Source organism: Myxine glutinosa, chromosome 4 (genome assembly GCF_964187855.1).
Source record: "Myxine glutinosa chromosome 4, kmMyxGlut1.1, whole genome shotgun sequence".
In the NCBI taxonomy this organism is placed as follows: Eukaryota; Metazoa; Chordata; class Myxini; order Myxiniformes; family Myxinidae; genus Myxine; species Myxine glutinosa.
In genome coordinates this window covers 146,246,223-146,390,401 of record NC_136264.1, presented here as the reverse complement: position 1 = coordinate 146,390,401, position 144,179 = coordinate 146,246,223, and positions in this window count along the sequence as shown.

Genomic DNA, 144,179 nt, shown 5'->3' with positions numbered 1-144,179 from the left:
AATACTAACACAAGTGTCGAAATTGGTTTTGCAACACTAACACAAGTGCGAAAAGTGGTTTTGCAACACAAGCACAAGTGCAAAAAGTCGCTTTCAATGCCAGCATGGGTGCGGAAAGAGGTTTTGAACACGAACAAGCGCACGAAAAGTGGTTATCAACACGAGCACGAGTGCGGAAAAGGGTTTTTGAACACTAACACATGTGCGAAAAGTTGTTTTGAACAATAACAAGAGCGCAAAAAGTGGTTATCAACACGAGCACAAGTGCGAAAAGTGGTTTTTTACCCCAGCACAAGTGCGGAAAGTGGTTTAGCAATACTAACACAAGTGTCGAAATTGGTTTTGCAACACTAACACAAGTGCGAAAAGTGGTTTTGCAACACAAGCACAAGTGCAAAAAGTCGCTTTCAATGTTAGCACAAGTGCGAAAAATGGTTTTGCAACACCAAAACAAGTGCAAAAAGTGGTTTTCAACGCCAACACAAGTGTGAAAAGTGGCTTTGCAAAACGAGCGCAGGTGTGGAAAGTGGATTAGTAACATCAACACAATTGGGAAAAGTGGTTTTGTAACGCTAACACAAGTTCAAAAAGTGGTTTTGCAACACAAGCACAAGTGCAAAAAGTCACTTTCAATGCTAGCACAAATGCGAAAAGTGGTTTTGCAACACCAAAACAAGTGCAAAAAGTGGTTTTCAACGCCAACACAAGTGCGAAAAGTGGTTTTGCAACACAAGCACAAGTGCAAAAAATCGTTTTCAATGCTCGCACAGGTGCGAAAAGTGGTTTTGCAACACCAACACAAGTGCAAAAAGTGGTTTTCAATGCCAACACAGGTATGAAAAGTGGTTTTGCAACACTTGCAAAAGTGTGAAAAGTTGTTTTCAACGCCAGCACAAGTGTGGAAAGTGGTTTAGCAGTACTAACACAAGTGTCGAAATTGGTTTTGCAACACTAAGACAAGTGCGAAAAGTGGTTTTCTATGCCAGCACAGGTGCGGAAAGAGGTTTTGCATCTCCAACACAAGTGCGAAGAGTTGCTTTGCAACACGAGCGCAGGTGCAGAAAGTGATTCTACAACACCAACACAAGTGTGAAAAGTGGTTTGTCAATACCAACACAAGTGCGAAAAGTGGTTTTGTAACACTAACACAAGTGCGATAAGTGGTTTTCAACGCCAACACAAGTGCGAAAAGTGGTTTTGCAACACAAGCACAAGTGCAAAAAGTCGTTTTCAATGCCAACACAGCTATGAAAAGTGGGTTTGCAACACTTGCAAATGTGAGAAAAGTTGTTTTCAACGCCAGCACAAGTGTGGAAAGTGGTTTTGAACATGAACAAGAGCGCGAAAAGTGGTTATCAACACGAGCACGAGTGCGGAAAATGGTTTTTCAACACAAACACATGTGCGAAAAGTTGTTTTGAACACGAACAAGAGCGCGAAAAGTGGTTATCAACACCAGCCCGAGTGCTGAAAATGGTTTTTCAACACCAACACATGTGCGAAAAGTGGTTTTCAACGCTAACACAAGTGCAAAACGTGGTGTTGCAACACCAACACATGTGCGAAAAGTGGTTTTCAACGCCAGCACAAGTGCAGAAAATAGTATGGCAACACTAACACAAGTGCGAAAAGTGGTTTTGCACCACTAAGAGAAGTGCTAAAAGTGGTTTTGAACAATAACAAGAGCGCAAAAAGTGGTTATCAACACGAGCACAAGTGCGGAAAGTGGTTTAGCAATACTAACACAAGTGTCGAAATTGGTTTTGCAACACTAACACAAGTGCGAAAAGTGGTTTAGCAACACAAGCACAAGTGCAAAAAGTCGCATTCAGTGCTAGCACAAGTGCGAAAAGTGGTTTTGCAACACCAAAACAAGTGTAAAAAGTGGTTTTCAACGCCAACACAAGTGTGAAAAGTGGTTTTGCAACACAAGCACAAGTGCAAAAAGTCGTTTTCAATGCTAGCACAAGTGCGAAAAGTGGTTTTGCAACACCAACACAAGTGCAAAACGTGGTTTTCAATGCCAACACAGGTGTGAAAAGTGGTTTTGCAATACTTGCAAAAGTGTGAAAAGTTGTTTTCAACGCCAGCACAAGTGTGGAAAGTGGTTTTGAACATGAACAAGAGCGCGAAAAGTGGTTATCAACACCAACACATGTGCGAAAAGTGGTTTTCAACGCCAGCACAAGTGCATAAAATGGTATGGCAACACTAACACAAGTGCGAAAAGTGGTTTTGCAATACTAAGAGAAGTGCTAAAAGTGGTTTTGAACAATACCAAGAGCACAAAAAGTGGTTATCAACACCAGCACGAGTGTGGAAAATGGCTTTGCAACACTAACACAAGTGCGATAAGTGGTTTTCAACTCCAGCACAATTGTGGAGCGTGGTTTTGCAACACTTGCAAAAGTGCGAAAAGTGGTTTTCAACACCAGCACAAGTGTGAAAAGTGGTTTTACAACACCAACACAAGTGTGAAAAGTGGTTTGTGAACACCAACACAAGTGCAAAAAGTGATTTTGCAACACTCACACAAGTGCGATAAGTGGTTTTCAACGCCAGCACAATTGTAGAAAGTGGTTTTGAACATGAACAAGAGCGCGAAAAGTGGTTATCAACACGAGCACGAGTGCGGAAAATGGTTTTGCAACGCTAACACATGTGCGAAAAGTGGTTTTCAACGCCAGCACAAGTGCAGAAAGTGGTATGGCAACACTAACACAAGTGCGAAAAGTGGTTTTTAACGCCAACACAAGTGTGAAAAGTGGATTTGCAACACGAGCGCAGGTGTGGAAAGTGGATTAGTAACACCAACACAGGTGGGAAAAGTGGTTTTGCAACGCTAACACAAGTGCAAAAAGTGGTTTTCAAAGCCAACACAAGTGCGAAAAGTGGTTTTGCAACACAAGCACAAGTGCAAAAAGTCGTTTTCAATGCCAACACAGGTATGAAAAGTGGTTTTGCAACACTTGCAAATGTGAGAAAAGTTGTTTTCAACGCCAGCACAAGTGTGGAAAGTGGTTTTGAACATGAACAAGAGCGCGAAAAGTGGTTATCAACACGAGCACGAGTGCGGAAAATGGTTTTTCAACACAAACACATGTGCGAAAAGTGGTTTTGCAACACTCACACAAGTGCAATAAGTGGTTTTCAACGCCAGCACAATTGTAGAAAGTGGTTTTGCAACACTTGCAAAAGTGCGAAAAGTGGTTTTCAACGCCAACACAAGTGGGAAAAGTGGTTTTGCAACGCTAACACAAGTGCAAAAAGTGGTTTTGCAACACAAGCACAAGTGCAAAAAGTCGCTTTCAATGCTAGCACAAGTGCGAAAAGTGGTCTTGCAACACCAAAACAAGTGCAAAAAGTGGTTTTCAACGCCAACACAAGTGCGAAAAGTGGTATTGCAACACCAACACAAGTGCAAAAAGTGGTTTTCAATGCCAACACAGGTAAGAAAAGTGGTTTTGCAACACTTGCAAAAGTGAGAAAAGTTGTTTTCAACGCCAGCACAAGTGTGGAAAGTGGTTTGAACGTGAACAAGAGCGCGAAAAGTGGTTATCAACACGAGCACGAGTGCAGAAAATGGTTTTTCAACACTAACACAAGTGCGAAAAGTGGTTTTGAACACGAACAAGAGCGCGAAAAGTGGTTATCAACACCAGCCCGAGTGCGGAAAATGGTTTTTCAACACTAACACATGTGCGAAAAGTGGTTTTCAATGCTAACACAAGTGCAAAAAGTGGTTTTGCAACACCAACACATGTGCAAAAAGTGGTTTTCAACTCTAGCACAAGTGCAGAAAATGGCATGGCAACACTAACACAAGTGCGAAAAGTGGTTTTGCAACACAAAGAGAAGTGCTAAAAGTGGTTTTGAACAATAACAAGAGCGCAAAAAATGGTTAGCAACACCAGCACGAGTGCGGAAAATGGTTTTGCAACACTCACACAAGTGCGAAAAGTGGTTTTGCAACACTAACACAGTGCGAAAAGTGGATTTGCAACACTAACAGGAGCGCAAAAAGTGTTTTTCAACACGAGCACAATTGCGAAAAGTGGTTTTCTACCCCAGCACAACTGCGGAAAGTGGTTTAGCAATACTAACACAAGTGTCGAAATTGGTTTTGCAACACTAACACAAGTGCGAAAAGTGGTTTTGCAACACAAGCACAAGTGCAAAAAGTCGCTTTCAATGCCAGCATGGGTGCGGAAAGAGGTTTTGAACACGAACAAGCGCACGAAAAGTGGTTATCAACACGAGCACGAGTGCGGAAAATGGTTTTTGAACACTAACACATGTGCGAAAAGTTGTTTTGAACAATAACAAGAGCGCAAAAAGTGGTTATCAACACGAGCACAAGTGCGAAAAGTGGTTTTTTACCCCAGCACAAGTGCGGAAAGTGGTTTAGCAATACTAACACAAGTGTCGAAATTGGTTTTGCAACACTAACACAAGTGCGAAAAGTGGTTTTGCAACACAAGCACAAGTGCAAAAAGTCGCTTTCAATGTTAGCACAAGTGCGAAAAATGGTTTTGCAACACCAAAACAAGTGCAAAAAGTGGTTTTCAACGCCAACACAAGTGTGAAAAGTGGCTTTGCAAAACTGGCGCAGGTGTGGAAAGTGGATTAGTAACATCAACACAATTGGGAAAAGTGGTTTTGTAACGCTAACACAAGTTCAAAAAGTGGTTTTGCAACACAAGCACAAGTGCAAAAAGTCACTTTCAATGCTAGCACAAATGCGAAAAGTGGTTTTGCAACACCAAAACAAGTGCAAAAAGTGGTTTTCAACGCCAACACAAGTGCGAAAAGTGGTTTTGCAACACAAGCACAAGTGCAAAAAATCGTTTTCAATGCTCGCACAAGTGCGAAAAGTGGTTTTGCAACACCAACACAAGTGCAAAAAGTGGTTTTCAATGCCAACACAGGTATGAAAAGTGGTTTTGCAACACTTGCAAAAGTGTGAAAAGTTGTTTTCAACGCCAGCACAAGTGTGGAAAGTGGTTTAGCAGTACTAACACAAGTGTCGAAATTGGTTTTGCAACACTAAGACAAGTGCGAAAAGTGGTTTTCTATGCCAGCACAGGTGCGGAAAGAGGTTTTGCATCTCCAACACAAGTGCGAAGAGTTGCTTTGCAACACGAGCGCAGGTGCAGAAAGTGATTCTACAACACCAACACAAGTGTGAAAAGTGGTTTGTCAATACCAACACAAGTGCGAAAAGTGGTTTTGTAACACTAACACAAGTGCGATAAGTGGTTTTCAACGCCAGCACAAGTGCAGAAAATAGTATGGCAACACTAACACAAGTGCGAAAAGTGGTTTTGCACCACTAAGAGAAGTGCTAAAAGTGGTTTTAAACAATAACAAGAGCGCAAAAAGTGGTTATCAACACGAGCACAAGTGCGGAAAGTGGTTTAGCAATACTAACACAAGTGTCGAAATTGGTTTTGCAACACTAACACAAGTGCGAAAAGTGGTTTTGCAACACAAGCACAAGTGCAAAAAATGGTATGGCAACACTAACACAAGTGCGAAAAGTGGTTTTGCAATACTAAGAGAAGTGCTAAAAGTGGTTTTGAACAATACCAAGAGCACAAAAAGTGGTTATCAACACCAGCACGAGTGTGGAAAATGGCTTTGCAACACTAACACAAGTGCGATAAGTGGTTTTCAACTCCAGCACAATTGTGGAGCGTGGTTTTGCAACACTTGCAAAAGTGCGAAAAGTGGTTTTCAACACCAGCACAAGTGTGAAAAGTGGTTTGTGAACACCAACACAAGTGCAAAAAGTGGTTTTGCAACACTCACACAAGTGCGATAAGTGGTTTTCAACGCCAGCACAATTGTAGAAAGTGGTTTTGAACATGAACAAGAGCGCGAAAAGTGGTTATCAACACGAGCACGAGTGCGGAAAATGGTTTTGCAACTCTAACACATGTGCGAAAAGTGGTTTTCAACGCCAGCACAAGTGCAGAAAGTGGTATGGCAACACTAACACAAGTGCGAAAAGTGGTTTTTAACGCCAACACAAGTGTGAAAAGTGGATTTGCAACACGAGCGCAGGTGTGGAAAGTGGATTAGTAACACCAACACAGGTGGGAAAAGTGGTTTTGCAACGCTAACACAAGTGCAAAAAGTGGTTTTCAAAGCCAACACAAGTGCGAAAAGTGGTTTTGCAACACAAGCACAAGTGCAAAAAGTCGTTTTCAATGCCAACACAGGTATGAAAAGTGGTTTTGCAACACTTGCAAATGTGAGAAAAGTTGTTTTCAACGCCAGCACAAGTGTGGAAAGTGGTTTTGAACATGAACAAGAGCGCGAAAAGTGGTTATCAACACGAGCACGAGTGCGGAAAATGGTTTTTCAACACAAACACATGTGCGAAAAGTGGTTTTGCAACACTCACACAAGTGCAATAAGTGGTTTTCAACGCCAGCACAATTGTAGAAAGTGGTTTTGCAACACTTGCAAAAGTGCGAAAAGTGGTTTTCAACGCCAACACAAGTGGGAAAAGTGGTTTTGCAACGCTAACACAAGTGCAAAAAGTGGTTTTGCAACACAAGCACAAGTGCAAAAAGTCGCTTTCAATGCTAGCACAAGTGCGAAAAGTGGTCTTGCAACACCAAAACAAGTGCAAAAAGTGGTTTTCAACGCCAACACAAGTGCGAAAAGTGGTATTGCAACACCAACACAAGTGCAAAAAGTGGTTTTCAATGCCAACACAGGTAAGAAAAGTGGTTTTGCAACACTTGCAAAAGTGAGAAAAGTTGTTTTCAACGCCAGCACAAGTGTGGAAAGTGGTTTGAACGTGAACAAGAGCGCGAAAAGTGGTTATCAACACGAGCACGAGTGCAGAAAATGGTTTTTCAACACTAACACAAGTGCGAAAAGTGGTTTTGAACACGAACAAGAGCGCGAAAAGTGGTTATCAACACCAGCCCGAGTGCGGAAAATGGTTTTTCAACACTAACACATGTGCGAAAAGTGGTTTTCAATGCTAACACAAGTGCAAAAAGTGGTTTTGCAACACCAACACATGTGCAAAAAGTGGTTTTCAACTCTAGCACAAGTGCAGAAAATGGCATGGCAACACTAACACAAGTGCGAAAAGTGGTTTTGCAACACAAAGAGAAGTGCTAAAAGTGGTTTTGAACAATAACAAGAGCGCAAAAAATGGTTAGCAACACCAGCACGAGTGCGGAAAATGGTTTTGCAACACTCACACAAGTGCGAAAAGTGGTTTTGCAACACTAACACAGTGCGAAAAGTGGATTTGCAACACTAACAGGAGCGCAAAAAGTGTTTTTCAACACGAGCACAATTGCGAAAAGTGGTTTTCTACCCCAGCACAACTGCGGAAAGTGGTTTAGCAATACTAACACAAGTGTCGAAATTGGTTTTGCAACACTAACACAAGTGCGAAAAGTGGTTTTGCAACACAAGCACAAGTGCAAAAAGTCGCTTTCAATGCCAGCATGGGTGCGGAAAGAGGTTTTGAACACGAACAAGCGCACGAAAAGTGGTTATCAACACGAGCACGAGTGCGGAAAATGGTTTTTGAACACTAACACATGTGCGAAAAGTTGTTTTGAACAATAACAAGAGCGCAAAAAGTGGTTATCAACACGAGCACAAGTGCGAAAAGTGGTTTTTTACCCCAGCACAAGTGCGGAAAGTGGTTTAGCAATACTAACACAAGTGTCGAAATTGGTTTTGCAACACTAACACAAGTGCGAAAAGTGGTTTTGCAACACAAGCACAAGTGCAAAAAGTCGCTTTCAATGTTAGCACAAGTGCGAAAAATGGTTTTGCAACACCAAAACAAGTGCAAAAAGTGGTTTTCAACGCCAACACAAGTGTGAAAAGTGGCTTTGCAAAACTGGCGCAGGTGTGGAAAGTGGATTAGTAACATCAACACAATTGGGAAAAGTGGTTTTGTAACGCTAACACAAGTTCAAAAAGTGGTTTTGCAACACAAGCACAAGTGCAAAAAGTCACTTTCAATGCTAGCACAAATGCGAAAAGTGGTTTTGCAACACCAAAACAAGTGCAAAAAGTGGTTTTCAACGCCAACACAAGTGCGAAAAGTGGTTTTGCAACACAAGCACAAGTGCAAAAAATCGTTTTCAATGCTCGCACAAGTGCGAAAAGTGGTTTTGCAACACCAACACAAGTGCAAAAAGTGGTTTTCAATGCCAACACAGGTATGAAAAGTGGTTTTGCAACACTTGCAAAAGTGTGAAAAGTTGTTTTCAACGCCAGCACAAGTGTGGAAAGTGGTTTAGCAGTACTAACACAAGTGTCGAAATTGGTTTTGCAACACTAAGACAAGTGCGAAAAGTGGTTTTCTATGCCAGCACAGGTGCGGAAAGAGGTTTTGCATCTCCAACACAAGTGCGAAGAGTTGCTTTGCAACACGAGCGCAGGTGCAGAAAGTGATTCTACAACACCAACACAAGTGTGAAAAGTGGTTTGTCAATACCAACACAAGTGCGAAAAGTGGTTTTGTAACACTAACACAAGTGCGATAAGTGGTTTTCAACGCCAGCACAAGTGTGAAAAGTGGATTTGCAACACGAGCACAGGTGTGGAAAGTGGATTATTAGCACCAACACAAGTGGGAAAAGTGGTTTTGCAACGCTAACACAAGTGCAAAAAGTGGTTTTGCAACACAAGCACAAGTGCAAAAAGTCGCTTTCAATGCCAGCACAAGTGCGAAAAGTGGTTTTGCAACACCAAAACAAGTGCAAAACTTGGTTTTCAACGCCAACACAAGTGCGAAAAGTGGTTTTGCAACACAAGTACAAGTGCAACAAATAGTTTTCAATGCTCGCACAAGTGCGAAAAGTGGTTTTGCAACACCAACACAAGTGCAAAAAGTGGTTTTCAACGCCAACACAAGTGTGAAAAGTGGATTTGCAACACGAGCGCAGGTGTGGAAAGTGGATTAGTAACACCAACACAATTGGGAAAAGTGGTTTTGCAACGCTAACACAAGTTCAAAAAGTGGTTTTGCAACACAAGCACAAGTGCAAAAAGTCACTTTCAATGCTAGCACAAGTGCGAAAAGTGCTTTTGCAACACCAAAACAAGTGCAAAAAGTGGTTTTCAACGCCAACACAAGTGCGAAAAGTGGTTTTGCACACAAGCACAAGTGCAAAAAATCGTTTTCAATGCTCGCACAAGTGCGAAAAGTGGTTTTGCAACACCAACACAAGTGCAAAAAGTGGTTTTCAATGCCAACACAGGTATGAAAAGTGGTTTTGCAACACTTGCAAAAGTGAGAAAAGTTGTTTTCAACGCCAGCACAAGTGTGGAAGTGGTTTTGAACATGAACAAGAGCGCGAAAAGTGGTTATCAACACGAGCACGAGTGCGGAAAATGGTTTTTCAACACTAACACATGTGCGAAAGGTTGTTTTGAACACGAACAAGAGCGCGAAAAGTGGTTATCAACACCAGCCCGAGTGTGCAAAATGGTTTTTCAACACTAACACATGTGCGAAAAGTGGTTTTCAACGCTAACACAAGTGCAAAAAGTGGTTTTGCAACACCAACACATGTGCGAAAAGTGGTTTTCAACGCCAGCACAAGTGCAGAAAGTGGTATGGCAACACTAACACAAGTGCGAAAAGTGGTTTTCAACGCCAACACAAGTGTGAAAAGTGGATTTGCAACACGAGCGCAGGTGTGGAAAGTGGATTAGCAACACCAACACAGGTGGGAAAAGTGGTTTTGCAACGCTAACACAAGTGCAAAAATTGGTTTTCAACGCCAACACAAGTGCGAAAAGTGGTTTTGCAACACAAGCACAAGTGCAAAAAGTCGTTTTCAATGCCAACACAGCTATGAAAAGTGGGTTTGCAACACTTGCAAATGTGAGAAAAGTTGTTTTCAACGCCAGCACAAGTGTGGAAAGTGGTTTTGAACATGAACAAGAGCGCGAAAAGTGGTTATCAACACGAGCACGAGTGCGGAAAATGGTTTTTCAACACAAACACATGTGCGAAAAGTTGTTTTGAACACGAACAAGAGCGCGAAAAGTGGTTATCAACACCAGCCCGAGTGCTGAAAATGGTTTTTCAACACCAACACATGTGCGAAAAGTGGTTTTCAACGCTAACACAAGTGCAAAACGTGGTGTTGCAACACCAACACATGTGCGAAAAGTGGTTTTCAACGCCAGCACAAGTGCAGAAAATAGTATGGCAACACTAACACAAGTGCGAAAAGTGGTTTTGCACCACTAAGAGAAGTGCTAAAAGTGGTTTTGAACAATAACAAGAGCGCAAAAAGTGGTTATCAACACGAGCACAAGTGCGGAAAGTGGTTTAGCAATACTAACACAAGTGTCGAAATTGGTTTTGCAACACTAACACAAGTGCGAAAAGTGGTTTTGCAACACAAGCACAAGTGCAAAAAGTCGCATTCAGTGCTAGCACAAGTGCGAAAAGTGGTTTTGCAACACCAAAACAAGTGTAAAAAGTGGTTTTCAACGCCAACACAAGTGTGAAAAGTGGTTTTGCAACACAAGCACAAGTGCAAAAAGTCGTTTTCAATGCTAGCACAAGTGCGAAAAGTGGTTTTGCAACACCAACACAAGTGCAAAACGTGGTTTTCAATGCCAACACAGGTGTGAAAAGTGGTTTTGCAATACTTGCAAAAGTGCGAAAAGTTGTTTTCAACGCCAGCACAAGTGTGGAAAGTGGTTTTGAACATGAACAAGAGCGCGAAAAGTGGTTATCAACACCAACACATGTGCGAAAAGTGGTTTTCAACGCCAGCACAAGTGCATAAAATGGTATGGCAACACTAACACAAGTGCGAAAAGTGGTTTTGCAACACTAAGAGAAGTGCTAAAAGTGGTTTTGAACAATACCAAGAGCGCAAAAAGTGGTTATCAACACCAGCACGAGTGTGGAAAATGGCTTTGCAACACTAACACAAGTGCGATAAGTGGTTTTCAACTCCAGCACAATTGTGGAGCGTGGTTTTGCAACACTTGCAAAAGTGCGAAAAGTGGTTTTCAACACCAGCACAAGTGTGAAAAGTGGTTTTACAACACCAACACAAGTGTGAAAAGTGGTTTGTGAACACCAACACAAGTGCAAAAAGTGGTTTTGCAACACTCACACAAGTGTGATAAGTGGTTTTCAACGCCAGCACAATTGTAGAAAGTGGTTTTGAACATGAACAAGAGCGCGAAAAGTGGTTATCAACACGAGCACGAGTGCGGAAAATGGTTTTGCAACGCTAACACATGTGCGAAAAGTGGTTTTCAACGCCAGCACAAGTGCAGAAAGTGGTATGGCAACACTAACACAAGTGCGAAAAGTGGTTTTTAACGCCAACACAAGTGCGAAAAGTGGTTTTGCAACACAAGCACAAGTGCAAAAAGTGGTTTTCAAAGCCAACACAAGTGCGAAAAGTGGTTTTGCAACACAAGCACAAGTGCAAAAAGTCGTTTTCAATGCCAACACAGGTATGAAAAGTGGTTTTGCAACACTTGCAAATGTGAGAAAAGTTGTTTTCAACGCCAGCACAAGTGTGGAAAGTGGTTTTGAACATGAACAAGAGCGCGAAAAGTGGTTATCAACACGAGCACGAGTGCGGAAAATGGTTTTTCAACACAAACACATGTGCGAAAAGTGGTTTTGCAACACTCACACAAGTGCAATAAGTGGTTTTCAACGCCAGCACAATTGTAGAAAGTGGTTTTGCAACACTTGCAAAAGTGCGAAAAGTGGTTTTCAACGCCAACACAAGTGGGAAAAGTGGTTTTGCAATGCTAACACAAGTGCAAAAAGTGGTTTTGCAACACAAGCACAAGTGCAAAAAGTCGCTTTCAATGCTAGCACAAGTGCGAAAAGTGGTCTTGCAACACCAAAACAAGTGCAAAAAGTGGTTTTCAACGCCAACACAAGTGCGAAAAGTGGTATTGCAACACCAACACAAGTGCAAAAAGTGGTTTTCAATGCCAACACAGGTAAGAAAAGTGGTTTTGCAACACTTGCAAAAGTGAGAAAAGTTGTTTTCAACGCCAGCACAAGTGTGGAAAGTGGTTTGAACGTGAACAAGAGCGCGAAAAGTGGTTATCAACACGAGCACGAGTGCAGAAAATGGTTTTTCAACACTAACACAAGTGCGAAAAGTGGTTTTGAACACGAACAAGAGCGCGAAAAGTGGTTATCAACACCAGCCCGAGTGCGGAAAATGGTTTTTCAACACTAACACATGTGCGAAAAGTGGTTTTCAATGCTAACACAAGTGCAAAAAGTGGTTTTGCAACACCAACACATGTGCAAAAAGTGGTTTTCAACTCTAGCACAAGTGCAGAAAATGGCATGGCAACACTAACACAAGTGCGAAAAGTGGTTTTGCAACACAAAGAGAAGTGCTAAAAGTGGTTTTGAACACGAACAAGCGCACGAAAAGTGGTTATCAACACGAGCACGAGTGCGGAAAATGGTTTTTGAACACTAACACATGTGCGAAAAGTTGTTTTGAACAATAACAAGAGCGCAAAAAGTGGTTATCAACACGAGCACAAGTGCGAAAAGTGGTTTTTTACCCCAGCACAAGTGCGGAAAGTGGTTTAGCAATACTAACACAAGTGTCGAAATTGGTTTTGCAACACTAACACAAGTGCGAAAAGTGGTTTTGCAACACAAGCACAAGTGCAAAAAGTCGCTTTCAATGTTAGCACAAGTGCGAAAAATGGTTTTGCAACACCAAAACAAGTGCAAAAAGTGGTTTTCAACGCCAACACAAGTGTGAAAAGTGGCTTTGCAAAACTGGCGCAGGTGTGGAAAGTGGATTAGTAACATCAACACAATTGGGAAAAGTGGTTTTGTAACGCTAACACAAGTTCAAAAAGTGGTTTTGCAACACAAGCACAAGTGCAAAAAGTCACTTTCAATGCTAGCACAAATGCGAAAAGTGGTTTTGCAACACCAAAACAAGTGCAAAAAGTGGTTTTCAACGCCAACACAAGTGCGAAAAGTGGTTTTGCAACACAAGCACAAGTGCAAAAAATCGTTTTCAATGCTCGCACAAGTGCGAAAAGTGGTTTTGCAACACCAACACAAGTGCAAAAAGTGGTTTTCAATGCCAACACAGGTATGAAAAGTGGTTTTGCAACACTTGCAAAAGTGTGAAAAGTTGTTTTCAACGCCAGCACAAGTGTGGAAAGTGGTTTAGCAGTACTAACACAAGTGTCGAAATTGGTTTTGCAACACTAAGACAAGTGCGAAAAGTGGTTTTCTATGCCAGCACAGGTGCGGAAAGAGGTTTTGCATCTCCAACACAAGTGCGAAGAGTTGCTTTGCAACACGAGCGCAGGTGCAGAAAGTGATTCTACAACACCAACACAAGTGTGAAAAGTGGTTTGTCAATACCAACACAAGTGCGAAAAGTGGTTTTGTAACACTAACACAAGTGCGATAAGTGGTTTTCAACGCCAGCACAAGTGTGAAAAGTGGATTTGCAACACGAGCGCAGGTGTGGAAAGTGGATTATTAGCACCAACACAAGTGGGAAAAGTGGTTTTGCAACGCTAACACAAGTGCAAAAAGTGGTTTTGCAACACAAGCACAAGTGCAAAAAGTCGCTTTCAATGCCAGCACAAGTGCGAAAAGTGGTTTTGCAACACCAAAACAAGTGCAAAAAGTGGTTTTCAACGCCAACACAAGTGCGAAAAGTGGTTTTGCAACACAAGCACAAGTGCAACAAATAGTTTTCAATGCTCGCACAAGTGCGAAAAGTGGTTTTGCAACACCAACACAAGTGCAAAAAGTGGTTTTCAACGCCAACACAAGTGTGAAAAGTGGATTTGCAACACGAGCGCAGGTGTGGAAAGTGGATTAGTAACACCAACACAATTGGGAAAAGTGGTTTTGCAACGCTAACACAAGTTCAAAAAGTGGTTTTGCAACACAAGCACAAGTGCAAAAAGTCACTTTCAATGCTAGCACAAGTGCGAAAAGTGCTTTTGCAACACCAAAACAAGTGCAAAAAGTGGTTTTCAACGCCAACACAAGTGCGAAAAGTGGTTTTGCACACAAGCACAAGTGCAAAAAATCGTTTTCAATGCTCGCACAAGTGCGAAAAGTGGTTTTGCAACACCAACACAAGTGCAAAAAGTGGTTTTCAATGCCAACACAGGTATGAAAAGTGGTTTTGCAACACTTGCAAAAGTGAGAAAAGTTGTTTTCAACGCCAGCACAAGTGTGGAAGTGGTTTTGAACATGAACAAGAGCGCGAAAAGTGGTTATCAACACGAGCACGAGTGCGGAAAATGGTTTTTCAACACTAACACATGTGCGAAAGGTTGTTTTGAACACGAACAAGAGCGCGAAAAGTGGTTATCAACACCAGCCCGAGTGTGCAAAATGGTTTTTCAACACTAACACATGTGCGAAAAGTGGTTTTCAACGCTAACACAAGTGCAAAAAGTGGTTTTGCAACACCAACACATGTGCGAAAAGTGGTTTTCAACGCCAGCACAAGTGCAGAAAGTGGTATGGCAACACTAACACAAGTGCGAAAAGTGGTTTTCAACGCCAACACAAGTGTGAAAAGTGGATTTGCAACACGAGCGCAGGTGTGGAAAGTGGATTAGTAACACCAACACAGGTGGGAAAAGTGGTTTTGCAACACTAACACAGTGCGAAAAGTGGATTTGCAACACTAACAGGAGCGCAAAAAGTGTTTTTCAACACGAGCACAATTGCGAAAAGTGGTTTTCTACCCCAGCACAACTGCGGAAAGTGGTTTAGCAATACTAACACAAGTGTCGAAATTGGTTTTGCAACACTAACACAAGTGCGAAAAGTGGTTTTGCAACACAAGCACAAGTGCAAAAAGTCGCTTTCAATGCCAGCATGGGTGCGGAAAGAGGTTTTGAACACGAACAAGCGCACGAAAAGTGGTTATCAACACGAGCACGAGTGCGGAAAAGGGTTTTTGAACACTAACACATGTGCGAAAAGTTGTTTTGAACAATAACAAGAGCGCAAAAAGTGGTTATCAACACGAGCACAAGTGCGAAAAGTGGTTTTTTACCCCAGCACAAGTGCGGAAAGTGGTTTAGCAATACTAACACAAGTGTCGAAATTGGTTTTGCAACACTAACACAAGTGCGAAAAGTGGTTTTGCAACACAAGCACAAGTGCAAAAAGTCGCTTTCAATGTTAGCACAAGTGCGAAAAATGGTTTTGCAACACCAAAACAAGTGCAAAAATTGGTTTTCAACGCCAACACAAGTGTGAAAAGTGGCTTTGCAAAACGAGCGCAGGTGTGGAAAGTGGATTAGTAACATCAACACAATTGGGAAAAGTGGTTTTGTAACGCTAACACAAGTTCAAAAAGTGGTTTTGCAACACAAGCACAAGTGCAAAAAGTCACTTTCAATGCTAGCACAAATGCGAAAAGTGGTTTTGCAACACCAAAACAAGTGCAAAAAGTGGTTTTCAACGCCAACACAAGTGCGAAAAGTGGTTTTGCAACACAAGCACAAGTGCAAAAAATCGTTTTCAATGCTCGCACAAGTGCGAAAAGTGGTTTTGCAACACCAACACAAGTGCAAAAAGTGGTTTTCAATGCCAACACAGGTATGAAAAGTGGTTTTGCAACACTTGCAAAAGTGTGAAAAGTTGTTTTCAACGCCAGCACAAGTGTGGAAAGTGGTTTAGCAGTACTAACACAAGTGTCGAAATTGGTTTTGCAACACTAAGACAAGTGCGAAAAGTGGTTTTCTATGCCAGCACAGGTGCGGAAAGAGGTTTTGCATCTCCAACACAAGTGCGAAGAGTTGCTTTGCAACACGAGCGCAGGTGCAGAAAGTGATTCTACAACACCAACACAAGTGTGAAAAGTGGTTTGTCAATACCAACACAAGTGCGAAAAGTGGTTTTGTAACACTAACACAAGTGCGATAAGTGGTTTTCAACGCCAACACAAGTGCGAAAAGTGGTTTTGCAACACAAGCACAAGTGCAAAAAGTCGTTTTCAATGCCAACACAGCTATGAAAAGTGGGTTTGCAACACTTGCAAATGTGAGAAAAGTTGTTTTCAACGCCAGCACAAGTGTGGAAAGTGGTTTTGAACATGAACAAGAGCGCGAAAAGTGGTTATCAACACGAGCACGAGTGCGGAAAATGGTTTTTCAACACAAACACATGTGCGAAAAGTTGTTTTGAACACGAACAAGAGCGCGAAAAGTGGTTATCAACACCAGCCCGAGTGCTGAAAATGGTTTTTCAACACCAACACATGTGCGAAAAGTGGTTTTCAACGCTAACACAAGTGCAAAACGTGGTGTTGCAACACCAACACATGTGCGAAAAGTGGTTTTCAACGCCAGCACAAGTGCAGAAAATAGTATGGCAACACTAACACAAGTGCGAAAAGTGGTTTTGCACCACTAAGAGAAGTGCTAAAAGTGGTTTTGAACAATAACAAGAGCGCAAAAAGTGGTTATCAACACGAGCACAAGTGCGGAAAGTGGTTTAGCAATACTAACACAAGTGTCGAAATTGGTTTTGCAACACTAACACAAGTGCGAAAAGTGGTTTAGCAACACAAGCACAAGTGCAAAAAGTCGCATTCAGTGCTAGCACAAGTGCGAAAAGTGGTTTTGCAACACCAAAACAAGTGTAAAAAGTGGTTTTCAACGCCAACACAAGTGTGAAAAGTGGTTTTGCAACACAAGCACAAGTGCAAAAAGTCGTTTTCAATGCTAGCACAAGTGCGAAAAGTGGTTTTGCAACACCAACACAAGTGCAAAACGTGGTTTTCAATGCCAACACAGGTGTGAAAAGTGGTTTTGCAATACTTGCAAAAGTGCGAAAAGTTGTTTTCAACGCCAGCACAAGTGTGGAAAGTGGTTTTGAACATGAACAAGAGCGCGAAAAGTGGTTATCAACACCAACACATGTGCGAAAAGTGGTTTTCAACGCCAGCACAAGTGCATAAAATGGTATGGCAACACTAACACAAGTGCGAAAAGTGGTTTTGCAATACTAAGAGAAGTGCTAAAAGTGGTTTTGAACAATACCAAGAGCACAAAAAGTGGTTATCAACACCAGCACGAGTGTGGAAAATGGCTTTGCAACACTAACACAAGTGCGATAAGTGGTTTTCAACTCCAGCACAATTGTGGAGCGTGGTTTTGCAACACTTGCAAAAGTGCGAAAAGTGGTTTTCAACACCAGCACAAGTGTGAAAAGTGGTTTTACAACACCAACACAAGTGTGAAAAGTGGTTTGTGAACACCAACACAAGTGCAAAAAGTGATTTTGCAACACTCACACAAGTGCGATAAGTGGTTTTCAACGCCAGCACAATTGTAGAAAGTGGTTTTGAACATGAACAAGAGCGCGAAAAGTGGTTATCAACACGAGCACGAGTGCGGAAAATGGTTTTGCAACGCTAACACATGTGCGAAAAGTGGTTTTCAACGCCAGCACAAGTGCAGAAAGTGGTATGGCAACACTAACACAAGTGCGAAAAGTGGTTTTTAACGCCAACACAAGTGTGAAAAGTGGATTTGCAACACGAGCGCAGGTGTGGAAAGTGGATTAGTAACACCAACACAGGTGGGAAAAGTGGTTTTGCAACGCTAACACAAGTGCAAAAAGTGGTTTTCAAAGCCAACACAAGTGCGAAAAGTGGTTTTGCAACACAAGCACAAGTGCAAAAAGTCGTTTTCAATGCCAACACAGGTATGAAAAGTGGTTTTGCAACACTTGCAAATGTGAGAAAAGTTGTTTTCAACGCCAGCACAAGTGTGGAAAGTGGTTTTGAACATGAACAAGAGCGCGAAAAGTGGTTATCAACACGAGCACGAGTGCGGAAAATGGTTTTTCAACACAAACACATGTGCGAAAAGTGGTTTTGCAACACTCACACAAGTGCAATAAGTGGTTTTCAACGCCAGCACAATTGTAGAAAGTGGTTTTGCAACACTTGCAAAAGTGCGAAAAGTGGTTTTCAACGCCAACACAAGTGGGAAAAGTGGTTTTGCAACGCTAACACAAGTGCAAAAAGTGGTTTTGCAACACAAGCACAAGTGCAAAAAGTCGCTTTCAATGCTAGCACAAGTGCGAAAAGTGGTCTTGCAACACCAAAACAAGTGCAAAAAGTGGTTTTCAACGCCAACACAAGTGCGAAAAGTGGTATTGCAACACCAACACAAGTGCAAAAAGTGGTTTTCAATGCCAACACAGGTAAGAAAAGTGGTTTTGCAACACTTGCAAAAGTGAGAAAAGTTGTTTTCAACGCCAGCACAAGTGTGGAAAGTGGTTTGAACGTGAACAAGAGCGCGAAAAGTGGTTATCAACACGAGCACGAGTGCAGAAAATGGTTTTTCAACACTAACACAAGTGCGAAAAGTGGTTTTGAACACGAACAAGAGCGCGAAAAGTGGTTATCAACACCAGCCCGAGTGCGGAAAATGGTTTTTCAACACTAACACATGTGCGAAAAGTGGTTTTCAATGCTAACACAAGTGCAAAAAGTGGTTTTGCAACACCAACACATGTGCAAAAAGTGGTTTTCAACTCTAGCACAAGTGCAGAAAATGGCATGGCAACACTAACACAAGTGCGAAAAGTGGTTTTGCAACACAAAGAGAAGTGCTAAAAGTGGTTTTGAACAATAACAAGAGCGCAAAAAATGGTTAGCAACACCAGCACGAGTGCGGAAAATGGTTTTGCAACACTCACACAAGTGCGAAAAGTGGTTTTGCAACACTAACACAGTGCGAAAAGTGGATTTGCAACACTAACAGGAGCGCAAAAAGTGTTTTTCAACACGAGCACAATTGCGAAAAGTGGTTTTCTACCCCAGCACAACTGCGGAAAGTGGTTTAGCAATACTAACACAAGTGTCGAAATTGGTTTTGCAACACTAACACAAGTGCGAAAAGTGGTTTTGCAACACAAGCACAAGTGCAAAAAGTCGCTTTCAATGCCAGCATGGGTGCGGAAAGAGGTTTTGAACACGAACAAGCGCACGAAAAGTGGTTATCAACACGAGCACGAGTGCGGAAAATGGTTTTTGAACACTAACACATGTGCGAAAAGTTGTTTTGAACAATAACAAGAGCGCAAAAAGTGGTTATCAACACGAGCACAAGTGCGAAAAGTGGTTTTTTACCCCAGCACAAGTGCGGAAAGTGGTTTAGCAATACTAACACAAGTGTCGAAATTGGTTTTGCAACACTAACACAAGTGCGAAAAGTGGTTTTGCAACACAAGCACAAGTGCAAAAAGTCGCTTTCAATGTTAGCACAAGTGCGAAAAATGGTTTTGCAACACCAAAACAAGTGCAAAAAGTGGTTTTCAACGCCAACACAAGTGTGAAAAGTGGCTTTGCAAAACTGGCGCAGGTGTGGAAAGTGGATTAGTAACATCAACACAATTGGGAAAAGTGGTTTTGTAACGCTAACACAAGTTCAAAAAGTGGTTTTGCAACACAAGCACAAGTGCAAAAAGTCACTTTCAATGCTAGCACAAATGCGAAAAGTGGTTTTGCAACACCAAAACAAGTGCAAAAAGTGGTTTTCAACGCCAACACAAGTGCGAAAAGTGGTTTTGCAACACAAGCACAAGTGCAAAAAATCGTTTTCAATGCTCGCACAAGTGCGAAAAGTGGTTTTGCAACACCAACACAAGTGCAAAAAGTGGTTTTCAATGCCAACACAGGTATGAAAAGTGGTTTTGCAACACTTGCAAAAGTGTGAAAAGTTGTTTTCAACGCCAGCACAAGTGTGGAAAGTGGTTTAGCAGTACTAACACAAGTGTCGAAATTGGTTTTGCAACACTAAGACAAGTGCGAAAAGTGGTTTTCTATGCCAGCACAGGTGCGGAAAGAGGTTTTGCATCTCCAACACAAGTGCGAAGAGTTGCTTTGCAACACGAGCGCAGGTGCAGAAAGTGATTCTACAACACCAACACAAGTGTGAAAAGTGGTTTGTCAATACCAACACAAGTGCGAAAAGTGGTTTTGTAACACTAACACAAGTGCGATAAGTGGTTTTCAACGCCAGCACAAGTGCAGAAAATAGTATGGCAACACTAACACAAGTGCGAAAAGTGGTTTTGCACCACTAAGAGAAGTGCTAAAAGTGGTTTTAAACAATAACAAGAGCGCAAAAAGTGGTTATCAACACGAGCACAAGTGCGGAAAGTGGTTTAGCAATACTAACACAAGTGTCGAAATTGGTTTTGCAACACTAACACAAGTGCGAAAAGTGGTTTTGCAACACAAGCACAAGTGCAAAAAATGGTATGGCAACACTAACACAAGTGCGAAAAGTGGTTTTGCAATACTAAGAGAAGTGCTAAAAGTGGTTTTGAACAATACCAAGAGCACAAAAAGTGGTTATCAACACCAGCACGAGTGTGGAAAATGGCTTTGCAACACTAACACAAGTGCGATAAGTGGTTTTCAACTCCAGCACAATTGTGGAGCGTGGTTTTGCAACACTTGCAAAAGTGCGAAAAGTGGTTTTCAACACCAGCACAAGTGTGAAAAGTGGTTTGTGAACACCAACACAAGTGCAAAAAGTGGTTTTGCAACACTCACACAAGTGCGATAAGTGGTTTTCAACGCCAGCACAATTGTAGAAAGTGGTTTTGAACATGAACAAGAGCGCGAAAAGTGGTTATCAACACGAGCACGAGTGCGGAAAATGGTTTTGCAACTCTAACACATGTGCGAAAAGTGGTTTTCAACGCCAGCACAAGTGCAGAAAGTGGTATGGCAACACTAACACAAGTGCGAAAAGTGGTTTTTAACGCCAACACAAGTGTGAAAAGTGGATTTGCAACACGAGCGCAGGTGTGGAAAGTGGATTAGTAACACCAACACAGGTGGGAAAAGTGGTTTTGCAACGCTAACACAAGTGCAAAAAGTGGTTTTCAAAGCCAACACAAGTGCGAAAAGTGGTTTTGCAACACAAGCACAAGTGCAAAAAGTCGTTTTCAATGCCAACACAGGTATGAAAAGTGGTTTTGCAACACTTGCAAATGTGAGAAAAGTTGTTTTCAACGCCAGCACAAGTGTGGAAAGTGGTTTTGAACATGAACAAGAGCGCGAAAAGTGGTTATCAACACGAGCACGAGTGCGGAAAATGGGTTTTCAACACAAACACATGTGCGAAAAGTGGTTTTGCAACACTCACACAAGTGCAATAAGTGGTTTTCAACGCCAGCACAATTGTAGAAAGTGGTTTTGCAACACTTGCAAAAGTGCGAAAAGTGGTTTTCAACGCCAACACAAGTGGGAAAAGTGGTTTTGCAACGCTAACACAAGTGCAAAAAGTGGTTTTGCAACACAAGCACAAGTGCAAAAAGTCGCTTTCAATGCTAGCACAAGTGCGAAAAGTGGTCTTGCAACACCAAAACAAGTGCAAAAAGTGGTTTTCAACGCCAACACAAGTGCGAAAAGTGGTATTGCAACACCAACACAAGTGCAAAAAGTGGTTTTCAATGCCAACACAGGTAAGAAAAGTGGTTTTGCAACACTTGCAAAAGTGAGAAAAGTTGTTTTCAACGCCAGCACAAGTGTGGAAAGTGGTTTGAACGTGAACAAGAGCGCGAAAAGTGGTTATCAACACGAGCACGAGTGCAGAAAATGGTTTTTCAACACTAACACAAGTGCGAAAAGTGGTTTTGAACACGAACAAGAGCGCGAAAAGTGGTTATCAACACCAGCCCGAGTGCGGAAAATGGTTTTTCAACACTAACACATGTGCGAAAAGTGGTTTTCAATGCTAACACAAGTGCAAAAAGTGGTTTTGCAACACCAACACATGTGCAAAAAGTGGTTTTCAACTCTAGCACAAGTGCAGAAAATGGCATGGCAACACTAACACAAGTGCGAAAAGTGGTTTTGCAACACAAAGAGAAGTGCTAAAAGTGGTTTTGAACAATAACAAGAGCGCAAAAAATGGTTAGCAACACCAGCACGAGTGCGGAAAATGGTTTTGCAACACTCACACAAGTGCGAAAAGTGGTTTTGCAACACTAACACAGTGCGAAAAGTGGATTTGCAACACTAACAGGAGCGCAAAAAGTGTTTTTCAACACGAGCACAATTGCGAAAAGTGGTTTTCTACCCCAGCACAACTGCGGAAAGTGGTTTAGCAATACTAACACAAGTGTCGAAATTGGTTTTGCAACACTAACACAAGTGCGAAAAGTGGTTTTGCAACACAAGCACAAGTGCAAAAAGTCGCTTTCAATGCCAGCATGGGTGCGGAAAGAGGTTTTGAACACGAACAAGCGCACGAAAAGTGGTTATCAACACGAGCACGAGTGCGGAAAATGGTTTTTGAACACTAACACATGTGCGAAAAGTTGTTTTGAACAATAACAAGAGCGCAAAAAGTGGTTATCAACACGAGCACAAGTGCGAAAAGTGGTTTTTTACCCCAGCACAAGTGCGGAAAGTGGTTTAGCAATACTAACACAAGTGTCGAAATTGGTTTTGCAACACTAACACAAGTGCGAAAAGTGGTTTTGCAACACAAGCACAAGTGCAAAAAGTCGCTTTCAATGTTAGCACAAGTGCGAAAAATGGTTTTGCAACACCAAAACAAGTGCAAAAAGTGGTTTTCAACGCCAACACAAGTGTGAAAAGTGGCTTTGCAAAACTGGCGCAGGTGTGGAAAGTGGATTAGTAACATCAACACAATTGGGAAAAGTGGTTTTGTAACGCTAACACAAGTTCAAAAAGTGGTTTTGCAACACAAGCACAAGTGCAAAAAGTCACTTTCAATGCTAGCACAAATGCGAAAAGTGGTTTTGCAACACCAAAACAAGTGCAAAAAGTGGTTTTCAACGCCAACACAAGTGCGAAAAGTGGTTTTGCAACACAAGCACAAGTGCAAAAAATCGTTTTCAATGCTCGCACAAGTGCGAAAAGTGGTTTTGCAACACCAACACAAGTGCAAAAAGTGGTTTTCAATGCCAACACAGGTATGAAAAGTGGTTTTGCAACACTTGCAAAAGTGTGAAAAGTTGTTTTCAACGCCAGCACAAGTGTGGAAAGTGGTTTAGCAGTACTAACACAAGTGTCGAAATTGGTTTTGCAACACTAAGACAAGTGCGAAAAGTGGTTTTCTATGCCAGCACAGGTGCGGAAAGAGGTTTTGCATCTCCAACACAAGTGCGAAGAGTTGCTTTGCAACACGAGCGCAGGTGCAGAAAGTGATTCTACAACACCAACACAAGTGTGAAAAGTGGTTTGTCAATACCAACACAAGTGCGAAAAGTGGTTTTGTAACACTAACACAAGTGCGATAAGTGGTTTTCAACGCCAGCACAAGTGTGAAAAGTGGATTTGCAACACGAGCGCAGGTGTGGAAAGTGGATTATTAGCACCAACACAAGTGGGAAAAGTGGTTTTGCAACGCTAACACAAGTGCAAAAAGTGGTTTTGCAACACAAGCACAAGTGCAAAAAGTCGCTTTCAATGCCAGCACAAGTGCGAAAAGTGGTTTTGCAACACCAAAACAAGTGCAAAACTTGGTTTTCAACGCCAACACAAGTGCGAAAAGTGGTTTTGCAACACAAGTACAAGTGCAACAAATAGTTTTCAATGCTCGCACAAGTGCGAAAAGTGGTTTTGCAACACCAACACAAGTGCAAAAAGTGGTTTTCAACGCCAACACAAGTGTGAAAAGTGGATTTGCAACACGAGCGCAGGTGTGGAAAGTGGATTAGTAACACCAACACAATTGGGAAAAGTGGTTTTGCAACGCTAACACAAGTTCAAAAAGTGGTTTTGCAACACAAGCACAAGTGCAAAAAGTCACTTTCAATGCTAGCACAAGTGCGAAAAGTGCTTTTGCAACACCAAAACAAGTGCAAAAAGTGGTTTTCAACGCCAACACAAGTGCGAAAAGTGGTTTTGCACACAAGCACAAGTGCAAAAAATCGTTTTCAATGCTCGCACAAGTGCGAAAAGTGGTTTTGCAACACCAACACAAGTGCAAAAAGTGGTTTTCAATGCCAACACAGGTATGAAAAGTGGTTTTGCAACACTTGCAAAAGTGAGAAAAGTTGTTTTCAACGCCAGCACAAGTGTGGAAGTGGTTTTGAACATGAACAAGAGCGCGAAAAGTGGTTATCAACACGAGCACGAGTGCGGAAAATGGTTTTTCAACACTAACACATGTGCGAAAGGTTGTTTTGAACACGAACAAGAGCGCGAAAAGTGGTTATCAACACCAGCCCGAGTGTGCAAAATGGTTTTTCAACACTAACACATGTGCGAAAAGTGGTTTTCAACGCTAACACAAGTGCAAAAAGTGGTTTTGCAACACCAACACATGTGCGAAAAGTGGTTTTCAACGCCAGCACAAGTGCAGAAAGTGGTATGGCAACACTAACACAAGTGCGAAAAGTGGTTTTCAACGCCAACACAAGTGTGAAAAGTGGATTTGCAACACGAGCGCAGGTGTGGAAAGTGGATTAGTAACACCAACACAGGTGGGAAAAGTGGTTTTGCAACGCTAACACAAGTGCAAAAATTGGTTTTCAACGCCAACACAAGTGCGAAAAGTGGTTTTGCAACACAAGCACAAGTGCAAAAAGTCGTTTTCAATGCCAACACAGCTATGAAAAGTGGTTTTGCAACACTTGCAAATGTGAGAAAAGTTGTTTTCAACGCCAGCACAAGTGTGGAAAGTGGTTTTGAACATGAACAAGAGCGCGAAAAGTGGTTATCAACACGAGCACGAGTGCGGAAAATGGTTTTTCAACACAAACACATGTGCGAAAAGTTGTTTTGAACACGAACAAGAGCGCGAAAAGTGGTTATCAACACCAGCCCGAGTGCTGAAAATGGTTTTTCAACACCAACACATGTGCGAAAAGTGGTTTTCAACGCTAACACAAGTGCAAAACGTGGTGTTGCAACACCAACACATGTGCGAAAAGTGGTTTTCAACGCCAGCACAAGTGCAGAAAATAGTATGGCAACACTAACACAAGTGCGAAAAGTGGTTTTGCACCACTAAGAGAAGTGCTAAAAGTGGTTTTAAACAATAACAAGAGCGCAAAAAGTGGTTATCAACACGAGCACAAGTGCGGAAAGTGGTTTAGCAATACTAACACAAGTGTCGAAATTGGTTTTGCAACACTAACACAAGTGCGAAAAGTGGTTTTGCAACACAAGCACAAGTGCAAAAAGTCGCATTCAGTGCTAGCACAAGTGCGAAAAGTGGTTTTGCAACACCAAAACAAGTGTAAAAAGTGGTTTTCAACGCCAACACAAGTGTGAAAAGTGGTTTTGCAACACAAGCACAAGTGCAAAAAGTCGTTTTCAATGCTAGCACAAGTGCGAAAAGTGGTTTTGCAACACCAACACAAGTGCAAAACGTGGTTTTCAATGCCAACACAGGTGTGAAAAGTGGTTTTGCAATACTTGCAAAAGTGCGAAAAGTTGTTTTCAACGCCAGCACAAGTGTGGAAAGTGGTTTTGCAACACCAACACATGTGCAAAAAGTGGTTTTCAACTCTAGCACAAGTGCAGAAAATGGCATGGCAACACTAACACAAGTGCGAAAAGTGGTTTTGCAACACAAAGAGAAGTGCTAAAAGTGGTTTTGAACAATAACAAGAGCGCAAAAAATGGTTATCAACACCAGCACGAGTGCGGAAAATGGTTTTGCAACACTCACACAAGTGCGAAAAGTGGTTTTGCAACACTAACACAGTGCGAAAAGTGGATTTGCAACACTAACAGGAGCGCAAAAAGTGTTTTTCAACACGAGCACAATTGCGAAAAGTGGTTTTCTACCCCAGCACAACTGCGGAAAGTGGTTTAGCAATACTAACACAAGTGTCGAAATTGGTTTTGCAACACTAACACAAGTGCGAAAAGTGGTTTTGCAACACAAGCACAAGTGCAAAAAGTCGCTTTCAATGCCAGCACAAGTGCGAAAAGTGGTTTTGCAACACCAACACAAGTGCAAAAAGTGGTTTTCAATGCCAACACAGGTATGAAAAGTGGTTTTGCAACACTTGCAAAAGTGAGAAAAGTTGTTTTCAACGCCAGCACAAGTGTGGAAGTGGTTTTGAACATGAACAAGAGCGCGAAAAGTGGTTATCAACACGAGCACGAGTGCGGAAAATGGTTTTTCAACACTAACACATGTGCGAAAGGTTGTTTTGAACACGAACAAGAGCGCGAAAAGTGGTTATCAACACCAGCCCGAGTGTGCAAAATGGTTTTTCAACACTAACACATGTGCGAAAAGTGGTTTTCAACGCTAACACAAGTGCAAAAAGTGGTTTTGCAACACCAACACATGTGCGAAAAGTGGTTTTCAACGCCAGCACAAGTGCAGAAAGTGGTATGGCAACACTAACACAAGTGCGAAAAGTGGTTTTCAACGCCAACACAAGTGTGAAAAGTGGATTTGCAACACGAGCGCAGGTGTGGAAAGTGGATTAGTAACACCAACACAGGTGGGAAAAGTGGTTTTGCAACGCTAACACAAGTGCAAAAATTGGTTTTCAACGCCAACACAAGTGCGAAAAGTGGTTTTGCAACACAAGCACAAGTGCAAAAAGTCGCTTTCAATGTCAGCACAAGTGCGAAAAATGGTTTTGCAACACCAAAACAAGTGCAAAAAGTGGTTTTCAACGCCAACACAAGTGTGAAAAGTGGCTTTGCAAAACTGGCGCAGGTGTGGAAAGTGGATTAGTAACATCAACACAATTGGGAAAAGTGGTTTTGTAACGCTAACACAAGTTCAAAAAGTGGTTTTGCAACACAAGCACAAGTGCAAAAAGTCACTTTCAATGCTAGCACAAATGCGAAAAGTGGTTTTGCAACACCAAAACAAGTGCAAAAAGTGGTTTTCAACGCCAACACAAGTGCGAAAAGTGGTTTTGCAACACAAGCACAAGTGCAAAAAATCGTTTTCAATGCTCGCACAAGTGCGAAAAGTGGTTTTGCAACACCAACACAAGTGCAAAAAGTGGTTTTCAATGCCAACACAGGTATGAAAAGTGGTTTTGCAACACTTGCAAAAGTGTGAAAAGTTGTTTTCAACGCCAGCACAAGTGTGGAAAGTGGTTTAGCAGTACTAACACAAGTGTCGAAATTGGTTTTGCAACACTAAGACAAGTGCGAAAAGTGGTTTTCTATGCCAGCACAGGTGCGGAAAGAGGTTTTGCATCTCCAACACAAGTGCGAAGAGTTGCTTTGCAACACGAGCGCAGGTGCAGAAAGTGATTCTACAACACCAACACAAGTGTGAAAAGTGGTTTGTCAATACCAACACAAGTGCGAAAAGTGGTTTTGTAACACTAACACAAGTGCGATAAGTGGTTTTCAACGCCAGCACAAGTGTGAAAAGTGGATTTGCAACACGAGCGCAGGTGTGGAAAGTGGATTATTAGCACCAACACAAGTGGGAAAAGTGGTTTTGCAACGCTAACACAAGTGCAAAAAGTGGTTTTGCAACACAAGCACAAGTGCAAAAAGTCGCTTTCAATGCCAGCACAAGTGCGAAAAGTGGTTTTGCAACACCAAAACAAGTGCAAAACTTGGTTTTCAACGCCAACACAAGTGCGAAAAGTGGTTTTGCAACACAAGTACAAGTGCAACAAATAGTTTTCAATGCTCGCACAAGTGCGAAAAGTGGTTTTGCAACACCAACACAAGTGCAAAAAGTGGTTTTCAACGCCAACACAAGTGTGAAAAGTGGATTTGCAACACGAGCGCAGGTGTGGAAAGTGGATTAGTAACACCAACACAATTGGGAAAAGTGGTTTTGCAACGCTAACACAAGTTCAAAAAGTGGTTTTGCAACACAAGCACAAGTGCAAAAAGTCACTTTCAATGCTAGCACAAGTGCGAAAAGTGCTTTTGCAACACCAAAACAAGTGCAAAAAGTGGTTTTCAACGCCAACACAAGTGCGAAAAGTGGTTTTGCACACAAGCACAAGTGCAAAAAATCGTTTTCAATGCTCGCACAAGTGCGAAAAGTGGTTTTGCAACACCAACACAAGTGCAAAAAGTGGTTTTCAATGCCAACACAGGTATGAAAAGTGGTTTTGCAACACTTGCAAAAGTGAGAAAAGTTGTTTTCAACGCCAGCACAAGTGTGGAAGTGGTTTTGAACATGAACAAGAGCGCGAAAAGTGGTTATCAACACGAGCACGAGTGCGGAAAATGGTTTTTCAACACTAACACATGTGCGAAAGGTTGTTTTGAACACGAACAAGAGCGCGAAAAGTGGTTATCAACACCAGCCCGAGTGTGCAAAATGGTTTTTCAACACTAACACATGTGCGAAAAGTGGTTTTCAACGCTAACACAAGTGCAAAAAGTGGTTTTGCAACACCAACACATGTGCGAAAAGTGGTTTTCAACGCCAGCACAAGTGCAGAAAGTGGTATGGCAACACTAACACAAGTGCGAAAAGTGGTTTTCAACGCCAACACAAGTGTGAAAAGTGGATTTGCAACACGAGCGCAGGTGTGGAAAGTGGATTAGTAACACCAACACAGGTGGGAAAAGTGGTTTTGCAACGCTAACACAAGTGCAAAAATTGGTTTTCAACTCCAACACAAGTGCGAAAAGTGGTTTTGCAACACAAGCACAAGTGCAAAAAGTCGTTTTCAATGCCAACACAGCTATGAAAAGTGGTTTTGCAACACTTGCAAATGTGAGAAAAGTTGTTTTCAACGCCAGCACAAGTGTGGAAAGTGGTTTTGAACATGAACAAGAGCGCGAAAAGTGGTTATCAACACGAGCACGAGTGCGGAAAATGGTTTTTCAACACAAACACATGTGCGAAAAGTTGTTTTGAACACGAACAAGAGCGCGAAAAGTGGTTATCAACACCAGCCCGAGTGCTGAAAATGGTTTTTCAACACCAACACATGTGCGAAAAGTGGTTTTCAACGCTAACACAAGTGCAAAACGTGGTGTTGCAACACCAACACATGTGCGAAAAGTGGTTTTCAACGCCAGCACAAGTGCAGAAAATAGTATGGCAACACTAACACAAGTGCGAAAAGTGGTTTTGCACCACTAAGAGAAGTGCTAAAAGTGGTTTTAAACAATAACAAGAGCGCAAAAAGTGGTTATCAACACGAGCACAAGTGCGGAAAGTGGTTTAGCAATACTAACACAAGTGTCGAAATTGGTTTTGCAACACTAACACAAGTGCGAAAAGTGGTTTTGCAACACAAGCACAAGTGCAAAAAGTCGCATTCAGTGCTAGCACAAGTGCGAAAAGTGGTTTTGCAACACCAAAACAAGTGTAAAAAGTGGTTTTCAACGCCAACACAAGTGTGAAAAGTGGTTTTGCAACACAAGCACAAGTGCAAAAAGTCGTTTTCAATGCTAGCACAAGTGCGAAAAGTGGTTTTGCAACACCAACACAAGTGCAAAACGTGGTTTTCAATGCCAACACAGGTGTGAAAAGTGGTTTTGCAATACTTGCAAAAGTGCGAAAAGTTGTTTTCAACGCCAGCACAAGTGTGGAAAGTGGTTTTGCAACACCAACACATGTGCAAAAAGTGGTTTTCAACTCTAGCACAAGTGCAGAAAATGGCATGGCAACACTAACACAAGTGCGAAAAGTGGTTTTGCAACACAAAGAGAAGTGCTAAAAGTGGTTTTGAACAATAACAAGAGCGCAAAAAATGGTTATCAACACCAGCACGAGTGCGGAAAATGGTTTTGCAACACTCACACAAGTGCGAAAAGTGGTTTTGCAACACTAACACAGTGCGAAAAGTGGATTTGCAACACTAACAGGAGCGCAAAAAGTGTTTTTCAACACGAGCACAATTGCGAAAAGTGGTTTTCTACCCCAGCACAACTGCGGAAAGTGGTTTAGCAATACTAACACAAGTGTCGAAATTGGTTTTGCAACACTAACACAAGTGCGAAAAGTGGTTTTGCAACACAAGCACAAGTGCAAAAAGTCGCTTTCAATGCCAGCACAAGTGCGAAAAGTGGTTTTGCAACACCAACACAAGTGCAAAAAGTGGTTTTCAATGCCAACACAGGTATGAAAAGTGGTTTTGCAACACTTGCAAAAGTGAGAAAAGTTGTTTTCAACGCCAGCACAAGTGTGGAAGTGGTTTTGAACATGAACAAGAGCGCGAAAAGTGGTTATCAACACGAGCACGAGTGCGGAAAATGGTTTTTCAACACTAACACATGTGCGAAAGGTTGTTTTGAACACGAACAAGAGCGCGAAAAGTGGTTATCAACACCAGCCCGAGTGTGCAAAATGGTTTTTCAACACTAACACATGTGCGAAAAGTGGTTTTCAACGCTAACACAAGTGCAAAAAGTGGTTTTGCAACACCAACACATGTGCGAAAAGTGGTTTTCAACGCCAGCACAAGTGCAGAAAGTGGTATGGCAACACTAACACAAGTGCGAAAAGTGGTTTTCAACGCCAACACAAGTGTGAAAAGTGGATTTGCAACACGAGCGCAGGTGTGGAAAGTGGATTAGTAACACCAACACAGGTGGGAAAAGTGGTTTTGCAACGCTAACACAAGTGCAAAAATTGGTTTTCAACGCCAACACAAGTGCGAAAAGTGGTTTTGCAACACAAGCACAAGTGCAAAAAGTCGTTTTCAATGCCAACACAGCTATGAAAAGTGGTTTTGCAACACTTGCAAATGTGAGAAAAGTTGTTTTCAACGCCAGCACAAGTGTGGAAAGTGGTTTTGAACATGAACAAGAGCGCGAAAAGTGGTTATCAACACGAGCACGAGTGCGGAAAATGGTTTTTCAACACAAACACATGTGCGAAAAGTTGTTTTGAACACGAACAAGAGCGCGAAAAGTGGTTATCAACACCAGCCCGAGTGCTGAAAATGGTTTTTCAACACCAACACATGTGCGAAAAGTGGTTTTCAACGCTAACACAAGTGCAAAACGTGGTGTTGCAACACCAACACATGTGCGAAAAGTGGTTTTCAACGCCAGCACAAGTGCAGAAAATAGTATGGCAACACTAACACAAGTGCGAAAAGTGGTTTTGCACCACTAAGAGAAGTGCTAAAAGTGGTTTTAAACAATAACAAGAGCGCAAAAAGTGGTTATCAACACGAGCACAAGTGCGGAAAGTGGTTTAGCAATACTAACACAAGTGTCGAAATTGGTTTTGCAACACTAACACAAGTGCGAAAAGTGGTTTTGCAACACAAGCACAAGTGCAAAAAGTCGCATTCAGTGCTAGCACAAGTGCGAAAAGTGGTTTTGCAACACCAAAACAAGTGTAAAAAGTGGTTTTCAACGCCAACACAAGTGTGAAAAGTGGTTTTGCAACACAAGCACAAGTGCAAAAAGTCGTTTTCAATGCTAGCACAAGTGCGAAAAGTGGTTTTGCAACACCAACACAAGTGCAAAACGTGGTTTTCAATGCCAACACAGGTGTGAAAAGTGGTTTTGCAATACTTGCAAAAGTGCGAAAAGTTGTTTTCAACGCCAGCACAAGTGTGGAAAGTGATTTTGCAACACCAACACATGTGCAAAAAGTGGTTTTCAACTCTAGCACAAGTGCAGAAAATGGCATGGCAACACTAACACAAGTGCGAAAAGTGGTTTTGCAACACAAAGAGAAGTGCTAAAAGTGGTTTTGAACAATAACAAGAGCGCAAAAAATGGTTATCAACACCAGCACGAGTGCGGAAAATGGTTTTGCAACACTCACACAAGTGCGAAAAGTGGTTTTGCAACACTAACACAGTGCGAAAAGTGGATTTGCAACACTAACAGGAGCGCAAAAAGTGTTTTTCAACACGAGCACAATTGCGAAAAGTGGTTTTCTACCCCAGCACAACTGCGGAAAGTGGTTTAGCAATACTAACACAAGTGTCGAAATTGGTTTTGCAACACTAACACAAGTGCGAAAAGTGGTTTTGCAACACAAGCACAAGTGCAAAAAGTCGCTTTCAATGCCAGCATGGGTGCGGAAAGAGGTTTTGAACACGAACAAGCGCACGAAAAGTGGTTATCAACACGAGCACGAGTGCGGAAAAGGGTTTTTGAACACTAACACATGTGCGAAAAGTTGTTTTGAACAATAACAAGAGCGCAAAAAGTGGTTATCAACACGAGCACAAGTGCGAAAAGTGGTTTTTTACCCCAGCACAAGTGCGGAAAGTGGTTTAGCAATACTAACACAAGTGTCGAAATTGGTTTTGCAACACTAACACAAGTGCGAAAAGTGGTTTTGCAACACAAGCACAAGTGCAAAAAGTCGCTTTCAATGTCAGCACAAGTGCGAAAAATGGTTTTGCAACACCAAAACAAGTGCAAAAAGTGGTTTTCAACGCCAACACAAGTGTGAAAAGTGGCTTTGCAAAACGAGCGCAGGTGTGGAAAGTGGATAGTAACATCAACACAATTGGGAAAAGTGGTTTTGTAACGCTAACACAAGTTCAAAAAGTGGTTTTGCAACACAAGCACAAGTGCAAAAAGTCACTTTCAATGCTAGCACAAATGCGAAAAGTGGTTTTGCAACACCAAAACAAGTGCAAAAAGTGGTTTTCAACGCCAACACAAGTGCGAAAAGTGGTTTTGCAACACAAGCACAAGTGCAAAAAATCGTTTTCAATGCTCGCACAAGTGCGAAAAGTGGTTTTGCAACACCAACACAAGTGCAAAAAGTGGTTTTCAATGCCAACACAGGTATGAAAAGTGGTTTTGCAACACTTGCAAAAGTGTGAAAAGTTGTTTTCAACGCCAGCACAAGTGTGGAAAGTGGTTTAGCAGTACTAACACAAGTGTCGAAATTGGTTTTGCAACACTAAGACAAGTGCGAAAAGTGGTTTTCTATGCCAGCACAGGTGCGGAAAGAGGTTTTGCATCTCCAACACAAGTGCGAAGAGTTGCTTTGCAACACGAGCGCAGGTGCAGAAAGTGATTCTACAACACCAACACAAGTGTGAAAAGTGGTTTGTCAATACCAACACAAGTGCGAAAAGTGGTTTTGTAACACTAACACAAGTGCGATAAGTGGTTTTCAACGCCAGCACAAGTGTGAAAAGTGGATTTGCAACACGAGCGCAGGTGTGGAAAGTGGATTATTAGCACCAACACAAGTGGGAAAAGTGGTTTTGCAACGCTAACACAAGTGCAAAAAGTGGTTTTGCAACACAAGCACAAGTGCAAAAAGTCGCTTTCAATGCCAGCACAAGTGCGAAAAGTGGTTTTGCAACACCAAAACAAGTGCAAAAAGTGGTTTTCAACGCCAACACAAGTGCGAAAAGTGGTTTTGCAACACAAGCACAAGTGCAACAAATAGTTTTCAATGCTCGCACAAGTGCGAAAAGTGGTTTTGCAACACCAACACAAGGGCAAAAAGTGGTTTTCAACGCCAACACAAGTGTGAAAAGTGGATTTGCAACACGAGCGCAGGTGTGGAAAGTGGATTAGTAACACCAACACAATTGGGAAAAGTGGTTTTGCAACGCTAACACAAGTTCAAAAAGTGGTTTTGCAACACAAGCACAAGTGCAAAAAGTCACTTTCAATGCTAGCACAAGTGCGAAAAGTGGTTTTGCAACACCAAAACAAGTGCAAAAAGTGGTTTTAAACGCCAACACAAGTGCGAAAAGTGGTTTTGCACACAAGCACAAGTGCAAAAAATCGTTTTCAATGCTCGCACAAGTGCGAAAAGTGGTTTTGCAACACCAACACAAGTGCAAAAAGTGGTTTTCAATGCCAACACAGGTATGAAAAGTGGTTTTGCAACACTTGCAAAAGTGAGAAAAGTTGTTTTCAACGCCAGCACAAGTGTGGAAGTGGTTTTGAACATGAACAAGAGCGCGAAAAGTGGTTATCAACACGAGCACGAGTGCGGAAAATGGTTTTTAAACACTAACACATGTGCGAAAGGTTGTTTTGAACACGAACAAGAGCGCGAAAAGTGGTTATCAACACCAGCCCGAGTGTGCAAAATGGTTTTTCAACACTAACACATGTGCGAAAAGTGGTTTTCAACGCTAACACAAGTGCAAAAAGTGGTTTTGCAACACCAACACATGTGCGAAAAGTGGTTTTCAACGCCAGCACAAGTGCAGAAAGTGGTATGGCAACACTAACACAAGTGCGAAAAGTGGTTTTCAACGCCAACACAAGTGTGAAAAGTGGATTTGCAACACGAGCGCAGGTGTGGAAAGTGGATTAGCAACACCAACACAGGTGGGAAAAGTGGTTTTGCAACGCTAACACAAGTGCAAAAATTGGTTTTCAACGCCAACACAAGTGCGAAAAGTGGTTATGCAACACAAGCACAAGTGCAAAAAGTCGTTTTCAATGCCAACACAGCTATGAAAAGTGGTTTTGCAACACTTGCAAATGTGAGAAAAGTTGTTTTCAACGCCAGCACAAGTGTGGAAAGTGGTTTTGAACATGAACAAGAGCGCGAAAAGTGGTTATCAACACGAGCACGAGTGCGGAAAATGGTTTTTCAACACAAACACATGTGCGAAAAGTTGTTTTGAACACGAACAAGAGCGCGAAAAGTGGTTATCAACACCAGCCCGAGTGCTGAAAATGGTTTTTCAACACCAACACATGTGCGAAAAGTGGTTTTCAACGCTAACACAAGTGCAAAACGTGGTGTTGCAACACCAACACATGTGCGAAAAGTGGTTTTCAACGCCAGCACAAGTGCAGAAAATAGTATGGCAACACTAACACAAGTGCGAAAAGTGGTTTTGCACCACTAAGAGAAGTGCTAAAAGTGGTTTTGAACAATAACAAGAGCGCAAAAAGTGGTTATCAACACGAGCACAAGTGCGGAAAGTGGTTTAGCAATACTAACACAAGTGTCGAAATTGGTTTTGCAACACTAACACAAGTGCGAAAAGTGGTTTTGGAACACAAGCACAAGTGCAAAAAGTCGCATTCAGTGCTAGCACAAGTGCGAAAAGTGGTTTTGCAACACCAAAACAAGTGTAAAAAGTGGTTTTCAACGCCAACACAAGTGTGAAAAGTGGTTTTGCAACACAAGCACAAGTGCAAAAAGTCGTTTTCAATGCTAGCACAAGTGCGAAAAGTGGTTTTGCAACACCAACACAAGTGCAAAACGTGGTTTTCAATGCCAACACAGGTGTGAAAAGTGGTTTTGCAATACTTGCAAAAGTGCGAAAAGTTGTTTTCAACGCCAGCACAAGTGTGGAAAGTGGTTTTGAACATGAACAAGAGCGCGAAAAGTGGTTATCAACACCAACACATGTGCGAAAAGTGGTTTTCAACGCCAGCACAAGTGCAGAAAATGGTATGGCAACACTAACACAAGTGCGAAAAGTGGTTTTGCAACACTAAGAGAAGTGCTAAAAGTGGTTTTGAACAATACCAAGAGCGCAAAAAGTGGTTATCAACACCAGCACGAGTGTGGAAAATGGCTTTGCAACACTAACACAAGTGCGATAAGTGGTTTTCAACTCCAGCACAATTGTGGAGCGTGGTTTTGCAACACTTGCAAAAGTGCGAAAAGTGGTTTTCAACACCAGCACAAGTGTGAAAAGTGGTTTTACAACACCAACACAAGTCTGAAAAGTGGTTTGTGAACACCAACACAAGTGCAAGAAGGGGTTTTGCAACACTCACACAAGTGCGATAAGTGGTTTTCAACGCCAGCACAATTGTAGAAAGTGGTTTTGAACATGAACAAGAGCGCGAAAAGTGGTTATCAACACGAGCACGAGTGCGGAAAATGTTTTTGCAACGCTAACACATGTGCGAAAAGTGGTTTTCAACGCCAGCACAAGTGCAGAAAGTGGTATGGCAACACTAACACAAGTGCGAAAAGTGGTTTTTAACGCCAACACAAGTGTGAAAAGTGGATTTGCAACACGAGCGCAGGTGTGGAAAGTGGATTAGTAACACCAACACAGGTGGGAAAAGTGGTTTTGCAACGCTAACACAAGTGCAAAAAGTGGTTTTCAAAGCCAACACAAGTGCGAAAAGTGGTTTTGCAACACAAGCACAAGTGCAAAAAGTCGTTTTCAATGCCAACACAGGTATGAAAAGTGGTTTTGCAACACTTGCAAATGTGAGAAAAGTTGTTTTCAACGCCAGCACAAGTGTGGAAAGTGGTTTTGAACATGAACAAGAGCGCGAAAAGTGGTTATCAACACGAGCACGAGTGCGGAAAATGGTTTTTCAACACAAACACATGTGCGAAAAGTGGTTTTGCAACACTCACACAAGTGCAATAAGTGGTTTTCAACGCCAGCACAATTGTAGAAAGTGGTTTTGCAACACTTGCAAAAGTGCGAAAAGTGGTTTTCAACGCCAACACAAGTGGGAAAAGTGGTTTTGCAACGCTAACACAAGTGCAAAAAGTGGTTTTGCAACACAAGCACAAGTGCAAAAAGTCGCTTTCAATGCTAGCACAAGTGCGAAAAGTGGTTTTGCAACACCAAAACAAGTGCAAAAAGTGGTTTTCAACGCCAACACAAGTGCGAAAAGTGGTATTGCAACACCAACACAAGTGCAAAAAGTGGTTTTCAATGCCAACACAGGTAAGAAAAGTGGTTTTGCAACACTTGCAAAAGTGAGAAAAGTTGTTTTCAACGCCAGCACAAGTGTGGAAAGTGGTTTGAACGTGAACAAGAGCGCGAAAAGTGGTTATCAACACGAGCACGAGTGCAGAAAATTGTTTTTCAACACTAACACAAGTGCGAAAAGTGGTTTTGAACACGAACAAGAGCGCGAAAAGTGGTTATCAACACCAGCCCGAGTGCGGAAAATGGTTTTTCAACACTAACACATGTGCGAAAAGTGGTTTTCAACGCTAACACAAGTGCAAAAAGTGGTTTTGCAACACCAACACATGTGCAAAAAGTGGTTTTCAACTCTAGCACAAGTGCAGAAAATGGCATGGCAACACTAACACAAGTGCGAAAAGTGGTTTTGCAACACAAAGAGAAGTGCTAAAAGTGGTTTTGAACAATAACAAGAGCGCAAAAAATGGTTATCAACACCAGCACGAGTGCGGAAAATGGTTTTGCAACACTCACACAAGTGCGAAAAGTGGTTTTGCAACACTAACACAGTGCGAAAAGTGGATTTGCAACACTAACAGGAGCGCAAAAAGTGTTTTTCAACACGAGCACAATTGCGAAAAGTGGTTTTCTACCCCAGCACAACTGCGGAAAGTGGTTTAGCAATACTAACACAAGTGTCGAAATTGGTTTTGCAACACTAACACAAGTGCGAAAAGTGGTTTTGCAACACAAGCACAAGTGCAAAAAGTCGCTTTCAATGCCAGCATGGGTGCGGAAAGAGGTTTTGAACACGAACAAGCGCACGAAAAGTGGTTATCAACACGAGCACGAGTGCGGAAAATGGTTTTTGAACACTAACACATGTGCGAAAAGTTGTTTTGAACAATAACAAGAGCGCAAAAAGTGGTTATCAACACGAGCACAAGTGCGAAAAGTGGTTTTTTACCCCAGCACAAGTGCGGAAAGTGGTTTAGCAATACTAACACAAGTGTCGAAATTGGTTTTGCAACACTAACACAAGTGCGAAAAGTGGTTTTGCAACACAAGCACAAGTGCAAAAAGTCGCTTTCAATGTTAGCACAAGTGCGAAAAATGGTTTTGCAACACCAAAACAAGTGCAAAAAGTGGTTTTCAACGCCAACACAAGTGTGAAAAGTGGCTTTGCAAAACGAGCGCAGGTGTGGAAAGTGGATTAGTAACATCAACACAATTGGGAAAAGTGGTTTTGTAACGCTAACACAAGTTCAAAAAGTGGTTTTGCAACACAAGCACAAGTGCAAAAAGTCACTTTCAATGCTAGCACAAATGCGAAAAGTGGTTTTGCAACACCAAAACAAGTGCAAAAAGTGGTTTTCAACGCCAACACAAGTGCGAAAAGTGGTTTTGCAACACAAGCACAAGTGCAAAAAATCGTTTTCAATGCTCGCACAAGTGCGAAAAGTGGTTTTGCAACACCAACACAAGTGCAAAAAGTGGTTTTCAATGCCAACACAGGTATGAAAAGTGGTTTTGCAACACTTGCAAAAGTGTGAAAAGTTGTTTTCAACGCCAGCACAAGTGTGGAAAGTGGTTTAGCAGTACTAACACAAATGTCGAAATTGGTTTTGCAACACTAAGACAAGTGCGAAAAGTGGTTTTCTATGCCAGCACAGGTGCGGAAAGAGGTTTTGCATCTCCAACACAAGTGCGAAGAGTTGCTTTGCAACACGAGCGCAGGTGCAGAAAGTGATTCTACAACACCAACACAAGTGTGAAAAGTGGTTTGTCAATACCAACACAAGTGCGAAAAGTGGTTTTGTAACACTAACACAAGTGCGATAAGTGGTTTTCAACGCCAGCACAAGTGTGAAAAGTGGATTTGCAACACGAGTGCAGGTGTGGAAAGTGGATTATTAGCACCAACACAAGTGGGAAAAGTGGTTTTGCAACGCTAACACAAGTGCAAAAAGTGGTTTTGCAACACAAGCACAAGTGCAAAAAGTCGCTTTCAATGCCAGCACAAGTGCGAAAAGTGGTTTTGCAACACCAAAACAAGTGCAAAAAGTGGTTTTCAACGCCAACACAAGTGCGAAAAGTGGTTTTGCAACACAAGCACAAGTGCAACAAATAGTTTTCAATGCTCGCACAAGTGCGAAAAGTGGTTTTGCAACACCAACACAAGTGCAAAAAGTGGTTTTCAACGCCAACACAAGTGTGAAAAGTGAATTTGCAACACGAGCGCAGGTGTGGAAAGTGGATTAGTAACACCAACACAATTGGGAAAAGTGGTTTTGCAACGCTAACACAAGTTCAAAAAGTGGTTTTGCAACACAAGCACAAGTGCAAAAAGTCACTTTCAATGCTAGCACAAGTGCGAAAAGTGGTTTTGCAACACCAAAACAAGTGCAAAAAGTGGTTTTCAACGCCAACACAAGTGCGAAAAGTGGTTTTGCACACAAGCACAAGTGCAAAAAATCGTTTTCAATGCTCGCACAAGTGCGAAAAGTGGTTTTGCAACACCAACACAAGTGCAAAAAGTGGTTTTCAATGCCAACACAGGTATGAAAAGTGGTTTTGCAACACTTGCAAAAGTGAGAAAAGTTGTTTTCAACGCCAGCACAAGTGTGGAAGTGGTTTTGAACATGAACAAGAGCGCGAAAAGTGGTTATCAACACGAGCACGAGTGCGGAAAATGGTTTTTCAACACTAACACATGTGCGAAAGGTTGTTTTGAACACGAACAAGAGCGCGAAAAGTGGTTATCAACACCAGCCCGAGTGTGCAAAATGGTTTTTCAACACTAACACATGTGCGAAAAGTGGTTTTCAACGCTAACACAAGTGCAAAAAGTGGTTTTGCAACACCAACACATGTGCGAAAAGTGGTTTTCAACGCCAGCACAAGTGCAGAAAGTGGTATGGCAACACTAACACAAGTGCGAAAAGTGGTTTTCAACGCCAACACAAGTGTGAAAAGTGGATTTGCAACACGAGCGCAGGTGTGGAAAGTGGATTAGCAACACCAACACAGGTGGGAAAAGTGATTTTGCAACGCTAACACAAGTGCAAAAATTGGTTTTCAACGCCAACACAAGTGCGAAAAGTGGTTTTGCAACACAAGCACAAGTGCAAAAAGTCGTTTTCAATGCCAACACAGCTATGAAAAGTGGTTTTGCAACACTTGCAAATGTGAGAAAAGTTGTTTTCAACGCCAGCACAAGTGTGGAAAGTGGTTTTGAACATGAACAAGAGCGCGAAAAGTGGTTATCAACACGAGCACGAGTGCGGAAAATGGTTTTTCAACACAAACACATGTGCGAAAAGTTGTTTTGAACACGAACAAGAGCGCGAAAAGTGGTTATCAACACCAGCCCGAGTGCTGAAAATGGTTTTTCAACACCAACACATGTGCGAAAAGTGGTTTTCAACGCTAACACAAGTGCAAAACGTGGTGTTGCAACACCAACACATGTGCGAAAAGTGGTTTTCAACGCCAGCACAAGTGCAGAAAATAGTATGGCAACACTAACACAAGTGCGAAAAGTGGTTTTGCACCACTAAGAGAAGTGCTAAAAGTGGTTTTGAACAATAACAAGAGCGCAAAAAGTGGTTATCAACACGAGCACAAGTGCGGAAAGTGGTTTAGCAATACTAACACAAGTGTCGAAATTGGTTTTGCAACACTAACACAAGTGCGAAAAGTGGTTTTGCAACACAAGCACAAGTGCAAAAAGTCGCTTTCAATGCCAGCATGGGTGCGGAAAGAGGTTTTGAACACGAACAAGCGCACGAAAAGTGGTTATCAACACGAGCACGAGTGCGGAAAATGGTTTTTGAACACTAACACATGTGCGAAAAGTTGTTTTGAACAATAACAAGAGCGCAAAAAGTGGTTATCAACACGAGCACAAGTGCGAAAAGTGGTTATTTACCCCAGCACAAGTGCGGAAAGTGGTTTAGCAATACTAACACAAGTGTCGAAATTGGTTTTGCAACACTAACACAAGTGCGAAAAGTGGTTTTGCAACACAAGCACAAGTGCAAAAAGTCGCTTTCAATGTTAGCACAAGTGCGAAAAATGGTTTTGCAACACCAAAACAAGTGCAAAAAGTGGTTTTCAACGCCAACACAAGTGTGAAAAGTGGCTTTGCAAAACGAGCGCAGGTGTGGAAAGTGGATTAGTAACATCAACACAATTGGGAAAAGTGGTTTTGTAACGCTAACACAAGTTCAAAAAGTGGTTTTGCAACACAAGCACAAGTGCAAAAAGTCACTTTCAATGCTAGCACAAATGCGAAAAGTGGTTTTGCAACACCAAAACAAGTGCAAAAAGTGGTTTTCAACGCCAACACAAGTGCGAAAAGTGGTTTTGCAACACAAGCACAAGTGCAAAAAATCGTTTTCAATGCTCGCACAAGTGCGAAAAGTGGTTTTGCAACACCAACACAAGTGCAAAAAGTGGTTTTCAATGCCAACACAGGTATGAAAAGTGGTTTTGCAACACTTACAAAAGTGTGAAAAGTTGTTTTCAACGCCAGCACAAGTGTGGAAAGTGGTTTAGCAGTACTAACACAAATGTCGAAATTGGTTTTGCAACACTAAGACAAGTGCGAAAAGTGGTTTTCTATGCCAGCACAGGTGCGGAAAGAGGTTTTGCATCTCCAACACAAGTGCGAAGAGTTGCTTTGCAACACGAGCGCAGGTGCAGAAAGTGATTCTACAACACCAACACAAGTGTGAAAAGTGGTTTGTCAATACCAACACAAGTGCGAAAAGTGGTTTTGTAACACTAACACAAGTGCGATAAGTGGTTTTCAACGCCAACACAAGTGCGAAAAGTGGTTTTGCAACACAAGCACAAGTGCAACAAATAGTTTTCAATGCTCGCACAAGTGCGAAAAGTGGTTTTGCAACACCAACACAAGTGCAAAAAGTGGTTTTCAACGCCAACACAAGTGTGAAAAGTGGATTTGCAACACGAGCGCAGGTGTGGAAAGTGGATTAGTAACACCAACACAATTGGGAAAAGTGGTTTTGCAACGCTAACACAAGTTCAAAAAGTGGTTTTGCAACACAAGCACAAGTGCAAAAAGTCACTTTCAATGCTAGCACAAGTGCGAAAAGTGGTTTTGCAACACCAAAACAAGTGCAAAAAGTGGTTTTCAACGCCAACACAAGTGCGAAAAGTGGTTTTGCACACAAGCACAAGTGCAAAAAATCGTTTTCAATGCTCGCACAAGTGCGAAAAGTGGTTTTGCAACACCAACACAAGTGCAAAAAGTGGTTTTCAATGCCAACACAGGTATGAAAAGTGGTTTTGCAACACTTGCAAAAGTGAGAAAAGTTGTTTTCAACGCCAGCACAAGTGTGGAAGTGGTTTTGAACATGAACAAGAGCGCGAAAAGTGGTTATCAACACGAGCACGAGTGCGGAAAATGGTTTTTCAACACTAACACATGTGCGAAAGGTTGTTTTGAACACGAACAAGAGCGCGAAAAGTGGTTATCAACACCAGCCCGAGTGTGCAAAATGGTTTTTCAACACTAACACATGTGCGAAAAGTGGTTTTCAACGCCAACACAAGTGTGAAAAGTGGATTTGCAACACGAGCGCAGGTGTGGAAAGTGGATTAGCAACACCAACACAGGTGGGAAAAGTGGTTTTGCAACGCTAACACAAGTGCAAAAATTGGTTTTCAACGCCAACACAAGTGCGAAAAGTGGTTATGCAACACAAGCACAAGTGCAAAAAGTCGTTTTCAATGCCAACACAGCTATGAAAAGTGGTTTTGCAACACTTGCAAATGTGAGAAAAGTTGTTTTCAACGCCAGCACAAGTGTGGAAAGTGGTTTTGAACATGAACAAGAGCGCGAAAAGTGGTTATCAACACGAGCACGAGTGCGGAAAATGGTTTTTCAACACAAACACATGTGCGAAAAGTTGTTTTGAACACGAACAAGAGCGCGAAAAGTGGTTATCAACACCAGCCCGAGTGCTGAAAATGGTTTTTCAACACCAACACATGTGCGAAAAGTGGTTTTCAACGCTAACACAAGTGCAAAACGTGGTGTTGCAACACCAACACATGTGCGAAAAGTGGTTTTCAACGCCAGCACAAGTGCAGAAAATAGTATGGCAACACTAACACAAGTGCGAAAAGTGGTTTTGCACCACTAAGAGAAGTGCTAAAAGTGGTTTTGAACAATAACAAGAGCGCAAAAAGTGGTTATCAACACGAGCACAAGTGCGGAAAGTGGTTTAGCAATACTAACACAAGTGTCGAAATTGGTTTTGCAACACTAACACAAGTGCGAAAAGTGGTTTTGGAACACAAGCACAAGTGCAAAAAGTCGCATTCAGTGCTAGCACAAGTGCGAAAAGTGGTTTTGCAACACCAAAACAAGTGTAAAAAGTGGTTTTCAACGCCAACACAAGTGTGAAAAGTGGTTTTGCAACACAAGCACAAGTGCAAAAAGTCGTTTTCAATGCTAGCACAAGTGCGAAAAGTGGTTTTGCAACACCAACACAAGTGCAAAACGTGGTTTTCAATGCCAACACAGGTGTGAAAAGTGGTTTTGCAATACTTGCAAAAGTGCGAAAAGTTGTTTTCAACGCCAGCACAAGTGTGGAAAGTGGTTTTGAACATGAACAAGAGCGCGAAAAGTGGTTATCAACACCAACACATGTGCGAAAAGTGGTTTTCAACGCCAGCACAAGTGCAGAAAATGGTATGGCAACACTAACACAAGTGCGAAAAGTAGTTTTGCAACACTAAGAGAAGTGCTAAAAGTGGTTTTGAACAATACCAAGAGCGCAAAAAGTGGTTATCAACACCAGCACGAGTGTGGAAAATGGCTTTGCAACACTAACACAAGTGCGATAAGTGGTTTTCAACTCCAGCACAATTGTGGAGCGTGGTTTTGCAACACTTGCAAAAGTGCGAAAAGTGGTTTTCAACACCAGCACAAGTGTGAAAAGTGGTTTTACAACACCAACACAAGTCTGAAAAGTGGTTTGTGAACACCAACACAAGTGCAAGAAGGGGTTTTGCAACACTCACACAAGTGCGATAAGTGGTTTTCAACGCCAGCACAATTGTAGAAAGTGGTTTTGAACATGAACAAGAGCGCGAAAAGTGGTTATCAACACGAGCACGAGTGCGGAAAATGTTTTTGCAACGCTAACACATGTGCGAAAAGTGGTTTTCAACGCCAGCACAAGTGCAGAAAGTGGTATGGCAACACTAACACAAGTGCGAAAAGTGGTTTTTAACGCCAACACAAGTGTGAAAAGTGGATTTGCAACACGAGCGCAGGTGTGGAAAGTGGATTAGTAACACCAACACAGGTGGGAAAAGTGGTTTTGCAACGCTAACACAAGTGCAAAAAGTGGTTTTCAAAGCCAACACAAGTGCGAAAAGTGGTTTTGCAACACAAGCACAAGTGCAAAAAGTCGTTTTCAATGCCAACACAGGTATGAAAAGTGGTTTTGCAACACTTGCAAATGTGAGAAAAGTTGTTTTCAACGCCAGCACAAGTGTGGAAAGTGGTTTTGAACATGAACAAGAGCGCGAAAAGTGGTTATCAACACGAGCACGAGTGCGGAAAATGGTTTTTCAACACAAACACATGTGCGAAAAGTGGTTTTGCAACACTCACACAAGTGCAATAAGTGGTTTTCAACGCCAGCACAATTGTAGAAAGTGGTTTTGCAACACTTGCAAAAGTGCGAAAAGTGGTTTTCAACGCCAACACAAGTGGGAAAAGTGGTTTTGCAACGCTAACACAAGTGCAAAAAGTGGTTTTGCAACACAAGCACAAGTGCAAAAAGTCGCTTTCAATGCTAGCACAAGTGCGAAAAGTGGTTTTGCAACACCAAAACAAGTGCAAAAAGTGGTTTTCAACGCCAACACAGGTAAGAAAAGTGGTTTTGCAACACTTGCAAAAGTGAGAAAAGTTGTTTTCAACGCCAGCACAAGTGTGGAAAGTGGTTTGAACGTGAACAAGAGCGCGAAAAGTGGTTATCAACACGAGCACGAGTGCAGAAAATTGTTTTTCAACACTAACACAAGTGCGAAAAGTGGTTTTGAACACGAACAAGAGCGCGAAAAGTGGTTATCAACACCAGCCCGAGTGCGGAAAATGGTTTTTCAACACTAACACATGTGCGAAAAGTGGTTTTCAACGCTAACACAAGTGCAAAAAGTGGTTTTGCAACACCAACACATGTGTAAAAAGTGGTTTTCAACTCTAGCACAAGTGCAGAAAATGGCATGGCAACACTAACACAAGTGCGAAAAGTGGTTTTGCAACACAAAGAGAAGTGCTAAAAGTGGTTTTGAACAATAACAAGAGCGCAAAAAATGGTTATCAACACCAGCACGAGTGCGGAAAATGGTTTTGCAACACTCACACAAGTGCGAAAAGTGGTTTTGCAACACTAACACAGTGCGAAAAGTGGATTTGTAACACTAACAGGAGCGCAAAAAGTGTTTTTCAACACGAGCACAATTGCGAAAAGTGGTTTTCTACCCCAGCACAACTGCGGAAAGTGGTTTAGCAATACTAACACACGTGTCGAAATTGGTTTTTCAACACTAACACAAGTGCGAAAAGTGGTTTTGCAACACAAGCACAAGTGCAAAAAGTCGCTTTCAATGCCAGCATGGGTGCGGAAAGAGGTTTTGAACACGAACAAGCGCACGAAAAGTGGTTATCAACACGAGCACGAGTGCGGAAAATGGTTTTTGAACACTAACACATGTGCGAAAAGTTGTTTTGAACAATAACAAGAGCGCAAAAAGTGGTTATCAACACGAGCACAAGTGCGAAAAGTGGTTTTTTACCCCAGCACAAGTGCGGAAAGTGGTTTAGCAATACTAACACAAGTGTCGAAATTGGTTTTGCAACACTAACACAAGTGCGAAAAGTGGTTTTGCAACACAAGCACAAGTGCAAAAAGTCGCTTTCAATGTTAGCACAAGTGCGAAAAATGGTTTTGCAACACCAAAACAAGTGCAAAAAGTGGTTTTCAACGCCAACACAAGTGTGAAAAGTGGCTTTGCAAAACGAGCGCAGGTGTGGAAAGTGGATTAGTAACATCAACACAATTGGGAAAAGTGGTTTTGTAACGCTAACACAAGTTCAAAAAGTGGTTTTGCAACACAAGCACAAGTGCAAAAAGTCACTTTCAATGCTAGCACAAATGCGAAAAGTGGTTTTGCAACACCAAAACAAGTGCAAAAAGTGGTTTTCAACGCCAACACAAGTGCGAAAAGTGGTTTTGCAACACAAGCACAAGTGCAAAAAATCGTTTTCAATGCTCGCACAAGTGCGAAAAGTGGTTTTGCAACACCAACACAAGTGCAAAAAGTGGTTTTCAATGCCAACACAGGTATGAAAAGTGGTTTTGCAACACTTGCAAAAGTGTGAAAAGTTGTTTTCAACGCCAGCACAAGTGTGGAAAGTGGTTTAGCAGTACTAACACAAATGTCGAAATTGGTTTTGCAACACTAAGACAAGTGCGAAAAGTGGTTTTCTATGCCAGCACAGGTGCGGAAAGAGGTTTTGCATCTCCAACACAAGTGCGAAGAGTTGCTTTGCAACACGAGCGCAGGTGCAGAAAGTGATTCTACAACACCAACACAAGTGTGAAAAGTGGTTTGTCAATACCAACACAAGTGCGAAAAGTGGTTTTGTAACACTAACACAAGTGCGATAAGTGGTTTTCAACGCCAACACAAGTGCGAAAAGTGGTTTTGCAACACAAGCACAAGTGCAACAAATAGTTTTCAATGCTCGCACAAGTGCGAAAAGTGGTTTTGCAACACCAACACAAGTGCAAAAAGTGGTTTTCAACGCCAACACAAGTGTGAAAAGTGGATTTGCAACACGAGCGCAGGTGTGGAAAGTGGATTAGTAACACCAACACAATTGGGAAAAGTGGTTTTGCAACGCTAACACAAGTTCAAAAAGTGGTTTTGCAACACAAGCACAAGTGCAAAAAGTCACTTTCAATGCTAGCACAAGTGCGAAAAGTGGTTTTGCAACACCAAAACAAGTGCAAAAAGTGGTTTTCAACGCCAACACAAGTGCGAAAAGTGGTTTTGCACACAAGCACAAGTGCAAAAAATCGTTTTCAATGCTCGCACAAGTGCGAAAAGTGGTTTTGCAACACCAACACAAGTGCAAAAAGTGGTTTTCAATGCCAACACAGGTATGAAAAGTGGTTTTGCAACACTTGCAAAAGTGAGAAAAGTTGTTTTCAACGCCAGCACAAGTGTGGAAGTGGTTTTGAACATGAACAAGAGCGCGAAAAGTGGTTATCAACACGAGCACGAGTGCGGAAAATGGTTTTTCAACACTAACACATGTGCGAAAGGTTGTTTTGAACACGAACAAGAGCGCGAAAAGTGGTTATCAACACCAGCCCGAGTGTGCAAAATGGTTTTTCAACACTAACACATGTGCGAAAAGTGGTTTTCAACGCTAACACAAGTGCAAAAAGTGGTTTTGCAACACCAACACATGTGCGAAAAGTGGTTTTCAACGCCAGCACAAGTGCAGAAAGTGGTATGGCAACACTAACACAAGTGCGAAAAGTGGTTTTCAACGCCAACACAAGTGTGAAAAGTGGATTTGCAACACAAGCACAAGTGCAACAAATAGTTTTCAATGCTCGCACAAGTGCGAAAAGTGGTTTTGCAACACTAACACAAGTGCGATAAGTGGTTTTCAACGCCAGCACAAGTGTGAAAAGTGGATTTGCAACACGAGTGCAGGTGTGGAAAGTGGATTATTAGCACCAACACAAGTGGGAAAAGTGGTTTTGCAACGCTAACACAAGTGCAAAAAGTGGTTTTGCAACACAAGCACAAGTGCAAAAAGTCGCTTTCAATGCCAGCACAAGTGCGAAAAGTGGTTTTGCAACACCAAAACAAGTGCAAAAAGTGGTTTTCAACGCCAACACAAGTGCGAAAAGTGGTTTTGCAACACAAGCACAAGTGCAACAAATAGTTTTCAATGCTCGCACAAGTGCGAAAAGTGGTTTTGCAACACCAACACAAGTGCAAAAAGTGGTTTTCAACGCCAACACAAGTGTGAAAAGTGGATTTGCAACACGAGCGCAGGTGTGGAAAGTGGATTAGTAACACCAACACAATTGGGAAAAGTGGTTTTGCAACGCTAACACAAGTTCAAAAAGTGGTTTTGCAACACAAGCACAAGTGCAAAAAGTCACTTTCAATGCTAGCACAAGTGCGAAAAGTGGTTTTGCAACACCAAAACAAGTGCAAAAAGTGGTTTTCAACGCCAACACAAGTGCGAAAAGTGGTTTTGCACACAAGCACAAGTGCAAAAAATCGTTTTCAATGCTCGCACAAGTGCGAAAAGTGGTTTTGCAACACCAACACAAGTGCAAAAAGTGGTTTTCAATGCCAACACAGGTATGAAAAGTGGTTTTGCAACACTTGCAAAAGTGAGAAAAGTTGTTTTCAACGCCAGCACAAGTGTGGAAGTGGTTTTGAACATGAACAAGAGCGCGAAAAGTGGTTATCAACACGAGCACGAGTGCGGAAAATGGTTTTTCAACACTAACACATGTGCGAAAGGTTGTTTTGAACACGAACAAGAGCGCGAAAAGTGGTTATCAACACCAGCCCGAGTGTGCAAAATGGTTTTTCAACACTAACACATGTGCGAAAAGTGGTTTTCAACGCTAACACAAGTGCAAAAAGTGGTTTTGCAACACCAACACATGTGCGAAAAGTGGTTTTCAACGCCAGCACAAGTGCAGAAAGTGGTATGGCAACACTAACACAAGTGCGAAAAGTGGTTTTCAACGCCAACACAAGTGTGAAAAGTGGATTTGCAACACGAGCGCAGGTGTGGAAAGTGGATTAGCAACACCAACACAGGTGGGAAAAGTGATTTTGCAACGCTAACACAAGTGCAAAAATTGGTTTTCAACGCCAACACAAGTGCGAAAAGTGGTTTTGCAACACAAGCACAAGTGCAAAAAGTCGTTTTCAATGCCAACACAGCTATGAAAAGTGGTTTTGCAACACTTGCAAATGTGAGAAAAGTTGTTTTCAACGCCAGCACAAGTGTGGAAAGTGGTTTTGAACATGAACAAGAGCGCGAAAAGTGGTTATCAACACGAGCACGAGTGCGGAAAATGGTTTTTCAACACAAACACATGTGCGAAAAGTTGTTTTGAACACGAACAAGAGCGCGAAAAGTGGTTATCAACACCAGCCCGAGTGCTGAAAATGGTTTTTCAACACCAACACATGTGCGAAAAGTGGTTTTCAACGCTAACACAAGTGCAAAACGTGGTGTTGCAACACCAACACATGTGCGAAAAGTGGTTTTCAACGCCAGCACAAGTGCAGAAAATAGTATGGCAACACTAACACAAGTGCGAAAAGTGGTTTTGCACCACTAAGAGAAGTGCTAAAAGTGGTTTTGAACAATAACAAGAGCGCAAAAAGTGGTTATCAACACGAGCACAAGTGCGGAAAGTGGTTTAGCAATACTAACACAAGTGTCGAAATTGGTTTTGCAACACTAACACAAGTGCGAAAAGTGGTTTTGCAACACAAGCACAAGTGCAAAAAGTCGCTTTCAATGCCAGCATGGGTGCGGAAAGAGGTTTTGAACACGAACAAGCGCACGAAAAGTGGTTATCAACACGAGCACGAGTGCGGAAAATGGTTTTTGAACACTAACACATGTGCGAAAAGTTGTTTTGAACAATAACAAGAGCGCAAAAAGTGGTTATCAACACGAGCACAAGTGCGAAAAGTGGTTTTTTACCCCAGCACAAGTGCGGAAAGTGGTTTAGCAATACTAACACAAGTGTCGAAATTGGTTTTGCAACACTAACACAAGTGCGAAAAGTGGTTTTGCAACACAAGCACAAGTGCAAAAAGTCGCTTTCAATGTTAGCACAAGTGCGAAAAATGGTTTTGCAACACCAAAACAAGTGCAAAAAGTGGTTTTCAACGCCAACACAAGTGTGAAAAGTGGCTTTGCAAAACGAGCGCAGGTGTGGAAAGTGGATTAGTAACATCAACACAATTGGGAAAAGTGGTTTTGTAACGCTAACACAAGTTCAAAAAGTGGTTTTGCAACACAAGCACAAGTGCAAAAAGTCACTTTCAATGCTAGCACAAATGCGAAAAGTGGTTTTGCAACACCAAAACAAGTGCAAAAAGTGGTTTTCAACGCCAACACAAGTGCGAAAAGTGGTTTTGCAACACAAGCACAAGTGCAAAAAATCGTTTTCAATGCTCGCACAAGTGCGAAAAGTGGTTTTGCAACACCAACACAAGTGCAAAAAGTGGTTTTCAATGCCAACACAGGTATGAAAAGTGGTTTTGCAACACTTACAAAAGTGTGAAAAGTTGTTTTCAACGCCAGCACAAGTGTGGAAAGTGGTTTAGCAGTACTAACACAAATGTCGAAATTGGTTTTGCAACACTAAGACAAGTGCGAAAAGTGGTTTTCTATGCCAGCACAGGTGCGGAAAGAGGTTTTGCATCTCCAACACAAGTGCGAAGAGTTGCTTTGCAACACGAGCGCAGGTGCAGAAAGTGATTCTACAACACCAACACAAGTGTGAAAAGTGGTTTGTCAATACCAACACAAGTGCGAAAAGTGGTTTTGTAACACTAACACAAGTGCGATAAGTGGTTTTCAACGCCAACACAAGTGCGAAAAGTGGTTTTGCAACACAAGCACAAGTGCAACAAATAGTTTTCAATGCTCGCACAAGTGCGAAAAGTGGTTTTGCAACACCAACACAAGTGCAAAAAGTGGTTTTCAACGCCAACACAAGTGTGAAAAGTGGATTTGCAACACGAGCGCAGGTGTGGAAAGTGGATTAGTAACACCAACACAATTGGGAAAAGTGGTTTTGCAACGCTAACACAAGTTCAAAAAGTGGTTTTGCAACACAAGCACAAGTGCAAAAAGTCACTTTCAATGCTAGCACAAGTGCGAAAAGTGGTTTTGCAACACCAAAACAAGTGCAAAAAGTGGTTTTCAACGCCAACACAAGTGCGAAAAGTGGTTTTGCACACAAGCACAAGTGCAAAAAATCGTTTTCAATGCTCGCACAAGTGCGAAAAGTGGTTTTGCAACACCAACACAAGTGCAAAAAGTGGTTTTCAATGCCAACACAGGTATGAAAAGTGGTTTTGCAACACTTGCAAAAGTGAGAAAAGTTGTTTTCAACGCCAGCACAAGTGTGGAAGTGGTTTTGAACATGAACAAGAGCGCGAAAAGTGGTTATCAACACGAGCACGAGTGCGGAAAATGGTTTTTCAACACTAACACATGTGCGAAAGGTTGTTTTGAACACGAACAAGAGCGCGAAAAGTGGTTATCAACACCAGCCCGAGTGTGCAAAATGGTTTTTCAACACTAACACATGTGCGAAAAGTGGTTTTCAACGCTAACACAAGTGCAAAAAGTGGTTTTGCAACACCAACACATGTGCGAAAAGTGGTTTTCAACGCCAGCACAAGTGCAGAAAGTGGTATGGCAACACTAACACAAGTGCGAAAAGTGGTTTTCAACGCCAACACAAGTGTGAAAAGTGGATTTGCAACACGAGCGCAGGTGTGGAAAGTGGATTAGCAACACCAACACAGGTGGGAAAAGTGGTTTTGCAACGCTAACACAAGTGCAAAAATTGGTTTTCAACGCCAACACAAGTGCGAAAAGTGGTTTTGCAACACAAGCACAAGTGCAAAAAGTCGTTTTCAATGCCAACACAGCTATGAAAAGTGGTTTTGCAACACTTGCAAATGTGAGAAAAGTTGTTTTCAACGCCAGCACAAGTGTGGAAAGTGGTTTTGAACATGAACAAGAGCGCGAAAAGTGGTTATCAACACGAGCACGAGTGCGGAAAATGGTTTTTCAACACAAACACATGTGCGAAAAGTTGTTTTGAACACGAACAAGAGCGCGAAAAGTGGTTATCAACACCAGCCCGAGTGCTGAAAATGGTTTTTCAACACCAACACATGTGCGAAAAGTGGTTTTCAACGCTAACACAAGTGCAAAACGTGGTGTTGCAACACCAACACATGTGCGAAAAGTGGTTTTCAACGCCAGCACAAGTGCAGAAAATAGTATGGCAACACTAACACAAGTGCGAAAAGTGGTTTTGCACCACTAAGAGAAGTGCTAAAAGTGGTTTTGAACAATAACAAGAGCGCAAAAAGTGGTTATCAACACGAGCACAAGTGCGGAAAGTGGTTTAGCAATACTAACACAAGTGTCGAAATTGGTTTTGCAACACTAACACAAGTGCGAAAAGTGGTTTTGGAACACAAGCACAAGTGCAAAAAGTCGCATTCAGTGCTAGCACAAGTGCGAAAAGTGGTTTTGCAACACCAAAACAAGTGTAAAAAGTGGTTTTCAAAGCCAACACAAGTGTGAAAAGTGGTTTTGCAACACAAGCACAAGTGCAAAAAGTCGTTTTCAATGCTAGCACAAGTGCGAAAAGTGGTTTTGCAACACCAACACAAGTGCAAAACGTGGTTTTCAATGCCAACACAGGTGTGAAAAGTGGTTTTGCAATACTTGCAAAAGTGCGAAAAGTTGTTTTCAACGCCAGCACAAGTGTGGAAAGTGGTTTTGAACATGAACAAGAGCGCGAAAAGTGGTTATCAACACCAACACATGTGCGAAAAGTGGTTTTCAACGCCAGCACAAGTGCAGAAAATGGTATGGCAACACTAACACAAGTGCGAAAAGTGGTTTTGCAACACTAAGAGAAGTGCTAAAAGTGGTTTTGAACAATACCAAGTGCGCAAATAGTGGTTATCAACACCAGCACGAGTGTGGAAAATGGCTTTGCAACACTAACACAAGTGCGATAAGTGGTTTTCAACTCCAGCACAATTGTGGAGCGTGGTTTTGCAACACTTGCAAAAGTGCGAAAAGTGGTTTTCAACACCAGCACAAGTGTGAAAAGTGGTTTTACAACACCAACACAAGTCTGAAAAGTGGTTTGTGAACACCAACACAAGTGCAAAAAGTGGTTTTGCAACACTCACACAAGTGCGATAAGTGGTTTTCAACGCCAGCACAATTGTAGAAAGTGGTTTTGAACATGAACAAGAGCGCGAAAAGTGGTTATCAACACGAGCACGAGTGCGGAAAATGGTTTTGCAACGCTAACACATGTGCGAAAAGTGGTTTTCAACGCCAGCACAAGTGCAGAAAGTGGTATGGCAACACTAACACAAGTGCGAAAAGTGGTTTTTAACGCCAACACAAGTGTGAAAAGTGGATTTGCAACACGAGCGCAGGTGTGGAAAGTGGATTAGTAACACCAACACAGGTGGAAAAAGTGGTTTTGCAACGCTAACACAAGTGCAAAAAGTGGTTTTCAAAGCCAACACAAGTGCGAAAAGTGGTTTTGCAACACAAGCACAAGTGCAAAAAGTCGTTTTCAATGCCAACACAGGTATGAAAAGTGGTTTTGCAACACTTGCAAATGTGAGAAAAGTTGTTTTCAACGCCAGCACAAGTGTGGAAAGTGGTTTTGAACATGAACAAGAGCGCGAAAAGTGGTTATCAACACGAGCACGAGTGCGGAAAATGGTTTTTCAACACAAACACATGTGCGAAAAGTGGTTTTGCAACACTCACACAAGTGCAATAAGTGGTTTTCAACGCCAGCACAATTGTAGAAAGTGGTTTTGCAACACTTGCAAAAGTGCGAAAAGTGGTTTTCAACGCCAACACAAGTGGGAAAAGTGGTTTTGCAACGCTAACACAAGTGCAAAAAGTGGTTTTGCAACACAAGCACAAGTGCAAAAAGTCGCTTTCAATGCTAGCACAAGTGCGAAAAGTGGTTTTGCAACACCAAAACAAGTGCAAAAAGTGGTTTTCAACGCCAACACAAGTGCGAAAAGTGGTATTGCAACACCAACACAAGTGCAAAAAGTGGTTTTCAATGCCAACACAGGTAAGAAAAGTGGTTTTGCAACACTTGCAAAAGTGAGAAAAGTTGTTTTCAACGCCAGCACAAGTGTGGAAAGTGGTTTGAACGTGAACAAGAGCGCGAAAAGTGGTTATCAACACGAGCACGAGTGCAGAAAATGGTTTTTCAACACTAACACAAGTGCGAAAAGTGGTTTTGAACACGAACAAGAGCGCGAAAAGTGGTTATCAACACCAGCCCGAGTGCGGAAAATGGTTTTTCAACACTAACACATGTGCGAAAAGTGGTTTTCAACGCTAACACAAGTGCAAAAAGTGGTTTTGCAACACCAACACATGTGCAAAAAGTGGTTTTCAACTCTAGCACAAGTGCAGAAAATGGCATGGCAACACTAACACAAGTGCGAAAAGTGGTTTTGCAACACAAAGAGAAGTGCTAAAAGTGGTTTTGAACAATAACAAGAGCGCAAAAAATGGTTATCAACACCAGCACGAGTGCGGAAAATGGTTTTGCAACACTCACACAAGTGCGAAAAGTGGTTTTGCAACACTAACACAGTGCGAAAAGTGGATTTGCAACACTAACAGGAGCGCAAAAAGTGTTTTTCAACACGAGCACAATTGCGAAAAGTGATTTTCTACCCCAGCACAACTGCGGAAAGTGGTTTAGCAATACTAACACAAGTGTCGAAATTGGTTTTGCAACACTAACACAAGTGCGAAAAGTGGTTTTGCAACACAGGCACAAGTGCAAAAAGTCGCTTTCAATGCCAGCATGGGTGCGGAAAGAGGTTTTGAACACGAACAAGCGCACGAAAAGTGGTTATCAACACGAGCACGAGTGCGGAAAATGGTTTTTGAACACTAACACATGTGCGAAAAGTTGTTTTGAACAATAACAAGAGCGCAAAAAGTGGTTATCAACACGAGCACAAGTGCGAAAAGTGGTTTTTTACCCCAGCACACGTGCGGAAAGTGGTTTAGCAATACTAACACAAGTGTCGAAATTGGTTTTGCAACACTAACACAAGTGCGAAAAGTGGTTTTGCAACACAAGCACAAGTGCAAAAAGTCGCTTTCAATGTTAGCACAAGTGCGAAAAATGGTTTTGCAACACCAAAACAAGTGCAAAAAGTGGTTTTCAACGCCAACACAAGTGTGAAAAGTGGCTTTGCAAAACGAGCGCAGGTGTGGAAAGTGGATTAGTAACATCAACACAATTGGGAAAAGTGGTTTTGTAACGCTAACACAAGTTCAAAAAGTGGTTTTGCAACACAAGCACAAGTGCAAAAAGTCACTTTCAATGCTAGCACAAATGCGAAAAGTGGTTTTGCAACACCAAAACAAGTGCAAAAAGTGGTTTTCAACGCCAACACAAGTGCGAAAAGTGGTTTTGCAACACAAGCACAAGTGCAAAAAATCGTTTTCAATGCTCGCACAAGTGCGAAAAGTGGTTTTGCAACACCAACACAAGTGCAAAAAGTGGTTTTCAATGCCAACACAGGTATGAAAAGTGGTTTTGCAACACTTGCAAAAGTGTGAAAAGTTGTTTTCAACGCCAGCACAAGTGTGGAAAGTGGTTTAGCAGTACTAACACAAATGTCGAAATTGGTTTTGCAACACTAAGACAAGTGCGAAAAGTGGTTTTCTATGCCAGCACAGGTGCGGAAAGAGGTTTTGCATCTCCAACACAAGTGCGAAGAGTTGCTTTGCAACACGAGCGCAGGTGCAGAAAGTGATTCTACAACACCAACACAAGTGTGAAAAGTGGTTTGTCAATACCAACACAAGTGCGAAAAGTGGTTTTGTAACACTAACACAAGTGCGATAAGTGGTTTTCAACGCCAGCACAAGTGTGAAAAGTGGATTTGCAACACGAGTGCAGGTGTGGAAAGTGGATTATTAGCACCAACACAAGTGGGAAAAGTGGTTTTGCAACGCTAACACAAGTGCAAAAAGTGGTTTTGCAACACAAGCACAAGTGCAAAAAGTCGCTTTCAATGCCAGCACAAGTGCGAAAAGTGGTTTTGCAACACCAACACAAGTGCAAAAAGTGGTTTTCAACGCCAACACAAGTGTGAAAAGTGGATTTGCAACACGAGCGCAGGTGTGGAAAGTGGATTAGTAACACCAACACAATTGGGAAAAGTGGTTTTGCAACGCTAACACAAGTTCAAAAAGTGGTTTTGCAACACAAGCACAAGTGCAAAAAGTCACTTTCAATGCTAGCACAAGTGCGAAAAGTGGTTTTGCAACACCAAAACAAGTGCAAAAAGTGGTTTTCAACGCCAACACAAGTGCGAAAAGTGGTTTTGCACACAAGCACAAGTGCAAAAAATAGTTTTCAATGCTCGCACAAGTGCGAAAAGTGGTTTTGCAACACCAACACAAGTGCAAAAAGTGGTTTTCAATGCCAACACAGGTATGAAAAGTGGTTTTGCAACACTTGCAAAAGTGAGAAAAGTTGTTTTCAACGCCAGCACAAGTGTGGAAGTGGTTTTGAACATGAACAAGAGCGCGAAAAGTGGTTATCAACACGAGCACGAGTGCGGAAAATGTTTTTTCAACACTAACACATGTGCGAAAGGTTGTTTTGAACACGAACAAGAGCGCGAAAAGTGGTTATCAACACCAGCCCGAGTGTGCAAAATGGTTTTTCAACACTAACACATGTGCGAAAAGTGGTTTTCAACGCTAACACAAGTGCAAAAAGTGGTTTTGCAACACCAACACATGTGCGAAAAGTGGTTTTCAACGCCAGCACAAGTGCAGAAAGTGGTATGGCAACACTAACACAAGTGCGAAAAGTGGTTTTCAACGCCAACACAAGTGTGAAAAGTGGATTTGCAACACGAGCGCAGGTGTGGAAAGTGGATTAGCAACACCAACACAGGTGGGAAAAGTGATTTTGCAACGCTAACACAAGTGCAAAAATTGGTTTTCAACGCCAACACAAGTGCGAAAAGTGGTTTTGCAACACAAGCACAAGTGCAAAAAGTCGTTTTCAATGCCAACACAGCTATGAAAAGTGGTTTTGCAACACTTGCAAATGTGAGAAAAGTTGTTTTCAACGCCAGCACAAGTGTGGAAAGTGGTTTTGAACATGAACAAGAGCGCGAAAAGTGGTTATCAACACGAGCACGAGTGCGGAAAATGGTTTTTCAACACAAACACATGTGCGAAAAGTTGTTTTGAACACGAACAAGAGCGCGAAAAGTGGTTATCAACACCAGCCCGAGTGCTGAAAATGGTTTTTCAACACCAACACATGTGCGAAAAGTGGTTTTCAACGCTAACACAAGTGCAAAACGTGGTGTTGCAACACCAACACATGTGCGAAAAGTGGTTTTCAACGCCAGCACAAGTGCAGAAAATAGTATGGCAACACTAACACAAGTGCGAAAAGTGGTTTTGCACCACTAAGAGAAGTGCTAAAAGTGGTTTTGAACAATAACAAGAGCGCAAAAAGTGGTTATCAACACGAGCACAAGTGCGGAAAGTGGTTTAGCAATACTAACACAAGTGTCGAAATTGGTTTTGCAACACTAACACAAGTGCGAAAAGTGGTTTTGCAACACAAGCACAAGTGCAAAAAGTCGCTTTCAATGCCAGCATGGGTGCGGAAAGAGGTTTTGAACACGAACAAGCGCACGAAAAGTGGTTATCAACACGAGCACGAGTGCGGAAAATGGTTTTTGAACACTAACACATGTGCGAAAAGTTGTTTTGAACAATAACAAGAGCGCAAAAAGTGGTTATCAACACGAGCACAAGTGCGAAAAGTGGTTTTTTACCCCAGCACAAGTGCGGAAAGTGGTTTAGCAATACTAACACAAGTGTCGAAATTGGTTTTGCAACACTAACACAAGTGCGAAAAGTGGTTTTGCAACACAAGCACAAGTGCAAAAAGTCGCTTTCAATGTTAGCACAAGTGCGAAAAATGGTTTTGCAACACCAAAACAAGTGCAAAAAGTGGTTTTCAACGCCAACACAAGTGTGAAAAGTGGCTTTGCAAAACGAGCGCAGGTGTGGAAAGTGGATTAGTAACATCAACACAATTGGGAAAAGTGGTTTTGTAACGCTAACACAAGTTCAAAAAGTGGTTTTGCAACACAAGCACAAGTGCAAAAAGTCACTTTCAATGCTAGCACAAATGCGAAAAGTGGTTTTGCAACACCAAAACAAGTGCAAAAAGTGGTTTTCAACGCCAACACAAGTGCGAAAAGTGGTTTTGCAACACAAGCACAAGTGCAAAAAATCGTTTTCAATGCTCGCACAAGTGCGAAAAGTGGTTTTGCAACACCAACACAAGTGCAAAAAGTGGTTTTCAATGCCAACACAGGTATGAAAAGTGGTTTTGCAACACTTGCAAAAGTGTGAAAAGTTGTTTTCAACGCCAGCACAAGTGTGGAAAGTGGTTTAGCAGTACTAACACAAGTGTCGAAATTGGTTTTGCAACACTAAGACAAGTGCGAAAAGTGGTTTTCTATGCCAGCACAGGTGCGGAAAGAGGTTTTGCATCTCCAACACAAGTGCGAAGAGTTGCTTTGCAACACGAGCGCAGGTGCAGAAAGTGATTCTACAACACCAACACAAGTGTGAAAAGTGGTTTGTCAATACCAACACAAGTGCGAAAAGTGGTTTTGTAACACTAACACAAGTGCGATAAGTGGTTTTCAACGCCAGCACAAGTGTGAAAAGTGGATTTGCAACACGAGCGCAGGTGTGGAAAGTGGATTATTAGCACCAACACAAGTGGGAAAAGTGGTTTTGCAACGCTAACACAAGTGCAAAAAGTGGTTTTGCAACACAAGCACAAGTGCAAAAAGTCGCTTTCAATGCCAGCACAAGTGCGAAAAGTGGTTTTGCAACACCAAAACAAGTGCAAAAAGTGGTTTTCAACGCCAGCACAAGTGCGAAAAGTGGTTTTGCAACACAAGCACAAGTGCAACAAATAGTTTTCAATGCTCGCACAAGTGCGAAAAGTGGTTTTGCAACACCAACACAAGTGCAAAAAGTGGTTTTCAACGCCAACACAAGTGTGAAAAGTGGATTTGCAACACGAGCGCAGGTGTGGAAAGTGGATTAGTAACACCAACACAATTGGGAAAAGTGGTTTTGCAACGCTAACACAAGTTCAAAAAGTGGTTTTGCAACACAAGCACAAGTGCAAAAAGTCACTTTCAATGCTAGCACAAGTGCGAAAAGTGGTTTTGCAACACCAAAACAAGTGTAAAAAGTGGTTTTCAACGCCAACACAAGTGTGAAAAGTGGTTTTGCAACACAAGCACAAGTGCAAAAAGTCGTTTTCAATGCTAGCACAAGTGCGAAAAGTGGTTTTGCAACACCAACACAAGTGCAAAACGTGGTTTTCAATGCCAACACAGGTGTGAAAAGTGGTTTTGCAATACTTGCAAAAGTGCGAAAAGTTGTTTTCAACGCCAGCACAAGTGTGGAAAGTGGTTTTGAACATGAACAAGAGCGCGAAAAGTGGTTATCAACACCAACACATGTGCGAAAAGTGGTTTTCAACGCCAGCACAAGTGCAGAAAATGGTATGGCAACACTAACACAAGTGCGAAAAGTGGTTTTGCAACACTAAGAGAAGTGCTAAAAGTGGTTTTGAACAATACCAAGAGCGCAAAAAGTGGTTATCAACACCAGCACGAGTGTGGAAAATGGCTTTGCAACACTAACACAAGTGCGATAAGTGGTTTTCAACTCCAGCACAATTGTGGAGCGTGGTTTTGCAACACTTGCAAAAGTGCGAAAAGTGGTTTTCAACACCAGCACAAGTGTGAAAAGTGGTTTTACAACACCAACACAAGTGTGAAAAGTGGTTTGTGAACACCAACACAAGTGCAAAAAGTGGTTTTGCAACACTCACACAAGTGCGATAAGTGGTTTTCAACGCCAGCACAATTGTAGAAAGTGGTTTTGAACATGAACAAGAGCGCGAAAAGTGGTTATCAACACGAGCACGAGTGCGGAAAATGGTTTTGCAACGCTAACACATGTGCGAAAAGTGGTTTTCAACGCCAGCACAAGTGCAGAAAGTGGTATGGCAACACTAACACAAGTGCGAAAAGTGGTTTTCAACGCCAACACAAGTGTGAAAAGTGGATTTGCAACACGAGCGCAGGTGTGGAAAGTGGATTAGTAACACCAACACAGGTGGGAAAAGTGGTTTTGCAATGCTAACACAAGTGCAAAAAGTGGTTTTCAAAGCCAACACAAGTGCGAAAAGTGGTTTTGCAACACAAGCACAAGTGCAAAAAGTCGTTTTCAATGCCAACACAGGTATGAAAAGTGGTTTTGCAACACTTGCAAATGTGAGAAAAGTTGTTTTCAACGCCAGCACAAGTGTGGAAAGTGGTTTTGAACATGAACAAGAGCGCGAAAAGTGGTTATCAACACGAGCACGAGTGCGGAAAATGGTTTTTCAACACAAACACATGTGCGAAAAGTGGTTTTGCAACACTCACACAAGTGCAATAAGTGGTTTTCAACGCCAGCACAATTGTAGAAAGTGGTTTTGCAACACTTGCAAAAGTGCGAAAAGTGGTTTTCAACGCCAACACAAGTGGGAAAAGTGGTTTTGCAACGCTAACACAAGTGCGAAAAGTGGTATTGCAACACCAACACAAGTGCAAAAAGTGGTTTTCAATGCCAACACAGGTATGAAAAGTGGTTTTGCAACACTTGCAAAAGTGAGAAAAGTTGTTTTCAACGCCAGCACAAGTGTGGAAAGTGGTTTGAACGTGAACAAGAGCGCGAAAAGTGGTTATCAACACGAGCACGAGTGCAGAAAATGGTTTTTCAACACTAACACAAGTGCGAAAAGTGGTTTTGAACACGAACAAGAGCGCGAAAAGTGGTTATCAACACCAGCCCGAGTGCGGAAAATGGTTTTTCAACACTAACACATGTGCGAAAAGTGGTTTTCAACGCTAACACAAGTGCAAAAAGTGGTTTTGCAACACCAACACATGTGCAAAAAGTGGTTTTCAACTCTAGCACAAGTGCAGAAAATGGCATGGCAACACTAACACAAGTGCGAAAAGTGGTTTTGCAACACTAAGAGAAGTGCTAAAAGTGGTTTTGAACAATAACAAGAGCGCAAAAAGTGGTTATCAACACCAGCACGAGTGCGGAAAATGGTTTTGCAACACTCACACAAGTGCGAAAAGTGGTTTTGCAACACTAACACAGTGCGAAAAGTGGATTTGCAACACTAACAGGAGCGCAAAAAGTGTTTTTCAACACGAGCACAATTGCGAAAAGTGGTTTTCTACCCCAGCACAACTGCGGAAAGTGGTTTAGCAATACTAACACAAGTGTCGAAATTGGTTTTGCAACACTAACACAAGTGCGAAAAGTGGTTTTCAATGCCAGCACGGGTGCGGAAAGAGGTTTTGAACACGAACAAGAGCGCGAAAAGTGGTTATCAACACGAGCACGAGTGCGGAAAATGGTTTTTGAACACTAACACATGTGCGAAAAGTTGTTTTGAACACGAACAAGAGCGCGAAAAGTGGTTATCAACACCAGCCCGAGTGCGGAAAATGGTTTTTGAACACTAACACAAGTGCTAAAAGTGGTTTTGAATGCGAACACAAGTGCGAAAAGTGGTTTTGCAACACAAGCACAAGTGCAAAAAGTCGTTTTCAATGCTAGCACAAGTGCGAAAGTCGTTTTGCAACACCAACACAAGTGCAAAAAGTGGTTTTCAATGCCAACACAGGTGTGAAAAGTGGTTGTGCAACACTTGCAAAAGTGCGAAAAGTTGTTTTCAACGCCAGCACAAGTGTGGAAAGTGGTTTTGCATCTCCAACACAAGTGCGAAGAGTTGCTTTGCAACACGAGAGCAGGTGCAGAAAGTGATTTTACAACACCAACACAAGTGTGAAAAGTGGTTTATCAATACCAACACAAGTGCGAAAAGTGGTTTTGCAACACTAACACAAGTGCGATAAGTGGTTTTCAATGCCAGCACAATTGTGGAAAGTGGTTTTGCAACACTTGCAAAAGTGCGAAAATTGGTTTTCAACGCCAGCACAAGTGTGAAAAGTGGATTTGCAACACGAGCGCAGGTGTGGAAAGTGGATTATTAGCACCAACACAAGTGGGAAAAGTGGTTTTGCAACGCTAACACAAGTGCAAAAAGTGGTTTTGCAACACAAGCACAAGTGCAAAAAGTGGTTTTCAACGCCAACACAAGTGCGAAAAGTGGTTTTGCAACACAAGCACAAGTGCAGAAAGTCGTTTTCAATGCTCGCACAAGTGCGAAAAGTGGTTTTGCAACACCAACACAAGTTCAAAAAGTGGTTTTCAATGCCAACACAGGTAGGAAAAGTGGTTTTGCAACACTTGCAAATGTGAGAAAAGTTGTTTTCAACGCCAGCACAAGTGTGGAAAGTGGTTTTTCAACACTAACACATGTGCGAAAAGTGGTTTTCAATGCTAACACAAGTGCAAAAAGTGGTTTTGCAACACCAACACATGTGCGAAAAGTGGTTTTCAACGCCAGCACAAGTGCAGAAAATGGTATGGCAACACTAACACAAGTGCGAAAAGTGGTTTTGCACCACTAAGAGAAGTGCTAAAAGTGGTTTTGAACAATAACAAGAGCGCAAAAAGTGGTTATCAACACGAGCACAAGTGCGAAAAGTGGTTTTTTACCCCAGCACAAGTGCGGAAAGTGGTTTAGTAATACTAACACAAGTGTCGAAATTGGTTTTGCAACACTAACACAAGTGCGTAAAGTGGTTTTGCAACACAAGCACAAGTGCAAAAAGTCGCTTTCAATGTTAGCACAAGTGCGAAAAATGGTTTTGCAACACCAAAACAAGTGCAAAAAGTGGTTTTCAACGCCAACACAAGTGTGAAAAGTGGATTTGCAAAACGAGCGCAGGTGTGGAAAGTGGCTTAGTAACATCAACACAATTGGGAAAAGTGGTTTTGTAACGCTAACACAAGTTCAAAAAGTGGTTTTGCAACACAAGCACAAGTGCAAAAAGTCACTTTCAATGCTAGCACAAATGCGAAAAGTGGTTTTGCAACACCAAAACAAGTGCAAAAAGTGGTTTTCAATGCCAACACAGGTATGAAAAGTGGTTTTGCAACACTTGCAAAAGTGTGAAAAGTTGTTTTCAACGCCAGCACAAGTGTGGAAAGTGGTTTAGCAGTACTAACACAAGTGTCGAAATTGGTTTTGCAACACTAAGACAAGTGCGAAAAGTGGTTTTCTATGCCAGCACAGGTGCGGAAAGAGGTTTTGCATCTCCAACACAAGTGCGAAGAGTTGCTTTGCAACACGAGCGCAGGTGCAGAAAGTGATTCTACAACACCAACACAAGTGTGAAAAGTGGTTTGTCAATACCAACACAAGTGCGAAAAGTGGTTTTGTAACACTAACACAAGTGCGATAAGTGGTTTTCAATGCCAGCACAAGTGTGAAAAGTGGATTTGCAACACGAGCGCAGGTGTGGAAAGTGGATTATTAGCACCAACACAAGTGGGAAAAGTGGTTTTGCAACGCTAACACAAGTGCAAAAAGTGGTTTTGCAACACAAGCACAAGTGCAAAAAGTCGCTTTCAATGCCAGCACAAGTGCGCAAAGTGGTTTTGCAACACCAAAACAAGTGCAAAAAGTGGTTTTCAATGCCAACACAAGTGCGAAAAGTGGTTTTGCTACACAAGCACAAGTGCAAAAAATCGTTTTCAATGCTCGCACAAGTGCGAAAAGTGGTTTTGCAACACCAACACAAGTGCAAAAAGTGGTTTTCAACGCCAACACAAGTGTGAAAAGTGGATTTGCAACACGAGCGCAGGTGTGGAAAGTGGATTAGTAACACCAACACAATTGGGAAAAGTGGTTTTGCAACGCTAACACAAGTTCAAAAAGTGGTTTTGCAACACAAGCACAAGTGCAAAAAGTCACTTTCAATGCTAGCACAAGTGCGAAAAGTGGTTTTGCAACACCAAAACAAGTGCAAAAAGTGGTTTTCAACGCCAACACAAGTGCGAAAAGTGGTTTTGCACACAAGCACAAGTGCAAAAAATCGTTTTCAATGCTCGCACAAGTGCGAAAAGTGGTTTTGCAACACCAACACAAGTGCAAAAAGTGGTTTTCAATGCCAACACAGGTATGAAAAGTGGTTTTGCAACACTTGCAAAAGTGAGAAAAGTTGTTTTCAACGCCAGCACAAGTGTGGAAGTGGTTTTGAACATGAACAAGAGCGCGAAAAGTGGTTATCAACACGAGCACGAGTGCGGAAAATGGTTTTTCAACACTAACACATGTGCGAAAGGTTGTTTTGAACACGAACAAGAGCGCGAAAAGTGGTTATCAACACCAGCCCGAGTGTGCAAATTGGTTTTTCAACACTAACACATGTGCGAAAAGTGGTTTTCAACGCTAACACAAGTGCAAAAAGTGGTTTTGCAACACCAACACATGTGCGAAAAGTGGTTTTCAACGCCAGCACAAGTGCAGAAAGTGGTATGGCAACACTAACACAAGTGCGAAAAGTGGTTTTCAACGCCAACACAAGTGTGAAAAGTGGATTTGCAACACGAGCGCAGGTGTGGAAAGTGGATAGTAACACCAACACAGGTGGGAAAAGTGGTTTTGCAACGCTAACACAAGTGCAAAAATTGGTTTTCAACGCCAACACAAGTGCGAAAAGTGGTTTTGCAACACAAGCACAAGTGCAAAAAGTCGTTTTCAATGCCAACACAGGTATGAAAAGTGGTTTTGCAACACTTGCAAATGTGAGAAAAGTTGTTTTCAACGCCAGCACAAGTGTGGAAAGTGGTTTTGAACATGAACAAGAGCGCGAAAAGTGGTTATCAACACGAGCACGAGTGCGGAAAATGGTTTTTCAACACAAACACATGTGCGAAAAGATGTTTTGAACACGAACAAGAGCGCGAAAAGTGGTTATCAACACCAGCCCGAGTGCTGAAAATGGTTTTTCAACACTAACACATGTGCGAAAAGTGGTTTTCAACGCTAACACAAGTGCAAAACGTGGTGTTGCAACACCAACACTTGTGCGAAAAGTGGTTTTCAACGCCAGCACAAGTGCAGAAAATAGTATGGCAACACTAACACAAGTGCGAAAAGTGGTTTTGCACCACTAAGAGAAGTGCTAAAAGTGGTTTTGAACAATAACAAGAGCGCAAAAAGTGGTTATCAACACGAGCACAAGTGCGGAAAGTGGTTTAGCAATACTAACACAAGTGTGTCGAAATTGGTTTTGCAACACTAACACAAGTGCGAAAAGTGGTTTTGCAACACAAGCACAAATGCAAAAAGTCGCATTCAGTGCTAGCACAAGTGTAAAAAGTGGTTTTAAACGCCAACACAAGTGTGAAAAGTGGTTTTGCAACACAAGCACAAGTGCAAAAAGTCGTTTTCAATGCTAGCACAAGTGCGAAAAGTGGTTTTGCAACACCAACACAAGTGCAAAACGTGGTTTTCAATGCCAACACAGGTGTGAAAAGTGGTTTTGCAATACTTGCAAAAGTGCGAAAAGTTGTTTTCAACGCCAGCACAAGTGTGGAAAGTGGTTTTGAACATGAACAAGAGCGCGAAAAGTGGTTATCAACACCAACACATGTGCGAAAAGTGGTTTTCAACGCCAGCACAAGTGCAGAAAATGGTATGGCAACACTAACACAAGTGCGAAAAGTGGTTTTGCAACACTAAGAGAAGTGCTAAAAGTGGTTTTGAACAATACCAAGAGCGCAAAAAGTGGTTATCAACACCAGCACGAGTGTGGAAAATGGCTTTGCAACACTAACACAAGTGCGATAAGTGGTTTTCAACTCCAGCACAATTGTGGAGCGTGGTTTTGCAACACTTGCAAAAGTGCGAAAAGTGGTTTTCAACACCAGCACAAGTGTGAAAAGTGGTTTTACAACACCAACACAAGTGTGAAAAGTGGTTTGTGAACACCAACACAAGTGCAAAAAGTGGTTTTGAAACACTCACACAAGTGCGATAAGTGGTTTTCAACGCCAGCACAATTGTAGAAAGTGGTTTTGAACATGAACAAGAGCGCGAAAAGTGGTTATCAACACGAGCACGAGTGCGGAAAATGGTTTTGCAACGCTAACACATGTGCGAAAAGTGGTTTTCAACGCCAGCACAAGTGCAGAAAGTGGTATGGCAACACTAACACAAGTGCGAAAAGTGGTTTTCAACGCCAACACAAGTGTGAAAAGTGGATTTGCAACACGAGCGCAGGTGTGGAAAGTGGATTAGTAACACCAACACAGGTGGGAAAAGTGGTTTTGCAACGCTAACACAAGTGCAAAAAGTGGTTTTCAACGCCAACACAAGTGCGAAAAGTGGTTTTGCAACACAAGCACAAGTGCAAAAAGTCGTTTTCAATGCCAACACAGGTATGAAAAGTGGTTTTGCAACACTTGCAAATGTGAGAAAAGTTGTTTTCAACGCCAGCACAAGTGTGGAAAGTGGTTTTGAACATGAACAAGAGCGCGAAAAGTGGTTATCAACACGAGCACGCGTGCGGAAAATGGTTTTTCAACACAAACACATGTGCGAAAAGTGGTTTTGCAGCACTCACACAAGTGCAATAAGTGGTTTTCAACGCCAGCACAATTGTAGAAAGTGGTTTTGCAACACTTGCAAAAGTGCGAAAAGTGGTTTTCAACGCCAACACAAGTGGGAAAAGTGGTTTTGCAACGCTAACACAAGTGCAAAAAGTGGTTTTGCAACACAAGCACAAGTGCAAAAAGTCGCTTTCAATGCGAGCACAAGTGCGAAAAGTGGTTTTGCAACACCAAAACAAGTGCAAAAAGTGGTTTTCAACGCCAACACAAGTGCGAAAAGTGGTATTGCAACACCAACACAAGTGCAAAAAGTGGTTTTCAATGCCAACACAGGTATGAAAAGTGGTTTTGCAACACTTGCAAAAGTGAGAAAAGTTGTTTTCAACGCCAGCACAAGTGTGGAAAGTGGTTTGAACGTGAACAAGAGCGCGAAAAGTGGTTATCAACACGAGTACGAGTGCAGAAAATGGTTTTTCAACACTAACACAAGTGCGAAAAGTGGTTTTGAACACGAACAAGAGCGCGAAAAGTGGTTATCAACACCAGCCCGAGTGCGGAAAATGGTTTTTCAACACTAACACATGTGCGAAAAGTGGTTTTCAACGCTAACACAAGTGCAAAAAGTGGTTTTGCAACACCAACACATGTGCAAAAAGTGGTTTTCAACTCTAGCACAAGTGCAGAAAATGGCATGGCAACACTAACACAAGTGCGAAAAGTGGTTTTGCAACACTAAGAGAAGTGCTAAAAGTGGTTTTGAACAATAACAAGAGCGCAAAAAGTGGTTATCAACACCAGCACGAGTGCGGCAAATGGTTTTGCAACACTCACACAAGTGCGAAAAGTGGTTTTGCAACACTAACACAGTGCGAAAAGTGGATTTGCAACACTAACAGGAGCGCAAAAAGTGTTTTTCAACACGAGCACAATTGCGAAAAGTGGTTTTCTACCCCAGCACAACTGCGGAAAGTGGTTTAGCAATACTAACACAAGTGTCGAAATTGGTTTTGCAACACTAACACAAGTGCGAAAAGTGGTTTTCAATGCCAGCATGGGTGCGGAAAGAGGTTTTGAACACGAACAAGAGCGCGAAAAGTGGTTATCAACACGAGCACGAGTGCGGAAAATGGTTTTTGAACACTAACACATGTGCGAAAAGTTGTTTTGAACAATAACAAGAGCGCAAAAAGTGGTTATCAACACGAGCACAAGTGCGAAAAGTGGTTTTTTACCCCAGCACAAGTGCGGAAAGTGGTTTAGCAATACTAACACAAGTGTCGAAATTGGTTTTGCAACACTAACACAAGTGCGAAAAGTGGTTTTGCAACACAAGCACAAGTGCAAAAAGTCGCTTTCAATGTTAGCACAAGTGCGAAAAATGGTTTTGCAACACCAAAACAAGTGCAAAAAGTGGTTTTCAACGCCAACACAAGTGTGAAAAGTGGCTTTGCAAAACGAGCGCAGGTGTGGAAAGTGGATTAGTAACATCAACACAATTGGGAAAAGTGGTTTTGTAACGCTAACACAAGTTCAAAAAGTGGTTTTGCAACACAAGCACAAGTGCAAAAAATCGTTTTCAATGCTCGCACAAGTGCGAAAAGTGGTTTTGCAACACCAACACAAGTGCAAAAAGTGGTTTTCAACGCCAACACAAGTGTGAAAAGTGGATTTGCAACACGAGCGCAGGTGTGGAAAGTGGATTAGTAACACCAACACAATTGGGAAAAGTGGTTTTGCAACGCTAACACAAGTTCAAAAAGTGGTTTTGCAACACAAGCACAAGTGCAAAAAGTCACTTTCAATGCTAGCACAAGTGCGAAAAGTGGTTTTGCAACACCAAAACAAGTGCAAAAAGTGGTTTTCAACGCCAACACAAGTGCGAAAAGTGGTTTTGCACACAAGCACAAGTGCAAAAAATCGTTTTCAATGCTCGCACAAGTGCGAAAAGTGGTTTTGCAACACCAACACAAGTGCAAAAAGTGGTTTTCAATGCCAACACAGGTATGAAAAGTGGTTTTGCAACACTTGCAAAAGTGAGAAAAGTTGTTTTCAACGCCAGCACAAGTGTGGAAGTGGTTTTGAACATGAACAAGAGCGCGAAAAGTGGTTATCAACACGAGCACGAGTGCGGAAAATGGTTTTTCAACACTAACACATGTGCGAAAGGTTGTTTTGAACACGAACAAGAGCGCGAAAAGTGGTTATCAACACCAGCCCGAGTGTGCAAAATAGTTTTTCAACACTAACACATGTGCGAAAAGTGGTTTTCAACGCTAACACAAGTGCAAAAAGTGGTTTTGCAACACCAACACATGTGCGAAAAGTGGTTTTCAACGCCAGCACAAGTGCAGAAAGTGGTATGGCAACACTAACACAAGTGCGAAAAGTGGTTTTCAACGCCAACACAAGTGTGAAAAGTGGATTTGCAACACGAGCGCAGGTGTGGAAAGTGGATTAGTAACACCAACACAGGTGGGAAAAGTGGTTTTGCAACGCTAACACAAGTGCAAAAATTGGTTTTCAACGCCAACACAAGTGCGAAAAGTGGTTTTGCAACACAAGCACAAGTGCAAAAAGTCGTTTTCAATGCCAACACAGGTATGAAAAGTGGTTTTGCAACACTTGCAAATGTGAGAAAAGTTGTTTTCAACGCCAGCACAAGTGTGGAAAGTGGTTTTGAACATGAACAAGAGCGCGAAAAGTGGTTATCAACACGAGCACGAGTGCGGAAAATGGTTTTTCAACACAAACACATGTGCGAAAAGATGTTTTGAACACGAACAAGAGCGCGAAAAGTGGTTATCAACACCAGCCCGAGTGCTGAAAATGGTTTTTCAACACTAACACATGTGCGAAAAGTGGTTTTCAACGCTAACACAAGTGCAAAACGTGGTGTTGCAACACCAACACATGTGCGAAAAGTGGTTTTCAACGCCAGCACAAGTGCAGAAAATAGTATGGCAACACTAACACAAGTGCGAAAAGTGGTTTTGCACCACTAAGAGAAGTGCTAAAAGTGGTTTTGAACAATAACAAGAGCGCAAAAAGTGGTTATCAACACGAGCACAAGTGCGGAAAGTGGTTTAGCAATACTAACACAAGTGTCGAAATTGGTTTTGCAACACTAACACAAGTGCGAAAAGTGGTTTTGCAACACAAGCACAAGTGCAAAAAGTCGCATTCAGTGCTAGCACAAGTGCGAAAAGTGGTTTTGCAACACCAAAACAAGTGTAAAAAGTGGTTTTCAACGCCAACACAAGTGTGAAAAGTGGTTTTGCAACACAAGCACAAGTGCAAAAAGTCGTTTTCAATGCTAGCACAAGTGCGAAAAGTGGTTTTGCAACACCAACACAAGTGCAAAACGTGGTTTTCAATGCCAACACAGGTGTGAAAAGTGGTTTTGCAATACTTGCAAAAGTGCGAAAAGTTGTTTTCAACGCCAGCACAAGTGTGGAAAGTGGTTTTGAACATGAACAAGAGCGCGAAAAGTGGTTATCAACACCAACACATGTGCGAAAAGTGGTTTTCAACGCCAGCACAAGTGCAGAAAATGGTATGGCAACACTAACACAAGTGCGAAAATGGTTTTGCAACACTAAGAGAAGTGCTAAAAGTGGTTTTGAACAATACCAAGAGCGCAAAAAGTGGTTATCAACACCAGCACGAGTGCGGAAAATGGTTTTTGAACACTAACACATGTGCGAAAAGTTGTTTTGAACAATAACAAGAGCGCAAAAAGTGGTTATCAACACGAGCACAAGTGCGAAAAGTGTTTTTTTTTACCCCAGCACAAGTGCGGAAAGTGGTTTAGCAATACTAACACAAGTGTCGAAATTGGTTTTGCAACACCAACACAAGTGCGAAAAGTGGTTTTGCAACACAAGCACAAGTGCAAAAAGTCGCTTTCAATGTTAGCACAAGTGCGAAAAATGGTTTTGCAACACCAAAACAAGTGCAAAAAGTGGTTTTCAACGCCAACACAAGTGTGAAAAGTGGCTTTGCAAAACGAGCGCAGGTGTGGAAAGTGGATTAGTAACATCAACACAATTGGGAAAAGTGGTTTTGCAACGCTAACACAAGTTCAAAAAGTGGTTTTGCAACACAAGCACAAGTGCAAAAAGTCACTTTCAATGCTAGCACAAGTGCGAAAAGTGGTTTTGCAACACCAAAACAAGTGCAAAAAGTGGTTTTCAACGCCAACACAAGTGCGAAAAGTGGTTTTGCACACAAGCACAAGTGCAAAAAATCGTTTTCAATGCTCGCACAAGTGCGAAAAGTGGTTTTGCAACACCAACACAAGTGCAAAAAGTGGTTTTCAATGCCAACACAGGTATGAAAAGTGGTTTTGCAACACTTGCAAAAGTGAGAAAAGTTGTTTTCAACGCCAGCACAAGTGTGGAAGTGGTTTTGAACATGAACAAGAGCGCGAAAAGTGGTTATCAACACGAGCACGAGTGCGGAAAATGGTTTTTCAACACTAACACATGTGCGAAAGGTTGTTTTGAACACGAACAAGAGCGCGAAAAGTGGTTATCAACACCAGCCCGAGTGTGCAAAATGGTTTTTCAACACTAACACATGTGCGAAAAGTGGTTTTCAACGCTAACACAAGTGCAAAAAGTGGTTTTGCAACACCAACACATGTGCGAAAAGTGGTTTTCAACGCCAGCACAAGTGCAGAAAATAGTATGGCAACACTAACACAAGTGCGAAAAGTGGTTTTGCACCACTAAGAGAAGTGCTAAAAGTGGTTTTGAACAATAACAAGAGCGCAAAAAGTGGTTATCAACACGAGCACAAGTGCGGAAAGTGGTTTAGCAATACTAACACAAGTGTCGAAATTGGTTTTGCAACACTAACACAAGTGCGAAAAGTGGTTTTGCAACACAAGCACAAGTGCAAAAAGTCGCATTCAGTGCTAGCACAAGTGCGAAAAGTGGTTTTGCAACACCAAAACAAGTGTAAAAAGTGGTTTTCAACGCCAACACAAGTGTGAAAAGTGGTTTTGCAACACAAGCACAAGTGCAAAAAGTCGTTTTCAATGCTAGCACAAGTGCGAAAAGTGGTTTTGCAACACCAACACAAGTGCAAAACGTGGTTTTCAATGCCAACACAGGTGTGAAAAGTGGTTTTGCAATACTTGCAAAAGTGCGAAAAGTTGTTTTCAACGCCAGCACAAGTGTGGAAAGTGGTTTTGAACATGAACAAGAGCGCGAAAAGTGGTTATCAACACCAACACATGTGCGAAAAGTGGTTTTCAACGCCAGCACAAGTGCAGAAAATGGTATGGCAACACTAACACAAGTGCGAAAAGTGGTTTTGCAACACTAAGAGAAGTGCTAAAAGTGGTTTTGAACAATACCAAGAGCGCAAAAAGTGGTTATCAACACCAGCACGAGTGTGGAAAATGGCTTTGCAACACTAACACAAGTGCGATAAGTGGTTTTCAACTCCAGCACAATTGTGGAGCGTGGTTTTGCAACACTTGCAAAAGTGCGAAAAGTGGTTTTCAACACCAGCACAAGTGTGAAAAGTGGTTTTACAACACCAACACAAGTGTGAAAAGTGGTTTGTGAACACCAACACAAGTGCAAAAAGTGGTTTTGAAACACTCACACAAGTGCGATAAGTGGTTTTCAACGCCAGCACAATTGTAGAAAGTGGTTTTGAACATGAACAAGAGCGCGAAAAGTGGTTATCAACACGAGCACGAGTGCGGAAAATGGTTTTGCAACGCTAACACATGTGCGAAAAGTGGTTTTCAACGCCAGCACAAGTGCAGAAAGTGGTATGGCAACACTAACACAAGTGCGAAAAGTGGTTTTCAACGCCAACACAAGTGTGAAAAGTGGATTTGCAACACGAGCGCAGGTGTGGAAAGTGGATTAGTAACACCAACACAGGTGGGAAAAGTGGTTTTGCAACGCTAACACAAGTGCAAAAAGTGGTTTTCAACGCCAACACAAGTGCGAAAAGTGGTTTTGCAACACAAGCACAAGTGCAAAAAGTCGTTTTCAATGCCAACACAGGTATGAAAAGTGGTTTTGCAACACTTGCAAATGTGAGAAAAGTTGTTTTCAACGCCAGCACAAGTGTGGAAAGTGGTTTTGAACATGAACAAGAGCGCGAAAAGTGGTTATCAACACGAGCACGAGTGCGGAAAATGGTTTTTCAACACAAACACATGTGCGAAAAGTGGTTTTGCAGCACTCACACAAGTGCATTAAGTGGTTTTCAACGCCAGCACAATTGTAGAAAGTGGTTTTGCAACACTTGCAAAAGTGCGAAAAGTGGTTTTCAACGCCAACACAAGTGGGAAAAGTGGTTTTGCAACGCTAACACAAGTGCAAAAAGTGGTTTTGCAACACAAGCACAAGTGCAAAAAGTCACTTTCAATGCTAGCACAAGTGCGAAAAGTGGTTTTGCAACACCAAAACAAGTGCAAAAAGTGGTTTTCAACGCCAACACAAGTGCGAAAAGTGGTATTGCAACACCAACACAAGTGCAAAAAGTGGTTTTCAATGCCAACACAGGTATGAAAAGTGGTTTTGCAACACTTGCAAAAGTGAGAAAAGTTGTTTTCAACGCCAGCACAAGTGTGGAAAGTGGTTTGAACGTGAACAAGAGCGCGAAAAGTGGTTATCAACACGAGCACGAGTGCAGAAAATGGTTTTTCAACACTAACACAAGTGCGAAAAGTGGTTTTGAACACGAACAAGAGCGCGAAAAGTGGTTATCAACACCAGCCCGAGTGCGGAAAATGGTTTTTCAACACTAACACATGTGCGAAAAGTGGTTTTCAACGCTAACACAAGTGCAAAAAGTGGTTTTGCAACACCAACACATGTGCAAAAAGTGGTTTTCAACTCTAGCACAAGTGCAGAAAATGGCATGGCAACACTAACACAAGTGCGAAAAGTGGTTTTGCAACACTAAGAGAAGTGCTAAAAGTGGTTTTGAACAATAACAAGAGCGCAAAAAGTGGTTATCAACACCAGCACGAGTGCGGAAAATGGTTTTGCAACACTCACACAAGTGCGAAAAGTGGTTTTGCAACACTAACACAGTGCGAAAAGTGGATTTGCAACACTAACAGGAGCGCAAAAAGTGTTTTTCAACACGAGCACAATTGCGAAAAGTGGTTTTCTACCCCAGCACAACTGCGGAAAGTGGTTTAGCAATACTAACACAAGTGTCGAAATTGGTTTTGCAACACTAACACAAGTGCGAAAAGTGGTTTTCAATGCCAGCATGGGTGCGGAAAGAGGTTTTGAACACGAACAAGAGCGCGAAAAGTGGTTATCAACACGAGCACGAGTGCGGAAAATGGTTTTTGAACACTAACACATGTGCGAAAAGTTGTTTTGAACAATAACAAGAGCGCAAAAAGTGGTTATCAACACGAGCACAAGTGCGAAAAGTGGTTTTTTTACCCCAGCACAAGTGCGGAAAGTGGTTTAGCAATACTAACACAAGTGTCGAAATTGGTTTTGCAACACTAACACAAGTGCGAAAAGTGGTTTTGCAACACAAGCACAAGTGCAAAAAGTCGCTTTCAATGTTAGCACAAGTGCGAAAAATGGTTTTGCAACACCAAAACAAGTGCAAAAAGTGGTTTTCAACGCCAACACAAGTGTGAAAAGTGGCTTTGCAAAACGAGCGCAGGTGTGGAAAGTGGATTAGTAACATCAACACAATTGGGAAAAGTGGTTTTGCAACGCTAACACAAGTTCAAAAAGTGGTTTTGCAACACAAGCACAAGTGCAAAAAGTCACTTTCAATGCTAGCACAAGTGCGAAAAGTGGTTTTGCAACACCAAAACAAGTGCAAAAAGTGGTTTTCAACGCCAACACAAGTGCGAAAAGTGGTTTTGCACACAAGCACAAGTGCAAAAAATAGTTTTCAATGCGCGCACAAGTGCGAAAAGTGGTTTTGCAACACCAAAACAAGTGCAAAAAGTGGTTTTCAACGCCAACACAAGTGCGAAAAGTGGTTTTGCACACAAGCACAAGTGCAAAAAATAGTTTTCAATGCTCGCACAAGTGCGAAAAGTGGTTTTGCAACACCAACACAAGTGCAAAAAGTGGTTTTCAACACTAACACAAGTGCGAAAAGTGGTTTTGCAACACAAGCACAAGTGCAAAAAGTCGCTTTCAATGTTAGCACAAGTGCGAAAAATGGTTTTGCAACACCAAAACAAGTGCAAAAAGTGGTTTTCAACGCCAACACAAGTGTGAAAAGTGGCTTTGCAAAACGAGCGCAGGTGTGGAAAGTGGATTAGTAACATCAACACAATTGGGAAAAGTGGTTTTGCAACGCTAACACAAGTTCAAAAAGTGGTTTTGCAACACAAGCACAAGTGCAAAAAGTCACTTTCAATGCTAGCACAAGTGCGAAAAGTGGTTTTGCAACACCAAAACAAGTGCAAAAAGTGGTTTTCAACGCCAACACAAGTGCGAAAAGTGGTTTTGCACACAAGCACAAGTGCAAAAAATCGTTTTCAATGCTCGCACAAGTGCGAAAAGTGGTTTTGCAACACCAACACAAGTGCAAAAAGTGGTTTTCAATGCCAACACAGGTATGAAAAGTGGTTTTGCAACACTTGCAAAAGTGAGAAAAGTTGTTTTCAACGCCAGCACAAGTGTGGAAGTGGTTTTGAACATGAACAAGAGCGCGAAAAGTGGTTATCAACACGAGCACGAGTGCGGAAAATGGTTTTTCAACACTAACACATGTGCGAAAGGTTGTTTTGAACACGAACAAGAGCGCGAAAAGTGGTTATCAACACCAGCCCGAGTGTGCAAAATAGTTTTTCAACACTAACACATGTGCGAAAAGTGGTTTTCAACGCTAACACAAGTGCAAAAAGTGGTTTTGCAACACCAACACATGTGCGAAAAGTGGTTTTCAACGCCAGCACAAGTGCAGAAAGTGGTATGGCAACACTAACACAAGTGCGAAAAGTGGTTTTCAACGCCAACACAAGTGTGAAAAGTGGATTTGCAACACGAGCGCAGGTGTGGAAAGTGGATTAGTAACACCAACACAGGTGGGAAAAGTGGTTTTGCAACGCTAACACAAGTGCAAAAATTGGTTTTCAACGCCAACACAAGTGCGAAAAGTGGTTTTGCAACACAAGCACAAGTGCAAAAAGTCGTTTTCAATGCCAACACAGGTATGAAAAGTGGTTTTGCAACACTTGCAAATGTGAGAAAAGTTGTTTTCAACGCCAGCACAAGTGTGGAAAGTGGTTTTGAACATGAACAAGAGCGCGAAAAGTGGTTATCAACACGAGCACGAGTGCGGAAAATGGTTTTTCAACACAAACACATGTGCGAAAAGATGTTTTGAACACGAACAAGAGCGCGAAAAGTGGTTATCAACACCAGCCCGAGTGCTGAAAATGGTTTTTCAACACTAACACATGTGCGAAAAGTGGTTTTCAACGCTAACACAAGTGCAAAACGTGGTGTTGCAACACCAACACATGTGCGAAAAGTGGTTTTCAACGCCAGCACAAGTGCAGAAAATAGTATGGCAACACTAACACAAGTGCGAAAAGTGGTTTTGCACCACTAAGAGAAGTGCTAAAAGTGGTTTTGAACAATAACAAGGGCGCAAAAAGTGGTTATCAACACGAGCACAAGTGCGGAAAGTGGTTTAGCAATACTAACACAAGTGTCGAAATTGGTTTTGCAACACTAACACAAGTGCGAAAAGTGGTTTTGCAACACAAGCACAAGTGCAAAAAGTCGCATTCAGTGCTAGCACAAGTGCGAAAAGTGGTTTTGCAACACCAAAACAAGTGTAAAAAGTGGTTTTCAACGCCAACACAAGTGTGAAAAGTGGTTTTGCAACACAAGCACAAGTGCAAAAAGTCGTTTTCAATGCTAGCACAAGTGCGAAAAGTGGTTTTGCAACACCAACACAAGTGCAAAACGTGGTTTTCAATGCCAACACAGGTGTGAAAAGTGGTTTTGCAATACTTGCAAAAGTGCGAAAAGTTGTTTTCAACGCCAGCACAAGTGTGGAAAGTGGTTTTGAACATGAACAAGAGCGCGAAAAGTGGTTATCAACACCAACACATGTGCGAAAAGTGGTTTTCAACGCCAGCACAAGTGCAGAAAATGGTATGGCAACACTAACACAAGTGCGAAAATGGTTTTGCAACACTAAGAGAAGTGCTAAAAGTGGTTTTGAACAATACCAAGAGCGCAAAAAGTGGTTATCAACACCAGCACGAGTGCGGAAAATGGTTTTTGAACACTAACACATGTGCGAAAAGTTGTTTTGAACAATAACAAGAGCGCAAAAAGTGGTTATCAACACGAGCACAAGTGCGAAAAGTGGTTTTTTTTACCCCAGCACAAGTGCGGAAAGTGGTTTAGCAATACTAACACAAGTGTCGAAATTGGTTTTGCAACACCAACACAAGTGCGAAAAGTGGTTTTGCAACACAAGCACAAGTGCAAAAAGTCGCTTTCAATGTTAGCACAAGTGCGAAAAATGGTTTTGCAACACCAAAACAAGTGCAAAAAGTGGTTTTCAACGCCAACACAAGTGTGAAAAGTGGCTTTGCAAAACGAGCGCAGGTGTGGAAAGTGGATTAGTAACATCAACACAATTGGTAAAAGTGGTTTTGCAACGCTAACACAAGTTCAAAAAGTGGTTTTGCAGCACAAGCACAAGTGCAAAAAGTCACTTTCAATGCTAGCACAAGTGCGAAAAGTGGTTTTGCAACACCAAAACAAGTGCAAAAAGTGGTTTTCAACGCCAACACAAGTGCGAAAAGTGGTTTTGCACACAAGCACAAGTGCAAAAAATCGTTTTCAATGCTCGCACAAGTGCGAAAAGTGGTTTTGCAACACCAACACAAGTGCAAAAAGTGGTTTTCAATGCCAACACAGGTATGAAAAGTGGTTTTGCAACACTTGCAAAAGTGAGAAAAGTTGTTTTCAACGCCAGCACAAGTGTGGAAGTGGTTTTGAACATGAACAAGAGCGCGAAAAGTGGTTATCAACACGAGCACGAGTGCGGAAAATGGTTTTTCAACACTAACACATGTGCGAAAGGTTGTTTTGAACACGAACAAGAGCGCGAAAAGTGGTTATCAACACCAGCCCGAGTGTGCAAAATGGTTTTTCAACACTAACACATGTGCGAAAAGTGGTTTTCAACGCTAACACAAGTGCAAAAAGTGGTTTTGCAACACCAACACATGTGCGAAAAGTGGTTTTCAACGCCAGCACAAGTGCAGAAAATAGTATGGCAACACTAACACAAGTGCGAAAAGTGGTTTTGCACCACTAAGAGAAGTGCTAAAAGTGGTTTTGAACAATAACAAGAGCGCAAAAAGTGGTTATCAACACGAGCACAAGTGCGGAAAGTGGTTTAGCAATACTAACACAAGTGTCGAAATTGGTTTTGCAACACTAACACAAGTGCGAAAAGTGGTTTTGCAACACAAGCACAAGTGCAAAAAGTCGCATTCAGTGCTAGCACAAGTGCGAAAAGTGGTTTTGCAACACCAAAACAAGTGTAAAAAGTGGTTTTCAACGCCAACACAAGTGTGAAAAGTGGTTTTGCAACACAAGCACAAGTGCAAAAAGTCGTTTTCAATGCTAGCACAAGTGCGAAAAGTGGTTTTGCAACACCAACACAAGTGCAAAACGTGGTTTTCAATGCCAACACAGGTGTGAAAAGTGGTTTTGCAATACTTGCAAAAGTGCGAAAAGTTGTTTTCAACGCCAGCACAAGTGTGGAAAGTGGTTTTGAACATGAACAAGAGCGCGAAAAGTGGTTATCAACACCAACACATGTGCGAAAAGTGGTTTTCAACGCCAGCACAAGTGCAGAAAATGGTATGGCAACACTAACACAAGTGCGAAAAGTGGTTTTGCAACACTAAGAGAAGTGCTAAAAGTGGTTTTGAACAATACCAAGAGCGCAAAAAGTGGTTATCAACACCAGCACGAGTGTGGAAAATGGCTTTGCAACACTAACACAAGTGCGATAAGTGGTTTTCAACTCCAGCACAATTGTGGAGCGTGGTTTTGCAACACTTGCAAAAGTGCGAAAAGTGGTTTTCAACACCAGCACAAGTGTGAAAAGTGGTTTTACAACACCAACACAAGTGTGAAAAGTGGTTTGTGAACACCAACACAAGTGCAAAAAGTGGTTTTGAAACACTCACACAAGTGCGATAAGTGGTTTTCAACGCCAGCACAATTGTAGAAAGTGGTTTTGAACATGAACAAGAGCGCGAAAAGTGGTTATCAACACGAGCACGAGTGCGGAAAATGGTTTTGCAACGCTAACACATGTGCGAAAAGTGGTTTTCAACGCCAGCACAAGTGCAGAAAGTGGTATGGCAACACTAACACAAGTGCGAAAAGTGGTTTTCAACGCCAACACAAGTGTGAAAAGTGGATTTGCAACACGAGCGCAGGTGTGGAAAGTGGATTAGTAACACCAACACAGGTGGGAAAAGTGGTTTTGCAACGCTAACACAAGTGCAAAAAGTGGTTTTCAACGCCAACACAAGTGCGAAAAGTGGTTTTGCAACACAAGCACAAGTGCAAAAAGTCGTTTTCAATGCCAACACAGGTATGAAAAGTGGTTTTGCAACACTTGCAAATGTGAGAAAAGTTGTTTTCAACGCCAGCACAAGTGTGGAAAGTGGTTTTGAACATGAACAAGAGCGCGAAAAGTGGTTATCAACACGAGCACGAGTGCGGAAAATGGTTTTTCAACACAAACACATGTGCGAAAAGTGGTTTTGCAGCACTCACACAAGTGCATTAAGTGGTTTTCAACGCCAGCACAATTGTAGAAAGTGGTTTTGCAACACTTGCAAAAGTGCGAAAAGTGGTTTTCAACGCCAACACAAGTGGGAAAAGTGGTTTTGCAACGCTAACACAAGTGCAAAAAGTGGTTTTGCAACACAAGCACAAGTGCAAAAAGTCACTTTCAATGCTAGCACAAGTGCGAAAAGTGGTTTTGCAACACCAAAACAAGTGCAAAAAGTGGTTTTCAACGCCAACACAAGTGCGAAAAGTGGTATTGCAACACCAACACAAGTGCAAAAAGTGGTTTTCAATGCCAACACAGGTATGAAAAGTGGTTTTGCAACACTTGCAAAAGTGAGAAAAGTTGTTTTCAACGCCAGCACAAGTGTGGAAAGTGGTTTGAACGTGAACAAGAGCGCGAAAAGTGGTTATCAACACGAGCACGAGTGCAGAAAATGGTTTTTCAACACTAACACAAGTGCGAAAAGTGGTTTTGAACACGAACAAGAGCGCGAAAAGTGGTTATCAACACCAGCCCGAGTGCGGAAAATGGTTTTTCAACACTAACACATGTGCGAAAAGTGGTTTTCAACGCTAACACAAGTGCAAAAAGTGGTTTTGCAACACCAACACATGTGCAAAAAGTGGTTTTCAACTCTAGCACAAGTGCAGAAAATGGCATGGCAACACTAACACAAGTGCGAAAAGTGGTTTTGCAACACTAAGAGAAGTGCTAAAAGTGGTTTTGAACAATAACAAGAGCGCAAAAAGTGGTTATCAACACCAGCACGAGTGCGGAAAATGGTTTTGCAACACTCACACAAGTGCGAAAAGTGGTTTTGCAACACTAACACAGTGCGAAAAGTGGATTTGCAACACTAACAGGAGCGCAAAAAGTGTTTTTCAACACGAGCACAATTGCGAAAAGTGGTTTTCTACCCCAGCACAACTGCGGAAAGTGGTTTAGCAATACTAACACAAGTGTCGAAATTGGTTTTGCAACACTAACACAAGTGCGAAAAGTGGTTTTCAATGCCAGCATGGGTGCGGAAAGAGGTTTTGAACACGAACAAGAGCGCGAAAAGTGGTTATCAACACGAGCACGAGTGCGGAAAATGGTTTTTGAACACTAACACATGTGCGAAAAGTTGTTTTGAACAATAACAAGAGCGCAAAAAGTGGTTATCAACACGAGCACAAGTGCGAAAAGTGGTTTTTTTACCCCAGCACAAGTGCGGAAAGTGGTTTAGCAATACTAACACAAGTGTCGAAATTGGTTTTGCAACACTAACACAAGTGCGAAAAGTGGTTTTGCAACACAAGCACAAGTGCAAAAAGTCGCTTTCAATGTTAGCACAAGTGCGAAAAATGGTTTTGCAACACCAAAACAAGTGCAAAAAGTGGTTTTCAACGCCAACACAAGTGTGAAAAGTGGCTTTGCAAAACGAGCGCAGGTGTGGAAAGTGGATTAGTAACATCAACACAATTGGGAAAAGTGGTTTTGCAACGCTAACACAAGTTCAAAAAGTGGTTTTGCAACACAAGCACAAGTGCAAAAAGTCACTTTCAATGCTAGCACAAGTGCGAAAAGTGGTTTTGCAACACCAAAACAAGTGCAAAAAGTGGTTTTCAACGCCAACACAAGTGCGAAAAGTGGTTTTGCACACAAGCACAAGTGCAAAAAATAGTTTTCAATGCGCGCACAAGTGCGAAAAGTGGTTTTGCAACACCAAAACAAGTGCAAAAAGTGGTTTTCAACGCCAACACAAGTGCGAAAAGTGGTTTTGCACACAAGCACAAGTGCAAAAAATAGTTTTCAATGCTCGCACAAGTGCGAAAAGTGGTTTTGCAACACCAACACAAGTGCAAAAAGTGGTTTTCAACACTAACACAAGTGCGAAAAGTGGTTTTGCAACACAAGCACAAGTGCAAAAAGTCGCTTTCAATGTTAGCACAAGTGCGAAAAATGGTTTTGCAACACCAAAACAAGTGCAAAAAGTGGTTTTCAACGCCAACACAAGTGTGAAAAGTGGCTTTGCAAAACGAGCGCAGGTGTGGAAAGTGGATTAGTAACATCAACACAATTGGGAAAAGTGGTTTTGCAACGCTAACACAAGTTCAAAAAGTGGTTTTGCAACACAAGCACAAGTGCAAAAAGTCACTTTCAATGCTAGCACAAGTGCGAAAAGTGGTTTTGCAACACCAAAACAAGTGCAAAAAGTGGTTTTCAACGCCAACACAAGTGCGAAAAGTGGTTTTGCACACAAGCACAAGTGCAAAAAATCGTTTTCAATGCTCGCACAAGTGCGAAAAGTGGTTTTGCAACACCAACACAAGTGCAAAAAGTGGTTTTCAATGCCAACACAGGTATGAAAAGTGGTTTTGCAACACTTGCAAAAGTGAGAAAAGTTGTTTTCAACGCCAGCACAAGTGTGGAAGTGGTTTTGAACATGAACAAGAGCGCGAAAAGTGGTTATCAACATGAGCACGAGTGCGGAAAATGGTTTTTCAACACTAACACATGTGCGAAAGGTTGTTTTGAACACGAACAAGAGCGCGAAAAGTGGTTATCAACACCAGCCCGAGTGTGCAAAATGGTTTTTCAACACTAACAGTAGGTGATAAATGTTGCTTCTGGGACACCTCCGTTTAACATGGGAAATCCCTATCTAATGTCATTTACCCCCCTGTTTTAAAAAAAATCATAAACACCTCTATTTCTCCCTCTATGAACCTATAATCCTTCTCGCCTTATGAACCTATAATCCTTCTCGCCTTATGAACCTATAATCCTTCTCACCTTATGAACCTATAATCCTTCTCGCCTTATGAACCTATGATTTTCTTCCTTTATGAACCTATAATCCTTCTAGCCTTATGAACCTATGATCATTCTCACTTCCATGTAAATTTTACCCTATTCCCCCCACTAGCCCCTTAATGTAGTTCCTTAGACCACTCTGCTAATGAGCCTATAAATATATTATCTCTTTCTAACTTTTTTAAGAGTTCCATTCTCCTATAGAACTCATCCCCATCAAGTATATTTATAAAGTATACAGGTTCCTTAACCTTTTGTTGTGAAAGTATAAAGTGGTATGTTTCACGGAGGGTTCTTGTTTGACCTCCTCCTCTCCCACATACCATTTTAAAATTATAATATTTATTATCCGATTGATAACCATTAAAGTTCTCACTCCACTCTAATATATTTTTCTTCCCACCCTCCATTACCCCACTTAACAAATGAATACGTTTATCCGTCTTGAGAACCTTCTGACCAGTGATTCTCTCAACCTCTTGAATCTGATATTTTTCACATTCGTTATGTTTTCCATTTATATACCAAGGTTGATTACACCTCCACTCTTTAGTCTGGTTGATACTTGGTTCTATCATTTATATAATAGTAAAAAAGGTGGCGGTAGCCCGTTAAAATCCCTAACCCCCCTTTTTAACTTATCACTTATATATATATATATCTTATATACTTATATAACCATAAGGGAGACGATCAATTCCATTTTCTAAAATAAACCTCTTATCATCAAAAGCCCCCAATGCTTTCTTATTCACCTCTTCTGAATATAATTGATGTTTATAACTTCTTATTCCATTAATCTTTCTAAACTCTTCTTTCTTTGTTGTTAAACAGTTATAATAATCCTTAAAGTTTATTGTTTCTTTAATGACATTTTTCTTTACACCTTTTAACTTCTTATCAGTCTTTTCAACGTTATTCACAATGTATTTATAAGCATAAGCCTTCGACCTCAATCCCACAAATTCACTCATAACATTTCCTCCCAATTCATCCTTGAACTTTCCAATCACCTTTTTATTTTTAGAAGAGAACAACTCACTCTCTGGACTGTAATTACTTGTATCATAGATATTAATGTCCTTTTTCATGTCTGAATAAACATCATCAGTATTAATTTTCAAAATAAAACTATCAGTATCCATATACAACAATGACACATTATCCTTATACTTTGATTTTAGATTAATATAAAAGTAATCATACATTAATGACTTTGACAAGTCAAGAATTGATGTTCCAATGTAAATAGGTTTGTCCATTTCAATACTCTCTTTAACCAAATGGATCGCACAAAAGTTCTCAGTAAAGACCTCAGCTCTAGTAAAACTCGGTCTATTAATTAATTTTGATGCTTGTTCCCAAGATGTTGCTAGTCTGATATTTTGTCTTTTCCTCACATTCTCCATGGTCTTACCAAAGACCGCATTATTCATCAATTTATAAAAGTCTTTCTCAAAATCTGTTTTTGACTCTGTTCTTCTTTGTGTATTAAAATCAATGTACCCCTTTAACCAATGACTTTGATTGAACTTTAGAACCCTGTGGATCTTCTCTACTCTTAGACCTTTTGATAAATATTGTCGCAAATTTCTTTGGTGTAGTACATAATTTTTCTTGTTATATAATGTAGTAAGTAATTTTTTTGTTGATTCACCTATATCAAACGATCGTTGATAATCACTCAACCATTCTTTCTTTGGACTTTCTTTCTCACAAGCAAATGGAAGATCTTTATGTTTGATATGAAGTTCTTCAGGATATTTTAAATCAACCTCAAAATAATAACCAACCTTTGAATCATCCAATTGTTTTTGTGTAGAGATACATACATCTTGTAAAACCTTTGTGTAGTCTTTTTCCTTTACCCATCTTAGTTTCCCATAAGGAAGAGCTTGAGACATTGCCCAGCCATACAAGTTGTTTGCATCATAGTACATCAAGTAAGAACTCTCTTTCGTTGAATCATAATTTGGAAGATATTTGTTATTTGCTTTTGAGTAGCTGCTCGAGCATACTTGTGAAATTCCACCTCTTTTTGCCTTTTCAATCATCAAAAGCATATCGACATCGGTTATCAAATCCAAATCTTGTTTTGTCATTTTCAACATCGCGCTCCAAGCCAATCCAGGTGCTGTGTAGTAGTGAGCAGGATCCAATCCATATCCAGTGCGACAAACAGATCTAAAGGCTTCAAATACATCGGCCAATAAAAGCACATCAGTTTTGAGATACAAATCGTGATACTCACCAAGATTCTTGATGTTATATTTTTCCCAAACATTTTGTGCGTGTACATAATCTTTATCAGATATATGACTGTTGTTTAATTTGTTATCGAAATTTTCTTTTAAAGGAAGTTGTGTTTCATTGAATCTCTCAAATGAGTCCATATAGTCATAGGGGTAAATTCCCTTTTGTGTTAGAAAATCTTTATCTGAAAAATACTCTGAAAGACATGGAAACTCTTTTAGATTTTGAACCAAGTTAGCCAATGGACTTGCCATGAATTTAAATGTATCAAGAAATCTGATATGAGTAATAGGAGATGTGTGAATTGTTTTTGTGAATGAAATGTATTTCTGATCTGTGTTAGGAATTGCTGAAATGTGTCCAGATGTCTTTGAAAGTTCATTAATAAATAGATGCGTATCATAATGAGCATTGTTATGAAGAAAGACAGGAATGAAAGAGGGGAGTTGATAATTAATATTACAACTTTGATGAGCTGGACCTCTATATTTACCAGTGAGATGACAATGATCTCTAACCTTTAGACCTTCACCAATTTTTTCCTCACAAATATGACAAACATTGTTTTTTCTAAATTCCCTTTTCTGTTCACTCGTCAAAGACATTGGTTTATTAGTTTCTCTCATTATCTTGGTTAATCGGACACAGTCTTTTTCTAGTCGTTTCACAAACTCCTCTGGCGTATTTGAGCCTCTATACTCCTCTAACTTGTTATATTTATCACCAACGGATGATTTGATATAATAACAAAAACCGCAAGGAGTATGTTTTTGATATTTATTTGTGTATGAATCTTTTGGATCTGGAGAAGCAGTATCTATTTTTTCTAGAATACTTTCAAAATCAGCATATATAACAAATGGATGTTTGATCTTTTTCTTTTCATCTTTGAATGTGATATTTGAGCCTTCTTTAGGCATATTGATTACCGTTGATTTATGTTCACCACAATAATTTGAATGTTTATCTAATCTTTCTTGTGTATGGAAGAAGTTAAGACAACGCAAACAAATATATATTTTATTTGTTCTTTTACATACTTGTGGTTTTATTAATTTAGCAATATCTTTAATGTATGTATAATGTGAATTTTCCTCTGAATTAAAATATAGAAGATTAATATGAGTTTGTTTACAATTGTCAGAAAGCTTTAAAACCTGAATGCTGTTTGTTTCTGTTAGACCATAAACATTAACTGATAAATTATTTATCTTTTCAAATTTAGGAATATCATTTAAAGCCATCGGAAACTTTAGATCTTTCGTATTTAATGTATTCTCATATTTTTTATAATGAGATACTCTTTCATCATGAAAATGTGGAGGATGTAAGTGTGCTAGAATAGACCAGAGAAAACATTTATTGTCTTTATTTTTGATATTGATAACTGCTTTTCTATTTTTGATAACACTGGGTAAATCAATGTAGGAAGAAGCTTTTAGAGGATCTGATTTAAGAATATGAATGTCTATGTAAATAATTTTTCCTATATTGAATCCACTTCCTACGATTGAATTATCCACATCTTGCTCTTGTTTAATAAGTTCATCATAGACTCCTGATGTTTTAAAATCTTGATATGAAGATATAAAGTGTGGCTCAGTTCTCATGTATGGTGTATCTATAACTCCTTCGTCCTTTGTCATTTCTAATTTTACTCCCATATAAAATTTAAGTGGTTTCATTTCTTTTAGTGTTTTTTCAATCAACGTTTGAACAACAGGTTTAACTCTTTCTACAGCATCAACTATAGACTCTGGTTCAGGAGGTTTGAAGTTAAAGACTCTTATTTTAATATGTTCTTTGAATGCGCCATCAGAGTTTTTAGTTGTGATAAAATTTGATAAATGTAGAATTGTTTTAAGATGTATTTCGAAGCCTTTCTTGAGGATATTTTTATTACATGCAGAACAGTGTTTTGTTTCCTTCTGAATAGGAGATAGTAGGTGAAGTAGATTAAATGTGTGTTTGTTAGTTTTAAGGTGTCTTTTGTATTGTTTATATTCTTGTTCACAAACATCGCAATACGTTGCTTTGATCATATTTATTTATATAGTAAAATTATACTTAAAACAAAGTGCCTTTTTTAGAGGCTTTTTAAAAGATGAAACTGTGCTTAAAGTAAACACCTTTGAGCTTTTCAACTCGTTTTATGTATATAACTTTACTTAAAGTAAAACACCTTTGAGTTTTTCAACTCGTTTTATGTATATAACTTTACTTAAAGTAAAATACCTTTGAGCTTTTCAACTCGTTTTATGTATATAACTTTACTTAAAGTAAAACACCTTTGAGCTTTTCAACTCGTTTTATGTATATAACTTTACTTAAAGTAAAACACCTTTGAGCTTTTCAACTCGTTTTATGTATATAACTTTACTTAAAGTAAAACACCTTTGAGCTTTTCAACTCGTTTTATGTATATAACTTTACTTAAAGTAAAACACCTTTGAGCTTTTCAACTCGTTTTATGCATATAACTTTACTTAAAGTAAAACACCTTTGAGCTTTTCAACTCGTTTTATGTATATAACTTTACTTAAAGTAAAACACCTTTTTTTTTTTCTTTTTTTTTTTTTTTTTTTTTTTTTTTTTTTTTTTATTTTTTTTTTTTTTTTTTTTTTTTTTTTTATTTTATTTTTTTTATTTTATTTTATTTTATTTTATTTTATTTTATTTTTTTTTTTTTTTTTTTTTTTTTTGTATACAAGATCGAGGCTCGTGAAAGAGCTAACAATAATCACAAAAAAGACAAACCAACTCCTCTCTGGGGGAGCAAGGCCAGAGAGGAGTCGGTAGAAGACAGAAAGACCACCAACCTGCCTGCGGTGAGTGAGTGAAAGGCCCTCGGAGTTGACTACATCGCAGGAGATTCCAATGATTCTGAAAGCTTTGGCCTCAACAGCGTGAAGCCGAGCAAGGTGTGAGGCAGGAGCACCAGCCCAGAGGGGGGAACAGTATTCCATTGAGCTGCGGATGAAAGCCTTGTATGTGGTGAGGAGCTCAGGTGTGCCAAGGAAGGACTTCGCACGACGGAGGATGCCCAGTCGGCGACTGGCTTTGGAGGCGAGCTTGGAAATGTGGTTTTCCCAAGAAAGATCATGGCAGATAGTGAGACCCAAAAGCTTGAGCGACAGAACTTCTTGGAGAGGATTGTTGAGAAAGTAGATGGGAGGGTTGTCCAGTCGGTCCTTTCGGAGAGACATCGTAAGAGTGTGAGATTTATCAGGATTGAAAGACATGTTCCATTTGTTTGCCCAGTCTGTGATTTTGTCCAGGTCTGCAGAGAGTGAGGAGGCTGCAGACTGCTGATCTGAGGGATGAGGAATGGAGCGACATAGAGTAGAGTCATCAGCAAAGAGATAGAGAGGATTTTCAAGAGAGTCAGAGAGATCATTGATGAAGACCAGAAATAGCACAGGGCCCAGAAAGCCAGAAAATAGCACCTTTGAGCTTTTCAACACGTTTTATGTATATAACTTTACTTAAAGTAAAGCGTCTATGTATTAGCCAGAAAGTTTAGATACTCTAGTTCATCAATTTCAATTTCACTATCTGAGTCATCAATAAAGCTACTCTCATAACTATCATTTGAACACAAACTATTAGTATCATAACTATCTTCAGATCCTAGACTCTCAGTATAATAACTCTCAGAGTATTGACTGTTAATATCACTCATTTACATACCATTAAACTTCCATCAATATCTATATATTTTCTTTCATTAGAACTAATAACCACAATATTTTTTACATTAAATGTTATTTTCAAATAATCTCTAATAATCAGAGTACGGAATGATAGTTCACCACTAATATTCATATTATTAATTTCACCCACATCTTTGGGTCTATTAAAGAATATACAAATGTTTCCTCTAGAATCGTTGATGGTTTTATCATTCATTTTCAAAGCTTCTTTATCAATGATCTTTTCAAGCTTTGAGTAAATTGTTAGTAGTAGTGGAGAAACTTTTGTCAAATTTACTTTAATAGAGTTATTAATTAACATAGCTTGTCCTGTAAATTTAATAAAAGGACACATGTTATTCTCCATTATGGGTTTAATCCAAAAATTTCCATATTTATCTTTGTTCAATTTAACATCTTTGACATATTTTTCTATATCTTCCACCGAAGTAGAGATTGATTGAAATTTGTCTTTTGTGTTTTGAAACATTGTATTTATTAGCTAATAAATTTGCGTTTAGTTTAAGTAAAGTTATATACATAAAACGAGTTGAAAAGCTCAAAGGTGTTTTACTTTAAGCACAGTTTCATCTTTAAAAAAGCCTCTAAAAAAGGCACTTTGTTTTAAGTATAATTTTACTATATAAATATGATAAATTCTGAAGGATATTTAGAATTTCCAGACTCTCCATATGATAAATTAGAGAATTGTCCGGCTTGTGGTAGAGTGGGGCTTAATACAGAATCAGAAGCATATAAACAATGTATTTTCTGTGATTATCTTCTAATTAATGATAATAAAAAATATAGAAAAATATATAACTCTTTTAAATTAGAACCAAAAATGAATTACTTTACAAGATTAATAAGAGAGATGAATGTTAAGTATTATGGGGATAATACACCATTTCTTACAAGGGAAGAGACTATTTGTATTGAGGAAATGTATAAGGGTTTAATGATATTTATTATTCAAAATAATTTTAATGGAAATGTTAATACAAGATACTATATAAACAAAATAATGGATTATTTTGAAATTAAACCTGAACTCAGGATAAAATATAGAGTTTCTCAAAAAACTCAAAAAAAGTTGGATGACTTGTTTTCCAAATATATAAATGAATGATTTTTTACCTGTTTGGGAAAATAAGATAAAATTTAATAACCATAAAAATCTTCCAAATTCATTGAGATGTCTAATAGTCGGTTCAAGCGGATGTGGAAAAACCTGTTTACTTTTAAAGATGCTCCTTAGTCCTAATTTTTTAGATTATGATAATTTAATAATTTTTACAAAGTCAAGTTTTCAACCTGAGTATCAACTACTCTCACAGGGTTTTAATGCGGGTCTTAAAAAGGAAGACATTATCGGTTTATTTAAACTTCAAAACAAACTAAATGATTATAATATTGATGATATAATACAATTATTTTGTGATACACAGAAATCAAAATCAAAACTAAAACCCATAACTTGTATTCTCAGTGATAATACGGATGATATACCTTCACCTCAAGATTTAGATAAATCAAAAAAGAACCTCGTTATCTTTGATGATTGTGTTAATGAGAGAAACCAAACAGTAATGGATAGCTACTATACAAGAGGGAGACATTCTTCTTGTAATTGTATTTATCTTAGTCAGTCATATTTTCAACTCCCTCGGCGCTCAATAAGAAACAATGCTAATACTTTTATTTTATTTAAGTTAAATTCAATAGATACAAATAATTTTTGGAGAGATAATTGTTCTACATTACGTAGTAAGAAGGAATTTGAAAATAATATGAAACACACGATCGGAAAATATAAATATATTGTTGTGAAACAAGATGAGATACTAAATGATATTTTTCAATAAATAAATACAGAAAATGAATACCGAAGAAAGAGTAAGAAAGTTTAAAGAACATCAAGAGTTGCTTTCAAAAGTTGTAAAGCAACAGGAAGACATAAAGAAGAAAAGGAGACAGAAACTAACTGGTGAAGAAGCCTTTGAAAGAAAACAAGAGAAATTTTTTAAACCACTTTTAAAAACTCAACAAACGATTTCACCTACAGTTCCCATGGTAGAATTTACTCCAAAAAAATTTCAAATGCTCAAAGATTTTAGTCAAATGACAGAGCAAGAACTTGGAGAATTAGAATATGATGATGAAGGATTATTTCGGCATCTTGAGAAGGTAAATAAACTTTCCAATTATATTGTAGAAGCTCTTCAAAACAATGAATATTTGAAGGGTTCAAAAACCAGAGCAGGTCTCATTCCAACAGAAGAACCAGCACAGTTCCATCTTGTGAAAGAAAAGTTATTGATATTTAATGATAAATTGGTGTTCTTAAGTTCTGACCAACCAAATGTTGAATTAACCCCAAGATTAATGTTTCTTCTAACAAAAGATGGACATTCTAATTCACCTTATTTTGATGAACCGCTTGAAATGGAAAGAGAGGAAGATAGAGAGTATATTGAGTTGCTAAACACACTTGATTATGGAGTTTCTGTTGCTGGTAAAAGTAAGAAGAATGAGAAGGAGAAACATATTATTGATGCTTTAAGTAAGCTTGGTTCGGGTGTTAGTTTTCTTCCAAATGACCCATCACAATTAGTTAATAGGTTATTATTGTTGTTAGGTAGTAAGAAGGCTGGAAACAACAATTGTTTTAATGAAGCATCCGCCATTTTAGATCAGTTGATGAATATGAAAATAATTAATAAATGTCAATACAAAGATATTTTATTAGATATTAAATAAGATGAGAAGCACAATTCTTAGTTTTAATTTCACAACGAGTGATTACACAGCTTCATTCCCTTACCCACTACAACTTGACCCCAAAAAAGAATATGAGGCTTCTTTGTTGTCAATGGAGACTTATAATACCTTGTTTAATATCACAGAGAAAAACAACAAGTTTAGTTATAATCCAGGAAGTGGATATAAAACTATAACCGTTTCACCCGGTGCTTACGAGATTTCTCAAATATCTTCAGAAGTCTCTCGCCTTATGAAAGAAAAAGGTGATGAACCAAAAAATATTGTAATAGATATTCAAAAACACACTTCAAAATCAACTATTAAACTTAAAAATAATTATAAAGTTGATTTCACCATTGAAAAATCGTTTAGAGAGCTATTGGGTTTCTCTTCAAAAAAGGTTGAAACTAACGGGACGTCTTACAGTGATAATGTCATTCAAATATCCTCCGGTATAAATTCAGTATTAATTCATTGTGATTTGATTGATGGTGCTTATAACGATGGAATAAGAACAAATACAATATTTTCATTCAGCGCATACTCAACCCCGATTGGTTATAAATTTAATATGGAACCAAAAAATCTTGTCTATTTACCTGTGTCAGGAAAAACCATATACAGAGTAAATTTTAGGATAACCGACCAAGATAATCGTATGATATCCTTTAATGATGAAATTATATCCATCAGAATTCACCTACGTGAAGTTTTTCAATAAATAAATAATGGTTATTGTGAGAAAACACGAGTTGGGAAAATATAAAATAATTACAGGGGATGGGATGTTCCTTTCACCATACTATAAGGGTGAAGGTATGTTTCTTGGGAGAGGATACTATAAACCAAAGAGACAACGGGGTGTGGGACATCAATTTAGAAATAAAGGAGATGGGATAATTGATACTCTAATGGGTATTGGTTCAACCATCCTTAAACATAAAGACCTAATTGGTTCAACTGCTTCTGCCGTGGGCTCAGTTGCGGGTGCTATAAAGAGTATAAAAGATGCTCAAAAGGAGTCTCATAAATTACAAGCAATCAAAGAAATTAAAAAAGGTAAAACTCAACTATCTTCACAAGAACGACAAAAAATCATTAAAATACTTGGGTCAGGGTTTCAACAATTTTAATGCTATATAAATACAAGTATGGAAGCGATTGATAGTATCTATGATTTGGATGATACGATTATCATTTCAAACTCCACTAAAAAGGAAGACTATTTTAAGGTAAATGCTATAACAGGAACAGACTGGAATTCAAACGGAACAAAAAGTTTTGAAATAAATAATCAACAAACTTACTTGAATATAGCTGATAGTTTCTTGCTGTGTAAATTTAAATTCACTAAGGCTGCGAATAATACTAATGCTACACTCGTAAATGATTTCTTCTGGAAAATGTTTGACAGTGTCCGCCTGTATATTGGAACACAAGAGGTTGAAGCGGTTGATTATGTCTCTGCTACATCTGAAATGATGAAATTTACACTATATTCGTTTAGTGATAGAATGGGTAAGGGAGCTGTTGAAGGTTTTATTCCTGATATGTCAACAGGAACAAACGCAGACCCTGGTTATAGTCAAAGGAAGTCAATGTATAATGATGACGCAAAAGCAGAGAATAGTTTTACGGTAGCAGTACCTCTGAAAGGTATATTTGGATTTTGTGATTATGATAAAGTTTTGTATGGGCTTAAAATTAGATTTCAACTACAAAGGAATGATAATGTAAATAGGTTGCTTTTTGGGGTTGAAAATGCTTTTGGCGACAATAATAAATTTGTTATTAATGATTTGTGTTGGTATATTAGTGAATATACTCCTAATCTTAAAACGGAAGAGATGTTAAATAGAAGACTTAACTCAAAGAAACCGCTAAATGTATCATACCTTAAAAGAAGATGTCAACACGTTAAACTGGAACACACTACCTACACTTGGAATTTGGGTGTTCTTGAAGGAAAGCCACGATACCTATGGCTCATTTTTAAGAAACCAGATGGAGAGGACGGTACTAATAAGAATAATGCCCTGAGTGATAATGCTAAGGTGAAACAACTTCGGGTTTCTCTTGATGGGACATTTTATCCGCGAGATAGATTGGAAATTGATTGGGAAAAAAATGATTATGCGGAAGCCTACAAGTCCTACCAAAAAGTGTGTGAAAGTAATGGTAATAATGATCCTATTTTGGATATGGTTGCATTTAAAGGTTTATATACAATCTACGCAATTGACCTGAGTTCTCAAAAGGAAACTATAAAGTCTAATCGAGTGGATACTTCTCTATACATTGAAAGAGGGGAGAATGAAGAAGTTGATGCTTATTGTTTGCTTTTGGAGGAAACAGAATTACAGATTAATACAGATAATGGTGTTATGATTAATATCACATAGGTTTTTTCTCATAAATAAATGGTAGGGGTATATGTTAATCAAATCAATCTTAATAAATTAACATCTTGTATTCAAAATCAAAAGCCTTGTATTATTAATGTTAATACAATTCAAAGAAAAGGAGCTGTAAGAATTGATGTTTTACTCACACACACACAAGTAAAAACACTAAATGATGTTGGATCACTTAAAATTAAAATGACGAAACCTATGTTAAAGAAATATTCAATAGACGAGTCAAGAGGAGGATTTCTCCCGTTTCTAATTCCTTTATTTGCTGGTTTAAGTGCGGCGGGAGCATTGACTGGTGGTATTTCAGCAGCGGTAAAAACTGCTAACGAAAGGAAGGCACAACTAAAAGCTCAAAAAGAATTGGAAAGACATAACAAGGAGTTGGAGAAACAAATTAGTGGAAGTGGTGTAATTGTAGATTTTGCTCAAAAACTTGAAAGTCTACCTGATAAAGCTAGATTGTTGGTTGGAGATATGCTTTCCTCTATCGCTCAAGCGGGTGTTAAACTAACTAAACGGGGTAATGGATTGTATCTTTCTCATAAATAAATGGATAAATGGTTTAAACAATTTGGAAAGAATACAACGTCAAATATAGAACTAGCTAAGTATTGTAAAACACTAAAAATTGATAATGTGGTTATTTGTATGAGAGATGAATTAATACATATAAATAAGAATACAAAGAATATTATTATGAATTTAGACACACAGAATGGTTCTCATTGGGTTTGTATTCATAATAGTCAGGATAAATATTATTTTGATAGTTATGGTATGCCACCACCTGTTGAAGTAATACAATTCTTACAGAATGGTGTTTATCAAACATTCCAAGTTCAAGAAATTAATTCTAAATGTTGTGGCCAATTATGTTTATATGTATTATTTCAACTCAACAATAATGAAAATTTTTATGATATCATTTTTTATCTAATATAAATGACCTATGTTGGAAAAGATGGTTCTATCTTTGGAAAATCCTCTCAGGATATTGATTTATCAAATTATTATACAAAGGCACAGGCTGAACGACAAAAATATAGTGTAAGTAAAAATATTAATATGAAGAATACTTATAAATTAATCAATTATCCAAACCCTACAGATGCGAATGACTTGATTAGATTCAGTGATTTATCACAATATATATCTTTAAAGAAAACAGCACGTTTTGTGAAACAAGTAAAATTTACAACCACAACACCTGGTTATACTGACCATACACCTTTCCTCATTGAATTTAACTACCTGCTTACAATTAAATTTTATAAAGAAGGACATTTAGTTAATATGCGAATTAATAAATGGGGGTATGATATGCCTGATTTAGGGTATAATTGGTCTTTTTCAATAAACATAGAAGACCTACATGATTTAAATCAGTCTCGTAAAGAAGAATATTATCCACTTGGTGAAGATAAGGATTTATGTGGAAGTACAATTAGTAAACAACAAATACGTGATTTTAAGAAAATAAAAATATATGATAGTATAGCGATGGTTCGCATGACAAAGAAGGAAGGTAATGAGATAAGGATAGAAAGCCGAGGAATACAAACCGATTTGGTAGTGGGAAGATGGGGTGGTATTACCTGTCATAATATTAATCTCACATATATTTCTGATACATAAATGGCAGGAAGAAGACTACAAGAGAATTATAATTTTTGTATTCAAGGATACCTACAAGAAAAGGGTGCTCGGTATTACATACCTTATGATTTGGAGCATATACATGGGAATTTTGTCATTAAAAACTGGCCTTATACTGATATTGTTAAACCCACAAATAGAGACTTGTTTAAAATATTAAATAAAAATGAACTTCTCAAAGTTATGAAATATAAAACTCTTTTAGAAATCGTCAACAAATCTTATTGGTATCCTATTATGAGAAAAATAATTATAGATACAAGAATATCTCAAAATCCAGATGAGTATATGTATAATATTCTTTGGGGTTCAAACTCAAGGGTAGCAAGGGATGAGGAAGGAGTTGAAGAAGAGAATGAGGAAGGAGTTGAAGAAGAGAAGGAGGAAAGAGAGAAGGAGGAGAAGGAGGAAAGGGAGAAGGAGGAGAGGGAGAAAAAGGAGAAGGAGGAGAAGGATGAAAGGGAGAAAAAGGAGAAGGAGGAGAGGGAGGAAAGGGAGAAAAAGGAGGAGGAGGAGAGGGAGGAAAAATATAAAAATATGACCATTCCTGAGATTAATGAAAGATTGAAGGTATTACGACAAATAAATAAATCTCAACGCACTGAAGAGGAAAATAAAGAATTAATGACTCTTCCGAACTTATTGGTTTTTAAATTTGCTATAATGAATTCAGAGCGCAGATATACAACATATAGTTGATGATGTTGGTGTTATTGACTTTAGTTAGTTTTATTTGTAAATAAATGGAGGAGAGAGTGAAGTCATTTCTAAGGATTCTTTATGTTTTAAAAATCAAGATAGAAATGTATATGTTGAAAACCAAAAAGGTTTTGGCACTATGTAGAACTTTTTCTCATAAATAAATATGAGTTATTGTCTCAAATGTAAAAAGAAAACTAAATCTAAAAATATCTCTTATGTTAAAGCTAAAAATAATAGAGTTTATCAAAAAGGAATATGTCAAGTGTGTGGCTCTAAAAAGTGTCAATTCATCTCTCCTAAAAGTGGAGGAGACATACAAAAGTTTTTGTCAGGTAGCAAATTTACAACAACTGGAATTCCAGGGGAATTACACCTTCCAGGGTATTCTTTCTGTGGCCCAGGAACAAACTTGGATAAAAGATTAGATGAGGCTGACAATCCTAAACCTTGGTCTAAACCTACAAATAGGGTTGATGAAGTGTGTATGAAGCATGATATTGCTTATGGGAAAACCACTACATTGACTGAAAAACATAAAGCCGACAGAGAAATGTTGTATAATTTGTCTTTGATACAAAATCCAACGTTGAGAGAGAAAGTTGATAGGTTTATTGTGAGAAATTTGATAAATGCTAAATTGAAACTTGGCCTTGGTTATTCACCCTCAAAAAACTATTAGGCTCTCATGATGTCATCAAGACTGAGGAGCTTTTGGCTGATGAATTACATAAACCTATAATCACAAAGTTTAAAAGAAGGAAAGTTTATTCTAAATACACCGACCACATATGGTCCGCTGATTTAATCGAACTAAAAAATGATAAGGGATACAAGTATGCTTTAACCGTTATTGATTTGAGGAGTAGATTTGCTTGGGTTGTTCCTTTGAAAAACAAGAGAGGTTATACTCTGAAGTTAGCCTTCCAACAGATATTTAATAAAAGTAAAAGAAAACCAAAGAAACTGTGGACCGATGAGGGAACAGAGTTCTATAACAAAATATTTATGAAATTTCTTAAGGGGGAGGGTATTAAATTATACAGCACCTTTAATGAAGGAAAAGCAGTTGTTATTGAGCGTTTTAATCGTACTTTAAAAGAGAAATTATATAAAAAATTCACACAACTCGGTTCCCAAAAATGGGTGTATTTTATTCAGGATATTGTAGATAATTACAATAATACAGTTCATTCATCAACAAAATCAAAACCATCAGAAACATTTACAAAATTAGAATATGAAAAGGAGATTAATTTGAGAAAGCCCAAGTTCAAAGTTGGTGATATTGTAAGAATATACAGATGGAAAAGTCATTTTGAGAAAGGTTATACAAAGAGATGGACTAATGAATTATTCAAAATCGTTGATGTAATGGATACTATGCCTTGGACTTACAAATTATATGATATGAATTGGGAAGAAATCTTGGGTTCATTTTACTCACAAGAATTACAAAAAACAAAACTGATAATTCATTAAACAACAACCATCCATACTTTCATCCGCCCAGATTAGCTAATTTAATTAGTAGTAATAAAAAAAAAAAAAAAAAAAAAAAAAATCATAAGCCACACCCACACAGACCCCACCCACAAACCCCACCCACACAGACCCCACCCACACAGACCACACCCACACAGACCACACCCACACAGACCACACCCACACAGACCCCGCCCACACATAAGAAAGCATTGGGGGCTTTTGATGATAAGAGGTTTATTTTAGAAAATGGAATTGATCGTCTCCCTTATGGTTATATAAGTATATAAGATATATATATATATAAGTGATAAGTTAAAAAGGGGGGTTAGGGATTTTAACGGGCTACCGCCACCTTTTTTACTATTATATAAATGATAGAACCAAGTATCAACCAGACTAAAGAGTGGAGGTGTAATCAACCTTGGTATATAAATGGAAAACATAACGAATGTGAAAAATATCAGATTCAAGAGGTTGAGAGAATCACTGGTCAGAAGGTTCTCAAGACGGATAAACGTATTCATTTGTTAAGTGGGGTAATGGAGGGTGGGAAGAAAAATATATTAGAGTGGAGTGAGAACTTTAATGGTTATCAATCGGATAATAAATATTATAATTTTAAAATGGTATGTGGGAGAGGAGGAGGTCAAACAAGAACCCTCCGTGAAACATACCACTTTATACTTTCACAACAAAAGGTTAAGGAACCTGTATACTTTATAAATATACTTGATGGGGATGAGTTCTATAGGAGAATGGAACTCTTAAAAAAGTTAGAAAGAGATAATATATTTATAGGCTCATTAGCAGAGTGGTCTAAGGAACTACATTAAGGGGCTAGTGGGGGGAATAGGGTAAAATTTACATGGAAGTGAGAATGATCATAGGTTCATAAGGCTAGAAGGATTATAGGTTCATAAAGGAAGAAAATCATAGGTTCATAAGGCGAGAAGGATTATAGGTTCATAAGGTGAGAAGGATTATAGGTTCATAAGGCGAGAAGGATTATAGGTTCATAAGGCGAGAAGGATTATAGGTTCATAGAGGGAGAAATAGAGGTGTTTATGATTTTTTTTAAAACAGGGGGGTAAATGACATTAGATAGGGATTTCCCATGTTAAACGGAGGTGTCCCAGAAGCAACATTTATCACCTACTACTAACACATGTGCGAAAAGTGGTTTTCAACGCTAACACAAGTGCAAAAAGTGGTTTTGCAACACCAACACATGTGCGAAAAGTGGTTTTCAACGCCAGCACAAGTGCAGAAAGTGGTATGGCAACACTAACACAAGTGCGAAAAGTGGTTTTCAACGCCAACACAAGTGTGAAAAGTGGATTTGCAACACGAGCGCAGGTGTGGAAAGTGGATTAGTAACACCAACACAGGTGGGAAAAGTGGTTTTGCAACGCTAACACAAGTGCAAAAATTGGTTTTCAACGCCAACACAAGTGCGAAAAGTGGTTTTGCAACACAAGCACAAGTGCAAAAAGTCGTTTTCAATGCCAACACAGGTATGAAAAGTGGTTTTGAAACACTTGCAAATGTGAGAAAAGTTGTTTTCAACGCCAGCACAAGTGTGGAAAGTGGTTTTGAACATGAACAAGAGCGCGAAAAGTGGTTATCAACACGAGCACGAGTGCGGAAAATGGTTTTTCAACACAAACACATGTGCGAAAAGTTGTTTTGAACACGAACAAGAGCGCGAAAAGTGGTTATCAACACCAGCCCGAGTGCTGAAAATGGTTTTTCAACACTAACACATGTGCGAAAAGTGGTTTTCAACGCTAACACAAGTGCAAAACGTGGTGTTGCAACACCAACACATGTGCGAAAAGTGGTTTTCAACGCCAGCACAAGTGCAGAAAATAGTATGGCAACACTAACACAAGTGCGAAAAGTGGTTTTGCACCACTAAGAGAAGTGCTAAAAGTGGTTTTGAACAATAACAAGAGCGCAAAAAGTGGTTATCAACACGAGCACAAGTGCGGAAAGTGGTTTAGCAATACTAACACAAGTGTCGAAATTGGTTTTGCAACACTAACACAAGTGCGAAAAGTGGTTTTGCAACACAAGCACAAATGCAAAAAGTCGCATTCAGTGCTAGCACAAGTGCGAAAAGTGGTTTTGCAACACCAAAACAAGTGTAAAAAGTGGTTTTCAACGCCAACACAAGTGTGAAAAGTGGTTTTGCAACACAAGCACAAGTGCAAAAAGTCGTTTTCAATGCTAGCACAAGTGCGAAAAGTGGTTTTGCAACACCAACACAAGTGCAAAACGTGGTTTTCAATGCCAACACAGGTGTGAAAAGTGGTTTTGCAATACTTGCAAAAGTGCGAAAAGTTGTTTTCAACGCCAGCACAAGTGTGGAAAGTGGTTTTGAACATGAACAAGAGCGCGAAAAGTGGTTATCAACACCAACACATGTGCGAAAAGTGGTTTTCAACGCCAGCACAAGTGCAGAAAATGGTATGGCAACACTAACACAAGTGCGAAAAGTGGTTTTGCAACACTAAGAGAAGTGCTAAAAGTGGTTTTGAACAATACCAAGAGCGCAAAAAGTGGTTATCAACACCAGCACGAGTGTGGAAAATGGCTTTGCAACACTAACACAAGTGCGATAAGTGGTTTTCAACTCCAGCACAATTGTGGAGCGTGGTTTTGCAACACTTGCAAAAGTGCGAAAAGTGGTTTTCAACACCAGCACAAGTGTGAAAAGTGGTTTTACAACACCAACACAAGTGTGAAAAGTGGTTTGTGAACACCAACACAAGTGCAAAAAGTGGTTTTGAAACACTCACACAAGTGCGATAAGTGGTTTTCAACGCCAGCACAATTGTAGAAAGTGGTTTTGAACATGAACAAGAGCGCGAAAAGTGGTTATCAACACGAGCACGAGTGCGGAAAATGGTTTTGCAACGCTAACACATGTGCGAAAAGTGGTTTTCAACGCCAGCACAAGTGCAGAAAGTGGTATGGCAACACTAACACAAGTGCGAAAAGTGGTTTTCAACGCCAACACAAGTGTGAAAAGTGGATTTGCAACACGAGCGCAGGTGTGGAAAGTGGATTAGTAACACCAACACAGGTGGGAAAAGTGGTTTTGCAACGCTAACACAAGTGCAAAAAGTGGTTTTCAACGCCAACACAAGTGCGAAAAGTGGTTTTGCAACACAAGCACAAGTGCAAAAAGTCGTTTTCAATGCCAACACAGGTATGAAAAGTGGTTTTGCAACACTTGCAAATGTGAGAAAAGTTGTTTTCAACGCCAGCACAAGTGTGGAAAGTGGTTTTGAACATGAACAAGAGCGCGAAAAGTGGTTATCAACACGAGCACGAGTGCGGAAAATGGTTTTTCAACACAAACACATGTGCGAAAAGTGGTTTTGCAGCACTCACACAAGTGCAATAAGTGGTTTTCAACGCCAGCACAATTGTAGAAAGTGGTTTTGCAACACTTGCAAAAGTGCGAAAAGTGGTTTTCAACGCCAACACAAGTGGGAAAAGTGGTTTTGCAACGCTAACACAAGTGCAAAAAGTGGTTTTGCAACACAAGCACAAGTGCAAAAAGTCGCTTTCAATGCTAGCACAAGTGCGAAAAGTGGTTTTGCAACACCAAAACAAGTGCAAAAAGTGGTTTTCAACGCCAACACAAGTGCGAAAAGTGGTATTGCAACACCAACACAAGTGCAAAAAGTGGTTTTCAATGCCAACACAGGTATGAAAAGTGGTTTTGCAACACTTGCAAAAGTGAGAAAAGTTGTTTTCAACGCCAGCACAAGTGTGGAAAGTGGTTTGAACGTGAACAAGAGCGCGAAAAGTGGTTATCAACACGAGCACGAGTGCAGAAAATGGTTTTTCAACACTAACACAAGTGCGAAAAGTGGTTTTGAACACGAACAAGAGCGCGAAAAGTGGTTATCAACACCAGCCCGAGTGCGGAAAATGGTTTTTCAACACTAACACATGTGCGAAAAGTGGTTTTCAACGCTAACACAATTGCAAAAAGTGGTTTTGCAACACCAACACATGTGCAAAAAGTGGTTTTCAACTCTAGCACAAGTGCAGAAAATGGCATGGCAACACTAACACAAGTGCGAAAAGTGGTTTTGCAACACTAAGAGAAGTGCTAAAAGTGGTTTTGAACAATAACAAGAGCGCAAAAAGTGGTTATCAACACCAGCACGAGTGCGGCAAATGGTTTTGCAACACTCACACAAGTGCGAAAAGTGGTTTTGCAACACTAACACAGTGCGAAAAGTGGATTTGCAACACTAACAGGAGCGCAAAAAGTGTTTTTCAACACGAGCACAATTGCGAAAAGTGGTTTTCTACCCCAGCACAACTGCGGAAAGTGGTTTAGCAATACTAACACAAGTGTCGAAATTGGTTTTGCAACACTAACACAAGTGCGAAAAGTGGTTTTCAATGCCAGCATGGGTGCGGAAAGAGGTTTTGAACACGAACAAGAGCGCGAAAAGTGGTTATCAACACGAGCACGAGTGCGGAAAATGGTTTTTGAACACTAACACATGTGCGAAAAGTTGTTTTGAACAATAACAAGAGCGCAAAAAGTGGTTATCAACACGAGCACAAGTGCGAAAAGTGGTTTTTTTACCCCAGCACAAGTGCGGAAAGTGGTTTAGCAATACTAACACAAGTGTCGAAATTGGTTTTGCAACACTAACACAAGTGCGAAAAGTGGTTTTGCAACACAAGCACAAGTGCAAAAAGTCGCTTTCAATGTTAGCACAAGTGCGAAAAATGGTTTTGCAACACCAAAACAAGTGCAAAAAGTGGTTTTCAACGCCAACACAAGTGTGAAAAGTGGCTTTGCAAAACGAGCGCAGGTGTGGAAAGTGGATTAGTAACATCAACACAATTGGGAAAAGTGGTTTTGTAACGCTAACACAAGTTCAAAAAGTGGTTTTGCAACACAAGCACAAGTGCAAAAAGTCACTTTCAATGCTAGCACAAATGCGAAAAGTGGTTTTGCAACACCAAAACAAGTGCAAAAAGTGGTTTTCAACGCCAACACAAGTGCGAAAAGTGGTTTTGCAACACAAGCACAAGTGCAAAAAATCGTTTTCAATGCTCGCACAAGTGCGAAAAGTGGTTTTGCAACACCAACACAAGTGCAAAAAGTGGTTTGCAACGCCAACACAAGTGTGAAAAGTGGATTTGCAACACGAGCGCAGGTGTGGAAAGTGGATTAGTAACACCAACACAATTGGGAAAAGTGGTTTTGCAACGCTAACACAAGTTCAAAAAGTGGTTTTGCAACACAAGCACAAGTGCAAAAAGTCACTTTCAATGCTAGCACAAGTGCGAAAAGTGGTTTTGCAACACCAAAACAAGTGCAAAAAGTGGTTTTCAACGCCAACACAAGTGCGAAAAGTGGTTTTGCACACAAGCACAAGTGCAAAAAGTGGTTTTCAATGCCAACACAGGTATGAAAAGTGGTTTTGCAACACTTGCAAAAGTGAGAAAAGTTGTTTTCAACGCCAGCACAAGTGTGGAAGTGGTTTTGAACATGAACAAGAGCGCGAAAAGTGGTTTTGCAACACTTGCAAAAGTGAGAAAAGTTGTTTTCAACGCCAGCACAAGTGTGGAAGTGGTTTTGAACATGAACAAGAGCGCGAAAAGTGGTTATCAACACGAGCACGAGTGCGGAAAATGGTTTTTCAACACTAACACATGTGCGAAAGGTTGTTTTGAACACGAACAAGAGCGCGAAAAGTGGTTATCAACACCAGCCCGAGTGTGCAAAATAGTTTTTCAACACTAACACATGTGCGAAAAGTGGTTTTCAACGCTAACACAAGTGCAAAAAGTGGTTTTGCAACACCAACACATGTGCGAAAAGTGGTTTTCAACGCCAGCACAAGTGCAGAAAGTGGTATGGCAACACTAACACAAGTGCGAAAAGTGGTTTTCAACGCCAACACAAGTGTGAAAAGTGGATTTGCAACACGAGCGCAGGTGTGGAAAGTGGATTAGTAACACCAACACAGGTGGGAAAAGTGGTTTTGTAACGCTAACACAAGTGCAAAAATTGGTTTTCAACGCCAACACAAGTGCGAAAAGTGGTTTTGCAACACAAGCACAAGTGCAAAAAGTCGTTTTCAATGCCAACACAGGTATGAAAAGTGGTTTTGCAACACTTGCAAATGTGAGAAAAGTTGTTTTCAACGCCAGCACAAGTGTGGAAAGTGGTTTTGAACATGAACAAGAGCGCGAAAAGTGGTTATCAACACGAGCACGAGTGCGGCAAATGGTTTTTCAACACAAACACATGTGCGAAAAGATGTTTTGAACACGAACAAGAGCGCGAAAAGTGGTTATCAACACCAGCCCGAGTGCTGAAAATGGTTTTTCAACACTAACACATGTGCGAAAAGTGGTTTTCAACGCTAACACAAGTGCAAAACGTGGTGTTGCAACACCAACACATGTGCGAAAAGTGGTTTTCAACGCCAGCACAAGTGCAGAAAATAGTATGGCAACACTAACACAAGTGCGAAAAGTGGTTTTGCACCACTAAGAGAAGTGCTAAAAGTGGTTTTGAACAATAACAAGAGCGCAAAAAGTGGTTATCAACACGAGCACAAGTGCGGAAAGTGGTTTAGCAATACTAACACAAGTGTCGAAATTGGTTTTGCAACACTAACACAAGTGCGAAAAGTGGTTTTGCAACACAAGCACAAGTGCAAAAAGTCGCATTCAGTGCTAGCACAAGTGCGAAAAGTGGTTTTGCAACACCAAAACAAGTGTAAAAAGTGCTTTTCAACGCCAACACAAGTGTGAAAAGTGGTTTTGCAACACAAGCACAAGTGCAAAAAGTCGTTTTCAATGCTAGCACAAGTGCGAAAAGTGGTTTTGCAACACCAACACAAGTGCAAAACGTGGTTTTCAATGCCAACACAGGTGTGAAAAGTGGTTTTGCAATACTTGCAAAAGTGCGAAAAGTTGTTTTCAACGCCAGCACAAGTGTGGAAGTGGTTTTGAACATGAACAAGAGCGCGAAAAGTGGTTATCAACACGAGCACGAGTGCGGAAAATGGTTTTTCAACACTAACACATGTGCGAAAGGTTGTTTTGAACACGAACAAGAGCGCGAAAAGTGGTTATCAACACCAGCCCGAGTGTGCAAAATGGTTTTTCAACACTAACACATGTGCGAAAAGTGGTTTTCAACGCTAACACAAGTGCAAAAAGTGGTTTTGCAACACCAACACATGTGCGAAAAGTGGTTTTCAACGCCAGCACAAGTGCAGAAAGTGGTATGGCAACACTAACACAAGTGCGAAAAGTGGTTTTCAACGCCAACACAAGTGTGAAAAGTGGATTTGCAACACGAGCGCAGGTGTGGAAAGTGGATTAGTAACACCAACACAGGTGGGAAAAGTGGTTTTGCAACGCTAACACAAGTGCAAAAATTGGTTTTCAACGCCAACACAAGTGCGAAAAGTGGTTTTGCAACACAAGCACAAGTGCAAAAAGTCGTTTTCAATGCCAACACAGGTATGAAAAGTGGTTTTGCAACACTTGCAAATGTGAGAAAAGTTGTTTTCAACGCCAGCACAAGTGTGGAAAGTGGTTTTGAACATGAACAAGAGCGCGAAAAGTGGTTATCAACACGAGCACGAGTGCGGAAAATGGTTTTTCAACACAAACACATGTGCGAAAAGATGTTTTGAACACGAACAAGAGCGCGAAAAGTGGTTATCAACACCAGCCCGAGTGCTGAAAATGGTTTTTCAACACTAACACATGTGCGAAAAGTGGTTTTCAACGCTAACACAAGTGCAAAACGTGGTGTTGCAACACCAACACATGTGCGAAAAGTGGTTTTCAACGCCAGCACAAGTGCAGAAAATAGTATGGCAACACTAACACAAGTGCGAAAAGTGGTTTTGCACCACTAAGAGAAGTGCTAAAAGTGGTTTTGAACAATAACAAGAGCGCAAAAAGTGGTTATCAACACGAGCACAAGTGCGGAAAGTGATTTAGCAATACTAACACAAGTGTCGAAATTGGTTTTGCAACACTAACACAAGTGCGAAAAGTGGTTTTGCAACACAAGCACAAGTGCAAAAAGTCGCATTCAGTGCTAGCACAAGTGCGAAAAGTGGTTTTGCAACACCAAAACAAGTGTAAAAAGTGGTTTTCAACGCCAACACAAGTGTGAAAAGTGGTTTTGCAACACAAGCACAAGTGCAAAAAGTCGTTTTCAATGCTAGCACAAGTGCGAAAAGTGGTTTTGCAACACCAACACAAGTGCAAAACGTGGTTTTCAATGCCAACACAGGTGTGAAAAGTGGTTTTGCAATACTTGCAAAAGTGCGAAAAGTTGTTTTCAACGCCAGCACAAGTGTGGAAAGTGGTTTTGAACATGAACAAGAGCGCGAAAAGTGGTTATCAACACCAACACATGTGCGAAAAGTGGTTTTCAACGCCAGCACAAGTGCAGAAAATGGTATGGCAACACTAACACAAGTGCGAAAAGTGGTTTTGCAACACTAAGAGAAGTGCTAAAAGTGGTTTTGAACAATACCAAGAGCGCAAAAAGTGGTTATCAACACCAGCACGAGTGTGGAAAATGGCTTTGCAACACTAACACAAGTGCGATAAGTGGTTTTCAACTCCAGCACAATTGTGGAGCGTGGTTTTGCAACACTTGCAAAAGTGCGAAAAGTGGTTTTCAACACCAGCACAAGTGTGAAAAGTGGTTTTACAACACCAACACAAGTGTGAAAAGTGGTTTGTGAACACCAACACAAGTGCAAAAAGTGGTTTTGAAACACTCACACAAGTGCGATAAGTGGTTTTCAACGCCAGCACAATTGTAGAAAGTGGTTTTGAACATGAACAAGAGCGCGAAAAGTGGTTATCAACACGAGCACGAGTGCGGAAAATGGTTTTGCAACGCTAACACATGTGCGAAAAGTGGTTTTCAACGCCAGCACAAGTGCAGAAAGTGGTATGGCAACACTAACACAAGTGCGAAAAGTGGTTTTCAACGCCAACACAAGTGTGAAAAGTGGATTTGCAACACGAGCGTAGGTGTGGAAAGTGGATTAGTAACACCAACACAGGTGGGAAAAGTGGTTTTGCAACGCTAACACAAGTGCAAAAAGTGGTTTTCAACGCCAACACAAGTGCGAAAAGTGGTTTTGCAACACAAGCACAAGTGCAAAAAGTCGTTTTCAATGCCAACACAGGTATGAAAAGTGGTTTTGCAACACTTGCAAATGTGAGAAAAGTTGTTTTCAACGCCAGCACAAGTGTGGAAAGTGGTTTTGAACATGAACAAGAGCGCGAAAAGTGGTTATCAACACGAGCACGAGTGCGGAAAATGGTTTTTCAACACAAACACATGTGCGAAAAGTGGTTTTGCAGCACTCACACAAGTGCAATAAGTGGTTTTCAACGCCAGCACAATTGTAGAAAGTGGTTTTGCAACACTTGCAAAAGTGCGAAAGGTGGTTTTCAACGCCAACACAAGTGGGAAAAGTGGTTTTGCAACGCTAACACAAGTGCAAAAAGTGGTTTTCAACGCCAGCACAATTGTAGAAAGTGGTTTTGCAACACTTGCAAAAGTGCGAAAGGTGGTTTTCAACGCCAGCACAAGTGTGGAAAGTGGTTTTGAACATGAACAAGAGCGCGAAAAGTGGTTATCAACACGAGCACGAGTGCGGAAAATGGTTTTTCAACACAAACACATGTGCGAAAAGATGTTTTGAACACGAACAAGAGCGCGAAAAGTGGTTATCAACACCAGCCCGAGTGCTGAAAATGGTTTTTCAACACTAACACATGTGCGAAAAGTGGTTTTCAACGCTAACACAAGTGCAAAACGTGGTGTTGCAACACCAACACATGTGCGAAAAGTGGTTTTCAACGCCAGCACAAGTGCAGAAAATAGTATGGCAACACTAACACAAGTGCGAAAAGTGGTTTTGCACCACTAAGAGAAGTGCTAAAAGTGGTTTTGAACAATAACAAGAGCGCAAAAAGTGGTTATCAACACGAGCACAAGTGCGGAAAGTGGTTTAGCAATACTAACACAAGTGTCGAAATTGGTTTTGCAACACTAACACAAGTGCGAAAAGTGGTTTTGCAACACAAGCACAAGTGCAAAAAGTCGCATTCAGTGCTAGCACAAGTGCGAAAAGTGGTTTTGCAACACCAAAACAAGTGTAAAAAGTGGTTTTCAACGCCAACACAAGTGTGAAAAGTGGTTTTGCAACACAAGCACAAGTGCAAAAAGTCGTTTTCAATGCTAGCACAAGTGCGAAAAGTGGTTTTGCAACACCAACACAAGTGCAAAACGTGGTTTTCAATGCCAACACAGGTGTGAAAAGTGGTTTTGCAATACTTGCAAAAGTGCGAAAAGTTGTTTTCAACGCCAGCACAAGTGTGGAAAGTGGTTTTGAACATGAACAAGAGCGCGAAAAGTGGTTATCAACACCAACACATGTGCGAAAAGTGGTTTTCAACGCCAGCACAAGTGCAGAAAATGGTATGGCAACACTAACACAAGTGCGAAAAGTGGTTTTGCAACACTAAGAGAAGTGCTAAAAGTGGTTTTGAACAATACCAAGAGCGCAAAAAGTGGTTATCAACACCAGCACGAGTGTGGAAAATGGCTTTGCAACACTAACACAAGTGCGATAAGTGGTTTTCAACTCCAGCACAATTGTGGAGCGTGGTTTTGCAACACTTGCAAAAGTGCGAAAAGTGGTTTTCAACACCAGCACAAGTGTGAAAAGTGGTTTTACAACACCAACACAAGTGTGAAAAGTGGTTTGTGAACACCAACACAAGTGCAAAAAGTGGTTTTGAAACACTCACACAAGTGCGATAAGTGGTTTTCAACGCCAGCACAATTGTAGAAAGTGGTTTTGAACATGAACAAGAGCGCGAAAAGTGGTTATCAACACGAGCACGAGTGCGGAAAATGGTTTTGCAACGCTAACACATGTGCGAAAAGTGGTTTTCAACGCCAGCACAAGTGCAGAAAGTGGTATGGCAACACTAACACAAGTGCGAAAAGTGGTTTTCAACGCCAACACAAGTGTGAAAAGTGGATTTGCAACACGAGCGCAGGTGTGGAAAGTGGATTAGTAACACCAACACAGGTGGGAAAAGTGGTTTTGCAACGCTAACACAAGTGCAAAAAGTGGTTTTCAACGCCAACACAAGTGCGAAAAGTGGTTTTGCAACACAAGCACAAGTGCAAAAAGTCGTTTTCAATGCCAACACAGGTATGAAAAGTGGTTTTGCAACACTTGCAAATGTGAGAAAAGTTGTTTTCAACGCCAGCACAAGTGTGGAAAGTGGTTTTGAACATGAACAAGAGCGCGAAAAGTGGTTATCAACACGAGCACGAGTGCGGAAAATGGTTTTTCAACACAAACACATGTGCGAAAAGTGGTTTTGCAGCACTCACACAAGTGCAATAAGTGGTTTTCAACGCCAGCACAATTGTAGAAAGTGGTTTTGCAACACTTGCAAAAGTGCGAAAGGTGGTTTTCAACGCCAACACAAGTGGGAAAAGTGGTTTTGCAACGCTAACACAAGTGCAAAAAGTGGTTTTGCAACACAAGCACAAGTGCAAAAAGTCGCTTTCAATGCTAGCACAAGTGCGAAAAGTGGTTTTGCAACACCAAAACAAGTGCAAAAAGTGGTTTTCAACGCCAACACAAGTGCGAAAAGTGGTATTGCAACACCAACACAAGTGCAAAAAGTGGTTTTCAATGCCAACACAGGTATGAAAAGTGGTTTTGCAACACTTGCAAAAGTGAGAAAAGTTGTTTTCAACGCCAGCACAAGTGTGGAAAGTGGTTTGAACGTGAACAAGAGCGCGAAAAGTGGTTATCAACACGAGCACGAGTGCAGAAAATGGTTTTTCAACACTAACACAAGTGCGAAAAGTGGTTTTGAACACGAACAAGAGCGCGAAAAGTGGTTATCAACACCAGCCCGAGTGCGGAAAATGGTTTTTCAACACTAACACATGTGCGAAAAGTGGTTTTCAACGCTAACACAAGTGCAAAAAGTGGTTTTGCAACACCAACACATGTGCAAAAAGTGGTTTTCAACTCTAGCACAAGTGCAGAAAATGGCATGGCAACACTAACACAAGTGCGAAAAGTGGTTTTGCAACACTAAGAGAAGTGCTAAAAGTGGTTTTGAACAATAACAAGAGCGCAAAAAGTGGTTATCAACACCAGCACGAGTGCGGCAAATGGTTTTGCAACACTCACACAAGTGCGAAAAGTGGTTTTGCAACACTAACACAGTGCGAAAAGTGGATTTGCAACACTAACAGGAGCGCAAAAAGTGTTTTTCAACACGAGCACAATTGCGAAAAGTGGTTTTCTACCCCAGCACAACTGCGGAAAGTGGTTTAGCAATACTAACACAAGTGTCGAAATTGGTTTTGCAACACTAACACAAGTGCGAAAAGTGGTTTTCAATGCCAGCATGGGTGCGGAAAGAGGTTTTGAACACGAACAAGAGCGCGAAAAGTGGTTATCAACACGAGCACGAGTGCGGAAAATGGTTTTTGAACACTAACACATGTGCGAAAAGTTGTTTTGAACAATAACAAGAGCGCAAAAAGTGGTTATCAACATGAGCACAAGTGCGAAAAGTGGTTTTTTACCCCAGCACAAGTGCGGAAAGTGGTTTAGCAATACTAACACAAGTGTCGAAATTGGTTTTGCAACACTAACACAAGTGCGAAAAGTGGTTTTGCAACACAAGCACAAGTGCAAAAAGTCGCTTTCAATGTTAGCACAAGTGCGAAAAATGGTTTTGCAACACCAAAACAAGTGCAAAAAGTGGTTTTCAACGCCAACACAAGTGTGAAAAGTGGCTTTGCAAAACGAGCGCAGGTGTGGAAAGTGGATTAGTAACATCAACACAATTGGGAAAAGTGGTTTTGTAACGCTAACACAAGTTCAAAAAGTGGTTTTGCAACACAAGCACAAGTGCAAAAAGTCACTTTCAATGCTAGCACAAATGCGAAAAGTGGTTTTGCAACACCAAAACAAGTGCAAAAAGTGGTTTTCAACGCCAACACAAGTGCGAAAAGTGGTTTTGCAACACAAGCACAAGTGCAAAAAATCGTTTTCAATGCTCGCACAAGTGCGAAAAGTGGTTTTGCAACACCAACACAAGTGCAAAAAGTGGTTTTCAACGCCAACACAAGTGTGAAAAGTGGATTTGCAACACGAGCGCAGGTGTGGAAAGTGGATTAGTAACACCAACACAATTGGGAAAAGTGGTTTTGCAACGCTAACACAAGTTCAAAAAGTGGTTTTGCAACACAAGCACAAGTGCAAAAAGTCACTTTCAATGCTAGCACAAGTGCGAAAAGTGGTTTTGCAACACCAAAACAAGTGCAAAAAGTGGTTTTCAACGCCAACACAAGTGCGAAAAGTGGTTTTGCACACAAGCACAAGTGCAAAAAATCGTTTTCAATGCTCGCACAAGTGCGAAAAGTGGTTTTGCAACACCAACACAAGTGCAAAAAGTGGTTTTCAATGCCAACACAGGTATGAAAAGTGGTTTTGCAACACTTGCAAAAGTGAGAAAAGTTGTTTTCAACGCCAGCACAAGTGTGGAAGTGGTTTTGAACATGAACAAGAGCGCGAAAAGTGGTTATCAACACGAGCACGAGTGCGGAAAATGGTTTTTCAACACTAACACATGTGCGAAAGGTTGTTTTGAACACGAACAAGAGCGCGAAAAGTGGTTATCAACACCAGCCCGAGTGTGCAAAATGGTTTTTCAACACTAACACATGTGCGAAAAGTGGTTTTCAACGCTAACACAAGTGCAAAAAGTGGTTTTGCAACACCAACACATGTGCGAAAAGTGGTTTTCAACGCCAGCACAAGTGCAGAAAGTGGTATGGCAACACTAACACAAGTGCGAAAAGTGGTTTTCAACGCCAACACAAGTGTGAAAAGTGGATTTGCAACACGAGCGCAGGTGTGGAAAGTGGATTAGTAACACCAACACAGGTGGGAAAAGTGGTTTTGCAACGCTAACACAAGTGCAAAAATTGGTTTTCAACGCCAACACAAGTGCGAAAAGTGGTTTTGCAACACAAGCACAAGTGCAAAAAGTCGTTTTCAATGCCAACACAGCTATGAAAAGTGGTTTTGCAACACTTGCAAATGTGAGAAAAGTTGTTTTCAACGCCAGCACAAGTGTGGAAAGTGGTTTTGAACATGAACAAGAGCGCGAAAAGTGGTTATCAACACGAGCACGAGTGCGGAAAATGGTTTTTCAACACAAACACATGTGCGAAAAGATGTTTTGAACACGAACAAGAGCGCGAAAAGTGGTTATCAACACCAGCCCGAGTGCTGAAAATGGTTTTTCAACACTAACACATGTGCGAAAAGTGGTTTTCAACGCTAACACAAGTGCAAAACGTGGTGTTGCAACACCAACACATGTGCGAAAAGTGGTTTTCAACGCCAGCACAAGTGCAGAAAATAGTATGGCAACACTAACACAAGTGCGAAAAGTGGTTTTGCACCACTAAGAGAAGTGCTAAAAGTGGTTTTGAACAATAACAAGAGCGCAAAAAGTGGTTATCAACACGAGCACAAGTGCGGAAAGTGGTTTAGCAATACTAACACAAGTGTCGAAATTGGTTTTGCAACACTAACACAAGTGCGAAAAGTGGTTTTGCAACACAAGCACAAGTGCAAAAAGTCGCATTCAGTGCTAGCACAAGTGCGAAAAGTGGTTTTGCAACACCAAAACAAGTGTAAAAAGTGGTTTTCAACGCCAACACAAGTGTGAAAAGTGGTTTTGCAACACAAGCACAAGTGCAAAAAGTCGTTTTCAATGCTAGCACAAGTGCGAAAAGTGGTTTTGCAACACCAACACAAGTGCAAAACGTGGTTTTCAATGCCAACACAGGTGTGAAAAGTGGTTTTGCAATACTTGCAAAAGTGCGAAAAGTTGTTTTCAACGCCAGCACAAGTGTGGAAAGTGGTTTTGAACATGAACAAGAGCGCGAAAAGTGGTTATCAACACCAACACATGTGCGAAAAGTGGTTTTCAACGCCAGCACAAGTGCAGAAAATGGTATGGCAACACTAACACAAGTGCGAAAAGTGGTTTTGCAACACTAAGAGAAGTGCTAAAAGTGGTTTTGAACAATACCAAGAGCGCAAAAAGTGGTTATCAACACCAGCACGAGTGTGGAAAATGGCTTTGCAACACTAACACAAGTGCGATAAGTGGTTTTCAACTCCAGCACAATTGTGGAGCGTGGTTTTGCAACACTTGCAAAAGGGCGAAAAGTGGTTTTCAACACCAGCACAAGTGTGAAAAGTGGTTTTACAACACCAACACAAGTGTGAAAAGTGGTTTGTGAACACCAACACAAGTGCAAAAAGTGGTTTTGAAACACTCACACAAGTGCGATAAGTGGTTTTCAACGCCAGCACAATTGTAGAAAGTGGTTTTGAACATGAACAAGAGCGCGAAAAGTGGTTATCAACACGAGCACGAGTGCGGAAAATGGTTTTGCAACGCTAACACATGTGCGAAAAGTGGTTTTCAACGCCAGCACAAGTGCAGAAAGTGGTATGGCAACACTAACACAAGTGCGAAAAGTGGTTTTCAACGCCAACACAAGTGTGAAAAGTGGATTTGCAACACGAGCGCAGGTGTGGAAAGTGGATTAGTAACACCAACACAGGTGGGAAAAGTGGTTTTGCAACGCTAACACAAGTGCAAAAAGTGGTTTTCAACGCCAACACAAGTGCGAAAAGTGGTTTTGCAACACAAGCACAAGTGCAAAAAGTCGTTTTCAATGCCAACACAGGTATGAAAAGTGGTTTTGCAACACTTGCAAATGTGAGAAAAGTTGTTTTCAACGCCAGCACAAGTGTGGAAAGTGGTTTTGAACATGAACAAGAGCGCGAAAAGTGGTTATCAACACGAGCACGAGTGCGGAAAATGGTTTTTCAACACAAACACATGTGCGAAAAGTGGTTTTGCAGCACTCACACAAGTGCAATAAGTGGTTTTCAACGCCAGCACAATTGTAGAAAGTGGTTTTGCAACACTTGCAAAAGTGCGAAAAGTGGTTTTCAACGCCAACACAAGTGGGAAAAGTGGTTTTGCAACGCTAACACAAGTGCAAAAAGTGGTTTTGCAACACAAGCACAAGTGCAAAAAGTCGCTTTCAATGCTAGCACAAGTGCGAAAAGTGGTTTTGCAACACCAAAACAAGTGCAAAAAGTGGTTTTCAACGCCAACACAAGTGCGAAAAGTGGTATTGCAACACCAACACAAGTGCAAAAAGTGGTTTTCAATGCCAACACAGGTATGAAAAGTGGTTTTGCAACACTTGCAAAAGTGAGAAAAGTTGTTTTCAACGCCAGCACAAGTGTGGAAAGTGGTTTGAACGTGAACAAGAGCGCGAAAAGTGGTTATCAACACGAGCACGAGTGCAGAAAATGGTTTTTCAACACTAACACAAGTGCGAAAAGTGGTTTTGAACACGAACAAGAGCGCGAAAAGTGGTTATCAACACCAGCCCGAGTGCGGAAAATGGTTTTTCAACACTAACACATGTGCGAAAAGTGGTTTTCAACGCTAACACAAGTGCAAAAAGTGGTTTTGCAACACCAACACATGTGCAAAAAGTGGTTTTCAACTCTAGCACAAGTGCAGAAAATGGCATGGCAACACTAACACAAGTGCGAAAAGTGGTTTTGCAACACTAAGAGAAGTGCTAAAAGTGGTTTTGAACAATAACAAGAGCGCAAAAAGTGGTTATCAACACCAGCACGAGTGCGGAAAATGGTTTTGCAACACTCACACAAGTGCGAAAAGTGGTTTTGCAACACTAACACAGTGCGAAAAGTGGATTTGCAACACTAACAGGAGCGCAAAAAGTGTTTTTCAACACGAGCACAATTGCGAAAAGTGGTTTTCTACCCCAGCACAACTGCGGAAAGTGGTTTAGCAATACTAACACAAGTGTCGAAATTGGTTTTGCAACACTAACACAAGTGCGAAAAGTGGTTTTCAATGCCAGCATGGGTGCGGAAAGAGGTTTTGAACACGAACAAGAGCGCGAAAAGTGGTTATCAACACGAGCACGAGTGCGGAAAATGGTTTTTGAACACTAACACATGTGCGAAAAGTTGTTTTGAACAATAACAAGAGCGCAAAAAGTGGTTATCAACACGAGCACAAGTGCGAAAAGTGGTTTTTTACCCCAGCACAAGTGCGGAAAGTGGTTTAGCAATACTAACACAAGTGTCGAAATTGGTTTTGCAACACTAACACAAGTGCGAAAAGTGGTTTTGCAACACAAGCACAAGTGCAAAAAGTCGCTTTCAATGTTAGCACAAGTGCGAAAAATGGTTTTGCAACACCAAAACAAGTGCAAAAAGTGGTTTTCAACGCCAACACAAGTGTGAAAAGTGGCTTTGCAAAACGAGCGCAGGTGTGGAAAGTGGATTAGTAACATCAACACAATTGGGAAAAGTGGTTTTGTAACGCTAACACAAGTTCAAAAAGTGGTTTTGCAACACAAGCACAAGTGCAAAAAGTCACTTTCAATGCTAGCACAAATGCGAAAAGTGGTTTTGCAACACCAAAACAAGTGCAAAAAGTGGTTTTCAACGCCAACACAAGTGCGAAAAGTGGTTTTGCAACACAAGCACAAGTGCAAAAAATCGTTTTCAATGCTCACACAAGTGCGAAAAGTGGTTTTGCAACACCAACACAAGTGCAAAAAGTGGTTTTCAATGCCAACACAGGTATGAAAAGTGGTTTTGCAACACTTGCAAAAGTGTGAAAAGTTGTTTTCAACGCCAGCACAAGTGTGGAAAGTGGTTTAGCAGTACTAACACAAGTGTCGAAATTGGTTTTGCAACACTAAGACAAGTGCGAAAAGTGGTTTTCTATGCCAGCACAGGTGCGGAAAGAGGTTTTGCATCTCCAACACAAGTGCGAAGAGTTGCTTTGCAACACGAGCGCAGGTGCAGAAAGTGATTCTACAACACCAACACAAGTGTGAAAAGTGGTTTGTCAATACCAACACAAGTGCGAAAAGTGGTTTTGTAACACTAACACAAGTGCGATAAGTGGTTTTCAACGCCAGCACAAGTGTGAAAAGTGGATTTGCAACATGAGCGCAGGTGTGGAAAGTGGATTATTAGCACCAACACAAGTGGGAAAAGTGGTTTTGCAACGCTAACACAAGTGCAAAAAGTGGTTTTGCAACACAAGCACAAGTGCAAAAAGTCGCTTTCAATGCCAGCACAAGTGCGAAAAGTGGTTTTGCAACACCAAAACAAGTGCAAAACGTGGTTTTCAACGCCAACACAAGTGCGAAAAGTGGTTTTGCAACACAAGCACAAGTGCAAAAAATAGTTTTCAATGCTCGCACAAGTGCGAAAAGTGGTTTTGCAACACCAGCACAAGTGCAAAAAGTGGTTTTCAACGCCAACACAAGTGTGAAAAGTGGATTTGCAACACGAGCGCAGGTGTGGAAAGTGGATTAGTAACACCAACACAATTGGGAAAAGTGGTTTTGCAACGCTAACACAAGTTCAAAAAGTGGTTTTGCAACACAAGCACAAGTGCAAAAAGTCACTTTCAATGCTAGCACAAGTGCGAAAAGTGGTTTTGCAACACCAAAACAAGTGCAAAAAGTGGTTTTCAACGCCAACACAAGTGCGAAAAGTGGTTTTGCACACAAGCACAAGTGCAAAAAATCGTTTTCAATGCTCGCACAAGTGCGAAAAGTGGTTTTGCAACACCAACACAAGTGCAAAAAGTGGTTTTCAATGCCAACACAGGTATGAAAAGTGGTTTTGCAACACTTGCAAAAGTGAGAAAAGTTGTTTTCAACGCCAGCACAAGTGTGGAAGTGGTTTTGAACATGAACAAGAGCGCGAAAAGTGGTTATCAACACGAGCACGAGTGCGGAAAATGGTTTTTCAACACTAACACATGTGCGAAAGGTTGTTTTGAACACGAACAAGAGCGCGAAAAGTGGTTATCAACACCAGCCCGAGTGTGCAAAATGGTTTTTCAACACTAACACATGTGCAAAAAGTGGTTTTCAACGCTAACACAAGTGCAAAAAGTGGTTTTGCAACACCAACACATGTGCGAAAAGTGGTTTTCAACGCCAGCACAAGTGCAGAAAGTGGTATGGCAACACTAACACAAGTGCGAAAAGTGGTTTTCAACGCCAACACAAGTGTGAAAAGTGGATTTGCAACACGAGTGCAGGTGTGGAAAGTGGCTTAGTAACACCAACACAGGTGGGAAAAGTGGTTTTGCAACGCTAACACAAGTGCAAAAATTGGTTTTCAACGCCAACACAAGTGCGAAAAGTGGTTTTGCAACACAAGCACTAGTGCAAAAAGTCGTTTTCAATGCCAACACAGGTATGAAAAGTGGTTTTGCAACACTTGCAAATGTGAGAAAAGTTGTTTTCAACGCCAGCACAAGTGTGGAAAGTGGTTTTGAACATGAACAAGAGCGCGAAAAGTGGTTATCAACACGAGCACGAGTGCGGAAAATGATTTTCAACACAAACACATGTGCGAAAAGTTGTTTTGAACACGAACAAGAGCGCGAAAAGTGGTTATCAACACCAGCCCGAGTGCTGAAAATGGTTTTTCAACACTAACACATGTGCGAAAAGTGGTTTTCAACGCTAACACAAGTGCAAAACGTGGTGTTGCAACACCAACACATGTGCGAAAAGTGGTTTTCAACGCCAGCACAAGTGCAGAAAATAGTATGGCAACACTAACACAAGTGCGAAAAGTGGTTTTGCACCACTAAGAGAAGTGCTAAAAGTGGTTTTGAACAATAACAAGAGCGCAAAAAGTGGTTATCAACACGAGCACAAGTGCGGAAAGTGGTTTAGCAATACTAACACAAGTGTCGAAATTGGTTTTGCAACACTAACACAAGTGCGAAAAGTGGTTTTGCAACACAAGCACAAGTGCAAAAAGTCGCATTCAGTGCTAGCACAAGTGCGAAAAGTGGTTTTGCAACACCAAAACAAGTGTAAAAAGTGGTTTTCAACGCCAACACAAGTGTGAAAAGTGGTTTTGCAACACAAGCACAAGTGCAAAAAGTCGTTTTCAATGCTAGCACAAGTGCGAAAAGTGGTTTTGCAACACCAACACAAGTGCAAAACGTGGTTTTCAATGCCAACACAGGTGTGAAAAGTGGTTTTTCAATACTTGCAAAAGTGCGAAAAGTTGTTTTCAACGCCAGCACAAGTGTGGAAAGTGGTTTTGAACATGAACAAGAGCGCGAAAAGTGGTTATCAACACCAACACATGTGCGAAAAGTGGTTTTCAACGCCAGCACAAGTGCAGAAAATGGTATGGCAACACTAACACAAGTGCGAAAAGTGGTTTTGCAACACTAAGAGAAGTGCTAAAAGTGGTTTTGAACAATACCAAGAGCGCAAAAAGTGGTTATCAACACCAGCACGAGTGTGGAAAATGGCTTTGCAACACTAACACAAGGGCGATAAGTGGTTTTCAACTCCAGCACAATTGTGGAGCGTGGTTTTGCAACACTTGCAAAAGTGCGAAAAGTGGTTTTCAACACCAGCACAAGTGTGAAAAGTGGTTTTACAACACCAACACAAGTGTGAAAAGTGGTTTGTGAACACCAACACAAGTGCAAAAAGTGGTTTTGCAACACTCACACAAGTGCGATAAGTGGTTTTCAACGCCAGCACAATTGTAGAAAGTGGTTTTGAACATGAACAAGAGCGCGAAAAGTGGTTATCAACACGAGCACGAGTGCGGAAAATGGTTTTGCAACGCTAACACATGTGCGAAAAGTGGTTTTCAACGCCAGCACAAGTGCAGAAAGTGGTATGGCAACACTAACACAAGTGCGAAAAGTGGTTTTCAATGCCAACACAAGTGTGAAAAGTGGATTTGCAACACGAGTGCAGGTGTGGAAAGTGGATTAGTAACACCAACACAGGTGGGAAAAGTGGTTTTGCAACGCTAACACAAGTGCAAAAAGTGGTTTTCAACGCCAACACAAGTGCGAAAAGTGGTTTTGCAACACTTGCAAATGTGAGAAAAGTTGTTTTCAACGCCAGCACAAGTGTGGAAAGTGGTTTTGAACATGAACAAGAGCGCGAAAAGTGGTTATCAACACGAGCACGAGTGCGGAAAATGGTTTTTCAACACAAACACATGTGCGAAAAGTGGTTTTGCAACACTCACACAAGTGCAATAAGTGGTTTTCAACGCCAGCACAATTGTAGAAAGTGGTTTTGCAACACTTGCAAAAGTGCGAAAAGTGGTTTTCAACGCCAACACAAGTGGGAAAAGTGGTTTTGCAACGCTAACACAAGTGCAAAAAGTGGTTTTGCAACACAAGCACAAGTGCAAAAAGTCGCTTTCAATGCTAGCACAAGTGCGAAAAGTGGTTTGCAACACCAAAACAAGTGCAAAAAGTGGTTTTCAACGCCAACACAAGTGCGAAAAGTGGTATTGCAACACCAACACAAGTGCAAAAAGTGGTTTTCAATGCCAACACAGGTATGAAAAGTGGTTTTGCAACACTTGCAAAAGTGAGAAAAGTTGTTTTCAACGCCAGCACAAGTGTGGAAAGTGGTTTGAACGTGAACAAGAGCGCGAAAAGTGGTTATCAACACGAGCACGAGTGCAGAAAATGGTTTTTCAACACTAACACAAGTGCGAAAAGTGGTTTTGAACACGAACAAGAGCGCGAAAAGTGGTTATCAACACCAGCCCGAGTGCGGAAAATGGTTTTTCAACACTAACACATGTGCGAAAAGTGGTTTTCAACGCTAACACAAGTGCAAAAAGTGGTTTTGCAACACCAACACATGTGCAAAAAGTGGTTTTCAACTCTAGCACAAGTGCAGAAAATGGCATGGCAACACTAACACAAGTGCGAAAAGTGGTTTTGCAACACTAAGAGAAGTGCTAAAAGTGGTTTTGAACAATAACAAGAGCGCAAAAAGTGGTTATCAACACCAGCACGAGTGCAGAAAATGGTTTTGCAACACTCACACAAGTGCGAAAAGTGGTTTTGCAACACTAACACAGTGCGAAAAGTGGATTTGCAACACTAACAGGAGCGCAAAAAGTGTTTTTCAACACGAGCACAATTGCGAAAAGTGGTTTTCTACCCCAGCACAACTGCGGAAAGTGGTTTAGCAATACTAACACAAGTGTCGAAATTGGTTTTGCAACACTAACACAAGTGCGAAAAGTGGTTTTCAATGCCAGCATGGGTGCGGAAAGAGGTTTTGAACACGAACAAGAGCGCGAAAAGTGGTTATCAACACGAGCACGAGTGCGGAAAATGGTTTTTGAACACTAACACATGTGCGAAAAGTTGTTTTGAACAATAACAAGAGCGCAAAAAGTGGTTATCAACACGAGCACAAGTGCGAAAAGTGGTTTTTTACCCCAGCACAAGTGCGGAAAGTGGTTTAGCAATACTAACACAAGTGTCGAAATTGGTTTTGCAACACTAACACAAGTGCGAAAAGTGGTTTTGCAACACAAGCACAAGTGCAAAAAGTCGCTTTCAATGTTAGCACAAGTGCGAAAAATGGTTTTGCAACACCAAAACAAGTGCAAAAAGTGGTTTTCAACGCCAACACAAGTGTGAAAAGTGGCTTTGCAAAACGAGCGCAGGTGTGGAAAGTGGATTAGTAACATCAACACAATTGGGAAAAGTGGTTTTGTAACGCTAACACAAGTTCAAAAAGTGGTTTTGCAACACAAGCACAAGTGCAAAAAGTCACTTTCAATGCTAGCACAAATGCGAAAAGTGGTTTTGCAACACCAAAACAAGTGCAAAAAGTGGTTTTCAACGCCAACACAAGTGCGAAAAGTGGTTTTGTAACACAAGCACAAGTGCAAAAAATCGTTTTCAATGCTCGCACAAGTGCGAAAAGTGGTTTTGCAACACCAACACAAGTGCAAAAAGTGGTTTTCAATGCCAACACAGGTATGAAAAGTGGTTTTGCAACACTTGCAAAAGTGTGAAAAGTTGTTTTCAACGCCAGCACAAGTGTGGAAAGTGGTTTAGCAGTACTAACACAAGTGTCGAAATTGGTTTTGCAACACTAAGACAAGTGCGAAAAGTGGTTTTCTATGCCAGCACAGGTGCGGAAAGAGGTTTTGCATCTCCAACACAAGTGCGAAGAGTTGCTTTGCAACACGAGCGCAGGTGCAGAAAGTGATTCTACAACACCAACACAAGTGTGAAAAGTGGTTTGTCAATACCAACACAAGTGCGAAAAGTGGTTTTGTAACACTAACACAAGTGCGATAAGTGGTTTTCAACGCCAGCACAAGTGTGAAAAGTGGATTTGCAACACGAGCGCAGGTGTGGAAAGTGGATTATTAGCACCAACACAAGTGGGAAAAGTGGTTTTGCAACGCTAACACAAGTGCAAAAAGTGGTTTTGCAACACAAGCACAAGTGCAAAAAGTCGCTTTCAATGCCAGCACAAGTGCGAAAAGTGGTTTTGCAACACCAAAACAAGTGCAAAACGTGGTTTTCAACGCCAACACAAGTGCGAAAAGTGGTTTTGCAACACAAGCACAAGTGCAAAAAATCGTTTTCAATGCTCGCACAAGTGCGAAAAGTGGTTTTGCAACACCAATACGAGTGCAAAAAGTGGTTTTCAACGCCAACACAAGTGTGAAAAGTGGATTTGCAACACGAGCGCAGGTGTGGAAAGTGGATTAGTAACACCAACACAATTGGGAAAAGTGGTTTTGCAACGCTAACACAAGTTCAAAAAGTGGTGTTGCAACACAAGCACAAGTGCAAAAAGTCACTTTCAATGCTAGCACAAGTGCGAAAAGTGGTTTTGCAACACCAAAACAAGTGCAAAAAGTGGTTTTCAACGCCAACACAAGTGCGAAAAGTGGTTTTGCACACAAGCACAAGTGCAAAAAATCGTTTTCAATGCTCGCACAAGTGCGAAAAGTGGTTTTGCAACACCAACACAAGTGCAAAAAGTGGTTTTCAATGCCAACACAGGTATGAAAAGTGGTTTTGCAACACTTGCAAAAGTGAGAAAAGTGGTTTTTCAACACTAACACAAGTGCGAAAAGTGGTTTTTCAACACTAACACAAGTGCGAAAAGTGGTTTTTCAACACTAACACAAGTGCGAAAAGTGGTTTTCCCACACTAATACAAGTGCAAAAGTGGTTTCCTGCACCAACACAAGTGCGAAAAGGGGTTTTTCAACACTAACACAAGTGCAAAAAGTGTTTTTTCCACACTAATACAAGTGCAAAAGTGGTTTCCTGCACCAACACAAGTGCGAAAAGTGGTTTTTCAACACTAACACAAGCGCGAAAAGTGGTTATCAACACGAGCACGAGTGCGGAAAATGGTTTTTCAACACTAACACATGTGCGAAAAGTTGTTTTGAACACGAACAAGAGCGCGAAAAGTGGTTATCAACACCAGCCCGAGTGTGCAAAATTGTTTTTCAACACTAACACATGTGCGAAAAGTGGTTTTCAATGCTAACACAAGTGCAAAAAGTGGTTTTGCAACACCAACACATATGCGAAAAGTGGTTTTCAACGCCAGCACAAGTGCAGAAAATGGTATGCCAACACTAACACAAGTGCGAAAAGTGGTTTTGCAACACTCACACAAGTGCAATAAGTGGTTTTCAACGCCAGCACAATTGTAGAAAGTGGTTTTGCAACACTTGCAAAAGTGCGAAAAGTGGTTTTCAACGCCAACACAAGTGGGAAAAGTGGTTTTGCAACGCTAACACAAGTGCAAAAAGTGGTTTTGCAACACAAGCACAAGTGCAAAAAGTCGCTTTCAATGCTAGCACAAGTGCGAAAAGTGGTTTGCAACACCAAAACAAGTGCAAAAAGTGGTTTTCAACGCCAACACAAGTGCGAAAAGTGGTATTGCAACACCAACACAAGTGCAAAAAGTGGTTTTCAATGCCAACACAGGTATGAAAAGTGGTTTTGCAACACTTGCAAAAGTGAGAAAAGTTGTTTTCAACGCCAGCACAAGTGTGGAAAGTGGTTTGAACGTGAACAAGAGCGCGAAAAGTGGTTATCAACATGAGCACGAGTGCAGAAAATGGTTTTTCAACACTAACACAAGTGCGAAAAGTGGTTTTGAACACGAACAAGAGCGCGAAAAGTGGTTATCAACACCACCCCGAGTGCGGAAAATGGTATTTCAACACTAACACATGTGCGAAAAGTGGTTTTCAACGCTAACACAAGTGCAAAAAGTGGTTTTGCAACACCAACACATGTGCAAAAAGTGGTTTTCAACTCTAGCACAAGTGCAGAAAATGGCATGGCAACACTAACACAAGTGCGAAAAGTGGTTTTGCAACACTAAGAGAAGTGCTAAAAGTGGTTTTGAACAATAACAAGAGCGCAAAAAGTGGTTATCAACACCAGCACGAGTGCGGAAAATGGTTTTGCAACACTCACACAAGTGCGAAAAGTGGTTTTGCAACACTAACACAGTGCGAAAAGTGGATTTGCAACACTAACAGGAGCGCAAAAAGTGTTTTTCAACACGAGCACAATTGCGAAAAGTGGTTTTCTACCCCCAGCACAACTGCGGAAAGTGGTTTAGCAATACTAACACAAGTGTCGAAATTGGTTTTGCAACACTAACACAAGTGCGAAAAGTGGTTTTCAATGCCAGCATGGGTGCGGAAAGAGGTTTTGAACACGAACAAGAGCGCGAAAAGTGGTTATCAACACGAGCACGAGTGCGGAAAATGGTTTTTGAACACTAACACATGTGCGAAAAGTTGTTTTGAACAATAACAAGAGCGCAAAAAGTGGTTATCAACACGAGCACAAGTGCGAAAAGTGGTTTTTTACCCCAGCACAAGTGCGGAAAGTGGTTTAGCAATACTAACACAAGTGTCGAAATTGGTTTTGCAACACTAACACAAGTGCGAAAAGTGGTTTTGCAACACAAGCACAAGTGCAAAAAGTCGCTTTCAATGTTAGCACAAGTGCGAAAAATGGTTTTGCAACACCAAAACAAGTGCAAAAAGTGGTTTTCAACGCCAACACAAGTGTGAAAAGTGGCTTTGCAAAACGAGCGCAGGTGTGGAAAGTGGATTAGTAACATCAACACAATTGGGAAAAGTGGTTTTGTAACGCTAACACAAGTTCAAAAAGTGGTTTTGCAACACAAGCACAAGTGCAAAAAGTCACTTTCAATGCTAGCACAAATGCGAAAAGTGGTTTTGCAACACCAAAACAAGTGCAAAAAGTGGTTTTCAACGCCAACACAAGTGCGAAAAGTGGTTTTGTAACACAAGCACAAGTGCAAAAAATCGTTTTCAATGCTCGCACAAGTGCGAAAAGTGGTTTTGCAACACCAACACAAGTGCAAAAAGTGGTTTTCAATGCCAACACAGGTATGAAAAGTGGTTTTGCAACACTTGCAAAAGTGTGAAAAGTTGTTTTCAACGCCAGCACAAGTGTGGAAAGTGGTTTAGCAGTACTAACACAAGTGTCGAAATTGGTTTTGCAACACTAAGACAAGTGCGAAAAGTGGTTTTCTATGCCAGCACAGGTGCGGAAAGAGGTTTTGCATCTCCAACACAAGTGCGAAGAGTTGCTTTGCAACACGAGCGCAGGTGCAGAAAGTGATTCTACAACACCAACACAAGTGTGAAAAGTGGTTTGTCAATACCAACACAAGTGCGAAAAGTGGTTTTGTAACACTAACACAAGTGCGATAAGTGGTTTTCAACGCCAGCACAAGTGTGAAAAGTGGATTTGCAACACGAGCGCAGGTGTGGAAAGTGGATTATTAGCACCAACACAAGTGGGAAAAGTGGTTTTGCAACGCTAACACAAGTGCAAAAAGTGGTTTTGCAACACAAGCACAAGTGCAAAAAGTCGCTTTCAATGCCAGCACAAGTGCGAAAAGTGGTTTTGCAACACCAAAACAAGTGCAAAACGTGGTTTTCAACGCCAACACAAGTGCGAAAAGTGGTTTTGCAACACAAGCACAAGTGCAAAAAATCGTTTTCAATGCTCGCACAAGTGCGAAAAGTGGTTTTGCAACACCAATACGAGTGCAAAAAGTGGTTTTCAACGCCAACACAAGTGTGAAAAGTGGATTTGCAACACGAGCGCAGGTGTGGAAAGTGGATTAGTAACACCAACACAATTGGGAAAAGTGGTTTTGCAACGCTAACACAAGTTCAAAAAGTGGTGTTGCAACACAAGCACAAGTGCAAAAAGTCACTTTCAATGCTAGCACAAGTGCGAAAAGTGGTTTTGCAACACCAAAACAAGTGCAAAAAGTGGTTTTCAACGCCAACACAAGTGCGAAAAGTGGTTTTGCACACAAGCACAAGTGCAAAAAATCGTTTTCAATGCTCGCACAAGTGCGAAAAGTGGTTTTGCAACACCAACACAAGTGCAAAAAGTGGTTTTCAATGCCAACACAGGTATGAAAAGTGGTTTTGCAACACTTGCAAAAGTGAGAAAAGTGGTTTTTCAACACTAACACAAGTGCGAAAAGTGGTTTTTCAACACTAACACAAGTGCGAAAAGTGGTTTTTCAACACTAACACAAGTGCGAAAAGTGGTTTTCCCACACTAATACAAGTGCAAAAGTGGTTTCCTGCACCAACACAAGTGCGAAAAGGGGTTTTTCAACACTAACACAAGTGCAAAAAGTGTTTTTTCCACACTAATACAAGTGCAAAAGTGGTTTCCTGCACCAACACAAGTGCGAAAAGTGGTTTTTCAACACTAACACAAGCGCGAAAAGTGGTTATCAACACGAGCACGAGTGCGGAAAATGGTTTTTCAACACTAACACATGTGCGAAAAGTTGTTTTGAACACGAACAAGAGCGCGAAAAGTGGTTATCAACACCAGCCCGAGTGTGCAAAATTGTTTTTCAACACTAACACATGTGCGAAAAGTGGTTTTCAATGCTAACACAAGTGCAAAAAGTGGTTTTGCAACACCAACACATATGCGAAAAGTGGTTTTCAACGCCAGCACAAGTGCAGAAAATGGTATGCCAACACTAACACAAGTGCGAAAAGTGGTTTTGCAACACTCACACAAGTGCAATAAGTGGTTTTCAACGCCAGCACAATTGTAGAAAGTGGTTTTGCAACACTTGCAAAAGTGCGAAAAGTGGTTTTCAACGCCAACACAAGTGGGAAAAGTGGTTTTGCAACGCTAACACAAGTGCAAAAAGTGGTTTTGCAACACAAGCACAAGTGCAAAAAGTCGCTTTCAATGCTAGCACAAGTGCGAAAAGTGGTTTGCAACACCAAAACAAGTGCAAAAAGTGGTTTTCAACGCCAACACAAGTGCGAAAAGTGGTATTGCAACACCAACACAAGTGCAAAAAGTGGTTTTCAATGCCAACACAGGTATGAAAAGTGGTTTTGCAACACTTGCAAAAGTGAGAAAAGTTGTTTTCAACGCCAGCACAAGTGTGGAAAGTGGTTTGAACGTGAACAAGAGCGCGAAAAGTGGTTATCAACATGAGCACGAGTGCAGAAAATGGTTTTTCAACACTAACACAAGTGCGAAAAGTGGTTTTGAACACGAACAAGAGCGCGAAAAGTGGTTATCAACACCACCCCGAGTGCGGAAAATGGTATTTCAACACTAACACATGTGCGAAAAGTGGTTTTCAACGCTAACACAAGTGCAAAAAGTGGTTTTGCAACACCAACACATGTGCAAAAAGTGGTTTTCAACTCTAGCACAAGTGCAGAAAATGGCATGGCAACACTAACACAAGTGCGAAAAGTGGTTTTGCAACACTAAGAGAAGTGCTAAAAGTGGTTTTGAACAATAACAAGAGCGCAAAAAGTGGTTATCAACACCAGCACGAGTGCGGAAAATGGTTTTGCAACACTCACACAAGTGCGAAAAGTGGTTTTGCAACACTAACACAGTGCGAAAAGTGGATTTGCAACACTAACAGGAGCGCAAAAAGTGTTTTTCAACACGAGCACAATTGCGAAAAGTGGTTTTCTACCCCCAGCACAACTGCGGAAAGTGGTTTAGCAATACTAACACAAGTGTCGAAATTGGTTTTGCAACACTAACACAAGTGCGAAAAGTGGTTTTCAATGCCAGCATGGGTGCGGAAAGAGGTTTTGAACACGAACAAGAGCGCGAAAAGTGGTTATCAACACGAGCACGAGTGCGGAAAATGGTTTTTGAACACTAACACATGTGCGAAAAGTTGTTTTGAACAATAACAAGAGCGCAAAAAGTGGTTATCAACACGAGCACAAGTGCGAAAAGTGGTTTTTTACCCCAGCACAAGTGCGGAAAGTGGTTTAGCAATACTAACACAAGTGTCGAAATTGGTTTTGCAACACTAAGACAAGTGCGAAAAGTCGCTTTCAATGCCAGCATGGGTGCGGAAAGAGGTTTTGAACACGAACAAGCGCACGAAAAGTGGTTATCAACACGAGCACGAGTGCGGAAAATGGTTTTTGAACACTAACACATGTGCGAAAAGTTGTTTTGAACAATAACAAGAGCGCAAAAAGTGGTTATCAACACGAGCACAAGTGCGAAAAGTGGTTTTTTACCCCAGCACAAGTGCGGAAAGTGGTTTAGCAATACTAACACAAGTGTCGAAATTGGTTTTGCAACACTAACACAAGTGCGAAAAGTGGTTTTGCAACACAAGCACAAGTGCAAAAAGTCGCTTTCAATGTTAGCACAAGTGCGAAAAATGGTTTTGCAACACCAAAACAAGTGCAAAAAGTGGTTTTCAACGCCAACACAAGTGTGAAAAGTGGCTTTGCAAAACGAGCGCAGGTGTGGAAAGTGGATTAGTAACATCAACACAATTGGGAAAAGTGGTTTTGTAACGCTAACACAAGTTCAAAAAGTGGTTTTGCAACACAAGCACAAGTGCAAAAAGTCACTTTCAATGCTAGCACAAATGCGAAAAGTGGTTTTGCAACACCAAAACAAGTGCAAAAAGTGGTTTTCAACGCCAACACAAGTGCGAAAAGTGGTTTTGCAACACAAGCACAAGTGCAAAAAATCGTTTTCAATGCTCGCACAAGTGCGAAAAGTGGTTTTGCAACACCAACACAAGTGCAAAAAGTGGTTTTCAATGCCAACACAGGTATGAAAAGTGGTTTTGCAACACTTGCAAAAGTGTGAAAAGTTGTTTTCAACGCCAGCACAAGTGTGGAAAGTGGTTTAGCAGTACTAACACAAGTGTCGAAATTGGTTTTGCAACACTAAGACAAGTGCGAAAAGTGGTTTTCTATGCCAGCACAGGTGCGGAAAGAGGTTTTGCATCTCCAACACAAGTGCGAAGAGTTGCTTTGCAACACGAGCGCAGGTGCAGAAAGTGATTCTACAACACCAACACAAGTGTGAAAAGTGGTTTGTCAATACCAACACAAGTGCGAAAAGTGGTTATGTAACACTAACACAAGTGCGATAAGTGGTTTTCAACGCCAGCACAAGTGTGAAAAGTGGATTTGCAACACGAGCGCAGGTGTGGAAAGTGGATTATTAGCACCACCACAAGTGGGAAAAGTGGTTTTGCAACGCTAACACAAGTGCAAAAAGTGGTTTTGCAACACAAGCACAAGTGCAAAAAGTCGCTTTCAATGCCAGCACAAGTGCGAAAAGTGGTTTTGCAACACCAAAAAAAGTGCAAAAAGTGGTTTTCAACGCCAACACAAGTGCGAAAAGTGGTTTTGCAACACAAGCACAAGTGCAAAAAATCGTTTTCAATGCTCGCACAAGTGCGAAAAGTGGTTTTGCAACACCAACACAAGTGCAAAAAGTGGTTTTCAACGCCAACACAAGTGTGAAAAGTGGATTTGCAACACGAGCGCAGGTGTGGAAAGTGGATTAGTAACACCAACACAATTGGGAAAAGTGGTTTTGCAACGCTAACACAAGTTCAAAAAGTGGTTTTGCAACACAAGCACAAGTGCAAAAAGTCACTTTCAATGCTAGCACAAGTGCGAAAAGTGGTTTTGCAACACCAAAACAAGTGCAAAAAGTGGTTTTCAACGCCAACACAAGTGCGAAAAGTGGTTTTGCACACAAGCACAAGTGCAAAAAATCGTTTTCAATGCTCGCACAAGTGCGAAAAGTGGTTTTGCAACACCAACACAAGTGCAAAAAGTGGTTTTCAATGCCAACACAGGTATGAAAAGTGGTTTTGCAACACTTGCAAAAGTGAGAAAAGTGGTTTTGAACAATAGCAAGAGCGCAAAAAGTGGTTATCAACACGAGCACAAGTGCGGAAAGTGGTTTAGCAATACTAACACAAGTGTCGAAATTGGTTTTGCAACACTAACACAAGTGCGAAAAGTGGTTTTACAACACAAGCACAAGTGCAAAAAGTCGCATTCAGTGCTAGCACAAGTGCGAAAAGTGGTTTTGCAACACCAAAACAAGTGTAAAAAGTGGTTTTCAACGCCAACACAAGTGTGAAAAGTGGTTTTGCAACACAAGCACAAGTGCAAAAAGTCGTTTTCAATGCTAGCACAAGTGCAAAAAGTGGTTTTGCAACACCAACACAAGTGCAAAACGTGGTTTTCAATGCCAACACAGGTGTGAAAAGTGGTTTTTCAATACTTGCAAAAGTGCGAAAAGTTGTTTTCAATGCCAGCACAAGTGTGGAAAGTGGTTTTGAACATGAACAAGAGCGCGAAAAGTGGTTGTCAACACCAACACATGTGCGAAAAGTGGTTTTCAACGCCAGCACAAGTGCAGAAAATGGTATGGCAACACTAACACAAGTGCGAAAAGTGGTTTTGCAACACTAAGAGAAGTGCTAAAAGTGGTTTTGAACAATACCAAGAGCGCAAAAAGTGGTTATCAACACCAGCACGAGTGTGGAAAATGGCTTTGCAACACTAACATAAGTGCGATAAGTGGTTTTCAACTCCAGCACAATTGTGGAGCGTGGTTTTGCAACACTTGCAAAAGTGCGAAAAGTGGTTTTCAACACCAGCACAAGTGTGAAAAGTGGTTTTACAACACCAACACAAGTGTGAAAAGTGGTTTGTGAACACCAACACAAGTGCAAAAAGTGGTTTTGCAACACTCACACAAGTGCGATAAGTGGTTTTCAACGCCAGCACAATTGTAGAAAGTGGTTTTGAACATGAACAAGAGCGCGAAAAGTGGTTATCAACACGAGCACGAGTGCGGAAAATGGTTTTGCAACGCTAACACATGTGCGAAAAGTGGTTTTCAACGCCAGCACAAGTGCAGAAAGTGGTATGGCAACACTAACACAAGTGCGAAAAGTGGTTTTCAACGCCAACACAAGTGTGAAAAGTGGATTTGCAACACGAGCGCAGGTGTGGAAAGTGGATTAGTAACACCAACACAGGTGGGAAAAGTGGTTTTGCAACGCTAACACAAGTGCAAAAAGTGGTTTTCAACGCCAACACAAGTGCGAAAAGTGGTTTTGCAACACTTGCAAATGTGAGAAAAGTTGTTTTCAACGCCAGCACAAGTGTGGAAAGTGGTTTTGAACATGAACAAGAGCGCGAAAAGTGGTTATCAACACGAGCACGAGTGCGGAAAATGGTTTTTCAACACAAACACATGTGCGAAAAGTGGTTTTGCAACACTCACACAAGTGCAATAAGTGGTTTTCAACGCCAGCACAATTGTAGAAAGTGGTTTTGCAACACTTGCAAAAGTGCGAAAAGTGGTTTTCAACGCCAACACAAGTGGGAAAAGTGGTTTTGCAACGCTAACACAAGTGCAAAAAGTGGTTTTGCAACACAAGCACAAGTGCAAAAAGTCGCTTTCAATGCTAGCACAAGTGCGAAAAGTGGTTTGCAACACCAAAACAAGTGCAAAAAGTGGTTTTCAACGCCAACACAAGTGCGAAAAGTGGTATTGCAACACCAACACAAGTGCAAAAAGTGGTTTTCAATGCCAACACAGGTATGAAAAGTGGTTTTGCAACACTTGCAAAAGTGAGAAAAGTTGTTTTCAACGCCAGCACAAGTGTGGAAAGTGGTTTGAACGTGAACAAGAGCGCGAAAAGTGGTTATCAACACGAGCACGAGTGCAGAAAATGGTTTTTCAACACTAACACAAGTGCGAAAAGTGGTTTTGAACACGAACAAGAGCGCGAAAAGTGGTTATCAACACCAGCCCGAGTGCGGAAAATGGTTTTTCAACACTAACACATGTGCGAAAAGTGGTTTTCAACGCTAACACAAGTGCAAAAAGTGGTTTTGCAACACCAACACATGTGCAAAAAGTGGTTTTCAACTCTAGCACAAGTGCAGAAAATGGCATGGCAACACTAACACAAGTGCGAAAAGTGGTTTTGCAACACTAAGAGAAGTGCTAAAAGTGGTTTTGAACAATAACAAGAGCGCAAAAAGTGGTTATCAACACCAGCACGAGTGCAGAAAATGGTTTTGCAACACTCACACAAGTGCGAAAAGTGGTTTTGCAACACTAACACAGTGCGAAAAGTGGATTTGCAACACTAACAGGAGCGCAAAAAGTGTTTTTCAACACGAGCACAATTGCGAAAAGTGGTTTTCTACCCCAGCACAACTGCGGAAAGTGGTTTAGCAATACTAACACAAGTGTCGAAATTGGTTTTGCAACACTAACACAAGTGCGAAAAGTGGTTTTCAATGCCAGCATGGGTGCGGAAAGAGGTTTTGAACACGAACAAGAGCGCGAAAAGTGGTTATCAACACGAGCACGAGTGCGGAAAATGGTTTTTGAACACTAACACATGTGCGAAAAGTTGTTTTGAACAATAACAAGAGCGCAAAAAGTGGTTATCAACACGAGCACAAGTGCGAAAAGTGGTTTTTTACCCCAGCACAAGTGCGGAAAGTGGTTTAGCAATACTAACACAAGTGTCGAAATTGGTTTTGCAACACCAACACAAGTGCGAAAAGTGGTTTTGCAACACAAGCACAAGTGCAAAAAGTGGTTTTTCAACAATAACACAAGTGCGAAAAGTGGTTTTTCCACACTAATACAAGTGCAAAAGTGGTTTCCTACACCAACACAAGTGCGAAAAGTGGTTTTTCAACACTAACACAAGTGCGAAAAGTGGTTTTTCAACACTAACACAAGTGCGAAAAGTGGTTTTTCCACACTAATACAAGTGCAAAAGTGGTTTTTCAACACTAACACAAGTGCAAAAAGTGGTTTTTCAACACTAACACAAGTGCGAAAAGTGGTTTTTCAACACTATCACAAGTGCAAAAAGTGTTTTTTCCACACTAACACAAGTGCGAAAAGTGGTTTAGCAATACTAACACAAGTGTCGAAATTGGTTTTGCAACACTAACACAAGTGCGAAAAGTGGTTTTGCAACACAAGCACAAGTGCAAAAAGTCGCTTTCAATGTTAGCACAAGTGCGAAAAATGGTTTTGCAACACCAAAACAAGTGCAAAAAGTGGTTTTCAACGCCAACACAAGTGTGAAAAGTGGCTTTGCAAAACGAGCGCAGGTGTGGAAAGTGGATTAGTAACATCAACACAATTGGGAAAAGTGGTTTTGTAACGCTAACACAAGTTCAAAAAGTGGTTTTGCAACACAAGCACAAGTGCAAAAAGTCACTTTCAATGCTAGCACAAATGCGAAAAGTGGTTTTGCAACACCAAAACAAGTGCAAAAAGTGGTTTTCAACGCCAACACAAGTGCGAAAAGTGGTTTTGTAACACAAGCACAAGTGCAAAAAATCGTTTTCAATGCTCGCACAAGTGCGAAAAGTGGTTTTGCAACACCAACACAAGTGCAAAAAGTGGTTTTCAATGCCAACACAGGTATGAAAAGTGGTTTTGCAACACTTGCAAAAGTGTGAAAAGTTGTTTTCAACGCCAGCACAAGTGTGGAAAGTGGTTTAGCAGTACTAACACAAGTGTCGAAATTGGTTTTGCAACACTAAGACAAGTGCGAAAAGTGGTTTTCTATGCCAGCACAGGTGCGGAAAGAGGTTTTGCATCTCCAACACAAGTGCGAAGAGTTGCTTTGCAACACGAGCGCAGGTGCAGAAAGTGATTCTACAACACCAACACAAGTGTGAAAAGTGGTTTGTCAATACCAACACAAGTGCGAAAAGTGGTTTTGTAACACTAACACAAGTGCGATAAGTGGTTTTCAACGCCAGCACAAGTGTGAAAAGTGGATTTGCAACACGAGCGCAGGTGTGGAAAGTGGATTATTAGCACCAACACAAGTGGGAAAAGTGGTTTTGCAACGCTAACACAAGTGCAAAAAGTGGTTTTGCAACACAAGCACAAGTGCAAAAAGTCGCTTTCAATGCCAGCACAAGTGCGAAAAGTGGTTTTGCAACACCAAAACAAGTGCAAAACGTGGTTTTCAACGCCAACACAAGTGCGAAAAGTGGTTTTGCAACACAAGCACAAGTGCAAAAAATCGTTTTCAATGCTCGCACAAGTGCGAAAAGTGGTTTTGCAACACCAATACGAGTGCAAAAAGTGGTTTTCAACGCCAACACAAGTGTGAAAAGTGGATTTGCAACACGAGCGCAGGTGTGGAAAGTGGATTAGTAACACCAACACAATTGGGAAAAGTGGTTTTGCAACGCTAACACAAGTTCAAAAAGTGGTGTTGCAACACAAGCACAAGTGCAAAAAGTCACTTTCAATGCTAGCACAAGTGCGAAAAGTGGTTTTGCAACACCAAAACAAGTGCAAAAAGTGGTTTTCAACGCCAACACAAGTGCGAAAAGTGGTTTTGCACACAAGCACAAGTGCAAAAAATCGTTTTCAATGCTCGCACAAGTGCGAAAAGTGGTTTTGCAACACCAACACAAGTGCAAAAAGTGGTTTTCAATGCCAACACAGGTATGAAAAGTGGTTTTGCAACACTTGCAAAAGTGAGAAAAGTGGTTTTTCAACACTAACACAAGTGCGAAAAGTGGTTTTTCAACACTAACACAAGTGCGAAAAGTGGTTTTTCAACACTAACACAAGTGCGAAAAGTGGTTTTCCCACACTAATACAAGTGCAAAAGTGGTTTCCTGCACCAACACAAGTGCGAAAAGGGGTTTTTCAACACTAACACAAGTGCAAAAAGTGTTTTTTCCACACTAATACAAGTGCAAAAGTGGTTTCCTGCACCAACACAAGTGCGAAAAGTGGTTTTTCAACACTAACACAAGCGCGAAAAGTGGTTATCAACACGAGCACGAGTGCGGAAAATGGTTTTTCAACACTAACACATGTGCGAAACGTTGTTTTGAACACGAACAAGAGCGCGAAAAGTGGTTATCAACACCAGCCCGAGTGTGCAAAATTGTTTTTCAACACTAACACATGTGCGAAAAGTGGTTTTCAATGCTAACACAAGTGCAAAAAGTGGTTTTGCAACACCAACACATATGCGAAAAGTGGTTTTCAACGCCAGCACAAGTGCAGAAAATGGTATGCCAACACTAACACAAGTGCGAAAAGTGGTTTTGCAACACTCACACAAGTGCAATAAGTGGTTTTCAACGCCAGCACAATTGTAGAAAGTGGTTTTGCAACACTTGCAAAAGTGCGAAAAGTGGTTTTCAACGCCAACACAAGTGGGAAAAGTGGTTTTGCAACGCTAACACAAGTGCAAAAAGTGGTTTTGCAACACAAGCACAAGTGCAAAAAGTCGCTTTCAATGCTAGCACAAGTGCGAAAAGTGGTTTGCAACACCAAAACAAGTGCAAAAAGTGGTTTTCAACGCCAACACAAGTGCGAAAAGTGGTATTGCAACACCAACACAAGTGCAAAAAGTGGTTTTCAATGCCAACACAGGTATGAAAAGTGGTTTTGCAACACTTGCAAAAGTGAGAAAAGTTGTTTTCAACGCCAGCACAAGTGTGGAAAGTGGTTTGAACGTGAACAAGAGCGCGAAAAGTGGTTATCAACATGAGCACGAGTGCAGAAAATGGTTTTTCAACACTAACACAAGTGCGAAAAGTGGTTTTGAACACGAACAAGAGCGCGAAAAGTGGTTATCAACACCACCCCGAGTGCGGAAAATGGTATTTCAACACTAACACATGTGCGAAAAGTGGTTTTCAACGCTAACACAAGTGCAAAAAGTGGTTTTGCAACACCAACACATGTGCAAAAAGTGGTTTTCAACTCTAGCACAAGTGCAGAAAATGGCATGGCAACACTAACACAAGTGCGAAAAGTGGTTTTGCAACACTAAGAGAAGTGCTAAAAGTGGTTTTGAACAATAACAAGAGCGCAAAAAGTGGTTATCAACACCAGCACGAGTGCGGAAAATGGTTTTGCAACACTCACACAAGTGCGAAAAGTGGTTTTGCAACACTAACACAGTGCGAAAAGTGGATTTGCAACACTAACAGGAGCGCAAAAAGTGTTTTTCAACACGAGCACAATTGCGAAAAGTGGTTTTCTACCCCCAGCACAACTGCGGAAAGTGGTTTAGCAATACTAACACAAGTGTCGAAATTGGTTTTGCAACACTAACACAAGTGCGAAAAGTGGTTTTCAATGCCAGCATGGGTGCGGAAAGAGGTTTTGAACACGAACAAGAGCGCGAAAAGTGGTTATCAACACGAGCACGAGTGCGGAAAATGGTTTTTGAACACTAACACATGTGCGAAAAGTTGTTTTGAACAATAACAAGAGCGCAAAAAGTGGTTATCAACACGAGCACAAGTGCGAAAAGTGGTTTTTTACCCCAGCACAAGTGCGGAAAGTGGTTTAGCAATACTAACACAAGTGTCGAAATTGGTTTTGCAACACTAAGACAAGTGCGAAAAGTCGCTTTCAATGCCAGCATGGGTGCGGAAAGAGGTTTTGAACACGAACAAGCGCACGAAAAGTGGTTATCAACACGAGCACGAGTGCGGAAAATGGTTTTTGAACACTAACACATGTGCGAAAAGTTGTTTTGAACAATAACAAGAGCGCAAAAAGTGGTTATCAACACGAGCACAAGTGCGAAAAGTAGTTTTTTACCCCAGCACAAGTGCGGAAAGTGGTTTAGCAATACTAACACAAGTGTCGAAATTGGTTTTGCAACACTAACACAAGTGCGAAAAGTGGTTTTGCAACACAAGCACAAGTGCAAAAAGTCGCTTTCAATGTTAGCACAAGTGCGAAAAATGGTTTTGCAACACCAAAACAAGTGCAAAAAGTGGTTTTCAACGCCAACACAAGTGTGAAAAGTGGCTTTGCAAAACGAGCGCAGGTGTGGAAAGTGGATTAGTAACATCAACACAATTGGGAAAAGTGGTTTTGTAACGCTAACACAAGTTCAAAAAGTGGTTTTGCAACACAAGCACAAGTGCAAAAAGTCACTTTCAATGCTAGCACAAATGCGAAAAGTGGTTTTGCAACACCAAAACAAGTGCAAAAAGTGGTTTTCAACGCCAACACAAGTGCGAAAAGTGGTTTTGCAACACAAGCACAAGTGCAAAAAATCGTTTTCAATGCTCGCACAAGTGCGAAAAGTGGTTTTGCAACACCAACACAAGTGCAAAAAGTGGTTTTCAATGCCAACACAGGTATGAAAAGTGGTTTTGCAACACTTGCAAAAGTGTGAAAAGTTGTTTTCAACGCCAGCACAAGTGTGGAAAGTGGTTTAGCAGTACTAACACAAGTGTCGAAATTGGTTTTGCAACACTAAGACAAGTGCGAAAAGTGGTTTTCTATGCCAGCACAGGTGCGGAAAGAGGTTTTGCATCTCCAACACAAGTGCGAAGAGTTGCTTTGCAACACGAGCGCAGGTGCAGAAAGTGATTCTACAACACCAACACAAGTGTGAAAAGTGGTTTGTCAATACCAACACAAGTGCGAAAAGTGGTTATGTAACACTAACACAAGTGCGATAAGTGGTTTTCAACGCCAGCACAAGTGTGAAAAGTGGATTTGCAACACGAGCGCAGGTGTGGAAAGTGGATTATTAGCACCACCACAAGTGGGAAAAGTGGTTTTGCAACGCTAACACAAGTGCAAAAAGTGGTTTTGCAACACAAGCACAAGTGCAAAAAGTCGCTTTCAATGCCAGCACAAGTGCGAAAAGTGGTTTTGCAACACCAAAAAAAGTGCAAAAAGTGGTTTTCAACGCCAACACAAGTGCGAAAAGTGGTTTTGCAACACAAGCACAAGTGCAAAAAATCGTTTTCAATGCTCGCACAAGTGCGAAAAGTGGTTTTGCAACACCAACACAAGTGCAAAAAGTGGTTTTCAACGCCAACACAAGTGTGAAAAGTGGATTTGCAACACGAGCGCAGGTGTGGAAAGTGGATTAGTAACACCAACACAATTGGGAAAAGTGGTTTTGCAACGCTAACACAAGTTCAAAAAGTGGTTTTGCAACACAAGCACAAGTGCAAAAAGTCACTTTCAATGCTAGCACAAGTGCGAAAAGTGGTTTTGCAACACCAAAACAAGTGCAAAAAGTGGTTTTCAACGCCAACACAAGTGCGAAAAGTGGTTTTGCACACAAGCACAAGTGCAAAAAATCGTTTTCAATGCTCGCACAAGTGCGAAAAGTGGTTTTGCAACACCAACACAAGTGCAAAAAGTGGTTTTCAATGCCAACACAGGTATGAAAAGTGGTTTTGCAACACTTGCAAAAGTGAGAAAAGTGGTTTTGAACAATAGCAAGAGCGCAAAAAGTGGTTATCAACACGAGCACAAGTGCGGAAAGTGGTTTAGCAATACTAACACAAGTGTCGAAATTGGTTTTGCAACACTAACACAAGTGCGAAAAGTGGTTTTGCAACACAAGCACAAGTGCAAAAAGTCGCATTCAGTGCTAGCACAAGTGCGAAAAGTGGTTTTGCAACACCAAAACAAGTGTAAAAAGTGGTTTTCAACGCCAACACAAGTGTGAAAAGTGGTTTTGCAACACAAGCACAAGTGCAAAAAGTCGTTTTCAATGCTAGCACAAGTGCAAAAAGTGGTTTTGCAACACCAACACAAGTGCAAAACGTGGTTTTCAATGCCAACACAGGTGTGAAAAGTGGTTTTTCAATACTTGCAAAAGTGCGAAAAGTTGTTTTCAATGCCAGCACAAGTGTGGAAAGTGGTTTTGAACATGAACAAGAGCGCGAAAAGTGGTTGTCAACACCAACACATGTGCGAAAAGTGGTTTTCAACGCCAGCACAAGTGCAGAAAATGGTATGGCAACACTAACACAAGTGCGAAAAGTGGTTTTGCAACACTAAGAGAAGTGCTAAAAGTGGTTTTGAACAATACCAAGAGCGCAAAAAGTGGTTATCAACACCAGCACGAGTGTGGAAAATGGCTTTGCAACACTAACATAAGTGCGATAAGTGGTTTTCAACTCCAGCACAATTGTGGAGCGTGGTTTTGCAACACTTGCAAAAGTGCGAAAAGTGGTTTTCAACACCAGCACAAGTGTGAAAAGTGGTTTTACAACACCAACACAAGTGTGAAAAGTGGTTTGTGAACACCAACACAAGTGCAAAAAGTGGTTTTGCAACACTCACACAAGTGCGATAAGTGGTTTTCAACGCCAGCACAATTGTAGAAAGTGGTTTTGAACATGAACAAGAGCGCGAAAAGTGGTTATCAACACGAGCACGAGTGCGGAAAATGGTTTTGCAACGCTAACACATGTGCGAAAAGTGGTTTTCAACGCCAGCACAAGTGCAGAAAGTGGTATGGCAACACTAACACAAGTGCGAAAAGTGGTTTTCAACGCCAACACAAGTGTGAAAAGTGGATTTGCAACACGAGCGCAGGTGTGGAAAGTGGATTAGTAACACCAACACAGGTGGGAAAAGTGGTTTTGCAACGCTAACACAAGTGCAAAAAGTGGTTTTCAACGCCAACACAAGTGCGAAAAGTGGTTTTGCAACACTTGCAAATGTGAGAAAAGTTGTTTTCAACGCCAGCACAAGTGTGGAAAGTGGTTTTGAACATGAACAAGAGCGCGAAAAGTGGTTATCAACACGAGCACGAGTGCGGAAAATGGTTTTTCAACACAAACACATGTGCGAAAAGTGGTTTTGCAACACTCACACAAGTGCAATAAGTGGTTTTCAACGCCAGCACAATTGTAGAAAGTGGTTTTGCAACACTTGCAAAAGTGCGAAAAGTGGTTTTCAACGCCAACACAAGTGGGAAAAGTGGTTTTGCAACGCTAACACAAGTGCAAAAAGTGGTTTTGCAACACAAGCACAAGTGCAAAAAGTCGCTTTCAATGCTAGCACAAGTGCGAAAAGTGGTTTGCAACACCAAAACAAGTGCAAAAAGTGGTTTTCAACGCCAACACAAGTGCGAAAAGTGGTATTGCAACACCAACACAAGTGCAAAAAGTGGTTTTCAATGCCAACACAGGTATGAAAAGTGGTTTTGCAACACTTGCAAAAGTGAGAAAAGTTGTTTTCAACGCCAGCACAAGTGTGGAAAGTGGTTTGAACGTGAACAAGAGCGCGAAAAGTGGTTATCAACACGAGCACGAGTGCAGAAAATGGTTTTTCAACACTAACACAAGTGCGAAAAGTGGTTTTGAACACGAACAAGAGCGCGAAAAGTGGTTATCAACACCAGCCCGAGTGCGGAAAATGGTTTTTCAACACTAACACATGTGCGAAAAGTGGTTTTCAACGCTAACACAAGTGCAAAAAGTGGTTTTGCAACACCAACACATGTGCAAAAAGTGGTTTTCAACTCTAGCACAAGTGCAGAAAATGGCATGGCAACACTAACACAAGTGCGAAAAGTGGTTTTGCAACACTAAGAGAAGTGCTAAAAGTGGTTTTGAACAATAACAAGAGCGCAAAAAGTGGTTATCAACACCAGCACGAGTGCAGAAAATGGTTTTGCAACACTCACACAAGTGCGAAAAGTGGTTTTGCAACACTAACACAGTGCGAAAAGTGGATTTGCAACACTAACAGGAGCGCAAAAAGTGTTTTTCAACACGAGCACAATTGCGAAAAGTGGTTTTCTACCCCAGCACAACTGCGGAAAGTGGTTTAGCAATACTAACACAAGTGTCGAAATTGGTTTTGCAACACTAACACAAGTGCGAAAAGTGGTTTTCAATGCCAGCATGGGTGCGGAAAGAGGTTTTGAACACGAACAAGAGCGCGAAAAGTGGTTATCAACACGAGCACGAGTGCGGAAAATGGTTTTTGAACACTAACACATGTGCGAAAAGTTGTTTTGAACAATAACAAGAGCGCAAAAAGTGGTTATCAACACGAGCACAAGTGCGAAAAGTGGTTTTTTACCCCAGCACAAGTGCGGAAAGTGGTTTAGCAATACTAACACAAGTGTCGAAATTGGTTTTGCAACACTAACACAAGTGCGAAAAGTGGTTTTGCAACACAAGCACAAGTGCAAAAAGTCGCTTTCAATGTTAGCACAAGTGCGAAAAATGGTTTTGCAACACCAAAACAAGTGCAAAAAGTGGTTTTCAACGCCAACACAAGTGTGAAAAGTGGCTTTGCAAAACGAGCGCAGGTGTGGAAAGTGGATTAGTAACATCAACACAATTGGGAAAAGTGGTTTTGTAACGCTAACACAAGTTCAAAAAGTGGTTTTGCAACACAAGCACAAGTGCAAAAAGTCACTTTCAATGCTAGCACAAATGCGAAAAGTGGTTTTGCAACACCAAAACAAGTGCAAAAAGTGGTTTTCAACGCCAACACAAGTGCGAAAAGTGGTTTTGCAACACAAGCACAAGTGCAAAAAATCGTTTTCAATGCTCGCACAAGTGCGAAAAGTGGTTTTGCAACACCAACACAAGTGCAAAAAGTGGTTTTCAATGCCAACACAGGTATGAAAAGTGGTTTTGCAACACTTGCAAAAGTGTGAAAAGTTGTTTTCAACGCCAGCACAAGTGTGGAAAGTGGTTTAGCAGTACTAACACAAGTGTCGAAATTGGTTTTGCAACACTAAGACAAGTGCGAAAAGTGGTTTTCTATGCCAGCACAGGTGCGGAAAGAGGTTTTGCATCTCCAACACAAGTGCGAAGAGTTGCTTTGCAACACGAGCGCAGGTGCAGAAAGTGATTCTACAACACCAACACAAGTGTGAAAAGTGGTTTGTCAATACCAACACAAGTGCGAAAAGTGGTTTTGTAACACTAACACAAGTGCGATAAGTGGTTTTCAACGCCAGCACAAGTGTGAAAAGTGGATTTGCAACACGAGCGCAGGTGTGGAAAGTGGATTATTAGCACCAACACAAGTGGGAAAAGTGGTTTTGCAACGCTAACACAAGTGCAAAAAGTGGTTTTGCAACACAAGCACAAGTGCAAAAAGTCGCTTTCAATGCCAGCACAAGTGCGAAAAGTGGTTTTGCAACACCAAAACAAGTGCAAAACTTGGTTTTCAACGCCAACACAAGTGCGAAAAGTGGTTTTGCAACACAAGCACAAGTGCAAAAAATCGTTTTCAATGCTCGCACAAGTGCGAAAAGTGGTTTTGCAACACCAACACAAGTGCAAAAAGTGGTTTTCAACGCCAACACAAGTGTGAAAAGTGGATTTGCAACACGAGCGCAGGTGTGGAAAGTGGATTAGTAACACCAACACAATTGGGAAAAGTGGTTTTGCAACGCTAACACAAGTTCAAAAAGTGGTTTTGCAACACAAGCACAAGTGCAAAAAGTCACTTTCAATGCTAGCACAAGTGCGAAAAGTGGTTTTGCAACACCAAAACAAGTGCAAAAAGTGGTTTTCAACGCCAACACAAGTGCGAAAAGTGGTTTTGCACACAAGCACAAGTGCAAAAAATCGTTTTCAATGCTCGCACAAGTGCGAAAAGTGGTTTTGCAACACCAACACAAGTGCAAAAAGTGGTTTTCAATGCCAACACAGGTATGAAAAGTGGTTTTGCAACACTTGCAAAAGTGAGAAAAGTGGTTTTTCAACACTAACACAAGTGCGAAAAGTGGTTTTTCAACACTAACACAAGTGCGAAAAGTGGTTTTTCAACACTAACACAAGTGCGAAAAGTGGTTTTCCCACACTAATACAAGTGCAAAAGTGGTTTCCTGCACCAACACAAGTGCGAAAAGTGGTTTTTCAACACTAACACAAGTGCAAAAAGTGTTTTTTCCACACTAATACAAGTGCAAAAGTGGTTTCCTGCACCAACACAAGTGCGAAAAGTGGTTTTTCAACACTAACACAAGCGCGAAAAGTGGTTATCAACACGAGCACGAGTGCGGAAAATGGTTTTTCAACACTAACACATGTGCGAAAAGTTGTTTTGAACACGAACAAGAGCGCGAAAAGTGGTTATCAACACCAGCCCGAGTGTGCAAAATTGTTTTTCAACACTAACACATGTGCGAAAAGTGGTTTTCAATGCTAACACAAGTGCAAAAAGTGGTTTTGCAACACCAACACATATGCGAAAAGTGGTTTTCAACGCCAGCACAAGTGCAGAAAATGGTATGCCAACACTAACACAAGTGCGAAAAGTGGTTTTGCAACACTCACACAAGTGCAATAAGTGGTTTTCAACGCCAGCACAATTGTAGAAAGTGGTTTTGCAACACTTGCAAAAGTGCGAAAAGTGGTTTTCAACGCCAACACAAGTGGGAAAAGTGGTTTGCAACGCTAACACAAGTGCAAAAAGTGGTTTTGCAACACAAGCACAAGTGCAAAAAGTCGCTTTCAATGCTAGCACAAGTGCGAAAAGTGGTTTGCAACACCAAAACAAGTGCAAAAAGTGGTTTTCAACGCCAACACAAGTGCGAAAAGTGGTATTGCAACACCAACACAAGTGCAAAAAGTGGTTTTCAATGCCAACACAGGTATGAAAAGTGGTTTTGCAACACTTGCAAAAGTGAGAAAAGTTGTTTTCAACGCCAGCACAAGTGTGGAAAGTGGTTTGAACGTGAACAAGAGCGCGAAAAGTGGTTATCAACATGAGCACGAGTGCAGAAAATGGTTTTTCAACACTAACACAAGTGCGAAAAGTGGTTTTGAACACGAACAAGAGCGCGAAAAGTGGTTATCAACACCACCCCGAGTGCGGAAAATGGTATTTCAACACTAACACATGTGCGAAAAGTGGTTTTCAACGCTAACACAAGTGCAAAAAGTGGTTTTGCAACACCAACACATGTGCAAAAAGTGGTTTTCAACTCTAGCACAAGTGCAGAAAATGGCATGGCAACACTAACACAAGTGCGAAAAGTGGTTTTGCAACACTAAGAGAAGTGCTAAAAGTGGTTTTGAACAATAACAAGAGCGCAAAAAGTGGTTATCAACACCAGCACGAGTGCGGAAAATGGTTTTGCAACACTCACACAAGTGCGAAAAGTGGTTTTGCAACACTAACACAGTGCGAAAAGTGGATTTGCAACACTAACAGGAGCGCAAAAAGTGTTTTTCAACACGAGCACAATTGCGAAAAGTGGTTTTCTACCCCCAGCACAACTGCGGAAAGTGGTTTAGCAATACTAACACAAGTGTCGAAATTGGTTTTGCAACACTAACACAAGTGCGAAAAGTGGTTTTCAATGCCAGCATGGGTGCGGAAAGAGGTTTTGAACACGAACAAGAGCGCGAAAAGTGGTTATCAACACGAGCACAAGTGCGAAAAGTGGTTTTTTACCCCAGCACAAGTGCGGAAAGTGGTTTAGCAATACTAACACAAGTGTCGAAATTGGTTTTGCAACACTAACACAAGTGCGAAAAGTGGTTTTGCAACACAAGCACAAGTGCAAAAAGTCGCTTTCAATGTTAGCACAAGTGCGAAAAATGGTTTTGCAACACCAAAACAAGTGCAAAAAGTGGTTTTCAACGCCAACACAAGTGTGAAAAGTGGCTTTGCAAAACGAGCGCAGGTGTGGAAAGTGGATTAGTAACATCAACACAATTGGGAAAAGTGGTTTTGTAACGCTAACACAAGTTCAAAAAGTGGTTTTGCAACACAAGCACAAGTGCAAAAAGTCACTTTCAATGCTAGCACAAATGCGAAAAGTGGTTTTGCAACACTCACACAATTGCGATAAGTGGTTTTCAACGCCAGCACAATTGTAGAAAGTGGTTTTGCAACACTTGCAAAAGTGCGAAAAGTGGTTTTCAACGCCAACACAAGTGGGAAAAGTGGTTTTGCAACGCTAACACAAGTGCAAAAAGTGGTTTTGCAACACAAACACAAGTGCAAAAAGTCGCTTTCAATGCTAGCACAAGTGCGAAAAGTGGTTTTGCAACACCAAAACAAGTGCAAAAAGTGGTTTTCAACGCCAACACAAGTGCGAAAAGTGGTTTTGCAACACCAACACAAGTGCAAAAAGTGGTTTTCAATGCCAACACAGGTATGAAAAGTGGTTTTGCAACACTTGCAAAAGTGAGAAAAGTTGTTTTCAACACCAGCACAAGTGTGGAAAGTGGTTTTGAACGTGAACAAGAGCGCGAAAAGTGGTTATCAACACGAGCACGAGTGCGGAAAATGGTTTTTCAACACTAACACAAGTGCGAAAAGTGGTTTTGAACACGAACAAGAGCGCGAAAAGTGGTTATCAACACCAGCCCGAGTGCGGAAAATGGTTTTTCAACACTAACACATGTGCGAAAAGTGGTTTTCAACGCTAACACAAGTGCAAAAAGTGGTTTTGCAACACCAACACATGTGCAAAAAGTGGTTTTCAACTCCAGCACAAGTGCAGAAAATGGCATGGCAACACTAACACAAGTGCGAAAAGTGGTTTTGCAACACTAAGAGAAGTGCTAAAAGTGGTTTTGAACAATAACAAGAGCGCAAAAAGTGGTTATCAACACCAGCACGAGTGCGGAAAATGGTTTTGCAACACTCACACAAGTGCGAAAAGTGGTTTTGCAACACTAACACAGTGCGAAAAGTGGATTTGCAACACTAACAGGAGTGCAAAACAATGTTTTTCAACACGAGCACAATTGCGAAAAGTGGTTTTCTACCCTAGCACAAGTGCGGAAAGTGGTTTCGCAATACTTCACTTCCGGGTTCGGTTGCGAGAGGACGCTGGCGTTGCATATTCGCCGCTTCTCCGACTGGATGGATGTACAGGGTCTGCTTCTACCTTTCTGACCTGACATCTCACACCTGTCCTGCCTTTTCACACCCGCACGTGCCGCGTGTTCTCCGGCTGGATAACGGAATCTGCTTTTGATGGTACGGAATACGGAATTCGAAAGGCCCGCTCCCGTTGATTGTGGCCGTGGTCTTGTTTGCCGGTGGCCTTGTGGCCTTGTTTGCCGCTGTGGTCTTGATTAGCGGCTGCAGTCGTTTGCCGCTGCGTTTGCCGCTGCGTTTGCCGCTTTGCCTCCTCGACCTTGGCCTCGTACTCGTCCCTTCGCTCCTGCCTGGCATGGCTCTGAAGTACTCCGCCGCAAGGCTTCTTCTGCTCAATACCCGCTCCACCCCATCATGCATCTCTGCCATCAAATCAAATGGACTCCTCCGACGACCCAGGTACATTCACCATGGCTCCGGTCGCAAGTTTGTTTATTTGCAATCAGGTCACTCCATCCCCGTCCTCTGGTCGGCTCAGCGCACTC